Genomic DNA, 139,702 nt, shown 5'->3' on the forward strand with positions numbered 1-139,702 from the left:
ACATTTACATAGAAGATATTAAACATATTTTTTTTAAGGATCTTAAATTACAAATTAATAAAATCAATTTCATATGTAACCGATAACTTTAATAAATTTATAATAAATATTGGTATTTATGTTAACTATATCTTTCTTACGAAAATTGTTATCAAACATATTTAAAAAATACACTAAATTTCAATAAATTATGTTAGTCACTAAATTATATTTTTGATTTTTAAAAAGTTGGAACATTGAAGAAGAAAAATATATTTGTTGTTACAAAGGCTACAACTTTAATTTGGAAAGCTAATTATGATAAACCTTTAGTGCTACTTGATATATATATCTAATTTATTTTCTTAAGATTTACACAACACATGACTCTGGATCTGTGCACTAAGATCGAAAATACAGTGGAACTTCATAATAGTACGAATTAAGAACAATGATGAGACAAGAAAAATAAAATAAACTAAAAATTATAGGAAAATAATGATAAAAAGAGAGAATGTTTATGGATGTGTTTCAAAATTTAAACGGTCAATCTTATATATGGTGTTGTAAAGTTTGACTCATTGTCTGAGGTTAATAAAATATTTTTGATTACAAACTACAATTATCTATAAATTTTAAAATAATTGTAATAATAAAATATTATAAAAGAAAACCTATTTGAAAGAAAAATAAATAATATTCAAATATTTTATTCATAAAAAATTACAATTATTTCTATAATAAATATTACACAAATAATAGAATATTTTTTAAAAATAAAAATGATAGGTAATGCTTAAATAATATTATTTACATACTTAAATTCCCAAAAGTAAAATAGTTATCTAATATTTTTTTTAAGATTAATTAACATATATAAAAAAACTTAATTAAAAAAGTTAGGGGGGCAAAACCCCGAGTAGCAGCCGTAGCTCTAGTCATTCAATTACAAATTGTTTTCTTTCTACTCACATATAAAGTAAAAAAGTTGTTTGTATCTTAAAGTAAATTTAACTAATTTCATTCTTATTCTTAAAACATCTTTTATTTAATTATAATTTTATTTTTAAGAATTTTATTTTATATATGATATCAAGTTCTAATGAAAGATATTTTAGAAATAATTTTATTTTTTACTTAAAATTATTAAAATTAGATGATTTTAACTAATTTTATTAATTAGTATAAAAATAATTATTTTTTTCTTGACTCTATTTTAATTCAAAACTTTTATTTCAATTCATTTTGATTTCATTTCACTCCACTTAACATTCATATATTAATCAGATTTCTCCTAGCTTGATGCTAAGAAGAAACTTAATCGCCTATATATAAAGGAAACATTATTATTTATTTCATACAAACAACCAATTACAAGCTGTTCTTAAATAACAATCCGGTAGCAAAGGAAATATAGTACAGAACTACAAACTACAAACCAAGTCATCAATCAATGCAAAGAATAAATATAGTACCATCAAGTGTCAATGGCTGCTACTCCAGCCCTGAAATAAATTGATCCATAGAATAATGCTCGACCGTTTGCAAATTCTATGCATAGCTGCACATCCCAAAAACACAAGAACCTTTGGCGTTGCACTTGTTGCCACATTTGCCGCAATGCTTCTCGTTGGTCTTAGGGTTCACGCACTTGCCTTCGCAACATATCTTTCCGAAGCTGCATTTCTTTCCACACCTCCCACAGTTAAGTCTGTCTGTGGAAAAGTTTACACATTTGTTGCTGCAGCAATTAGGGCCTGCGCTGCCTTTAACAAGGCAAATTTTTGGGTTTTTGTCACATGTCAACGCTACCCTTTTCTGGGAAAGGAACCGGCTTGTTCCTCTTAGAGACTTTGGTTCTTCAGTTTGGGAAGATGTTGCTGACAGAGTAATGGCCAAAGCCATAATTAACAAGGCCACAAGGAAGAGGGTCTTCAAGGACTTCATTATATTTTAATTTTGTGTTTTTGAATCTCTGTTATAGCAGGAGATAGAAGAAGTTGAAGGAAGTAATTAATTAAAGGGGTGTGGATGTTTTGATTCAGAAGAATGCTCCAAGTATTTATAGAAGAGGAGGAGGTTCATGATATAGATTACGTGCATGAGCTAATAACGTAGGTGTTTTTTTGTTAGTTTTAATTAGTGGAGTGGTCTAAATCAACGGCCGGATTAAACTTGTCAAGAATTTCTTCAGTTGAAAATGGAGGAAGTGTCAAAGAACAATTGTGCTAATTAAACGATAGCTAAAACTAGTTTAGTTGTATTAAGTTGATGGTCTACTGAAGCCAGGTCGTATGTAAAGTCTTAAGAAAATGCAGTCTATGCAAACCAGAAAACCGTTACAGAACCACTATAGCTGTGCAGACATTTCAATCGCCTAGTTTGACCTTTGTTTTACATATGTATAAGTCCATGGATAGGATTTTACTTCATATTTATTCAAGCCACGTAAGTAAAAAATTAATTTGGATAACATAGTATTCTTATTTATACAAATTTAAGAAGTTAATTAGTTTACATACTACATTTGAACTTTTTTTATAGTGCATAGCTCACGTTATTTTCAAGGGAGGCTGGTAGCGTTTGTATAATATAACGTTCACTTGTTCAGAAAGGGTATAGCACGTCACGTGCAACTAATATTTAATGATTCCACTTAACATGTTGTTTATCAGTTAATTTTTTCTTCTGTTTCCCGAGGAAAGCCAAGTTTGCTATCGTTGTTTACTTTTCCATATTGTTATACTTTCCAAAATAAATGTTGGAAATTGGAAGGCGCTGTGAAAATTGATGATGTTCTTTTTTATTTTTGTTGCTAGGTAGGGTCTGAAAGATAAAAAGTTCTCATAGTAATTATGGAATTCTTAAAGGATATTCTTTAAATTATTACCACTTGTAATCATGTTTATGTGTGTCTACTTACACTCTTAAAAATGTTTTAAGGTAACGTATCTTACATGTATCTCACACGTGTTGAATATGGCTCTTATAGACTTTTTTCTTTACATGAGGCTCTGATACAATTAAAGAATAAGGTTCTGATACTGCGATCAAAATTTAGGCTTTTACTCTGACACGGGTAGAATATGGCTCTCATAAATGTAAAATACATTACCTTAAAACATTTCTCTATTGCCTATATTTCAAAACTTATGTTTCTCTGAAGTTTTCTAAGATTAGAAGTTTTTCATTCTGACACCTCGTAGCTCCTATATATAAAAGTTCGAGATTTTTTTTTTAAATAAGCCAAATTTTTTTTTATTTAAAACTAAGTAATAGCACAGGAAATGCTGACATAAATAACAATACAATGTGAATCTAACCAATGCTAAGAGATAGAGACCGAATCCCAACCCACTTCAGATAACAACGTGTTGGTAAATATTTGTGTTTTAATTTAAAATTTATAAATATATATTAATTATATTAATTCTATTTTATAAAGTAAAATATTTATTTTATATTTTTTTAAGATTCTGTTTTAATGAGTCAACTGTGGGTTGATTTTCAACGGTTATATTTTCAACGGTTATATTTTGTTGTTGCATAAGGGTCTATGTCTATATATATCTCTTTTCTCTTTTTAAAAAAAAGATCAGAACAATGTCTCGTTTCTTTCTCCCATAAAATTGTCTCCTTCTTTTCTTATAAAAAACTTATTGTTGTGAGAGCAAGAACATTGATGTTTAGAAGGTTCGGGGATTCTTTCGCTGCACACGATCGGAATCAACATGTTGTCGTATCTTGGAAGAGAAGCGCAATCAAATTTTTCTATAAGTGCAGTGGGGCGTTTTCTCTCTAAAGATAGCGTCTACGCGCTTCAACCCAAGCTATATCTTTCTTCTCCTAATTTATTTTTTCCTTATTCTTATTCTTATTGTATGATATAGTACATTATTAATTTATGTGGTGTCAATTAAAATCATCATCTTCTTATTTATTTTATTTCATTTTTATTTTATTTTCTAACACAAGGTTGTTATGATCACAAAAGTACAAAAGCCAATCCCATAGCCCAAGTTGCCTAACAGGCTAACTATATGAAATTGCCGCGAAAGCCGAAACACCATAGCACAACTGTGACAATATGCTATTTTGAAAGTGTGAAAACCCCAATCCCATCCCAAAATGGTAAAGCTGTTGTGACATAACTTGGATGATGTGATGACCACTATCCAACAATGTTGAGATGCACCTCTTGGTTTAAAAGAACAGAAACAGGGGAAAGCAGAGGTTTGTTTTGTCTCACTCAGCTTAAATGTGATCACATGTCTGGCAGCTACTAATAACATGCCTTAGGCTACAAATCCCATCTCTGATGCAATTTATCATCTACATTGAATAATAAATGTCAATGTGAGGGATCATTCATATATTATATATCATAGATATCACCCAAGGATTATAATATACTTCCCAATTAACGTATTATACTAGGTATCATGCATTAATATCCCAATGTGAGGGATCATGCATGTATTATATCCCATTATGTATACAATATATTAAAGAATATTTGTGTTGATAATTAATGAGATTTTTTGAATTTAGTAAGTGATTTTAAGTTCGAGTCTAATTTATTATATAATTAGACTAGATTGATTTAATTTATTATAAGTATATTTTAATTACAAATAAATACTATATATTAATAGAGTAAATTTTATAAACTATTATTTAATCATAAATGTTACAATAAATTTATTAAATTTAATAATAATTAACTTAAAAATTGTAAGAAAAAAGAAATTTTGTTTTTTCGAGTCTGTAATACTTTTATTTTAAGACCGTTAGTGTTAGTCTAAAGTTTTTTTTTTATCAATAAATATTTGTTAGTTTTTGTTAATAAGATGAATTAAATTTGGGATCTTATATTTCCATGTTAGTCTAAAGTTTAATAATTGTGTATTAGACTCTGTATGGTTATACCTATGGAAATAAGGTACAACAAACAAAAGCATAGTAGGTGATCTGATTAGGATGATATTGAGGAGAATAAAGTTACATGTTGTGGATCCCTAGCTTAAAATTTTCATCTTTCCCGTTGCACTAAGACCAACAAATCCATTTTCTTTGGTTTTTAGGCATAAAAATAATTTTTAGACAAAAAATCAATTTTCTTTGACACACAAAAAAGTTTCCTACCTATTTTTGTTAAACCAAACAACACAACATATTATTTTAATTATACTCTATTTCTCTCCTTTTAAATTATTTCTCTTTTGAGCATGGACGAATTCAAAGAATTTGTTTAGTGAAGACAAGAAAATAATATTTTTTTTAATCAAAGGCAATAAAATAAATATATTATATTTTTATAGAAGAAAAATATTATATATTCTTACAAAATATATAATTTTATGATAAAAATCCAAATTACTTAGATAAGCTTTTACAAATTATAATCAAGTCAAGATGTGTATTTTTCACCAACTTTATGTACTTGTTTAGTATTATAGGAGCAAAACATTAAAAATTAAAAACATAAAACACTAAAATTAACATCAATTCATTATTTCTTTTATCTTTTAGTTATAACTTTCTACATTCATTTAAATTTTTTTCTATAGGAATAAGGATAACATCTATTTTTTTAGGAAAATGTTTAGTAAACACACATTGTGCTATGATACACCTGGGGAGAAAAAAGAAAAAGAGAAAAAAAATATAAATTTAATAAATTTTATGATGTGATGTGAAAAAATAATAAAATATATTAATAAGATGTTTAAAATAAAAAATATTTATGTATCATTATTTTTTTTTATCCGAAAAAATATGGTGGGCCAATTGGCCCATAGTTTCTACTCTCTAACCTACATCGTCCCTGCTTCTAAGAGTCAGAAGCGAGTATTGGGGCCCATGGCAACGATTCCCAATATGGTTAATATACGCGGAAGATCGGTGGTGAGTGAGGCAAATGGCAGCATCGTCACCATCGCCGCCGCTGAAGGCGGTGCAGGACCGCGTCCAAGCAGCCGCCGAACGCTCTGGCCGTAATGTGCAAGAGATTCGTGTAGTGGCTGCGAGCAAGACGAAGTCAGTTTCTGCTCTCCGTGAGGTATACGACGCCGGCCTTAGATGCTTCGGCGAGAACTACGTTCAAGAACTCCTTCAAAAGGCACCACAGGTTAGTTAGTTCAAACTTCAAACTCGTTATTCATCTCTTGCTTTTTGGATCCATTCATCAATGCTTACATTTCCTTTCCCAATTGCAGCTTCCCGACGATATCCAGTGGCATCTCATCGGAAATTTGCAGAGCAACAAAGTCAAGCCTCTTATCGGTATCTATTGTTTACTTATTCTCTCAATTTCGTTCAATTAAAGAGTTTAAAAATACTTCTTTCATTTAGAAACACGAGCACACTTTTTCTAATTGGTGATTTTTGAGAATTTTGTTTTGTGAAGATGTGTTCTTATTTACAACATTATTAATTTGGGTTCACTGTTCAGGCGAGGTGAGAATTCTTATACGTTTTGTTTGATGATTCACAGCTGCTGTGCCCAACCTTGCTTGTGTGGAAACTGTGGATGATAAGAAGGTAATTTTATTTTTTTGTTTCTTCGTAATTTGTTTTGATTGAGAAGGTATATATATTTTTCATGTGTATGAGTACATATAAGGATGTAAACTATACGTAAGTTTTAAATCTTTTATGAGGGGAGAGGGAATGGAAAATCATAGAACTTCGAAATAGTTGTAATATGATGATGAGTTTCAGTTCAGACAAGATTTTCGGATTTCACTTGCAAGGTAAATTGTTTAACGTGTGTGATGTTGAAAGCAGTCTTTAGAATAGGATGCTCTAAATGGTAACTTTGCAAATGAGACTTACATTCTAGAAGTAATTTCAGGCGCTGCCATTTGGTCAATGAGTTTTTTGGGTTTGTGCAAGTAAAAATTATATTACATGTATTCTTAACCCTTAAGTTCAATTTTTTTCACATCAGCATTTCATGTTTGATATCAATTTCTGTAAAATTCTGTTCTATGAAGTAAAATTTGATGTTTTTTTACTTTTTTTCTGTTTTTGGCTGGCAGATAGCGAATTTTCTTGATCGTGCTGTAGCAAATGTTGGCAGGAAACCGTTAAAGGTTTTTGTTCAAGTGAATACAAGCGGAGAAACATGTAAGTTGCACTTGACTGATTTGCCAACCAAGCACTAATCACTATCTGCAGTATCTTTTAATAAAGTTGACTCGGTTGTGTTTGATTATCAATCCAATTTTTTAAACTAGGGTTCTATATAATAGATTAATGTGAAAATAGCTTCAAAATCACAAGAAAATATAGTTCCCAATTCTTTTATTGCAAATAGAAAATCATTGATTACAAGTCTTACAACATCTTAGATTTATACCTAAATATGTAACCTATATATATTAGAATGATTGCTTGACTTCTGGTTTACAATCTGATCCTTAGATCATTGCCTTTTGTTTCTGTTCCATTATAAAACACAGTTGTTGTTAATGTTTTCAGTTTATTATCAATCTCAAGAGTGGCATTTGACTGCTATTTTCTTGCAGCCAAATTTGGTGTTGAACCAGCTCTGTGTGTGGATCTTGTAAAACATATTACAAACTGCCCAAACCTTGAGTTCTCTGGCCTAATGACAATTGGCATGCTTGATTATTCATCCACCCCAGAAAATTTTGAGGTATATATGGACTAAACATTTTAGACATGATTTATTGATCTTTTCAGGACTTACCATTTAGTCTTCTAGATAATTCTCCAAACTAAACATTCTTTTGTACTCTCCAGACACTATCCAATTGCAGAAGTGAAGTTTGTAAAGCTCTTGGAATATCAGAAACGCAGTGTGAGCTGTCCATGGGCATGACTGGAGACTTTGAACAAGCTGTAAGGAATCATTTTTCCCCCTTGGAAAATACATGGCTTACAATGAAGGGATAAGTATTGTGATTTGTCATAATATTTTTTAACCAGCTAACTCTTATTTTGCAGATTGAGATGGGAAGTACAAATGTTAGGATTGGAACTGCCATATTTGGAGCCAGAGAATATCCACCGAAAGAAGAGTAGCTATCCTCATTTTGCAGTCTTGTTTGCGTCGGTATATTGGTGCTTGGATTCACATATCAAAGTCAGAGCAGCACGATCAAATTATTTAAGCTGGAAATAAGTATATTCATGAGCATGAATGATGGCAGTAGTCAATAAGCTCTGGGAAAGCTGTGTATTTGGAATAATCTGAGACTCAGTGTTGTAGACATTTTCTGTCAAACATAAAAACCAACCTATTTTACTGAAGCTGAACCAAGATATTTTGAAAGAGTGATATACAGCACAAAAAACAAAAAATTCTATGAAAGATAATGAATCTGACTCACATGTTTTCTATTGTTGAATTTGAATTCGTGCTCATCACGTTTGTACTAATATCGCTGTGGGTATTTTCGTAGGATTTGAGAAATGTTAAGAAAATATTTTCTAACCACTCTTTTGAATATGTTTTAGGTTAAAATTTATTAAAAATTGCAAAATATGGTTGGTCACACGTCTTAACAAACTTTTCTCTTGATTTTGTAGTTAGGAAATAATGTGTAGGAAAGTATATTCTTAACACTCTTATCATTTTATGTTTCACATAGGATGTGCTTATTTATCACTTTCGTTCTAAAACAATAATCATTGTCGTCATTTTATGTTGCACACATGGTGTCGTATGTACATTGTCTCAGGGAAATAAGTTATTTTCAATCTAACTCTTACAGTGTAAAGAAAAGCATTAGAGTCCTTTGGGCTTGGATTCACAATCTTTTGGGGCTACAGAAATCACAAATTTTAATAGTTTCATTTTACAAGAGTTATAAGATCAGAATTGATTTAATTTTGAAATAATAACTTTCCCAAGCAGCAGCACTATTAGGGGTTAGAGCAATGGGAATGAGTAGAGTGTATAAAGTATAAACCCTTTTTAGTTATCTACACAAAAGGTTTTTTTCCAATTGATAAGGTATAAATTCATAATTTACAGAAATATATTTAATTTTCACTGTCGATGTAAAAATATTATTGATAGATAATTTGTAAATACATCTGTAAAGTACTCAAGTGAATCTTAGGTGAGCTTAGCACTTAGCAGCATAAGGAATGGATCATGTTTTCATACAAACCAAAGCCGAATTTGCTGCTGAGTCGAAGTGGCCTAAAACGTTACGTGGTCTCACTACCACACCCATCTTCAGCTTCAGCAACCATCAATTCATTCAATGCCATTATCAACCACCATTCATCACAAGGTGCCCACCGTCAAGTTCTTGCCACCTATGCCTCCATGCTCAAAACCCATGTCCCTTCTGACGCCTACACTTTCCCCAGTCTTCTCAAAGCGTGCTCTTCTCTCAACCTCTTTTCCCTCGGTCTTTCCCTCCATCAACGCATCCTCGTTAGTGGGTTGTCCCTTGATGCCTACATTGCCTCTTCTTTGATCAATTTCTATGCCAAATTTGGGTTCGCCGATGTTGCTCGCAAAGTGTTTGACTTTATGCCTGAGAGGAATGTTGTACCTTGGACTTCCATTATTGGGTGCTACTCGCGGACTGGTCGTGTTCCCGAAGCCTTTTCTTTGTTTGATGAAATGCGTCGGCAGGGAATTCAACCCAGTAGCGTTACCATGTTGAGTTTGCTGTTTGGAGTTTCTGAGCTTGCTCACGTGCAGTGTTTGCATGGTAGTGCAATTTTGTATGGTTTTATGTCTGACATAAACTTGTCAAATTCCATGCTGAGTATGTATGGGAAGTGTCGGAACATTGAGTATTCTAGGAAATTGTTTGATTACATGGATCAAAGGGATCTGGTTTCATGGAATTCGTTGGTTTCAGCCTATGCCCAGATTGGGTATATATGTGAAGTTTTGTTGCTTCTCAAGACAATGAGGATACAAGGTTTTGAGCCTGACCCACAGACTTTTGGGTCTGTCTTGTCAGTGGCTGCATCAAGGGGTGAGTTGAAATTGGGAAGGTGCTTGCATGGGCAGATTTTAAGAACATGTTTTGACTTGGATGCACATGTTGAAACATCATTGATCGTGATGTACTTAAAAGGTGGGAACATTGACATTGCATTTAGAATGTTTGAAAGGAGTTTAGACAAGGATGTCGTTTTGTGGACAGCAATGATCTCAGGGCTTGTGCAGAATGGTTCTGCAGACAAAGCACTAGCTGTTTTCCGTCAGATGTTAAAATTTGGAGTGAAGTCATCTACTGCTACCATGGCCAGTGTGATCACAGCTTGTGCACAACTTGGGTCTTATAATTTGGGGACTTCGGTTCATGGTTATATGTTTAGGCATGAATTACCTATGGATATTGCTACTCAGAACTCTCTTGTTACCATGCATGCAAAGTGTGGTCACTTGGATCAGAGTTCCATTGTATTTGATAAGATGAACAAAAGGAATTTGGTTTCATGGAATGCTATGATTACTGGATATGCTCAAAATGGTTATGTTTGTAAGGCCTTGTTCCTTTTTAATGAAATGAGGTCTGATCATCAAACACCTGATTCAATAACCATTGTCTCCCTCCTCCAAGGGTGTGCATCTACTGGACAACTACACTTGGGAAAATGGATCCACAGCTTTGTGATAAGAAATGGCCTTAGACCTTGCATCTTGGTTGACACTTCTTTGGTAGACATGTACTGCAAATGTGGTGATTTGGATATTGCCCAAAGGTGTTTCAACCAGATGCCAAGTCATGATTTGGTCTCATGGAGTGCCATAATTGTGGGATATGGTTATCATGGCAAAGGGGAGACTGCATTGAGGTTTTATTCAAAGTTCCTGGAAAGTGGGATGAAACCGAACCATGTGATTTTCCTCTCAGTTCTATCTTCTTGTAGTCATAATGGACTTGTAGAGCAGGGCTTGAACATATACGAATCAATGACCAGAGATTTTGGGATTGCACCAAATCTTGAACACCATGCTTGTGTAGTGGATCTCCTCAGTCGTGCTGGGAGGGTAGAGGAGGCATATAACTTGTACAAGAAAAAGTTCTCAGATCCTGTACTTGATGTTTTAGGCATAATCCTTGATGCTTGTCGAGCAAATGGTAACAATGAACTTGGTGATACAATTGCCAATGATATCCTCATGCTGAAGCCTATGGATGCTGGAAATTTTGTACAACTAGCACACTGCTATGCTTCAATAAACAAGTGGGAAGAAGTGGGGGAGGCATGGACCCATATGAGATCTCTTGGTTTGAAAAAAATTCCTGGCTGGAGCTTTATTGACATACATGGGACCATCACTACATTTTTCACAGATCATAACTCACACCCCCAGTTTCAAGAAATAGTTTGTACACTAAAATTTTTGAGAAAGGAAATGATCAAAATGGAGGAATTAGACATTAACCTTGAAAACAGCCACATCATATCACAATAAAATATGCTGACATGCTAAATAGGAGTGTTTCCAAGCATGGCTGGCCCTCATGAAGTGTCCTGAGTTGTCGCAATGGTTTGGATTTCCGCCAGAGATTTTGACCCATCACTTTATTTTCTTTTGCTTGACATGGGATCAGATTTTATTCAAGTCTTATATACATTGGGCAGATGACTTGACATAAAGAAATACATTCATACAAGCATGCAAGGGGGGTTTTAGTGACATTTTTAACATGGAATAGTGGTTGAAATAGGCGACGATAAATATATGCAGCCTTACACCTCAGAAAGAGGCAGTTTTTTTATTTTTTATTTTATTGTTATTGAACCTATAGCCTCCAAATTCCAAACCAATAACCTTATTGTTGTATCAAGGTTCACTTTAGTATGGATTAATTCTTTACAAATTATTCTTTTCAATGAATCATTAGATAATATTATTATATTGATATTTATTTTAAAGTGTTTTTAACTTTCGAAAAAGTATTGAAACGGGTTTATTCAACTTTTTTTAAATACATAACTATAGTAACTTTTATTTAAAATGTATTGTTCAATAATAAAAAATTAAAAGTAGCGAAAAGCGACCTTATAAATTGTATTTAATATGAAAGTGATATTTTTTTTTGTGATCATAAGTGAAATAACCACCCTTTAATTAAATGACTTTGTTATAAAATCTGGTTATGCATTTTATTTTTCAAGTAGTACATGAAAAAAAATAAAAATTCTTTTATTCAAAATCTCCAAATAGTTCACCTCTTCTACCCATATTATTTTAATTATTAAAACAAAAAATGAAACAAGATTAATAAAGTGTATGATTGTGTCAAATAAGTTGGAAAATCTTTTTTTTTACAACTAAAGTAGACGAACTTTTGCCATCTACTTTAATTTTAAAAATATATTTTCGAGATATATGTATATAAAAATTAAAAATAAGAAATAAAAAGAATTATATATAGTTTCAAATATCACGTTCAAATTAAACTGCAAAAAAGTTAGTCGTATATATATATAAAGCTTGCTATGAAACAGAACTGCCATGAGCTCACACGCTCTTCAATCTTCATGGTATCAGTAAATAAGAAATTAGTATTATTATAGCTTTTAAGATAATTATTGTAAAATTCACCGATGATATTTGTGACTGTGCATCACCTGTTTTTTCATTGATTAATTAACAATAAAATGACTGAAAATAAGGGAAGAGGGTATATATGGAAGTATGTACTATAATATGGGACGTAAGAGAACACACGTAAATTAACAAAATGAGGGTGCAGTTCTTCCCCTAGGCTAGAGTGAGACAGATAAGCGAATCTTGAAGCAAAACCTTAACCAATTAATTAATTGTTGTTATTCTCATTGCAAGATCCTGTTCCGCATCCAGAAAACAATGAATAGGAGGCAGCAAAAGGTGTTCAAATTGCTCATATGGATTGTGGGAGTCTTTATTGTCGCTTACATTGCAGGACGACCCTTGTATTGGCATCTCAATGAGACCCTCAATGCCACCTCTTATCCTTGTCCTCCTTGTCACTGTGATTGCTCTCTTCAACCCCTTCTTACTCTCCCCGAAGGTATCTATCTCTTTCTAATTCACTTTTTTACCATTAAATTGCCTTATTCTTTTTAATCAGTTTGTGTTTAAGAATTGACATATAGAGAATTAAAAGTGATGATGTCTGATTCAGAATTATATATACACAAAATTTCCTCCAACAACTGTTGGCCATGTTGTGTTTTTAGAAAACATAAGATGTGTTTGATTACCCATTAGAGACGATCAATGTGAAGGAAAAAAAGAGAAGAAATTTGAGATAGTCTTTTAAACACACTTTTTTTATTGATTAAAACTTATTGAACATAACAAAATTTTGTGAGTCTCACTTTTTTATGGTCTCATTTATGATTTTTTAGTTTTCCATAAATTTTAACAAATAGTAATAAATATGTTGCTAGCACTCCTCAATTTAACATTAATATTAAAGAAAAACCGAACAGACGTCTAACCATGTGTTATTACACTCTTGTAAATTTCATCTAGGAAGATTCTTTTTTGGTTACCTTTACAATGTGAAAATTGAAACACCATGTGATCAAATTGTTATGCAAGTGTTGTTTCCTTCATCATTTAAATGCATTCTGAGTCTGGTAGATGGGTTATTTACTGTATATTCCGATAAACATTACTTGCAAGGCCTAGTAGTTTGATTAATAGATTGGCCAATCAAATAGTGTGATGAATTATTGAACTTTATTAAAACAGAATCTGTGGTCATGCAATGGAAAAAAAGGACAGTTGACAAGGTCTTTGTAGATGTTGTTTCTTGTGCTCTGACATCGATTTCTGATTGCTAACGTGGTCTGCTTGTTTATGCAGGATTGACCAACAATTCCATTATAGGTTAGTTCTTCTCCCCTTTAGTACACTAGAGAAATGTACAAGTTCATGATTATATATACTCTTTGGTTTAAGTATGCATATATCTAATCCTCTCCCACTTTTTGAATGATAGTTTTTAACATTAAAAGGGAAAATAACACATTGGAGGAAGTAGAAGTGAAAAAATAACACTTTCTTTCTTACCTGTCAGTTATTTTTGCTGATGTTGTTTTTTAATAACTAGGGGGAAAAAAGGAGAACAAGATATTGGTTCCTCACACCCAAGACTTAATAGCTAGTTTAGATCTAGTTTTAGATAAAATGATGAGAAATATTAGTCACTCTTTCTCCAGTGCTCTCTTTCTTATACTCTTTTTGTCATCAGTTGAAATTTATTAGAGATCACTAATTTCAATGAATTTTACTTCTAAACCAACAGAGAGAATCATTAAATGAAAAATGAAACTCTTTTGATGATTTCTAATAAATTTTAATCAATCGTACAAAGTGTTAAAGAATGTTGAGAGAGTGTGCTAGCATTTCTCTAAAATGATTTGAACCCAAGATATAAATCCACACATTTGTCATACCAAATCAAAACACTTGTTTAATGGCAAAAGGGCAAACAATAGTTCAAAACACAAATACCAACTAAGAGCCTAATGTTTACATATTAGTCTGACATAGGGGGAACTTATACATTTTTTGGAGGAATTAATGAATCCAAATTATGGTACCCTTGATCCTGGACAATTTGAGATTTTATTTAGCATTTGTATGTTGTAGATTGCATGAGACAGGACCCAGAGGTGAGTGAAGAGGTGGGGAAGAGTTTTACAGATCTTTTAGCCGAAGAAGTAAAGCAAAAGGAAGCTGAAGCTGAGGAAAAACAAAGAAGTGTGGACACAAAACTTTTAGAGGCTAAGAAATTAGCATCACAGTATCAAAAGGAGGCTGACAAGTGCAATTCAGGGATGGAGACATGTGAGCAGGCCAGGGAAAGAGCTGAGGCAGCACTTGAAAATCAGATGAAAGAAACTGCTTTGTGGGAGCTTAGGGCTCGCCAAAGAGGATGGAACAAAGATGCTTCAAAGAAAGCTCGAGCACGTTTTTCAGTAGGATAGAAGAGCCCCAGTAGTAGTTCCTTCATTCTTCTATTTTTTTATTATTTATTATTGTGTTTACTTGATATATTGTTTATTGAAAAATAAATACACAAGATTACTTTTGGTTTTACGTTAGACAATTAAGCCATCTAATTCTTAAGTTAGCACTCACAGACATTGATTAGCAGTGGTTAACACTTGACAATATATAATATAACAAACAATTTGCTTGTTGTCTTGTGTTTGAAGAAAGTTGCCCGGCATGTGTGTTCCGTTACGCGTTTTGTATGCATGCTTACTCACAATTCCTCTATAAAGACAAAGCAGCTTGAAAAAGTCATATTCCTCTTTAAAGACAAGCCATCAAGGCTTATGAAATGTTGCTCATTTTAAATTGGGCTCGTAAACATTTTAGTGTTAAGAAAGGAATATTTTTATCCAGAGTGACTAGGCACTGCACATGATTCCCCTATTTATGCTTAAAATGCATTTTTAGTTGGATGCAGGACGATTGAGACTTGATATCATAAGATTCTTCAGCAGTGTTTTTGGAAAAAAAAATGATAAAAGAGAAAGGAAGAGTGATTAATTAAAGATTTATGCGGAAAGAAAGTGGATTACTTTAGTCAGTAAATAAATCTCCATTTCTGGAAGGGCGTTAATGAATTATGATTCAAATTCATCATATTTAATTTAATCAAGTTATTTTTGTTTAGAAAAAACAAATTCAAACCAAACTAATTCAATTTAAAATTAAATTTATTTATTTTTATTCATGAGAAGAGGACAATGTTAGAAGATTTACACTGATATATCTTATTCAGCCAACTTAACAAAATTGAATTTATTTGATTCAGATCATTAGTTTTTATACTTTTAATACTTTTTTCACGTTAGATCCTCTAAAAGATGCAGAAAAAGCGCAAACAAATATGCATGAAACCAATTTAATTGATGTGATTTGAGTATCACATTTGAGTCAATCCGAACGGCCCCTACCCTGAACAGTTCGGAAGAAAAAAATACCCATACTAACGTGACATGGCACATAGGGTGAATTCCATGGCCCTAACATTAGGGATGAGGGTTCAGAAGACACCACACGACCCCAGTGTCATGGTTTGGCAAGCATGTCCCTAGCAAGACCTTCCCCTCTTGGACATTGATGGCCAAGGAGAGGGAAGGAAGAGAGCCTTATTTTCAATCTGCCATGAGAATTCCAACTATCCAAAATAAAATTTCCAGATTTCCCCTCTTTCTATATTATAAGTTGCTATTTCGTGTGATTATTGTTTTAAAATTGTGGTATACTGTATAAGCCCTCTCACTAAGCCAGATAAAATGGTCCTATCAGCTCATAACATCCAATCGGCAGCTACTTGCCCAATTTTTGTCTTGAAAATCTGTTTGTGTGGAGTATGCTGTATAGTAATCCCATCAAAATCTTTGTGTGGAGTATGCCGATCGAAGCTTTGTAGTAATCCCATTTGACGTCTGAAGTATATGTCTACGTAGGTTAGTGAGTAATCAGTATAGGCTAAAGAGAGGAGCTTCAAAGTCATGTGGGAGTGGCTAACAGTGCAGAAACTTCAAAGTGGTTAACAACTTCCTGGCTCAGCAAGCGCATAGCAGCTCCCTGAGAGAATTTCCTAGCAAACAAAAAGCACGGAACGGATGTGGAATTGGTATGACACCATTCTATCCGGTACTCAGTCTCATAATAAACATGGTTGATGCCCTGTTTAAAAAGAAAAAAAAAAAGTAATGAGACAGAACTAGTTGCATTAAAGCATGTAATAATCACTTCAACAAAACTTCACAAAAAAAAAATCACTAGCAAAAATATAAGCGACAAAATCTACCTTCAACCACAAAAGATAAAAGAGGACTCGGGAATTATTTCCCAAAAAGCAGTAAAATAGAGAGCAATCATTTTTCATTATTTTCATTTATGAGCCATTATTCAAGTCTTTAAACAAAACCATTATAGGTTTTCAACCCAGAAATCAGGGCACTTCAATCTTGTCATGAAAGGTGAGAGTTTGATTACAATATAAATTGTACCATGATATAGGATCAACCATGCCATCCAAAGCAAGCATTTCCAAGACTAATTTCAAGAAAGTTCTATTTACTTCAATAACAGTTTTCAACCATCCCAATTCCAATCCACAGTTTGTGGCAGAACAATGAAAGACGTTAGGATTTCATTAACTGAATCCTCCTTTTTGTCTTCCCCCCTCTCCAAAAGGGGGAAAAAATCTTGACCCTTCTCATTTATCCAACCCACAAATGGTTAAATCTATGCTCAAGTCAAGTATGAGGCATCAGAAGAAAACCTTTATTTCCTTTATCCTTTGAGGGCTAGCATTTGAATAGCCGAAAGTAATAGGATGCCAGCCTTTATTCTCCATTTTTGTTGTAGACTGGTTCCATAGGGTATAGGTCAGTGTTCTACGTTCAAGTTCACCTTCAAGGTCATGCATCTATAAAGAGAAGAGAAATGCATATTAAGATTACAAACAATATCCATGCAAATTAACCCTTAAAAAGTTACTGCTCATCAATGACAACATTTTATTGTCAATAAAGCAAAAGCACGAATAAATAGGATTGAAGAATCCCCCCAAAAAACATAGATTAATGATGGAATAAATGTCTCAGTATCTTACTGCAAGCAATGTCTGCACATAGTGTTCATCTGGAATACAATTGTGCTGCTTCTGAAGTTTCTGCACTTGCACCAAAACCATAGCAAGAAATTATCAGTATTGAAAAAGAAAAGAAAAGAAAGCTATATTATAAAATGAGTACTGAGTAGCATCACAATATTATCAGTTATCACTGTAAACAACATTAGGTTCTCATCATACTTCATAAATTATATTGTTGAAGATAAGAAAAAAGACACATTCAACAGTTGTTCGATGGGATTGAAGAGTAACCACCAGAACATACTTTGCAAATCAGATGTAAATAAAAGGAAAAATAATAGAGGGGAGCAAACAGGGATAATTTAAATAGCAATTTCCGATAATGCTTAAATAATCACTCGTCAAATTTCGAATCTCACATCTAGATCTTTAACAACTATTACTTAAAAAAATCAGTTGCTATTAGAAAAAGAGTAAACGGGAACCTACGAACTCCTAGTACTAATAATCAAATTTCCCAATGTGTTTTGAAATATATTTTTTCAGAAGAATTTCACTAACTAGTAAATTACAGACACGTCCTCACTCCATACCAAGGTTTTGAAGACCATACCAGTCATTGAACCAATAAAGGGAAGTCTCCCCAGTTTACTACTTTCAAAGCCAGTTTTCAGTATTGTGGTTCTTAGTTAATCTGGAAGCATGACCTGACTGCCAGTGATCCACTTTTCTGGTTCAACCCTTCAGACCAACTTGTCCAGTTTTCAGAATCAGAACTATGCTACTAGTATAAGACATACTCTACACGGCTATACACAGCAACTAATGATTGAGATAGAAAATTGACAAAGCTTGGACTAAATGTTTATTATGCATTACTCAGTCAGAACACATGCCCCAAGAACGCTGTTTTCCCAAATATATATGATTTTGAGTTCTCAATTCAAAGCCTTTTTCTAATGTTACATCAGTATTAAACCCATTATTGCTTGACCATGATTACCAAGATTCCATTAGACAGTTACAATTATTTGGAACTATAAACACAATCAACATAACTTAAACTACCTAGCCTGCCTTGAATTAAAATTTTCCACTCAAAAGCAAAGAACGTGCACCACTATTATGTATAACAGATTAGGATAACATCAGTAACAACATAAAAATAGAAAACTAAAATTAGAAGACTTACCAGATTCAGCTTTCCCTTGCTTGTATCAATTGGTGGACGTCTCTGTCAAGTGAGAAGAATATTAGACATGTTTTTATTAATTATTAACACATTACAGACTTACAGTTAGTATTTAGCACAGTCTTGTATAGTATTGTATGCTAAAGCATTCAATTTTGAATTCTATGACTACTTTCATATAAATACCAACCAACTTTAGTAAATCAAATCAATACAGGAGTATCAGAATCTGAAATTGTAGCTAAACTAACTTGTGATCGATTACATACCTTACAATATTTCTTAAAGACAGAAAAGATAACATCATCATCTACAATCACTTCTGCATGCTTACGAACAACAGTGATCCACTGGGAATTCAAAATAAATTCAAATTAAGACATAATTTCTAGAAACAAATGTTAAAATTTTTAAGAACTGGTAAGTTTCTGGTACTTTCTAACAATTAACAATTCAAAAATGGTTCCACTGTATCTAGTTATCTAGCTTTTACAGTGTGGCTAGCCAAATTGATGCTTCTCCTTCAAGCTAAAATTATGTGTTTACAAGAAAAAGGCTACATCTAACCAGTAGGTTCTAAGAGATTGCATAAGAAAACATTCTATTAAGCACCATTTGATCAACAGATTAAAATCAATGTATGATTGGAAAGAACAATATTGAGGTATGGCAAAAAAAAAAGAAAAATGACCTGTGACCCTTTACGCCATTTTTCCCTTGGTATTTTAGTTGACATTTTTGGGTTGTAGCGGCCCTCCTTTGCATCAAGAAAACTGCAATATAAGCAAACTAGTTTATTCCACCTTTAAAGCATATCCTTTTCACAAAACTGAAAAAGACAATGCAAGTCTAAACTGATTACAATTGAACATTCAACAAAGAATTAGTGCTAAGCACCTCAAGAACCAAAGCCTTCTTCTACCTGTCCACGAAACTCCTTGGAGAAACCATGAGATAATTGTACACGTAGGAAAAGTTGTACAGAGGAACACAGCTGCACATGGAAAACAGAAACTCAGATTCTTGCCATCGGCAAGTAATTTTGCACAAGCAAATACCAAGCCCCACCCCTCCCTTTCTTAAAAAAGGAATGACAAAAGACAACAATGGAACAGAAACAGAGAAAGAACAACTCCTAACAGAAACTTGAGCTAATACAACAAGACTTGAAAACACCAACCTATCCGAGAGAAGAACAAATCTTTGATTTGCATGGTCCTCTAAAGCTGCTGCTAGTAACAATCTTTCAGCCTGAATCATACTTGATTCTCCCCATAAAACCTGAAAAATGCAACACTGAATTCATATAAGCAAGAAATAAAACATGTTCAAATACAGAACAAACTGCAAAGCATAACAGTATTACAATTTTATGCTCAACCACATTTGCATGCACATATCATGCTAAAGGCTTAAATCCTAGCCAAAAAAGAAAGTATCTAAAAATAAAATTACCAGATTATTACAGAATAATACCATCACCCCAATGGCATTTATTATTACAAGTTACGTTTTGGGCGATTTGGCCTATATATATATAAAGGTTCATGGTGTCAATTTCAGCACCAAAAAAATTCGCCCTTGATGGAGAAGACGATATAAAAGCACATCCCCTTTCACCTATCTTGACGGGACACGAAGCAAAACCTTATTATAGAAGTAACATTTTTACTCTTTTCAACAATTTGAAAAAGGAAAGTAAGTTGATGAACAAGTTGGCATCGTTTTCTCAACAACAAAATCTCACCTGAATGCTGTTACTGATTTGTCGACCGTAGAAGAGTTGTGACCTGGTGGTTGACTCATCCAACACAAACCCCGGCGCCGAATGAACGTAAATAGAGAATCTCGAAACGTCACCGTTCTGCCAAAAATAGAAACCTTTGAGCTTAGATATTCATTATTATTCCCAAAACTTCCGATTAGCAGGATATCAGAGAAGGAGGATGCGAAACCTGGAAGAAAGCGTCCCAGAGGAAATCGAGAGGGAGGTTGCGGCGAACGAGGAACAAGAAAGCGATCTTGGGAGGGCCATCGAAGACGACGCGAGAAATTGAAATTGAAATTGGGGGTTTGGGAGAGTGGAATCTGAAGAGAGAAAAAATAACCAAAACGACGACGCATGAGAGGGAAGCGGAGAAGAGGATGAGCATTTTTTTACTTATTACAGCGTGGCGTCTCTTGGCGCCTCTCGCCATAGAAGCCATTGCTCCCTCCTAAGCTAACTGTTGTGGTAGTAGAAATTGTTATTATGCATAAGACGTTTAAGAAGAGCTTGAGCTTGAAACAGAAGAGTGTGCACATGCAGCTGCAGACAAGTAGTAACTCACTTGAATAATTAATTTGCCTCTCTCCATTTTCACGGAGACTAGCCTCGTCATTCTGGGTCCCACCGCACCACCCCGAATCAATATTTTGCACGTCAGCACGTGAACGCGCCACCGCCCCGCCGGCCTTCTTTTTGTGTAAACATTACCTAACGAATACTCAACGCCGTTTTCTTTTTCTTCACAATAAGAAAATCATTTTTTCTTCTTCTGCAAGCACTGTAAGTAAACCGTGCTGTATTTCCAATTTCGCCAAAGAAAAAAAAAGTTAAAATACATTTTTCTTCCTCTCCTAAATATAAAAATGTTATAATGATTTTTTATACCAATCATATGCACATATGATATTTTTTTAAATCGGTTACAAAATTATTCATGACATGTTACAAAAAGTTTAATATTTTTTTAATTATGATATTGGTAAGAAGAAGTTTCATCGTGATTAATTTTTATCGAGATAGTGAGAGCAGTAAAATATTTCTCACCTAATACGATTTATTTCAAGAATTAATTAGGATTTGAATCCTAGATGAATTGTTTAAGAGATAAAAGTTGTTGTAATAATTTGTTTAAAATTTAAGACAATTTTTTTCTCTAAAAATACTTGTTTTTGTATGTTTGATAAAACGATTACCGTAGTAGAAAAAGTATATTGAAAGGGTTTTATTGTAATTACCCCTTCCGTTATAAAACTATAGATGTTTTAATATTTTAGTTTTGTGAAAAAAATTCTTGATTTTATGAATTTAAGACTAAATTCATAATTTTTTTTAACTATACCTTGTTTATAATTATTAATGCATTGAAATTATTTTTTATGCCAAGGAGAAAGATTGAGAAGGACATGGAGAAAGAGAAAAACGATAACAAGGAAACCAGTGGGTGGTGATGGTGCATGGTGGAGAAAAACAGACACTAGAAGGAGAAAGGAGAAGAAGATATGGACCAAGGACCATCGAAAACTAATTTTCATAGATTTTACATAATGAAAACTAGTTTTGTAGAATTTATTTTTTATACATTACGGAAACTAATTTCTGTAAAGTAGTTTTTTTTTATTCGTTAAATTTTTCATAATGTAATCTTTTAATTCAAATATCACCTGATATCCCTTTTTTTCACACCTATAAAAACTTCCATAATTGTTTAAGACATGTTTTACTTTTTTTGAAGAGAAGACATGTTTTACTATGTTCCCATTTGACCCAAACGTCGTCTATATACTTAACCGAAACACTCCATGTGATGTGTGTGAGTTTTTATCAAAATTTGTTCTAAAAATGCCGCCTTCTTTTTTTCCTTTGTCTACAAAGTACAAACTAACGTTAAATTAACACAAAAATTCAAAATAATTTGCAATCTATTAACACAAGAAGCCCCTGAATGACTATGATTAGAGGGAATAGTCCACTTAAGAGTTACAGTTATCTAACGCCATTTAAATAAGGACAATTTCTTTTTAAGGGTACAAAATGAGGGGTAACAAACAAAATTTAAAGAAAATTGGGGAAGTATGAGTGTAATTTACTATAGAACAAAACTATATTATAGAAATTAATTTTGATCCATGAAGGTGAACGTGAAAGAGAAGATGTATTTTGAAAAATATTAAAAAGCTAAAAAGATCTAATTTAATTGATTAAGTATGGTGTATGAGTTGTTGTAAACCATAAATACATATGTCTTCGATATTAAAAAATAGGAGTGTGAAAGGAAAAAACAGAAATGGGTGCAAATAGCATGGGCTCCATTCAACATTCTACCGATCATAATAGTACAGCAACTAATGAGCCCAGCAAACATCAGACCAGACCCACCAACATGTTGCTTCAAGTAGAAAATTAAAAACTAAAAGCCAAGCAATGATTTCTTGAGCATTTATATAAACTGTTTTTAAACATAAATTTAATTTAGATAAATTAAATAATTAAATTAAATTTAGTGCAGATAAGTCTTCAAGTATAAACACGTGGAAAATAATAGGCCGGTAAAGAAAAACGTGGAAAATTATAGACTTTGAGTTAATTGACATTTTCAAACATATAAAATCCATTTTGAACCTTGACCCCAAAGCATAGAAAATCCCATTTGTACCTAAACAATTAAAATAAAAAATTGTTGATAAATTCTTATTCTTGTTGCCAGTTTTTTAGAGTATATGTAACACTCTACTCGTTGTAGTAGGTTGTTGAGTTTTGATCTGCTCGTTAAAATTACTACTTTCAGTTAGTCATATTCTAATCTAAACCAACTTGACACTTCCGTTCTGACTGAAACTAAAAGAAGAATGAGTAAAGAACAGAAGGTATATTGCCACTTTCCTAATGTTGATCACGTCGCATATATAGTTTGTTTTTGCAAGTAACCAAGTAAGCAACCATTACTAATAACTAATGTGTGTGGTATTTTGACACCCCAAAGGGAACTAACCAATGGAAAGAGATTACTGAAGTGGGAAAGCTATAAAACAGGGAAAGGGTCAGAAAAATGGCCAAGTCCTCGATATTTCACGACCCCTTCCCTTGCCTTCAGTTTTGGTTTAGAACCTTAACATGTATAAAAAATCAAGCCACCACCCAGTTCTTAATTTCATATCCAACCCAAAAACCTTCATTCCATTGTTAGTCTAATACCATGGCCTCCTTACAAATCTCATCTATATGTCTATCTTCTTTTTCCTTAAAGAGAAAACATTTTCCTATCAATGCCTCAAAATCCAGACGAATGCCTTTATTAGTTCCAAAAATATCAACCAAAAATTCGTTTCATGAAACCAACAATTCCATAGACACAAACCCGCTTGAAGTGAATGTCACACCAAAAATATTGCATGATGAAGATATACATAATCTCAATATTCTCCACACCAAGACAAAAATCTATACAATTTTAGAGTTGGTAACGGACAGGGTCGAAATGCACCACAACGTTGGGGAACAACGTGACAATTGGAACACCCTTCTGTTGAACTCCATCAACATGATCACTCTCACTGCCGCAACAATGTCTGGTCTTGCTGCCACGTGTCCAGGTTCAGGTGCACCACTGTTGGCTCTTAAACTATCATCCACGCTCTTGTTTTGTGCTGCCACAGGGTTACTAGTAGTGATGAACAAGATCCAACCATCACAACTAGCTGAGGAACAACGAAACGCAACGAGATTGTTTAAGTGCCTGAAGACCAAAATAGAAACTACCATTGCTCTTCGGAATCCTACAGAGGAAGATGTGAATGATGTGATAGAGAAGGTTTTGGCTGTTGATAGAGCTTACCCACTTCCCCTCTTGGGAGGAGCCATGCTTGAGAAATTCCCTGAAAAATTTGAGCCTGTTGTTTGGTGGCCTAATAAGACTTCACAACCCCATGAAGGAAAACCAAAGAGTGAGAAAATCGAAGAAGAGTTAGTGAATGGATGGAGTGAAGAGCTAGAAATGGAACTGAGGGAGGTTGTTGAAGTGACAAAAAGAGAAGATTTTGAGGACTATGAGAGGTTAGGAAACATGGTGTTGAGGATCAACAAGAGTTTGGCCATTCTAGGATCTTTGCTTATGGGCATTGCAACAATTGGTTCTGTGTTTGTGGACAATATTAGGTCGTGCTCATGGGCATATTTGGTGACCCTTTTGGCTGGGTCACTGGCTGCTGTGGTGAATTCCTTTGAGCATGGTGGGCAAGTGGGTATGGTGTTTGAAATGTATAGATACTGTGGAGGATTCTTGCGTCTATTGGAAGAGACGGTTGAGGCAACACTCGAAGAGAAGGATGTGGAGAAAAGAGAAAATGGAGAGGTGTTTGAGAACAAGGTGGCAATGCAATTGGGAAGAAGTGGTTTGCAGCTGAGAAAGCTTGCCTCTAAGTCTGCTTCCTGCCGTAGGGAAGGCATTGACATGGATGAATTTGCAAGCAAGCTCTTCTAGTCAAATTACGTGTTGGAATGGGGAACAGCAAGGGTATTTAGAATTCATAGTTTTCTTATAAGTAGAAACTAGACATGGCATTCTCACGGGGCGGGGGCGGGGAGTACTCCCCCACTTCCTGTCCCGAACCTTACCCTCCTTCGAGTCTCTGATTTTTTAATGGAGCTATTTTTTACCCTGTTCCAATTCTGCAAGACCCAGTTTTACATTAAAAAATGTCAAAAATTATTAAAGAAATACAATTATTTTATTTTATCTTAATTTTTCAACAATAATAAATTTAAGGTTTAATTCTAAGTTTAAAACATGACTAAAAATACAAAAATAAATCAATAATAATAGTAATAAAATCACATAAGCATAAAAACATTCAAAAAATATCTAAGTACACATTAATGTTATACTATTACACAATAAAACTAGCACAACATTACAAGTGTTCATACAATAAATTAACATCATTATACTAAATCAAGTTTTCATACTTCCATCCAAATGCAATGAAACATTTTCAACATCAAATCTAAACAATGAAACATGTAAATATGTGTTTAGAAAATATAAAAAGTCATGAATTGATATAATAAAATTTTCATATCGTTGGCGTTGTTGTGTCTGCATCGTCAATTATTGAGCAAAATTCCATCTTTGATTTTAAGGAACCTAATGACACAATTATACAATCATTAAAATAAATTAATTGCTTAGAAGAAAAATTTACAAGTAAAATTAAATTTATTACTTTCAATCTCATTATGCAATCAATCTTGAGAGCACATAAATGCCTAACAATGTCTTCATTTAATTTGCTACGATGTGGAGTCAAAAACTGTCCACCAAGGTTAAATGCAGGCTCTGAAGCAACCGTCGAGATAAGAATAGCTAGAAAGTCTTTAGCAATCCTTTGCAAAGTAAGATACTTGACTCCAATATTTTTCCAATATCCCAACATGTTAAAGTTACTAATATTTGATTGATTAAACAATACAAGCTCCTTCAAGTATAAATCCAATTCAGATTTAACACAATCATCAGAAGAAGTTTCTTGAACATATTTTAAAAAGTCAGAACTCCAATCAACCTTTCCACCATTACTATCCAAACTAGACACTATTAAAGATGAAGTGAAAATAGAAGTAGTCCTCTTTTTCCTAGATTGATATTTAGAAACCAAATCTTCTAATAATTTTGTCACCTTATTCAATTAATTTTTGCTTTCACTTCCATACATGAGAGGGAAAAAATAATTTAGCAACTTCATTTTCAACCTAGGGTCCAAAATAACCCCTATTGTCATCACCCCATTGATCATGCCCCAATGCTTCTTAAACTTGGGAATCATACTGTCAGCCATACCTTGAATGGTGCTATTAGAAGAAAAAATCCATTCATTCAAAGTCAATCGAATTTCACACATTTTTGAAAAATAAACATTTGAAGTTGGATATTGTGTACCCGAAGATAACTCAGTAACTTTATAAAAGATTTCCAACTTCTCACAAATTTCAGTTGCCATTTTCCAATCATCATCACTTGGCAATGACTTATATTGAGGCTCTCCTTGAGTCAAACGCTTGAAAACTTCAAGATATGTCAATGCAGAAACAAGCATTAAATAAGTTGAATTTCATCTAGTTCTGCAATCCATCCTAAGTTTCTTTGAATAAGGAATTTCCAATTGTTCACAAGCCTCAATAAATTTTTCTTCCCTCTTAGGATGGATTGTAGAACTAGATGAAATTCAACTTATTTAATGCTTGTTTCTGCATTGACACTATCCCTAATCTTCTCAATGGAATCATGGATAATTGACATTCCATCCTTCACAATCAAGTTTAAAATATGGGCACAACACTGCATATGGAAGTAAGTCCCTTCCAAAATAAATGAACTACATCCAAACTTGCTAAGAATTTTAGGAATCATTGCATCATTAGTACTACAATTATCAACAGTTATTGTAGATACCTTTCTATCTAGATTCCATTCAAAAAAATGTTCAATTATAATCTCTGCAAGAACTTCAACACTATGCGGTGCAGGAACATAAATAAACCTAAAATAAAATAATTATTCATCTTAAAACCAAGTTCTATGAATACATGTTACTATAACTATACATATTACCAATTATATAAAATTAAAATCATAAAACTTTCAAGTGAATGCTTATTTACCTCATAAGCCGACTTTGCAAATTCCAATTGTTATCAATGAAATGGGTTGTAATAGTCATATAGCCTTTGTTTTGATTCGATGCAGTCCACATGTCCGTTGATATAGCTATGCGACTTGAATTTTTTTGAATTAACTTCATAGTTTTGGCCCTTTCACTCTCATAGAACTTTAGTATATCCAGCATCAATGTATTACGGGATATTACTTTGAACAAAGGTTGGACAACATTAGAAAACCTTCGAAACCCAATGTGATTAATCATAGCAAGAGGGTATTCATGCAATGCAATCATCTTTGTCAATTCCATCCTAGCAGCATCTTGATTAAAGGTATAGTTTTCACTTAAAATAGATTTGACTCTATCTCTTACTGAAGATGATGATTGTTGAAGAGTTTTTAGTATTGATTGCTTTGGACCCCTCACTGTTCAAAGCTTACAGGTTCTAATGTGGTCGTGCAAATGCTTCATACCTGATCTTGTATCACCACCAAGTTTCTTTTCACAATATTTACATATAACTTTCCATTTTCCCTCTATTTTCTTTCTTTTGAAGTGGGTCCAAGCAGCTGAAGTTAATCCTCTTTTATTTGGACTTCTTTCAACTTCTTCTATATTTGGAGAATTTTCTGCTTCTTCCATCGGATTGCTTTGTGCATCATTAGCAATTTGTTGTGTTTCTAATGGAGCAATACTATTAACGGATGGATCAATAGGCATATCCATTTTCTGTACAACAAACAAGTAACAAAATTTACAAATATGAGTCATGTAAAATTGTAAATGCACAAATCTGACTCTTATTGCTAGATTACAAATTTTAAACTTAATGAATCAACCAAACCAAAACATCACAATAAGCTAGTAGCTGAACAAAGAATTGAAAATACAACAAAAATAAATAAATAAATAAAACAGAGGAAGAACATACAATAGAGAAAGAACAATTCGAAGTTGCGAAATCCAAAAATGCACGGTGCGACTCGAAGAAGAAAAATGTGCAACGAAAGCTTCCACGAGTTCACGGCTGAAACGAACAGGGAAGAAGGAACAATGAAACGAATGGCGAAGAAGGAACGGTGAAACGAACGGTAAAGAAACAAAGAAGTGAAGAGGATGAAGACAGTGCGAAACGGTCAAACGAACGGTGAAGAAGTGAAGAAGGAACGAAGGTGAAACAGTAAAGAAGGAACAAAGGTGAAGAAGGAAATTAAGGAACGAAATCTGAATGTTTTATGCGGCGTTTTAAGGTTTAGGTAATGCTTATGTCTTTGTGACTTGTGAGATATTATTTATATATATGATAATTTTATTTTGTATTTTTTTTACTAGTAAAATACTATATTAACCTTTATATTTATGTTATAAATATTATAATTTTTGAGGATATATAAGTAAAATTCTATATATGTGGGGATATGAGGACCCTGCGGGGTAAAAAACATAGTCCTCGTCTCGCTGCGGGAGGGTTTTTCATCCTCATCCCCGCGAGAAATTTTTCTTCAATCGTAGGGCTCCAAATGGGAGAGTCCCCGCGGGGATTCTCGAGTTGCGGGAAGAATTGGCATACCTAATAGAAACATAGTTTAGCTTGAAACACTAACTTTGTTCGATAGACTTGACCATTATTTGTCTACAGTACATTTCATTTAATTTTTATATATTGTCTCATAGTATGATATTGTGATGTTCTTTATTTAAGATCAGGGGATCTTGGCCCATGTGTGCATTTATCTTATTACAAAAATGTGAAAATTTATACTAAAACTTATGCAGAAGTTACGTGCACTGACCAGTTTGGACACAGCACGAGAACGCAAGTCAGAACCATGGCAGTGTACAGAAAAAGATAAAAGCATAAATGATGAAAATTTTATTTATGCGAGGCATGTGAAAAAAGTCATTAGACTATACACAAATATGTATTGGCTGAATAGCAAAAAAAAGTTACAACTTCACAAAAATTTCTCTCAAAACAAAATTTAAACTATCACGCAAAAGAATCGTAGCAGTTATCATGGTAAAATGAGTCAGCTTGATTGAAGCCGCATGGGATCCCCTCAAGAACATCTAACTAAAGCTTCTAATTCTTTGACAGCGTGGTCAACAGCATAGACGATCATCTTCTTTATCTGTTTCATCAAAAGATAAACCCTCCATAAATAAACATATTATAAGGTTGGCCAACATTAAATTCTCATTTTCAATTTGATTAGTTTGAAGCTAACATCTAAAGGAAGAGAAGAAAACAAAAAAAAAAGGAAACATGTTGGAAGAAAATTAATCACCTCGAGTTTGTCTTCTCTAGCCTTGTGATTCTTGGGAAGACGACGGAATTCTTCAGTTAAATGCAGGCACATATGAACATTTTCTGGGGACACGAAGTCTGCAGCTACTTTTGTGCATGACTGCAAGGTTTACAATGTGGAGCTTTAAGAGTTGCAGAAACAATTATAGAAGTTGACAATATGAGGCAATCCAGTGTGTCAAGAGATGTTTTACCTTAAGATTCCTGACTTGGTGTGGACATCCAGCAGGAATAAATACTGCCTCCCCAAGTTTCTGCTCAAAAGTCCAAGGTTCTACACCTGAAAAGTTAAGATTCATGTAAATAACTAAATGCATGCATTGATCAAACACTTTACAAGTCTTTGTACTAACCAAACTCCTCCTTCAACTTCTTCTTGTGTTCCAAAGTCAAGTAAAAACTTTGGTCATGAATTGGATGGACAACCTAACCAACATAGGAATCAATGAGCCTCAAGCATAAATGATAAGGATAAGAAGAAATGTAGACTAATTAAATATAACAGTACCTGTTCAACTGGAGAACAATAAGTATGCCTAAATTCTTTAGAGTGTTTCCTTAGATATGCTTCTAACATATCAGTATCCTCTCTCCGAAAGATATCCCAAAGAGCACCACCTGTTTCTGTTGTTTCTCTGGAGATTGTGGGCATATCATTTGGAAAGATTTTTCCATTGATGTCAACGGGACACTTGTTATCCTCCTGTTCTCTGTGGTCTTTCCAGGGTCCTTCATTCAGGCATTCATCAACCCTTTCTCGGGCACAGTGCTCTTTCTCATCTTGGGCAATGTGTGCTTTTTTCAGTTTTGAAATAACACAGTTCTGTTCATCAGTTAACGTTACCTCAGCCGTGTGAGTCAAAATATTCACCTGTGAAAATTATTGAACAAGAATTAGAAGAAATTTCCATTTGATACTTGACATACAGAGGAAATTTCTAAACAAGAAAGTATATTGTGTTGTAGAGGAGCATAATATTTGCATTTTGCATAATCCAAATTTCCACCAAAAGTTCAAATTAAATTAATAAGAAATTCATCCTTTCTCTACAAACTGAATATGATCACTGTTTCATCTTACAGAATGGTTACACATTAAGAAACTGAAACTTTTAAGTTCTATCCATATGAAAACAACCTTTTAAACTAGGTAAAGCATTATGAAAAGTAAAGCTATGAACCATAGGAATGCTTATTTTCTACATAATACAAGAAGCACAATTAGAAAGATTTTTGAAGAAGCACATGTGCAACATGAAGAAAACTAGGATACTGATTTCAATGTACAAATGGAATGTAAGTTATGAGTTTGAAGAACTAGGCTTGGATAGAAAATAAGGTTATAATGTTGCATACAGCATCAGACATATCACAGTGAAGTTTTGTTACTGAATCTCCCCTGCCAAGCTCTTCTTTAATGCCATATGCAATATATGTTTTTGGACCCAAGTCTGGCTTTAGGACATGGGGTGGCAACTTTACAGCAAGGTTGAGGATTCCAGCTCGAGGGTCACTATACTCTTGAAATGGCAAGCAACGGATAAATTCATCATAATGGCGAGGCAAAAGATCTTCAAACTTATGAGAGGGGGGCCAATCTTTTAGCTTCAGCATCTCTGGCCAGAGATTTCTATATGTTCTTCCTTGTGTGTAACCCTTAAAGAACGTACGAGTGTTGATTTCTACCTGTAAAGGTTTAGAAGGGTGAATGTTAGTCCACATTCTTGTATTATACATGCATTGAAAACATTGTAAAATGTTGCACTTTAATATTAAGAAGGAATTGACAAATGAAGCTTATGATATGTGGATTCCAAAGAATAAAAAAAGAACATGATTAATGGAAATCAATAGCTATTGTCCATTTGGATATAAGAGAAATATCACATCAGTACATCACCTCATATGCCTTGTACCTGCACAATTTAAGTTATTAGGAAATGATATTGTGGGGAAATGATGGTATTAAAGAACTAAAAAGGGACAATAGTAGCAAACCTCGCAACTAGCCAAGCAATCAATGGCCGTCACTTCTAACATATTTGAGCTGATCCCTGGAACCACATTTTCACATAGTGCTCGCCATGTGACCATTGGCTCCCAACTCAGACCTGTCCCCTGGTTAAGAACATCACGAACTATAATTGGTTCACCTTTAGTCCAATGTTTTTGGAAGAGAAACAGTCCTTCATTTATGAGGTCACTTGACAATGGACAGTATAAGTTATTATCATTTGTGCCATCTCTAAAAGCTGCTCTTATCATAGAATTGCAACTTGATGTTGCTTCTTTCTGAAGAGTTGCTTGTTCAGTTTTGCAATAAGTTTTTAGCATGTTACGAGCTTTGGCTTCTAAGTCTGATATCCATCCATTTGGAAACAAGCGCTTCAGCTCCAACACAGAGCCACCACAGCCCCCCATTTCTTTTGGAGCACATCTAATACTTCCATCACTGTTAGCACTCCATTTGGTAAATATCTCTCTATGACCTTTTGAAGTCCTTAAATCACAAGACACTGGTAAAGGATCACCACCATGCATATAATCATAGCCTCTATTCACATATTGAAACTTCAGTTCAGACCGGGGTGATATACTTCCATTGCGTATTTCTTTGCAACAGTTAAGGCAGATTTCAATGGAACACTTGGGGCAGCTTCGATAAAGGTCAGTAAATGAAGTAGCACAATGGTCACTGCTCCAAAAACAAAAACAAAAATTATAAAAAAAACTTACAAAATATGGAAGGAATCAAGCTAGCTAGTATAATAGGCAAAGGAATGATGTGATACCAATAGATACGTTCATTTTCACAAGGAATTTGTGATATCTCAATTTCAGATCTTGATTTTCCTGGCAAGAGGGATTATTGTTATTAATGCCTTCAAAGTTAAATAAAAACTTCAAAGCTGAAGCTTAATACCTTGTATTTTAGCTTCAATCTCTAGCTCTTGACTTTGTTCTTCACAAACTCGTTGTATAAACGGAAGGAGCAGGTTAATAGTGTATTGAAGATACTGAACCTTTTCATCATCTCTGATGCACTTGTTTGACGTCTGAACATAAATATAAAGTTAGATGGCAAAATAAAGAATTAAGAAGTATACTTATAACTCTACTGTGTAACATTTTCATTTTATAGAAGGAATTTATTTAAGGGTATTTGCCGGACAGCACACAACTAAACCTTAATCATTCCTCTTGAACTCAAGCAAACATTGCAATTGCAATTCTTTTGGCAAAAGGGACACTCTTGTGCAATATCTTCTATTGACAAATTGGAATACCTATGTGCAAAACAAGAAATAGTTATATTTTTGCAAGGGTATCTCATAAATTTCATGAAGAAATACACACTCTTCCAATGATTATTTAGATGTAAACTAGTTTACCATTTCCTGATGCACCACATACAATACATTTTCCGACATTTAGTACAAGGTACATATGCTGCTCTTTCCTTTTTCATGCACTGATGACATCTTCTGGAAGCCGTATCCTGTTAACACAAGTAAACATTAATTAAACTTTGATACAAGGCCCAACCTACCAAAAATATTATGATGAAGTGCGGAACTTTTTCATTATAAGGAGTAAGCATTAAGAAAAACAATCACCTTTACATCATCCATTTTTCTAGCTTTGCTTCTGGAGTATGTCTTCGAGGGAACATAAACTTTATCATCTTCCAAATTGTTAATTAAGATAGCGTCTTCAAGTATTCTTTTCTTCTTCAATGCAGTAAGACACTTATTTGCCTCTAGTCCTTTCCTAAATGGAAGTTCAGTAGTCCTCTTTGAACAAACCAAAATATCTTCTTCCCCCATTGACTTAGATTTTATAATGTCAAGTTTGTGAGTATCTTGAACCTTTCTCTTCTTTGAAGATTCAAAATCTCTTGGGCGTCTTGGGATTTTGTATTTAAGGTTATCAGTACATTGGTTTGACCGTTCTCCTAGCACAACAGAAAGTTATATTCCTAGTGCAGTACTGTTCTTTACACAGGTCATAGTGTCTTTTTCTCTTGATTTTGGACTCGTATAAGCATATAGATAATTTTGTTTCTTTCGAATTCCAAAGGAATTTGAGTGCCTTAAGAACTCCAACTTATGGTCAGTCTGATGATTTGACTTTCCTTGTCATGGAAATGCAATTTTGATTCTTACTGCAGAATGTGCACAAAGTAAAATCAGGTAATTGCAAACACCCCATTGTAACATAGATTAATTGATAAATATATCACTCATTCAACCATCAACATGCCAATTTTTTCGATTCTATAGTTTCTAGAGTCCGAGTAACATATACTGCCAGTATAAAATATCAATTCAAAACCTGTACACACTGATACTACAATCATAAACCGCATTCATAGGAATTTGAGCATCAAAAGTAACCTACCCTTAATATAAAGCAAATTTCTGAAAAATTAAAATATTATTGAGTATCGATGTTGATAATGTTTTATTGGTAAATCATTGAGATGATGTGGTACGTGCTAATATTTTAATCAGTTGAAGAAAGAGAATCAGCATGGTTGGTAATATGAATATTCATCGTATTTTATATACAGTTGCTAGAAGTTACAACCTTTCAAATCAAGCCCGTAATATAAAATAAAAAATAAAGAAAAAGAAAACTTTCAAATCAAGCCAAAACAAAACAGTTACAATGAGTTGACTCGAGTCAACTCAACACGTAACCAAAAATAGTTAAAAATAAACAAACGAACAAAGTGAGATTTCAACTGCATTCACGAAAAGATGGCAGAACGAAGTGCAGATAAACAAGGTTAACTTCTTCTTCACGTGTCTTCATTCTTGAATGTCACGGGACAAATAAAAAGTAATTAACAATGATGAAAAACAAAAGATTTCAGAATTAAGCATACAAACAAAGAAATCAGAAACAAAGAAAGCCAACCTGATTGATTGTCATGAACGAAAATCCAATCCCAGAGAATGTTGCACCTTGAAAATAAAATCCAATATTTTGCATTAAAGATTTTTGGGTGATGAGAACTGTGCTAACAAACAGCAATGGAGAATCTAGAGATGATATATAGATAGAGAAAGTGGCAGAAAGAAGGAGAGAATTTGATAGCAGATAAAAAAAAAAAAAGTAGTAGCAGGTAACTCATCCAAACAGAACATGAAGAAGAAGAAGAAAAAAACAAAATTCATTCTTCACCGATTGCGTTTGTTTACCTATTTAAGAAGAAAGAGGCAATCTAATTGTAATTTAATGATAACTATATCAAAAAGAGAAAAATCTTCTCTAATCAGATTCAATTTATAATGTATAACGTAATCGTCGCAATTTTAAAATTCTAAAAGATTCTGATATACTCCAATATTGTTTTAATATTTTATATCTTCTGATTTGTAAGTTTCTCCATTATTCTTTTATGGATATGAAACGTCCACTATTAAACTTGCATGTTTTAAAATTATGTTAAAGATTTTATATTTATCTCTCTCATAATATGATTTTTTTACCAATCTCATAATAAGATATTAAATCAAGAAAAAACTATTTATTACTATATATATATATATATATATATATATATATATATATATATATATATATATATATATGAGATGTAAAAAACAATATATACAAGCAATAATTAGTTAATTATCATGAAATAATAACATTTATGTAAAACTTTATTATTTTCTCGAGTACTGTATATTCAAAATTTAAGACCTCTAATTAAATTAAGAAAATCCCATATGCTAATGATAATCATTTGTTGTTGTATGTGGATACATGCAGGTGCAACAAAGATTAAATCCAAGAATTAAAGGCAGCATTTGGATAGGAGATTTGATCCAAATACTTAGGACTAACAAATAATATTTTAGAGATGTATATTTACCAACACCTAAGAAGATTTTCCTTTCTCAAAAGAATTACCTACAAAAGGTCTTATCACACTTAAATTGAAAGATATAAGAAGATTTAGTTTGAAAGTGATTTTTTTAGTTCTTATAATTTATATTTAAATTCTCTTTTAGTTCATGTAATGTGATCTTTTTAGTTCCTCTGGTTTTATGATTCTTACTTTTTTAGCTCTTATAATTTTCAAATTACAGGTACTAGAATTAAAATGTAAATTATAGGGACTAACAAAGTAAAAATAATGAAATTATATGAACTAAAAAGATCACCTTCAAGACTAAGGGACTAAAATAGAATTTAAATGTAAACTATATGGACTAAACATATAAGAACTATAAAACTATAGGAATCAAATGAGTAATTTAACCAAGATTATAAGTCAATTTTTACCCCACTTCCTATAATTTATAAATTATCATTGAGTATGAATCATAACAGCTGTTGTACAAAAATTGTGTAATTTTATTCATAAATTACTAAAATGGGTAAATTTTTAAAAAATTAAAGAAATGAATAGATCGTATTTTAAAAGATGATTTCACTTTTCTACTTATTTTTCTTTTTTAAAAACATTGTGGCCGTAAAAAAATCATCACAAATTACTTGGGTACAAGTTGCTTCACAATAGGAAATAGACACATGTTCAAAATGTGACAGCTAAAGAAGTAATTTGTGATAATTTTTAGCCGTCATATTTTTTATTTTTCTTTAAAAACTAAAATTATCTTTTGAAATACGATTTCTTCATGTTGAAATTGTCTTTCAAAGCACGATTTATCCATTTTGGTAATTCATGGGAAAAAAATTGTACGGATACAAAAATCGAATCATAACAATGAAGTGAAGAAAATGAAAATGTCTTGAATACCGATTGACATGAAATAACAAGGAAGAAGACGAAAATGTCTAATAAAATTCTCTTCTCCTTTATTATTTTTGTAAATACCTATTTTCTCATTTCTTTTTTTAACTACTAGTTATTATTTTTGTGCTGACAGGAAAGAGAGGGAATTGCCAATACACTCACATTTACTCAGTATCAGAAACCAAAATTTCATATTATGCATACAAATGAAGAAAAGGATAGGAAAAGAAAGAAAGCCAACCTGATGATGATGAACAAAATCCCTAAGATTGTTTTAGCTTGAAAATGAAATTCAATATTTTATATTCATTGTTGATATTAAAGATTCGGTGATGAGAAGGAATGACACTGTAAATGTTCTAGCATACAGCAATGGAGAGTCAAGAAATTTGAGAGTTTTATGTGACTACATTTAAATAGAAGGTGGTGCAAAAATAAGAGATTTGATGGCAGAAAACAATAGTAGTCGTATATAAGAAAAGCAATTATCTCATATAAAGAGAGCATGAAAAGAAAACAACTCATTCAACAGATTAAATTCTAATATAATATTGGTTGATATCTTATTTTATGTTTTCTGATTTGAAATTTTCTTAATTATTATGAATTCATAACTGGATTTTCTATAAACATGTTAATAAGGATTGAATTCTCTAACCGTACATATAGAAAATATTTTGTTAGAAGAGATAACTCAATCTGATAATCTTTACTCTTGATGATTAGTCTTATAATTTTCTATTGTTAAGATTTAAAAAGAAAAAATATGATTATTTATGAAATCTCTCCAAGATCTTATATTTATCTCTCTATTAATAAGATATGAGATGCGAATATGATACACATAAAAATTTTACATGATTTTTTATCTATCTTTTTCTGCACACAATTTAGTCTTTATATTTAGATCTTCTCATTTTAATCTTCATAGGCACATTATTTTACCCATTTTACATCTTAATCATATACTTTTTATTATGTTTTAGTCTCTATAATTTGAGAGACAGTAGGACCTAAATAAAAGAATAAAAGGACAGTTTTGATTTAAATCAACCTCTATTTTAATTTATCAAACACTGGCAAAACGTATTTCTTTTTCAAAAAAAATAAATTGGTAGATATATAATTTCTATTTACAAATTCACGGTTGAAATATTCATGCATGCTGGTGTTCAGAAATCGGGATTCCATATGTCCTCACAAAGGAACTTGCTAGGAATCAGCAGGCCACGGTCTACCTTCCAGACATTAGGTGCACCAAAGCTTGGTTTTCATAGAAGGAGCCAACATCCCAATCCTCAGTTGCAGATGAAAGTGTCATTAAGGCAACTACAATTGATCTCATGCTTGGCCTAAGTTGAGGGTTCTCATGTGTACATGCTTTGGCAAGCTGAGACACCTGCAAGTGGAAAAAAATAAAAAGTACAAAAACCATTAGTTATCAACTTCCCATTTGATTCACTAGTCCTCTTTACCTTTGCATTTAATAAGACAAGGAATTAGCTTACACTATACAACAAACAACAAAACAACAACAAAGTCTTATTTTACTATGTGAGATAAGTTACATGGATCACAGGACATCATTCCACTCAATTAAAAACCAAAATTTTGGGATTAGCTTACACTATCATTGTAAAAATTTACACTCATTTTCAAAGAAAGATTTACAAAAATCAACTATTTTATCATATATAATAATCTATAATTAAATGATAATGTAAAATATCAATGTACTGTCAATGCATTTTAATTAAATTGGTTACCTTAAATACCGAGTCAAGAGGGTAGTTGTCACCAAGTGTAGGGTCAATAAGTTGACGAAGATCTACTTTTGGATCTGACAGACCAAGAACTTCTTCAAACTGCATTTCATAAGGCAAGCTAAACTTGAGTAAAGAACTAATAATTGATGATTTACAACTATTGTTGAGCTAAGAGGGGCCAAGAAAAACAACCAAGGCAACTAGTCCTTTTGATTCATTCTCAGGTTCGTTTGTCCTGACAATAGCTTCCTTGCCTGATATGAGTTCATAAAGAACAACTCCAAAAGCATATACATCTATTTTGGAGGACACATCACCATATTGTGCATATCTACACAAAAATGATTCACTTGGTCAAAATGGTCTCGCTGTTCTTGAACCTCAAGTGAATAAAACTAAACATTTACTAACACAACCAAAGGATAACGCGATCATACATTTAGTATATATTTATTATATGCATAATATGTTAGAAATCAGTCCAAAAATTGGAGATCCAAAGTAATACAGAGAAGTTTCGTAATGGTTAAAATTTTTGTGCTTTAAAATATGTAGATCAACCTAGAAAATAAGTAACAATAATAGCATGTAAAGTTAGTGAAGTTAAAATGCTCTACAAATTGAAGTTTCCTTTCCTATAGTATATTTTCAAATTCAGATGCACATGAAAAATATGAAATGAAAGAAGCAGAACATAACTGTAGATGCTACTGATACAAAGCTTGAAACTTAGTAGAAAAGGAAAGGATAAGTAGTTCCTTACTCTGGAGGCATATAACCAAATGTACCCACAAGACGCGTATGTAATGAAGAACTACCATATTCGGTCAATTTTGTGAGACCAAAATCTGCAACCTGTGGCAAAAAGTTGGACTCAGCATGACAGCATTCAACTTTTATGGATGAAAAATATGGAAATGCATTTACAAACCTTTGCACGAAAGTTTTTGTCTATCAAAATGTTTGCTGATTTAATATCTCTATGGATGTAGACAGGAACAGTGTGCTCATGGATGTATTCCAATCCTCTTGCTGCATCAAGGGCAATTTGAACTCGAGCTGCCCATGTTAACGGATCCCTCCCTAGAAAGCAACTATATTTAGAGCCTTGAAATCAAAATGGTGCCATCATTCTAAGATCAAGTATCTGTAAATAAATTTAGTAAAAAGAACCTGAGCCTCGCAAATGTTGACTTAAATTGCCGTTCTCAATGTACTCATAAACCAAAAATAAGGAGCCCTCAACACAATATCCTATTAACCTCACCTGCATAGAATATGTTTGCAAGGAATCATGTATTGTGGAAATAAGTAATGAAATCTATTGAAAAATAAGCACTTAATAGGTAAGTTGTTAGTTACATAACTAGCATAGGATCCTAGGCACAGGATGATTAGTTGAGAATCCTTAACAATAGTTTATAAACACTAGACCACCCTTTATGAAAATTTTACTGGCTATTACCAAAGTCCTATGGAATCTACAATATTGAATAGTTGAAGTTTACCAAAAGGGGAAAAGAAATAGAACAGCATTCAAATGAACACTAGACCACCCTTTATATTTAACCAAATTTCCTACCACATGTTTCTGCATAGTATAACTGCTCTTTTTGTAAGCTTCAAAATTTGAATAATATCAGCGTAGGAAAAATGTCATACCAAGTTCAAGTGATGGACGTGTGTAAGAACATTTAATTCTGCAAGGAATTCATTTGATGCTTGCATATCCATCTTTTTAATTGCAGCTTTCTGCAAAAAGCAAAAAGTCAAGTGGAGGTAATAACTTGAACTTTCCATTTATTGCAACAGATCAGTTTTAGACCTGTGTGATCAGACTTTGATGAAATAGGATCCAATACAAGCTATAAGTATGTTTTAAGCTTAAAGCAAATATTATGTAGTGTGCATACGCATAATGTTTCCACAAGTTTCTTCTTGGCTTCAAATAAGATCAATTAACTTGGGACGAGGTTGGTGTGTGCATATGCATAATGTCTAAAGTGTACACTAATAATTGGGAATAAATTACTCGTGTTTGATGATAATGATACTACACATTTATTTCTTATCCTCATTTTGAAAGTGAGTATAAACATCATGACAAACCTCATTCCGGAGCTCAGCATAGTAAACAGATCCAAAGCCACCTCGACCAATTATATTAGCCGCACTAAAGCCATCAGTAGCCTTGTCTAGCTCCTCATATGGGAACTCCACTGACTTGTCCACTGTAATCCCTGTCAACCTTGGAGAGGCTACAACAGAAGATTCAGATGCCTTGTCCAAGCTGCTTCCACAACCTAAATCCATGTAACAGATGAGACTCATAGTTTCACATCTTATTTTTAAAAAGAAAATCTGAATTAAATCTAGACTTAACATTACAAGTAGTAAATAAGTAAGTTCAATTTTAATTAACCGGCTTTATAAAAGATTTTGATATTATAAACTAATTAGAAATCACCCTACATACAATTTTAGAGAAATTATTACCAAAGTCACCAATCTAACTATACATGGTAATCAATGATTGGATGATAGTGTATCAATAAGTAGTCAAACCGAATGCCACTCAACATTCAAACACCAAAATATGGAAACAAGGTAAGGCAAAGAGAGCTGCTACTAAACCATGTATCCCTGGCAGAACAGTTTGCAGCTAATCATGCATGATAGTTTATATTTGATAATCATATGAAAGGAATGTTTTAGAATCATTTATATCCACACTTCAAAAAAAAATAAAAGAAATAGCATTAAAACAGAAAGACATACCAATACCATGATGGAGTTGGAGTGGACTACACTGATCTTCAGATGCTCCTGGGACTGGGAGAAGGGATACCTCAGCCACTTTCCTTCTTCTGCGTAGTCCAACATATAGAAGAAGTGCCAAAATTAAGACCCCAACAGCTCCTCCAACAGCTATGCCAGCAATGGCTCCACTAGATATTCCTATTTAAATTTATACAACAATGTCAGCATCTCATAGCAATATAACTCACCATGATTTATGAAGCAGAAGTTTGCACAATGTCCACATCACCTGATCTGCAAAAGGGTGAAGGAAACAGGTACAGGTTCTGGAGTTAGACAGTTCAAGAGAAATTATTTTAAAGAGTAAATATCAAAGCTCAAATCAAATTGGCCAACATAGGATGTAAACTTAATATAAAATTGAGCTTACCTCAACTGCATTGGTGGAAAGTTTCCATTTTCATCTGCAAAATAGGATTTAAAATATAAAACATCAGAAAGAAAAATTGTAACAGATAGCAACTCTAATCAAATATGAGAATGGCTGAATTCATTAATTTAGTGTCTTCTTCTTGCAAATGCATTTGTCTCAAATTTGTAATGTCAAGTGATCAGTGGCCACGCATGTAATTTGTAATATTTCCTAAAAAGATTATATGATACATCACTTTTCTACGGGAACTATTATTCTTTACACAGGAGTCTTACATGTTGAGTCTTTGTGCTTGGACCATTTGTGTATAGTAAATGAAAATGGAAATACATAATTCTAACACAACAATTTTTTTGTCAAATATTACTATTTACTCCCATTCTTTTTTATATTTTTTTTTCAAGCATCATTGTTCCTAACAGCACCACTAGGAGGGAATGGCTCCCTTATCCAAATACTAATCTCTCTAGTTTTTTTGTTTAATGATTACCTACTTTTATCATTTCAGGCCGTTTAGATACTCTATTACACTTATTTGGGGATAACCCAATTTGATACAAATTATGGCATCCTCTTACTTTGATGTTTTTTGGAGCTTAACTTACCGTTCATTTTTTTTTCGTTACTTATATCTAAATAAAATGATAAGTATACAGATTCTTGTAAATCTTATTTAAATTTTATAACATATACTATTTTACATTAAATGTTATTTATGAAAAACTTTTTAACTTGCAAGTTAAGAGAAATAATATTATTTTGAAGTCATAAAAAATTATCCCAAACATGACTTATGTAACCTGAGAATAAAGTAGGTGTAGCGGAGATGAGGATGTTGCGGTGGATGTGTGGTAAGACTCGACATGATAAAATTAGAAACGAAGCTATTAGAGAGAGGGTTGGAGTAGCGCCTATTGTAGAGAAGATGGTGGAAAATAGACTTAGGTGGTTTGGGCATGTAGAGAGAAGACCGGTAGACTCTGTAGTGAGGAGAGGAGAGTAGACCAGATGGAGAGAAGACAAACAATTCGAGGCAGAGGAAGACCCAAAAAGACTATAAGAGAGGTTATCAAAAAAGATCTCGAACTTTAGGTTATTGGTCATAATTAATAACGAAGTTGGCCCACAAAAGATATAGGCGTTCTTCTAATTTAGAATTTTATCTCGGACAATTGATCGTGGATTGTTCTAAAGAAACGGTAATACTAGAATTATACACAGTCACAAAACCAACTAATAAATAATTATAAGAAAGTGACAAATTTTATTGCAAGGCTAACCTGTAAATTATCTTCAAAATAAATAATTCTCAGAGTTTTACCGTATCTGTCTAATAATGGTTATTGGTTATGTATTGATCAACAAAATAGTCATAAGAAAGTGATAATATACGAACAAAGTGTGATCTGTATTATTTTGTTTTATAGCCGGATGACTAATCGTCTTTAATAAAATAAAATTTCCGCATTTTTTTATTTCTCTGGTTAAAAGCTGTCAAGAATGATGTTTCCAAATATAGATGGAATATACCGAATCTATTCTTATAACCTGTTATTTTTCTTTGCAAACACTTCACTATTCCTTTCCTCCTCAAGAAAATAAAAAAAATAAAAAAATCATTATTCAACAAGTGTATGAGATGGAACCATGAACAAGTGTTGAGTGTTTGACCGGGTTCTTGTTCTTGATTAATGAGCAAAATGTGATTACTGATTAGAATGATTTGTACATTTGTTTAAGAGTTCATACGGTGCCCTCTCTCGCTAACGGGCATAATGAGAGAACGAATCATGGGTCAAATTAGAGTCACACAGTAACTAACTGAAAATGACCTTTACGGTTTTACCATATGCACACCTGAATTGATTTACGTCGATTATGATGTGCAAGTTTTAGAATTTAGATAATTGAAAAATAATTAACACCTAACATTTTTTTTATCAGCAAAATGAAGTTTCATTAAATAGGATAAGGGTGCAAGGAGTGCCCCCAACCCTTACAAATCATCCCACCAGATTTCCTACAAATTTTAGCATAAAATTTTACAAACGAGCATTGTAAACAAACCAGAAGACAACCAGGGCTGGCCCTAGGGTCATCCAGAGGTGCAATGTGCACTGGTCTTCAACTAAAAGGATAAAAAAAATTTAAATAAAAATTATAGTTTTATAATATTTTTTTCTATATTATTATATACTATTTTTATAAATAAATTACAGTTATTATTTATTTTATGTGTCTTTTTTTATTCAAATTAAGATGTGACATGTTATTAAAAAATGTCATTTTTTAATTAATTTTTCTAACATTTTATAATCATAAATTCATATTGATTGAATTTTTAACTCTTTAATATATACAAACAAAAATTAAAATTATAAAGAAAATAAAACTAAAATTAGTATTTTCATAAATAACAAAATATACTTAGACTCTAATATGAAATGATATCTTACTTGATATTTATAGAATCAGGTAACGATTCAATAATTGGTAGACTGATAAATTTAAAAATAATTATTAGAATAAACTTTAATATCATCTTAGAATTTATTTTTGAATTTAAATGAACTCTAAAAACTAACTTATATGATGAGTTTTATTTTTCATTTATATACATTATTTTAACTACATCTCTACTTCAATCATTAACATATTAAAACATTTATTGTTTTACTGATGAGAAATGTTAAAAAATATATTCTCATGCACATTTTTTAAATACACATTTTGTATTATTGATTAAAATTTATTAAATATTACAAATTTTTGTGAGTATTACTTCATATTTAATGTTTCCTCTTAATTTTTTAATTTTTTGTTAAATTTTAAACAAGAATGAAGTGTGCATTGAACTCAATAAATAAATGTACCCGAGATGACCGCATAAGATGAACTTGTGAAAAAAAAAATAATTCCATCATTGTATAATATATTATTAAAAAGGATAAGAGTTTAAGTATAATTAAACTTTAGATTGATCTCGTAACTGTACCTAAACTTATAAGATATCTCCATAAAAACCTTATGATTAAAAAAATGTGTATATAAAAAAAGTGTTGTTAATTAATACACTCTATTTCATTAGTTGCATAATAATGCATATAGCTGTTACTAACCTTTAGCCGGCACAAACACGAGTCCATTCCCAGCACCGAAATCCGCCGTGGGGTTGTACCTCAGCAGCAGCTCCGCCGGCACGCCGGCTTCGGCCGCAACCCGCTGTAAGCTGTCACCGACCCGAAGCGGGTACGTCATGAACAGCCCATAATCCTTGGACACGTGTCGGTTTCCGCAGGAACAGTTAACGGTGACGTTGATGTTCACGTTGTCGGGTATCTGATTCGGCGGGTAACTGTTGACCCTGCCAACCCAATCCTCCGTCGTGAGGTTCGAGAAATCAACCTCGGCAACTATCTTGTACGTGTTTCCGTGTTGGATCGCGTACGAGAAAGTGTGCCCCAAAAACGCACCGTTCAAGCAGTCACACGAAAAGGGCACGTTGATCCGTGTTTGGCTAAGAATCACGTTTGGGTTCTTAACACTTGGGTTGTATTTTAGAATCTCCGATGTTGGCCTTCCGAAGAGGTTGCTAATGTAAGTGAGGTTTGTGCCGTTCCCTAAGTAATAGGAAGCTAAAGCAAGGTTGCAGCCAGTAACGCAACTACCTTTGACTCTTGTAATCGAAATCAATAACTGAATTAAGAGAAGGAAGAAAACATGGGGTGGTTTTGATTTTGTAGTTGGGTGTGTGGTCATTTTGTTGTGTATAAGAGGATAGAGGAAAATTATTGCTGCGAGGTTGTTATTGATTAGAGCTCATTAAGAGGTTTAGGAGTTTGGTTTATTTTAGGTGCAACTTCTCATGAATTTGTTTTATTATATGTACGTAGCACCAATATTATTGACGTTTAAGTTGTCATCTACACTATGTTGAACGAGTCTTCTCTTGTTAAATATTCCTTCTAGCTAGTTATTGTTAATGGTGTTATTATTTTTCCAAGTTTTTTATTGGGATGGTTGTGAGGCTCAATTTAAAATTTGGAGATTACGTGAAGAATGTGACTTCCAATTAAGCTTCGGCTGAAAAGGGGATGGAGAGCGACTCCAAATGGGGGAATCGTAGATTTTTTTAGGTTATAATTATGTGAAATAAAAGTTAAGGAATTACGTCACTTTTTTGTTTTATAATAAAATTGTACAAGCTTTTATTTTATATTGAAGAAATATTTGTTTTTATTGTATTTTTTCATCTTTTTTACGGGAAAACTTGTTTGGTGTATTGTAAGACATTAGTTGTGGACATTTTTGTCAACGTGGATTTGAATCCTGACTCTCTATACTTTAGAAGACTAATTTCTTTTACTAAATTCAACCTTCATTCGTCGTTTTTGATTTATTGTATTTATTGATCAGCAGAAACCAGAAAGTATTTGTTTGAAAATTAATAGATGTAGTACAAATACTTAATTATATTTCTGTTGAATAAATTTGTTTGAAAATTAAGTCTCGATCGGAGAATAAAAAAATGAAGGGCTAATATAAAGATCTAAAGTTCTAAATTTGGCACACGTTTAAATTATATCCTTGAAGCTTTCGGAACATCTCTCTCATATACGATGATGGTTTGTTAGTTTATTTTCTTTGTTATGTATGCCTGTTACTAAAATTAGCGGAAAAAGGCATTATCAAGTTGTTAACTAAAAAGGTAAGAAATATAAAATTATAGGGACAAAATGATTAATTTAACCAAAAAAAAGGGTTAAATTATTCATTTGATTTTTATAGTTTTATTATTTTTACCTTTTTAGTCCGTATATTTTGAAAGTGATTTTTTAAATTTTTATAGTTTACATTTTAATTCTGTTTTAGTCTTAAAGTAATCTTTTTAATCTTTATAATTTTATATTTTTTTTTTAAGTCTCTATAGTTTTCAAATCACATGAGAGAAATAAGATTAAAATGTAAATTATAGAGACTAAAAAGAACATTTTTAAACTACGGAACTAAAAGAAAATTAAAATATAAATTATAAAGATTAAAAAAACTACTTTTAAACTATAAGGACTAAGATAAGAATCATGAAACAAAACTATAGAAACTATAATTTAACCTAAAAAAATAACAATACTTTAGTTTATGTTGGTTTATAAATTAACAAATTGGTAGGATTTTACAATTTTAAAAAGCAGTAATAAATTGGTATATTTTTTTAAAATTAACAAATTGGTAGATTGCTAAAGTTAAAAAAATAGTTAACAAATTCACAGTTTTTAAAAATTAAAAAAATTGTACAGTTTTAGTTGACAATTTTGGTAAATTCTTAAAATTTAAATTAATGGACATTTAATTAAGACTTTCGTTAATTAATTTTAAAATTCAAAAACTTAGAAATTTTAATTCTTAAAATTTAAATAAAAATAAATTTTATCCGTTTAGATAACTTTTAGGAGCCCACTTAGCATAAACAAAGGCTAACGGTAACAGAAATGAAAAATATCAGCATAATTCAAAAAAAATAAAATCCTAAACTTTAGGACTCTCCAAATCAGTAAACTCGTTCATTCTTCTAACTTTACGTTCATATGAGATTCTTCAAAATATAATTAGTCACGATGTGTATAGAAATAGAGTAACATAATCATACAACGATCCTAAATTCCAAAAAAAAAATAGTAAAGAAATAAAAAAAATTGAATAGTTATGAATCAATAACTTTTAAATACATAGATCCTATAAGTCAAAACAAGATGTGAAGTCCGACAAATTGCTAATAATATGCTACAGAAAAGATGAATTTCACTTCACAATCCTCAATTGTTCTAATAATCTCGAGATATTGATGTATTATCCTGAGACTAATAAACAGGAAATGATCAAGTGGTGATAAAAAATGACAAACATAAGAGTGAGGAAAAAGAAAGAAAAAAAACAATAAAGAAAAGAATAACAGAGAAATTTTAAGAGATATGAGAAGAAAATTAAAAAAAATTAAAACTATCAAATTATGTGTATTAATTAATAGTTAATATAGGCATGTCTAAGAATAAGAAAATAAAGAAACAATATAAACAAAACTATATTTTAGAAAAACAAAATATATAATTTTAAAATCTTTTTAAAAGCAACTTTTAAATCAAGTTTCAAAGCTGTCTTTTAAAAAAAATTTGATTTCAATCTTAGATATTATTTGTTACCTATTTTAAATAAATGTGTGCAGGTCAGTAATTGTGGAAAGGTTAAAGGTTTGTAACAAATAATAGGTATTTTTTAAATAAATGTGTGCAGGTAAGTAATTGTTAAAGAAGAAAAAAGAAAAATAGTGCGTACTTAGTTAAAGAAAAATAGAAAAGAAAAGCAATACAAAAGATATCATATTACCCAAAATGGTTTTAATAGTAATAATCCAAGTTAAGTATGAACTTCACGACCTTAAATAGTAGATATTTAGGTTAAAAACTTACTCCGCGCAAGTGAAATCGCAAATAAAATAAAAGATGCATCTTGAATCAAACAACATCAACTTACCAGAAGAAAAATAGTAGCAAAAATGAAAATGTAAATAAAATATTTATTACTAAAACAACCAAGCATACCCCTTAATGAAGGGGAAAAAATGCAAATAACCAAAATGAAAGATAAATGAAGAAGCTAGCATAAAGAAAAATTAACTTACCAAATAATTCTCACATATAACTCGCATCATAACCATTTCTTACATGCACAATATAGGCAAGCATTATAAAATCAGTTTACATACATGACCTTTCTTTAATATGTAAAATGACAAATTAAACAGTAAAAATAATGGATAAAAAGAAAAAATAATTCCTTCGGAATGAGAATTCAACTTTCAACCATCAAGCTGATTATGGTTTGGTTAATTCCATCTCCTATCATCATCAGGTACTGCTTGTTTTGGGGAATAGAAACATACTCTTCATACACTCCAATCACCACGTGAATCAAGAAATATCCATTTACACCCCAGGTATCGGTGTTATTTAGAGCCGCAGCCACTGCATCATCGAAAGTTGTGTAGTTTCCAGAACCACCTGGGTTCACCACCGCCATTTGGCTCACAGCAACATTGTCCAGAGCCGACTGAAGAAGTTTTCTCCCTCTTATTCTGACAATCTCGTACAGCTTCTGTTCCCACACCATGTAATCATTTCTTTCCGTCTTTGCAACTATATAGATGAAAGATTCGACAGTAATTATTGGATGGTTATAAGTTATAATGTTAATTGATTTTAGTTTTAGTTGACGGGATAAAATTAACACATAAATTAAAATTTGTTCAAAATTTTATATTTTTCCTTTTTTCACATGACTTGTTTTATTTTTTATTTAATCATGAAAGATTATTAAGTGTGTTTTTTAAGGATAAAATGATTTAGAAAAATAAAGATCGAGAAGTTGTCATCAAAAGTGTTATTTTCTTTATCTATCTTCATAAATTTTGGATTGAAATTTTGTTTAGATTAATTATAATCATATTCAATCAATTATAAGAAATTTAAATAAAGCAAGAATGATTATTAGAAAAATAATTTCAGATGTATGTTTTTTGGAGTACAGTGAGATATTTTGAGATGGCATTTGGAAGAATAATATTTTTAAACGTGGTTTTTTGACAAAGAAAGAGAAGGGAGGATATTTTGAAAAAATTAAATAGAACTTTGTTAGATAGGAAAATAACAATTGATTCTCTTGTATTCTGAATGCTGGGCTTTTAAGGATGTGAAAAAAATGTTGAACAAAAATAGAGAGCGAAACACGTACGTATATATGTGTTTGTCGAGACGTGCCATTTTGGATGAACTGAAGAAGAAGGAGAAAATTGTTTCATAAAAATCTATTATAGTATAAGATACTAGAGAAAAAAAAATATAAATATCATAAAATTTATGCTTGATAAGATAAAAAATATTGATGAAATATTTAAAATAAATAAATATTTATGTATCATTCCTCGAATTCAAAATGGTGAGTTCCATCTTTGACGTAAAAGTTCTTAACATTCCACGTAAGCTCAAAGATATTTTCTTTACGTGGATTGAAGCGTGTAGATATTTTTGGCTTTGGAGAGACTATTGTATTCACACGTTTTTTGTCCTCACAAAAACTAAGGCCTTTCTTCAATTTACAACACAAATACTGTTAGTGTTAAGCTATGGAATCCTGTGCAACTCTTCCACTTTCTCAGCTTCCTTATGTCTACCCTTCAACACTTAGCAGCAACAAAGCTTATCCTTTTTGGCCTTGCAAGCGAAGGAGCTCATCACAACCAACACGCTTACACTGCAGCAAGATGTTTGTACCTGGTAATTGGTTCAGTTAGTTTTTTATATCAGAAAATATTAATTGTTAATTTTGTTAGTTTTTATTAAGAGGGAATCAAACTCGAATTGGTTTGGTTATCCTTTTTTTGTCTTTACTTCCTTTTTAACCTCTCAATCAATTTTATATTCCGAATTGGTTTGGTTACTTAATTAATACTTTGTGGTTCTTCCTCTTCCCCACTATGTATTTCATTGCATGTATAGTGTATACAACTTAGCAATTACGTAACGTAATATATATGTACTGTGTTGTGTTATACTGGGATGTAGGATTTGGAGAAGCATCACCAGAAGCAAAGGCTGCTCAAAACCTCCACAATTTCTTCACCTTCGTTGCAGTGAAGATTGTTGCTGCTCAACTTGAGGTTCCTTTTTCTTTTTCCACTCTAATGGCCTTTCTTGCCATTTGTTTTTATAATCATGTGCTCGCTTGTATTCATTCAAATTACGGCCATTCGTTCAAAATAGAGAACTCCCAAGATCTTTTTGAACAACAATTCACTGATCATTATTCTTCTTCTTTATTTTTAACTGAAATTTTCGTACAATTTTACACTATTCACGCCGCTCACCCTTTGAACCTTCCTTATTATTATTGTGTGAATTTGGTTGTGATTTTTACTAATAATTCATAGTCCTTTTTTTTTCTTTTGATAAACAGAAACAAGGTTTAATATATATATTTTTAATCTTTACAAATATAGCAAATTTTTGTTCAGTCTCTAAAAAAATTTCGTTGATTTTAATCTTTATAAATTTTAAAAATCTTGAAAGTAAATTATATTACCGTTTACTAATTAATGACAATATGTATATAAACATGTCACCTCATATGTTATTCATTAAATCACTCAAACCGTGAGGTACCATAAAAAAATGGATGTCTTTGCTTGAGATCCTAAGATATATATCTACACTTTTTATAATGTGTTTAGATAACACCAGGAATAAATTCTACTTTTCATAATCAAGTGGTAACATAAAAAAAAGCATAAACAATTATTTATTGTTTTGGCTTTATTATTAAAAAAAAGTAATTAATTATTTCTCATTATGAATCTAATTCAAAATACACTCTTATTAGTGAACTAACAAGTTTCCTGAAAATAAAGGGATTTGTTTAAGATCTCATTTCTCAGTCATCACGAACTTACCCATCATCATGCAATCACCAATTTCAATTCATAGAGTTATAAATTATTATTTTTTTTAAAAAAAAGTCATCTTAACATAGTATTTGGTCGAGGAAAGGAATTTTATGAATTTTCCTTTTCTAACTAAAAAGCTTGGAACGAGTAAAATGAGGACCAAAATCTCCCCCCTTTTTCATTTTTCTCACTCTTCTAACATTGGTGATATTTAGAGAGATTTAAACCTCCAACATTGTCAATGTGATTCAAGGCTTAACAATAATAATAATGTCATTGGATTTTATTTGATACACGGTTGTTCAAGTAACTTATGTTAACGGTATAAAACAATTTTTTTTCTAATTTAATATCCTTTTTAATTAGTGAATGCTTTTGTTTTCTCTCTAACAACATCATCTGTCAAATAATTATTTCCTTGAGCAGAGCTACAATCATGAAGCATATGAGGAGCTGATGGAATTCTTGAGTAGACACTCGTTGAATGATGGTGACAAGTTCTGTGCCAGCATGTTCAGAGAATCATCAAGACATAAGAATTTGGGTAACGACTATTATCAACTACCCAACACCCAATCGGTATCTAATTATTAATTAAGTTTAAATATTTTTTTTCAAGTAATTTAGTATTTTTTATTTTTTTTTTTTGTAAAAAAAATCGTTTTAATCTTTATCAATTGTGTTTATTTTATTTTTTGATACTAAAGTGTTAATACTTTAAATAATAATAAATATTATTTAAATCACTTTAAAGAAAAAAAAACAAATATATTTATAAAGATTAAAAGAAAACAAAAATTACAAGAATAAAAAAAAGTTAAATTATAAAGATGAAAAAAATATTTTAAACCTATTAATTATTAATATCTCACTTACAACTTTTTTGTGTGTGATCATTGAATGAACGAAATCTCGCGAACTGATGATGTGGGGATCTGGCATGTACATCAATAGCCCTACGCATAATGGAGGTAAGTAGATTATTTTTTATTATTTGATTTTCCATCACCTGTTAAACTAGTTCAGATTAAGTACATGACCATGTATTATTATAGGTTCGATCAGCATACTGCAAAAATGATTTTGAATGGGACAACATGAAGCGTCTAGCTTTTAAGGTTTGTAATTATTACGTTTTCTTGTATATATTCAGGATGTTGATCCTACTGAAATTTATTCAATTTCCTACATAATTCAACAAATGTTTATAATTCTGCCCGTATTGTCTTGTAGATGGTCACTGAATCTAACACGAGGCTCATGACGGAATATGTCTTAGAAACCAGTCATGTTGAAACCGAGAAGTGAATAGTCCTTCATTCCCTCTGATCGAACAGGAGCTAGGGCAATGTACTTACTTATATGTACAGGAAAGAACTTGTCTACATGGTTTTCGACCAATTTTATACTCCAGTATTAACATGGTTATGATTAAAAAAAAAACAGTTAGATCATAAAATGGTTGGGACAAGTTCTTGTTACAAATTGATGATGAACAGAATATATTGTTATGCCCTCCATGATATTTTTGGGATACTTGGAGCACCAGAATTATAGTGGTGCTGTTTCAAGGCTTTGAAGACAGCTTTGACCAATTTGTGCGTAATCAATTTTCCTTTACACCTGAAAGTGAAAACATTGTCCAACGATGAAACAAGCAACAAGCATTACCTTCAATCCTCAATGTTCAAGGAACAATTTCCTATTTGATAATTTACAGTTTCAGAAGCAGTAGCACCTTCTTCACTAAGAATAAGATAGTGTTTGTTGTCAGTCTTGTAAGTACAAATATTACATTACATTGTACAGCTTAAGGTTTACCAAGCATGGACTATTGATTATAACCTTCCTCCTATGCACCTCCTATTTATAGGGCATTCTTGGATAGTGACACAATCAGTTGCTTTCTGTTCTATGGACAGAAATCATCAACAATTAAAGATATATGCTTCCTCTGTTTTAGACTTGGATGCATTTGTCCTGTACTCCTATTGTTATGACTAAACCTTCCATTACGATCCAACCAAGCAGACTTCACAATCACTTATCACTCTATGGCTGCAAGTGATAGCAAAGAGGTCGAGACAAAGAAAGGCAGGGCTTAGTAGTAACAAGGTTGTCCGCTGCCAAGGAGCTTTGTTTCCAAACCACATGCACATATGATATTTTTGAAAACACGTTGAGGTTTATCTTCTATCAGATTTGAATTGACACTAAGCAGTATCTGTTGCATCAACCCAGCGATGGAGATCACTTGAGGTATGAATTTCACCATTGTTGAAGTATGATTGGGCGTATTCTTCTATGTGATCCAACCTGTAATTAGGTGTCATCAGCAGCATATACTTCAAATTTGATCAACTGAAGAGAAATTTAAAATTGATCTGGTCCATTCATACAGATATTAATAACAAGTAAACCACAAAAGCATGAAATGACAAGTACAGCTATTGCTCCTTTCATTGGTAAGACTTCCTAACTTCACTACCAGAACCAAAATGGTAAGAGGAACTCTTCATCTAAGCAAATAAGATTTGTCTGAACGACCAAAAGGGCACAGAGTAAATTGACACCATAAATATAACTGTGAATATACTTTGGTATGAACAGAACAACATTCAGAGGACAATTACAGATTACCTATACACGTAGTTCACCATGATCCCTCCACTTTGAGAAAGACCTTTATCTGAACGATCTGCCATCCAGTTTATTCTTTCAACCATCTGTTCCATATTGAGAAGCAAAATTATTGGCTTCAGAATGAAAATACCATTACCAATAACAATGAAGTTTATCGGCTGTAAATTATGGTTGCAAGACATACCGCTCCATTTTGCAAGTGAAAATTTGCTACAGAGTCCAAAGCCTTTCCTCTTTTCTTCTCTTGCAGAAGGTACCTGTGATACCAAAAGAATCCCAAAAGTTTTCTGATTACTTTACCATGACTTATAAATTATACACATAGCAAGCTGCCTAGCTCAATACAATCCTTCAGAGTCATTTCTAACATGGCTCTTTTTTTTTTTTATTCACATAATTTGTTTCAAATATTGCAATACCTGGCACATAAACGCATCAAAGGGGATTTTAATGCTGACAGAAGTTCTGGTGAATGGATCCACTTATAGGATGTAGAAGTAAGCAAGTTGAACATCACATCCATTCCATTTTCTCCTGCAGCGATATCCCTGCATCTCGTATTGATATTAGTCACCTGATAGTATCCTCATAGACAAACTAGGGAAGCAAATAGAAATTACTATTCACATTATTTGTCACCACATTATTCTTTATCATGACAACCAAGGATCATAAAAAGGATAACGTTTGGTGACTATTGATTGAGTTGGAATTGGGCATATTTTCATCATATAAAATCCTTAGAATCAAGGTTACAAATCATAAATCAAATTGTGGATCATTAAGCTAATTTTTTAGTCATAAATCACACCGAAACATAAAATTGAAAGACACTACAAAAAATAGGTGAAAAAATATCATATAAAGAATATATAGTGTTCAATGTAATAATTTTCAACTAGGAATTGTAAAAAAAAAAAAAAAAAAAACATAAGTCTCACAAAACAAAATCATAATTGAGCCTTGCCATCAACTTATATAGAAACTAGTAAATTAAAAAAAAAACTACAATACATAAATAACCAAGTGAACACATAGGTCATAATTCTTGTGAGTTACTAAATGCTAGTTCATCATAAGTGCACTAACTCACGTTGTAGAAATTGGAGATAATTACATTTTACATATAATTTATTTGTCAAAAATAATACAATTATCTCAAGTAACATCCTTCTTGCCTTTGAAGCCATATAAAATGACTGTATGAAGCTTCTGTTTCAGAAGAACAAAAAACAGAGCAACGATATAGCCAAATAAGAAGTATATGGTGTGAGTGATGATTGTGTAAAGCATCATTTCTTAAAAAAAAAAAAAAACAAAGCAATGAAACAGCAGTGTTTAGAGTGAGTGACAGTGCATAGGGTACATTTAGTTGGACTCCTTCAGTTTCTTTTCAATTAACAATTTAAGTTAATATAAGTTTTCAATTTCTTTGATAAAAATGGAAAAGAAAAGCAAAAAAGAGGAAAAAAACTGAATCAATGAATGTTGCACTTCATATCAATCATAATGGAATCGTACCAGTTCACGTATGCATCACATGATTCAAAGTCATTTGTGAATTGTGATTCATAGCATGATGCAAATTGTGAACTTGTCGAAGCATACCATATTTAATCATGCAATCTGAGTCTTGAATCATGCATTTCTAAACTTAACAACTATGCATAATGCATAAAATTTCTAAAAAATATTTCAATACATAGGGAACCAATTGGGCACACAATTAAAGGAGAAAAAAAAATGTAATGCAGCTATTAGGATAGTTCACTTGATGATGATATGAAATTGCGATATAAAAGTAACTGGTGGTGTTGCCAAAAAATTTCCAAGAATACTATAACATAAAATATAAAGAAGATAACAGTAAGTATTTTACTTAGGTAAACTCATAAGTGCTTCTTCCTCCTCGGGTTTAAGTATATTCTCATAGAAAGTGGAACTGGATCCCTCTGCTTGTGGTTGTGACAAATTATCTCCCTCAGCAAGCAGTCTTTGAGATGCTAACTTGGATAAAAGCCATGAAATGAATCCCGGGATGGGACTGAGGGTTGCAAAGGTCTACAGCCAAAAATTGATCACCAATGTGAGATGTGAGTGGACACAAGTAAAATTTAATACATAAGATATAGCAGTATCCTAGGAAATATGACATTTATCAAGAAATTTTCATACCGTCAGTGTCCAATAATAACTGTGATAAAGCATATTACTTTTAGATTGTTCTAGAATGAGGAAGGAAAATATATCAATTTGAGAGAATAGTCTGTTTGGCAAATTTTCCATGTGCCTATAGTTCTATAACAATCTTTGGAGAATAATGATTCCAGAAATCTGCATCTTTGAGAGGAGGGGAAAAGTTTAAAACATGGCAATTTAAAGAATGAAACCATAAGGTTGTACTAATATACTTGGAAAATCTCCCCATCAAACGTGAAGTGTAAAGGGAAGGCAACACATTTTGTTGTGGACAATACCATTCATATCAAAACCACAGAAGTAAAAAGTATGAAACAGAGGTTAAAAAGAAAAACTTAAGATAGAATTATGTTAATTAAATGTTGTGCATTCACAAATTCCATGAATCTCCACATAGTAATTGATAAAATACTTACAGAAATATGTGGCATCTCTCTTTTCACCTGTGTTACAACCCGTTTGATGAGAAATTTTCCCAAGTTGATCCCCGCTAAGCCAGGCTGCAAATTATGCCCAATCAAAAATAAATGAATAAATAAATAAAAATAAACTACCTCCGTCATTATTATTCTTCAGGGAGTCAGGAGGGGGAGAAGCTGACCATAGTATATAAACAGAAAAGCAAACAGATCTAAGGGGCTAACATAAAAACCGAACAGAGAAGAAATGAGGAAAATTAAGCAAATAATAGCAATAAAATCCACTCAGCGAAAAAGCCCAACAATAAACAGCTCACTTTTCACTAAAAATGATCATGCTGAACTTCACCATGATATAATTATAGAATTAACAATTTTTTGATAATATAGTCAAATCTCCACTAGCTGCAACTTTTCATTACTTTTTTTATACACAGAAATACCTGAGTTGATGATATGGAGTAGAACAAGGCACATGTTGCCTCACTTTCAGGTATAGGAGGATTATCCCACAAAACTTCCTGTGAAAAAAGAAATATTGATTAAAAGAAGTTACTGAAAAAGGGTTTGTTTCAGTTGAGTTCAAACAAAATTAACCTGTATAGTCTGAGCAATATCCTTCAGTAGTGCAACTTCAATGAAAATTAGGGGTTCACCTGAGGAAAACATAAAACAAGATCACATAACATAGTCTAATACACTTGAAACTTTAATAATCTTTTAGAAACTAGACAGAAATTATGTGCATTGATTGAGTTAAAGCACTCAGAAGTCAGCACCCTTGATACTTATAAGAATTTATAAGAATAAAAACATTTTGCATTTACAAGAATAATAATAATAATAATAATAAAGAATTAAACTATTTCCTATGATTCTAACTTTCCAATGATACATTAACTCCTTTAATTCCCAATGACAAATTAATCACAAAATGCATTTTCAAATAACATACTTGAGAACAGGTATATAACTACAATATATTAAACCACTGAAATACATTGGGTCACATAGGATCAAATCAATCAATTTGTGTCCAAAGCGTAGACTATAGAAAGTAGTAACGCAAAATTTAATTTTTCAAGCTACTTGGTATGAGAATAATGAAATTCCATTGCACTACCTATGTAATACAATCAACTAGAAAGCAAATTGTTGTTACTAACTTTCTGACCTGATACAGACTCATAATATTGACTAAAGGTGGAAACAATGACCACTAGGATGTTGATTAAAGCACCAATATAAATTATAAAACTGTGAAAAGTAGAGAATTATCTTTCAGTAACCAAGTGTTAGAAGAACTGCTAACCAGGAATAGCGGGATGTAAATATCCAAAACAACGACGGCCAATTCCCAGTCTTCTCTTAAGATCTAGAAGGTTGCTAATAGGGTGCACAGCCTACACAAGATATCAAAGATTATGCATACAGTGGAAGACCAGAGCTACATTGAATGACAATTCAAGAAAAAGGAGAAAAGTACTTCATAAGCAACAATTTTCTCCAGCAAAGAAGCAGGATCATCCCATGTAATCTGGTGAAGCTCTAAGGCAGCAGGACTAAGCCATGTAATAAATTTTTCCATTAAATAAGAATCCAATGCTCTCAGCGATGCAATATTCTCCTCTCTGTGTAATGGAATGATTGAATTATCATACTCAAAATTTCAGGAAAGCAGGTTGAACCCTTATTCTTGTCTTATCTTTCTTTCATTCTTTTCCCCAATAATGTTATGAACTGTAGGTATCTAAAATTCATACTTTCATAAATTTATTTTATGTTAAAGTCCTCATAGCAAAAATCCTTGTGCAGACCATTGAAGACAATCAGTATCTGAGTTATCTAACATAGAATTCACTAAAATTTAAAGAGGAAACAAGGAACTAAGATTTCTTTTATTTGCTCCTTCTGTCATTGTAACATAAGGAAATAGACATAGAAAAATTGTTCAATATAAATTCTTAAAGAATCTGCCATAAACTTACGCAAGAATAGATAGGATATCTTCTCGAAGAATGGATAAGGTCCTCAACCCTCCAGGATGAGTGTTGAGACGCTCAAAGAGAACTTCATAAACCGGCTGGAGGGCATGTCTCAAATTCCTCTCAATGCGATAGAAAGAAGAAAACAAACCTTCGTCTTCAGAGCCACTAACTTGAGCTTTGTCTGCCAACCCAGTCATTTTTTTCACACCACAGTTTTGAAATCAACAATGCAAAGAGTTACACACACACACATGCATGCATGCATGATGCACCCATACACACACATACGCCTTGTAATAACTCACCAGCAGGATGTTCAAGTCCAAGGTACTGCTTTATCAGTTCACGCACTTGTGACCTATTGAGATCATATTCTCTAGCAAGGACAAGGAGCAACTTGCGACGGTTTTCATGAGAAAGGTTTAAATAACCCTACATTATTACCAGCTTATGGAAATGAAATTAGCAGTGATAACAGCAAAATCGGAAAAAGAAAGTTTCATTGCCATTAAGGTTGTATTTGGATAAACTTTTCCCTAAACACTAATAGAATAAAAAAATAAGAAGGAAAGATGAAGTGAGCTTCTCTATAAGCTAATATCAACTTATGCACTGTTTATGGAGAAGTTTGATGAAAGAAATTATATAAAAGTTAAGTACACGAGTTGATTTTTAACTTAGGGGAGAAGCTCATTCATTTAACCTTCTTGTTTACTTCTCCTATTAATACGTATGGAGAAATTTATCCAAACAGAATCTAAATCTAAAACTAGATTACCTCCGAGAAGTTATTAAGCACGTCATCTAGAACTTCTGTTTTGCTCATTGATATGGCAGAGTGCATTGAAGCGCGGACACGCTTAAACTCTCTATGAATAAGTCAAAACAACACACAAATAAAAGAAGAAAAAACTGAGCATAAAGAAAAATTAAGCATGCAAAATCCAATTCCAAGTATGCGAAACAAAAAATAAATAAATAATTAAAAATTAGGAACCTCTCGGAGTTGCCGGAGTCATTTGGCGCTGAATTTCCATCACCTGGCGATCCGTTTTGGCGGGAATTCTGCTGCTGCATTTGACTCGTCGCGTTCTGTTGCGCACTCATCACAAACGAAGGAACAATAAGCCAACAAGGATCAAATTAAAAGCGAATTCACGCACAAAATGGAATCGATTTGCTAGAAAAAATAAATCAAAAACAAAATGTTCGAATCAAAACTGCACCAAAAAATGAGGCGAAATTCAAAGGTCTGGAGAGAATTGGGAGATTACTCACTGTTAGAGGAATAGGAGAGAGAGAAAGGCTTGTACGATCGTTGGGCTTCATTCTGGCGCGCATCAAAATGGACAAAGCTTTTTTGTTCATTTTTTTACATATATATTTCCGTACTTATTTGCTGAAAGAATGTGTGTTCGGATATCAAAATCAATAAACTGGTATCAGTCAAACAACTTTGCTTTCTGCTTTTGGATCGTGCGTTACATCGTTGTTTGGCAACAACCTCCACTATTTATGTTTCCATGTTCTTATTCCGAGGTCCGAGCGAGCGAACGTTGCTTGCAAGCCACATAAATATTTGTTTATTTGTATATTTTGGGTCAACGTCTCATGTGGTTTGAATGCAGTTACAGGTTCTGGCCCAATTCAAGTTTTGGGCTCTATTGGACTCTTTCTTTATGGGCCAGCTTAATTGGACTTTAATCCAATAGGAAAATTGGCAAATTGTAGCTAGAATTACTGTATGCGCCAAAATCTTCCTCTTAGACTTTAGATTACTAATTAATTAGAATAATCTTGTATAGTTGATCCTAATACTAAGTGATAACTATATGGGATTGGTTTGCTCAATTGCTTGGGCTATATGGGACTGTGGAAATCAATGGATGTTCAAGGGGCAAAAACAGCAAATTTCATGTGCTTAATAAGGCCATGACTCATTGTTTCCGTCGTGAAACTCCTAGAGAAATTGAACCTGCTATGCACAGATGGCACCCTCCCCAAAAATTTGTTCCTGCTCTCTACGACCCAAAAATTGTTGTAGGCTTTGTTTTTGGATGGAGTCTACAGTTCAAAGAAGAGTTATGATGTTTATGCAAGTATAACGGGGTGAAATTATGATGAATCGAAGATGGAGTAACCCTCAGGTGAACCCTGATGTTTGTCGAAGAAGAGTTATGATGTTTTTACATGCCAAGAATCAAAAGAAAGTTACTGAAAACATTGAAGCAATGTTACTGATTACAACATTAATGGTCACCTATGGAGGTGTGCAAAAACAGCTCTAAAATCAACCTTAACATATCTTAATGTGGTGTGCAACCAATAGTCCTAGTTGCGGTTGTACATGATCACTGGATCATAATCTATTCGTTGGTTACTACTTACTACTACCAGTGTCATGGTTTCATTATTTGTAGGATGGGTTGCCTATCTAATAAAGCGTGTGAACCATCAGTTCATTCAATTATTCACAACTGGTTATTGTTGTCTAAAAGAAATTTATATTAAAAAATTTAAAATTCTATTTACAATTTATTATGTCACAAGTTAAATTAAATAATTTTGTTTTTTTTAAATAATTTTATATTGATTATTATTGTTATTTTCAAAAATCTTAATTATGAGCAAATTATTAATGAGTTTTACAATAAAAAATTACAATAAAGACAATATTTTAATAATTATGATGGTGTAAGTTTTCTTGTTTGTCCTAAGCACAAAAAATCTTAGGAATGATCCTTCATATTTGATCTCCTTGTAAAGGAGAACGTATCTCATTTTTCTCCTTTAATATATTACAGTTTTATCTTTAAAAAAATTGATGGAAATAAGTGACTTATGAGTTATGACACTATCATATGTTTATTTTTCTATTTAAGCAAGCTTGTATGTTGTTTTGTAATGAACAATTCTCTGCAAATGATGTTCTTCCATCTTAATAAATGATTAAAGCAAAATTTCCAAAAGAGATAAAACAAAAACACCGAACACGACCAGGAAACAAGGAACTTGGGAAGCATTACCGCTAGAAAAATTTAAAAGTCCAAAACAAATGTTGTTGGTAATCCTTTTTTATGTCCAAAACTCTCTCTTTTTCTTTCCTTGGACATATTTTGTCGTTAGTTGTTAACTCGATTTAAATTAATTGAATTTAAAATTAAGAATTTCAGACATAAAGGACTTTTTGAGCTATTTAAAACTTGCAAGTTGCAATATGAATCTTTCTCTAAAAATAAAGTATCAGCATTTTCTTTTGTGAAAAAAAAAAGAGAGAGAGAGATGGGCTAAGCTCTACAAACTCAATAAACCATCACCAAACAATAAATTGACTAGAGCAGGGGAGGGGTTATAGATAACAAGTTAAAAATTAAAATAAAAAAAATAAAAGAATATTAGTGACTTTTAGCATTATCCTTAGGGTGTTCATCGGACTAACTCGATAAGGTCGACTATTGAAAACAAACCAATTAAATTGAATCATATTAATTCAGTTAATCGATTTCTTTTATTTCGAATCCTAATTATTAATCAAATTAATTATCTGTTGTTAGATTTGTAGTTTTTTAACTAAAACTAATTAGATGGCTCAATTATCTTTTAACTTTCAAGTTAATACATTTTAGACTTTTATATTTAACTTTTATTGTTTTCTTTTTTATTCATTTTGATTTTATTTAGTAAATAAGGATTTTCTACGGCAGAAAACCAACCCAATTAAATATTTTATTATATTTGATCTTGATTGTGAAAATTAAAATATTAAATATAGTAAATAATGAAAACAAAATTTTATTTGATAAACTAATTAACTAAATATAAAGTTATTGATTTTATTTCATAAAAGAGTTCTTAAAATATTGTCACAAAATGGGGGGGGGGGGGGGGGACTTAAAAATTATAATATAATAAAAGATTTTTATTTCTGGCGTATAAACCTTTTTTGGCATTTTTTTTTTACTTTACTGTTACAAAAAAGTTGCATCGCATTTATTCCTTGATTTATTCTTTTACTTGGAATGATTTCTTTCAAGTAAGGAAGAGTCTTTCCACTTTTATATCAACCATTTGTTTTTATCTTCATTTTAGTTGCTATTTTTTCTAGTTAAAAATGATCATTAATTAAAAATACAAACATAAAAATTTAAAATTAATAACTGCATATATAAACTTTCTTACATTGTGATATATATAAAATATTGTCATATGATTATGAATTATTAATTATACAACAAGATTAATATCTAACTTTGAGGGACATTCGTAATCTTTGAGACATGATTAAAAAATTATTTTAAAATGTTAAATTAATTAGTTAAATAATGCAAATCGGTATTAATTACCAACCATTAGAAATTACTCTTTAATCTTTAATATATTAATTATAATCAATAATTATATTTTAATATCAATTTGCACTTGCACAATATAGAAACGTTTAATTTAATGAAAAAATTCGTGTTCAATCCCATCATTGTGAAAATCATTTAGACCAGGGACACTCACACTATCATGAATCAGATTAATCTTTGGCTTAATAAATTAAGAAATAACATAGAAAAGAAAAACTAATTAATCATCATTATATTGTATTGGACTTTTGTTTAGAATATGTAATGGGTTGGACTATTTAATTTATGTTCAATGAGAAGTACTGCCTTAATTTGCTAAGTTACTTAATTATTGTCTTACTGGACCGTTAATACAAATATTTACTATGAATGAATTAACGATGATGACAATTTTGTCTTCTAATTTAAAAATATAATAAACAAACTAGAGAAGGGGGAAAATCATGCAAAAATTATCGAGGGAAGAGAGAATAAAGAGAAAACGTTATTTATTCTCACGCAACGCAAGTTCCTCGGTCACAGAACTATGCTAGCTAGCATGTGCATTACTGTAAATATGTATACATCTTTACTTATAATCTAAGAAAATGACAAATGGATGTGGATAGGTCACAAGTAGCTAGCCAGCCGGGAGCAGATTCTTTGCTTTTGTTTTCATCATATTGAGATTAAAAATGGAATACTTGAAACAAAAAAGCACCATCAATTCCAATTTCTTTTTTTAAAAATAAAATCTATAAACACCCTAATGCTAGCTAGTCAAGAGAAATAGTACATGTGATAGAAAAAATAAAGAGAAATGATGAACATTAATAGAATATTTCTCACGTTGGAGTGTAGATAATAATATTAGTCTTTTAGTTTGTGAAGTCGTTAATGGCGTATCATTCAATACTCTTATCTGGTCTACCTAGTGTTCACTTTCCTGCAAAGATGCCAAAGCGATATGTCATGACTCATGTCTTGGTCTTTGCTCTCAAATATTTTTTAGGTTGCTGCTATTAATACAAGACAGATACACGAAGATGCGTTGACCTCTAGCTCCTCCTCGCGTGTATGTTGCTTGCGCTGTAATCTGTGATTGAAATTTGAATCCAAAGGTTTGGACTTATATCCTGATTTAAGCAAATTAATTGCAACGTTCCAATGCCCTCTCACCGGCATTTTACAGCCTGATAGTCTTTTTGTAAAATATTACATGGACAATTTAGACATTCAATTAATGTCACAACTCATAAAATGATGTATGCACGTTAATAAATGCGAGCAGCGTTAGAAATCATCATTAATATCTTATTTAAAGGAAACTGGGTTTAATATCACTCAAGAACTTGTTGGTGATAATTAAGTTATTTAATCATGTTAATTAAAATTTAACGTTTGATATATATACTTTTTAAAGTTAGTATGAGGCACGTTATATATATCCTGCTTTAAAAAAATGATGTATGCACGTCAATAAATGCATGCAAAGTTAGAAATCATCATGCATGATTCAAAAGTCGAAATAAGTTCAACCATGATTTTCATCAACGCGCTAACTACTACAGCGTTACTCTCAAATCAAAACATGTCTCAGTTTATATATTATGTCTCTCGCAAGGACAAATGTTTGGAATTAATTTTTCTACAGAAATAATAAGGGCATTGAAAACATATAGCATAGTACTTATTACCCCTTGCTTTGTTAACAAGAAGAAGAGAGAAACCTTGAAATTCCTGGTTAAAAGAAAATAAAAATTGAATTCTTTTATTATAATAGTATACAAAAAGTTTTTACTTTTTAGCATATAGGTACTAACTAGTAGTATGAAAAGTTTAGTTTAGAAACTTTTTTAGTATCTATGCCAATAGTTTGATATTCTATGCTCGTATTTGATGTACTGGTTAACATAAAAATTATACTAATAGTATATCGATCTTATATTTCTTCTTTTGTATACTAAAATATGTCTATAACTATAATGCATCATATTATAAATAATAATTAAAAATTAAAAAATACCTACAGAGACTAATTATTAGTATATAATATTTTTTATAATGTTTAATGCAAATTAAATTTGCTATGGGGGATTAAGTTACTTTAGAAGTCATTTTTGGTAAAAGTTGTTTATTCAACAACTCTTTGTATATGTTAAAAAGTTAATAAACAATTGAATATTTTAAGAATATCTTAATGGATCTTGTAGGTTAAAATTCAAATAAACGAGACATTTGTAGTTACATAATTTTATAGGTAATTTTATTATTTACATTTCATTATATTTTAAAATGCATATTCATATGTCAAATTAATTTTATTTGATAAAGTACCAAATACTTTAAACAACCAAAGTATTTTTTATACTACAAATTATTAACACAAAAAATGCTTTAAAAAACTGAGTCAAAAAACTAATTTAAACATTATGTTACCCAAACCATATTTCGTTTTAAAATTTGTATCTGAAAACTAAAATTTAAAGTTCCCTCGATCATATTTTTTTGTGAATCCTCGAACAATCCTTTAAATATATAGTTTAGATCAAGAAAGTAAAGTTCAAAGTTTTTTTTTAAAGAACTATAGCTAGTTGAGAAAGTCAAGATTAAAGAAAAAGGAAAATTTTACAAAAAAAAAGGAAATAATAATATAAAGTTTAAAAATATAAAAAATAATAAATGTCACATAAAAGTAAAATATATCCTTTTAAAAATATATTATAAGAAGAAAGTAAAGTAATAAATATCTTTATATTCAAGAGTCAAAACTTAAATTTATAACGTAAGGTTTATTATTAATGATCATTAATATCCTCCCATGACTAACGTATGAGTTAAAATCTCAATTAATAATGCAGATATCCCAATTCAAATGTATACTTATTTTGAAATTATATTTTATGTATAGTTAGTGGAGTGTTTTTTTTTATATGAAGTTAAAAAGTGGTGTAGTTTATAATCCTAGTCTTTTTTACAGCAGTTTATAATATTAGATAAGAAGCAAAATAATCCAAAAAAAAGTTGTAAATGAAAAGTAGGTATAACCATTATAATTAAAATGAAACAATAATTTGAAAATTTTAAACTATAGAAAGTAAATGTTAATTATATCCCTGGAAAAATATATTATAAGAAAAGAGTATATATATATAAATATATATCCTCATGTTCAAGACTATTGACTTAAACTTATAATACAAGACTTATTATTAATGATCATTTAATATCCTCCCATGACTGACCTATGGTTTTAAATCTAACTTAATATTGTAGATATCCAAATGCAAACGGAATGATAATTTAAATTAACAATTAAATTTTTATAGTTAATTTTTTTATCCATAAGATGAAAGATAATGTTAACAAATGTATAATAAGTCACAAATCATGATTAATCATTTGAGCTAGGTTCTTTGACTATAGTTAACCTTTATATGCATTATAAATTAATCCATTATTTTCACCTGACCAATTAATCCATTTTCATCAAAACAAGATATCACAATTGATTATACTATTACACAAGATTAATTATTAACTAATTAGATGGTAGCCTGCTCAATTTGATCAGTAATTCAAATATTTGAAACTCTAACATTTTAAATTTTATATAGTATAAACAGGCTCTAACAAATGAGACTTTGCCACTCAGGACGCTCGACTGCTGCGGGCTGCCTATATGCTTACATCAAATGATTAAAAATCTGATACTATTTATCATCATCATTCCCTTAAATTTCATATTACGTGCCGATCGGAATTATTTACATTCTGATCTTACATTAATACACATCCAAATCTTTTACATTTTTTTCCAACGCAAACATATATACTTATTTACGGTTGATTTTCAAGTTTTAACCACACACGATTGCGATTTTATTGCACACACGCATTCTTTAATTATAAATAATAATTAATCTCCCATCATTTATCCAAATTACAATTGGATCTTCTTCATATCCCTTTAGGGCACGTGAGAGGGATGTGACTCGAAGAAGGAGGAAAAAATAAACTACACAAAAGTGGCATGAAGAGAGGAGAAACTCGGAAAGCTGAAATGACAGTTTGGAGGGTAAAAGCCCGAAAGGTGTAGAATGAGAATGTGGAAACCGAAGCCAGAAAATCCAAAACCCCAGAGGGGGGAAAAAGGCATGGGACCCACCTTGACTGCACCCATTTCACATTATTATTTTTTCGCTTTTCCATATTATTATTACGTACTATTTTTTTATACTAAGACTATTAATATATTTTATTATTAAAAAAAGTTTAATTAATCCAGGACGGACTTCAAGGTTAAAAAATCATATACAGAAAGCTTATCTTAAGGCTTAAAGAATATATCCAAATTATTCATTACTAAGATTTTTACTTCTAACCATCACATCCTTTAATATATGAATTTGTTTATTATCAACTCCATCAGAAAGTATATTATTTTGTTCTCTTATTTTCTTATTTTCGCCGACACACACAAACTCACACACTCAATGCTCTTGTGCTGCTTTTGCTTATGATATTCTCTCTCTTCATTACATTCACCAAGCTTCGAATCTCCAATATCTGTCCCTTTCTTTAATGGCCTTGCCTTGTACAACCAGTCGCGATCTGAAACTCAACTACTACGGTACTGCTGCTTCTACTTCTACCCCCATTCTCCTCTTCTTTTTCTTCTTTTCAATCTCTTTCGTCTCCATGATACTCTGCATGTGCCTCTCCGCACCTGAACCACGCTTCTGACTGCAATGGCTCGTGCCCGTTTCCCTCTTTCAATCCTTCTCTCTCTGGTCTTCGTTGCTCTTCCTCTTTCCCTCGCCAACACTGACCCTTCTGATGGTAATATATCATTATTGTTATTTCCTTTTCTTTCTCTGTTTGTTTTTTTTTTTTTTTTTGAGTGATCATTATACGGTTGATTGATGTGGTCGGTGTTGAATGACTTAATGTGTTTGGTTTTGGGATAAAGTTTGGATTTTGTGTTGTGGGCATTGGGTTTTGGGGGTTTGATTTTGTTTTGTAAGCTCTGGGTGAATAGGGAGTGTTGTAATGCAAATGATGAAGTTTTGGGTGGGTGCTTTTTCATTCAAAAGATGTTTTTTTGTGGCTCTCTGTTTGTAGTTTTTATTGTTTTTTTGTTCTGTTGCAGTTCAAGCTCTTGAGGTCATGTACAATGCGTTGAATAGTCCAACTCAGCTAACGGGTTGGAAAATCGGTGGTGGTGATCCATGTGGAGAGTCATGGAAAGGGGTAACGTGTGAGGGATCAGCCGTTGTTTCCATGTAAGAGATTCACGTTATATTGCACATTTCTGATTTTTTTTATTTGTTTGTTTGTTTGTTTTTTAAAGTGTGTTTGTGATCATTGTTTTAAATTGTGGTTGCGGTTTTGTTGCAATGGGAAATTGCAGACGAATGTGGCTGACTCGCTATGTGGTCGCCGCGAGTTTAAAAGCCTTGATGTTGTGGCTAAAATCGCGGTTGCTGAAAGTTTTTTAAAACCTTGTTTGTGGTTGAGAACACTAACTGATCTCTCTGTTTGTGATGCTGGATAGTAAACTCTCAGGTTTAGGACTCGATGGGACTCTGGGGTACCTGCTTTCGGACCTTATGTCACTCAGAGAGCTGTGAGATAATTTTGCTCTGTTATTTGTGCTACACTACACATAATCTTTACTGTTTTAATATATGCTGGTGAACTGGTTATTGGCTTTTTAATTCTTATTTTTGTGTTTTTGTAGTGACTTAAGTGATAACAAGATCCATGATACAATTCCCTACCAGTTGCCACCGAATCTTACGAGCCTGTAATGTTTGCCTACATTTACACGCTCATTTCACTTCTTGATCATTTTCACTTTGCTACTTTATTTGAAATGTTATTTTTTTTTTCTGTTGCTAAACTGTGTCATTGCCTTTCAATTGGGACAATCAGGAATTTTGCAAGAAATAATTTATCTGGAAATCTTCCTTATTCCATTTCTGCCATGGTTTCACTCAATTATTTGTAAGTTTTTTTTGAATGCACACATTTTTATTTCATAATATTCAATTTGATAATACATTGGAGCCACTTACTGTGTTTCCATGTGGTTTTTAGGAATTTAAGCAATAATGCACTCTCCATGACAGTTGGCGATATTTTTGCTAGTCTTCAAGATCTTGGTACCCTGTAAGATATCTTACATAGTTTCTTCATTCCATTTTCCCCTCATTTATTTCATTTTCTTAGTATTCTGACTAAGAAACGTATGCTTGCTGTACTGATTTGTGGCCATGGTTAAACAATTTCAATGCTTTTCTTTTTTCAAAAGATATGAACAAACATTTTTCCTTGGCTGAATCAGAGGGACTTTTACCTTTTAGGCTTAAGCTATTATTGTTTTTGAGTTTTTGATTGGATTCAGACCATATTCATATATTGACTTAATACTTGAACTGCATGGTGATTCTTTTATTAATCATATATCAGGATTCAAATTCATTTACCATATTAACATAGAGTTTATGCTCCAACGGAAATCCCTTCCCCAATGAAAGGAATAGTTTCATACTGAAACCTTTTATTGTCATTGGTTTTTTGGATCATTAATATTAGTTTTATCATGGATTTTATTTGATGATTGGTTGCATGCATTTTCAATGATGCAGGGATCTATCTTTCAATAACTTTTCTGGGGATCTTCCTCCTTCATTTGTTGCATTGGCCAATCTTTCTTCTCTGTAAGTTGGATGGTATTTTAATTGATAAACTGGTACCAATTTTCATTAAATGTTAATTTAATGCTTATCGAAATTCTTTTGTAGTTTCTTGCAGAAGAACCAGTTGACTGGGTCTCTTGGTGTTCTCGTTGGTTTGCCTTTGGATACTTTGTAAGTTTTTCTCCCTTTGGTCCTTAAATTATCTGCATGTCAGTTTCTAATGTTGCTTTATAATTTTCCAGAAATGTTGCAAACAATAATTTCAGTGGATGGATACCCCATGAGCTTAGTTCCATCCGTAATTTCATGTAAGTATTTATGGATTGTTGTTTGAAATGCCTATCCGTTTTCTAATGCATAATAACTTCAGCAATGTGGTTAATGTGACTCTTTAAATGTTAACTAGATATGATGGAAATTCATTTGAGAACAGTCCTGCTCCTCTTCCGCCAGCATTTACTTCACCTCCTCCCAATGGACCTCATGGTCGTCATCATTCTGGATCTGGTTCACATAATAAAACACAAGTTTCTGATAATGAAAAATCTGATGGCCATAAGGGTTTGACAGTGGGGGCTGTCGTAGGCATTGTTTTAGGTTCAGTGCTGGTGGCTGCCATTGTGCTCCTTGCTCTTGTTTTCTGTATCCGAAAGCAAAAGGGGAAAAAGGGTGCAAGAAATTTTAGTGGGAGCCTTCCTCGTGGAGTTATTAACGGTGATTTCCCTTTCTCTCATTTTGTTTCCATATATATATATGTGTGTGTGTGTGTGTGTGTGTGTGTGTGTCTATATATATATATAATGATTATGTAATTTGGTTTCTTTGTCAAAATGTAGTTTAAAATGGTATGTGCATTAATTTGCTCCAATATTTGTTGAATGTTGATATTTGGAGGCACTAAAGGTGGCAGCTATAAAGCAAGGTGTTTATAAGGCCATTTTGAGAAATTGGGATTTGCAGCTTTGTATTTGGTGTAAATCCCATGAATAGAGCATTTGCTCCATTATAGTTTTATAGCATTTTTGGTTTAACGTCAGCTAAGTGTAGATCCACATCAAGACCAATACATTACATTGTAGCTTCTGTGTAAACTTGAGATTTGAAGTGAATACACTGAAAAATGCACATATCAAACGTGCAAGCAAACACCCACTTAATAACATATCTGTTTTGTATTAAAAATGGTATAGTGGCATTTTTCTTTATTCTCTTACAAAATTCATTTGCATTACCCTTTGAATCTGTTTCTGTAAATGCTCCTTCACTTCAAAATTTCTACTATTTATTTACTGGTTTGTGCTGAAGGATGGCATATATGCATCCTAACCAGTTCACCTTTTCTATTGGGTTTGTGCTTGCAGTAACTCCTCAGATGCAAGAGCAGAGGGTAAAAAGTGCTGCTGTTGTTACAGATCTCAAGCCTCGTCCTGCAGAAAATGTGACAGTTGAGAGGGTAGCTGTAAAAAGTGGATCTGTAAAGCAGATGAAGTCCCCTATAACTTCCACATTATACACAGTTGCTTCTCTCCAAAGTGCAACAAATAGCTTTAGTCAAGAATTTATTATTGGTGAAGGTTCTCTTGGCCGAGTTTACAAGGCTGATTTCCCAAATGGGAAGGTAACCTTTTAGTATTGCATTTGTTATCAACCTTCCTACTGCATTTTTGGAATTTATTCTTGTTATGTTTGGAAGAAAAATACCTATTAAATTACAAGCTAGATCTTCAATTGGTTGAACCAGTGAATAGATGAATGTGATGATGATTTATAGACTTTTTTCTTCATCAGTAATTTGGTTTTGCTGCATTTTAAATAATGCTTCTTTTTTCCTCTTCTGTTGTTTTTAACCTTTAATTTGGTTCTAATTTTTAATTTTTTTATTCTTATATTTGTAACATATATTTTGTACAATCACAACTCAGAAAATATATGGCTTCTTAGTACCTCTATTCACTAAGGCTGTTTGTTTGGCACTCACAGCATTTGTACAATGATCCAGCTACACTCTGTCTATCTCTTAGTTTTCTTTTTTTATTATGGCATTTTTTTTTTTATTTTCTTATAAATTTGAACTTGGAGAAAATTATTTTTATCCCTATAAAGTAAAAGTTATGGACACTATAATATGCTAATGGTTCCGATATTTGCTTTTGTTTAGGTAATGGCTATTAAGAAGATCGACAACTCAGCTCTGTCATTACAGGAGGAAGACAATTTTCTTGAAGCTGTTTCTAATATGTCACGCTTGCGGCACCCAAGCATTGTGACATTGGCTGGATATTGTGCAGAGCATGGCCAACGACTTCTAGTTTATGAGTATATAGCAAATGGAAATCTGCATGACATGCTCCATTTTGCTGAAGATAGCAGCAAGGCATTGTCTTGGAATGCCCGTGTACGCATAGCACTTGGCACAGCCCGGGCTTTAGAGTATGTTACATTCACATATCTGACATATTAAGTCTCTCCTTGGCATGGCCTTGACTGGCTACTCCACCCCCCTGCTTTTCCCTCAAGTATATTTGTTTTAGCCTTGTAGAGTGAGTTAGCATGTCACATTCAGGCTAATTTCTCAAGTTATGCTTTGTCTATCAGGTACCTGCATGAAGTGTGCTTGCCTTCTGTTGTACATAGAAATTTCAAATCTGCAAATATATTACTCGATGAGGAGCTCAATCCTCACCTGTCTGACTGCGGTTTAGCTGCTTTGACACCAAACACTGAGCGACAGGTTGGTAAAGATGCCTTTGTTTCCTTCATGCATAGCTGAACATGGTTTTTGTATCTATTATTTCTCACTACATTGATTACAATCATCGAGTTTCAACAGGTATCAACTCAGATGGTCGGTTCATTCGGTTATAGTGCTCCTGAGTTTGCATTATCAGGAGTATACACTGTAAAAAGTGATGTTTACAGCTTTGGGGTGGTTATGCTGGAACTATTGACTGGTCGGAAGCCACTTGACAGGTGAGCCTATCGTACATGATGTAAAGTAATCATGTCCATCACTTTAATGTTTACCCTTCATTATTATCTTTCTTTTCTGTATGGCTTCTTACATTCATTTGTAATTTTTGCAAGTTTAGTTTGCGGGTTCGATCGGAGCAGTCACTTGTGAGGTGGGCTACACCCCAACTCCATGATATAGATGCCTTGGCCAAAATGGTTGATCCTACTTTGAACGGCATGTATCCTGCAAAGTCACTGTCACGCTTTGCTGATATCATTGCCCTCTGTGTTCAGGTAAAACTTTGTAATGATGAAATGAACAACAGATGGCTAGCAACTTGTCTTAGTACCTTTTCCATTTACTGCACTCACGCATTTATTTCTGCACTATACTTTAGTCTTTATAATAGGGCAAATGCTAACTGGTACCAAAGGGCATTAGTCTAGCGTTATATAATATGACAAAAGGTACTGCTCTAGTTTAAGTATTGCTATATGAAACCAAGTGTTGGGCGGTAAAATGCCAACAAAATAATAAAATTCATATGGTAGAGATGAGAATGTTGAATTGGATGAGTTGACATATTAGATAGACAAAGTTAGTAATGAATGCATTAAAGAGAAAGTTGAGGTAGCATCTACTGTAGAAAGAGTGGTAGAATCTTGCCTTATGAGGTATGGACATGCATGAAAAAGTCCAACAAGCCCCACTAAGAAGACTAGATCAGATGGAGGGTAGTCCTATTACTAGAGGTAAAGGGAAATGTGGAAATATTAGACAAGAGTAAGAATGAATGCAATAGAGGAAAAGTTGAGGTAGCATTTATTGTGAAAAAAAAAAAAACAGAAGAATGTCTTAGGTTGTATGGGCACGTGTGGAGTAGAGGTTTCACTAAGAAGACTAGATCAGATGGAGGAAGTCCTATTATTAGAGGTAAATGAAAACCGAGAAAACTTATTGGCAAAACTATTAAGGATACAAGTTGAATGGATTGTTTATAGACACTAATCACAAGAGAACATCACGGCTTGATTGTTTGGTTTGTGTAGCTCATTCCACCAAGTGGGGCAAAAGGCTTGATTGTTGTCACTTGTCATTGTAAAGTCTTTATTTATTTTATAAAAAAAATAGTAGTACAAGTCATTCGACACTTGTTTTTTCAAGTAATTAAATGCATTCAATAGGGTTTATTTAGTCCACCTTAACAACGGGACCCTTGTAATTGTTGATCAATATGATGCACGTAAACTTATTTGGTGGTGTTGCCATTATCATAATTCTTCAAAAAATGTTAGTAATGATTTTGATTTTGCGCACAGCCGGAACCCGAATTTCGACCTCCGATGTCTGAGGTGGTGCAAGCATTGGTTCGGTTAGTGCAAAGAGCAAGTGTGGTTAAAAGACGACCCAGTGAAGAATCTGGTTTTGGTCACAAGACCCCAGACCATGAGGCCATGGACATGCCATTTTAAATGTTAGTGCCTTTAAGTGATCTTTTACAATTTTGTGCAGTAGCCCGGCTAAAAAAATTACTACTACAGAACACAGGAAGGAAGGAGTAGAAAAAGTTTGTGAAAATGTATCATCAATCAAACAAATTACGTGTTGGAATTTTTCACACACCATTTAATACTCTGGAAAATAAGCTGTATATTTTAATTAACTTGCAATGCTGTAATATAATGTAATTTAATTGAAAGCCCATTATTGTTTCTAGCTTTGATGCAACGTAATAGGTTTATAAAAAATAAAATTTTACGAAGGAACTTTATGAGTTCTAGGCATTGTTGGCATGCACTGAAGAAATTCTAACTACCGACACAATCGACATAAAGGCCTCGGAAAAGGGAGTGGATGCTATTTGTAATGAGTTGGATTATTATGACGGTGCGTGCATTTGGACGGGTCCTACTTTTGTTGCTCCCTAATTCTATTCCATTCCCACCATATCAATGGAGACACGCATTTGGCGTTTTTCAATTCATTTTTTAGCACTTTGTTGTTTTCTTCACCATGACCTTGGAATTATTTTCAATTTACTGATAAGTCCTTTTCCTTTTTAGTTAGACCATGTTTGGGAACCCTTGGGACGTTCACACGGTCCAAAATATGAAATGGAGAATTTAAAAATTTGTGTAAAAAGTGAGTTTGGTTGGTTTGAACTGATAATCACTCGTGATTTATTGGGCTCAGTGCAACAATTTAGAGAGATTCTTTGGTGAATATGTGTTAATCTAGATCACAACAAGCAGCCTAGCTGGATGATCGGCTTTCTAGATAAATTTTAACGCAGTTTTTGAGGTCAGGATGTTGCTAATAAGCATAAGAATTACTGTTAAATACAATATAGTAAATTATACTCCACTTTCCTCAAATAGAGCAGCCCAAATGTAAAATATACTTAAATTAATTCTTTAACCATGATTACCTTATGTTAAAAACAAATCACTCAGAACTACCCATGTCAACAAGATATATCTATTTTTCAGTAATTTATTACTTAAAAGATTTATAATTAAGTGTGTTTGACTTAAAGGAATTATAAAATAGATATTTTCTTAAAAAGTTTCCTAAAAAATGTGAGTGAGGACAACACTAAAAAGTCTCGTGTTGATTTGGTTCGTAAAGACAACCAACAATCCTAAAAGTGGTAGGTCATTACAAGTGGTATTAAAGTCGATTGTCGATATCTCAGAAAAGATTATATAAGGATGACTTTGATCGATAAAGGATTCTTACCAATAAAAAGTTGAGTGAAATGTAGTAGAGTGTTAACCATCGATATGTTGACACTTAAAGGCATTACGGTCTTCATGATTATATATATATATAGTTGTAAATTCATTAGAATTGAGGCTTTGTGGAGGGATGTAGTTAAGTTTTTTCTTTGATTTTAGTCCAGTTAAAAAAATTCTGTTTATTCTAAAAAAAAATGAGATTTTTTTTTTTATCTATACCCTAGGTATTTTCCATTGCAGGTAGGAGAGATTTTTCTTTTGGTCCATACTATTATATGACACTCATTAATGGCTTATGTGTTTAGCGGATGTGAAGTGGTCATGCCAAATAACACATCCTAATGTCTATGATACAATATCGACATATGAAACCTTTAAAATTTATTCTAGATCCTTAAAATAAATGTTATTTATCTACCTTATAAATTGTAGGGACCAAAAATAATAATTTTAGATTTTAGAGGGATTAAAACCAAAGAAAATAGTTTATAGAAAATAAAATCAATAATTTTAAATTTTAAAGGGATGGGAAATAAAGAAAATTATAGGACCAAAATCAGAACATACTAATCATAGGGACTAGAAATATATTTAAATTAAAAAATAATAAAATTTGCTAATTGCATTCCTAATGAAAATTGGAATTAAAAATCATGAGAAGATAGTGTCACTATCTTTAAATGCAATATAATATGTGAGGCCATTTTTCCATTTTGCACAATGATAATTTTATAATAAATATATAAAAAATCATTAAATTAAATTATTTTTCAGTATAATATTTGATATCTTGTATTAAGTATCTATATCTATACTTAATTTAAATTTTTGAAGTTTTTGTTCTTTTATCATTTTGTTAGGATGATTAAAATTAGAGTAAATTACATTAATAACATTTGAGGTTTCCTCAAATTACATTAACACTTTCTATCAACTCAAGTTTAGACGTATTGAAAGGGAGTATCTCAGGTACTTAAATATTACAATGAGTTTATGATATATATATATATATATATATATATATATATATATATATATATATATTACACGAGTTTTTCATAGCTTGAGTATAGACTTCATTATTTGTGTATTTGTTTCCTACACTTAAAAGGAGGTTATAGATTGTAATGACTAAATTAATGTGATAATTCAAATTAAGCAAATTAAATTGGCCTATATTAGTTTGATTTATTTCACTTTAAACGTGAATCACGCCAATTATAATCAGTTTGATTTTCACGTTTATACTTTTTTCAACTTGATCGATCCTGATCACCCTTTCATTTTTTTTTTTAAATAACTTTGAATTCATACGTTTTATACATTACTATGTAGACTCTTCTTCTACTTTTGTCTTTTCCCCCATTTATTTTGACCTCTTTTTATGTAGTTTTTTCAAGTATCTTTGGTTATGTTCATTATTTATCTTTTTTTTTTTTTATATAACAAAAGTTTTGGTGAATTGGGTCCCAAGGGCTCTTCAAGGTCAAGACAGACCTCAAGCTCACGTTACAGGTTACCCACCAACAAAGTTTTCGCATTAATAATAAAAATTGAATCCTGGTTCTTTTTGAATGAGTTCATTTGTTGACTCATTATCTATCTTTTTATCATCTTTTAGATAAAGAAATTAATCACATGTATAAGATTATAATTTTAATATATATTTTAATGAAAAATAATATCAACTTAGAATTGATCTAATTATTGTCTAAAATTATTGAAGAATAAAGAAGCATCTCAGTTTGAACTTTGAAATATTATAAAATGTAAAACTTAACATGAAAAAGAAGATGATATATGAGGATAAAAACTAAAAAATATGATAAATTTTTTTGTCACAACCCAAAATTTGGAGTTTATGACTAGTAAGAGTTAGAAACATTACCCTACCGAAGCCTATCATATACCCTTCATTTTTATTCAATTCAAAATATGTTTCATAAATATAAACACAGTTTGTTAAGTGTCAATCTCATTATACAAGACAATTTCAAGTTTGAGGATTCTAGAAACTTTAACAATATTACATTTAGTTTATAGGAAGCATATCAAGTAAAAGATGATAGTGTGCCATAAGCAAATTTCAACTGTATAATTTAAATGGATGATTAAGATTAAAACTAATTAAAACAATTTTGATAATTTGTACATGGATGTAAGATTAAAATTTATTCGTCTTACCTCTCAAGTTCTCATTAGATATGTCTCCTATTTATAATACACTTTTTAAATTTTACTACAATCATGACAAATCATCCCACCAGGAAGCTAAACTTAAGAATGCTAACTTTAGTCATTATTTGAAATGTTATAAATTACTAAAAGGCGATCTTTTCAACTTAATGATAAAGTATCCAAAATGATACTTCGGACCAAAAATATTAATGTGACTTGGGATGCTTTGCTTAATTTTGATGCCTTCTCCCTCCTTTTTTATTAAAAAAAGAATAAAGTTGATATAGGAAATAAAAAAAAAAAAAACTAAATTTGTTTCGCTCCATTCTTTTTTCAAATGATGGAATGGAATATTTGCTCCATTATTTTAAATTACCCAAAGAATGAGACAGTATTTTTAATCCATTCTATTCCAATTCTCTACTACCAATCCAAATCCATTATGCTCTATTATATTCTAATATATTTTGTTCCATTCTCTATTACCAATCCAAACATAACCTAAAAAAACAATTTTTTTGCTAAGAAATTCAAGAGATAATTATTAATAATTTTAAACATATTTTCTCATTAATATAGATGTTTTTACTGTTGTATTAAAGATCAACACAATATAGATGTTATTACTTGTCATCGTATAACGGATAGGAAAATATGATAAGAGAAGCCCAACTAAGGTCTAGGTGATTGCACTGCACACATTGGAGTGATGAACAACCACAGGGCCCCAAAACTATAGTCTTGGTCCTGCAGACTGCATTGTGATTTGTGACTAAGCACCAACAAGTAAGGAAGCAGCCAAGAGGGTAAACGGCGCCATAACTTTTTAACAGCCACACCCTCCCTCGGTGCTGCCTAATCCAATTCAACTATTGAAAGCCAAAGACAAACTATATTGGTTAAAATCATGAATGAAGAACACTAGGTCAGGAATGATGTACAGGTTTATCAGATCCTACGCATGTGAAAGAATTGAAAAATGAGATTCAACCAATGGAAAACATGATAAAAAATAATCACATGAACACCAAATTTTGACAATCAAGTTCCCAAGTTCCAACTTCAACATGGGCAAAATGGCATAACTCGCCTAACTCTTGTAATTACAACCGAAACCTGGTACCAAAGATATTCTCATTGCATCTCTTTATGTTGTTACAGAAATGTTCCTATTTCTGAGTAAATGAAGTTAAGCACAATAAGAAGTTAAAGCCTCAACGATTTATTGGGGTATGCATGCGCTCAACAATTTTGGTCACAGCAGCTCGGGACATCACCAGTGTATCATGCAGCAAAATGCTGTAGACATTCAAGCCCTACAAAAGATGTGTTAAACAAAGGAAATTTCAACACTATTTGTGGTTTATGCACATGAAAATCGCCACATAATGATTGTTATGAAATATGGCAAAGGCCGTGGAGGAAGAAAATGATTTGATGGAAAAATATGAAATTGTATTAATTGAATGAAAAGTGTATACAAATGAGAGCTTATATACTAAGAAGCTAACTAATTTGTAAGTAATTAACTAACTAATCAATCTCTAACTAACAAACTCAATTGATATATCTCTAATAGCTCCCTGCAAGTTGGAAGCTGTCTACTTAGCACTTCCAGCTTGGGATGAATTGTTCAAGAAAACTGATTAATAATCCCCAATTTGGGACAATCTTCACTAAATTAGGCAACAAAGCTTAACCACTTAGCAGGAGCAAAACCCTAATGCTTAACCACATAACAAAAGCAAACCAATGCTTAACCAACACGAGCAGAAGCTAAACATGAGGTTTAACTACTCAAGATAGAAGCAAAACAAGATTTTAGTGCTTAATTAATCATCCATGGTAGAAGACTACAAGCTTACACCAATGCTTAGCCACCATGGACAAGATTACATCAAAGTAAACTCCAATAAAACAGAACAACTCAAATGTCTTCAAAAAGGATAGTTCACAAACACTTAATGAGCATAATTTCAACTCACCAAATCAAATAGCTTCAATAAAAGCCATAATGGGACAAATCAAATCATTATCAATAACAAGAAAGAAAGAAACTAGGGCAAAAATAAGCATAGTAGCTAAAGAAGACAATGAGTGTGAAAGGATCCTTTCATGTAATTTTAGTATTTATCTATCTCCTAATAAATATTAGATAGGTTCCACCAATTTATTGTCTATATGGAGGGAGATATACACAATTTGAACATGACCATGTGATGTTAAAATTTGAGATGAGAGGAATCATTCCTTGTTTGATATTGAGGAGAAATTGATGGAAACTCTCCTTAAGATGATTAAGTAGTGTGAGAAGAAGACCAATATAAGCTTTAGTGAGAAAAATGGATCAAATGGAAGATGATCTAAGACAGCAATGGGAGAAAACCATAAAAAAAAATTGTTCTAATGGTTTAACTAAAAATTTGGTTTTTTTTATGGAGCCTAATGGTTCTTGAATCTAGGCAAGACCAAATTCAATATCATAAGCTAGTTTATGAGATGAGGATTGTCCAAGTCCTTATAAACTCTATTTTAGTCATATCTATAGTCGATGTGGGATCTCAACACAATTGCTCACACCCAAGATTGGGCGTCTAGAGTGTGAAGATTGCACTGCAAAAGCTGTGAGCCAGTTTTTTTGTTTTTGTTTTTTTTTTTAAACAATTGAAGTTGAAGTTGACCCAATATCAAATCTATAATAGGCTTTGATATCATTCATCTTGAATTTAGGCTAGGCTTAACTTAATCCTAAATGTTAGCATCTGCTCATGAAGTGAGGATTACCCAAACCCTTATAGCTCTCAACTTTAGTCATATCTATGGTCAATGTGAAATTTCAACAGTGGCTATTGATTATTAATCCATGTACCTGATCCCACCAAGTATAAGGCTTGGTAAATGTTTTGTGGCTCTAAGAAGCATAACATAAATTTCAAATGAAATTTACAATGTAAAGCTCCATCTGAACTATGATAGAAGCAACATGAATAAAATTGAAACTTACAATTGAGGGAAGTACGTTAACATAGTGTAGATTTTGCGTAGATAATTTTAACTTTTCATCTATAGTGCCATCTACAAGCAGCAGTTTCTTGGTATCCTCCATTTGATTGTAATAATTCACAATGTTCTTGGTTTTATGTGTGGGAACCTCCAGATCCTCAAACACAAGAAGCTGTATAAACAAAATTACCCAGAGATTAGTGTACATTAGCATGAAGAAACTCTTATTTTAAACATATAATGCAAGAACAAACCAATAAATAAGAATTACAAACAGTACACACAAGATAATTATGGGATGATAAAAAAACTTATGTGAAAAGAGCTAAAAGAATACACAATCTAGTATATACAACAAGAATCGTGACAAAGGCATTTTGGTAATGTAAACTACAGCATGATGAGGATAGGGATACATGCCCAAAAGAATCATGCAACTCACAAACTCACATTAAGAAACCAGTAAAGGACACAACAGCCAACATATATAGTAGCATTGCCCTTTTGTGATTTGAATTATTTTCTAGTTTCCTGTAACACTTCTCTATACAGTTTTACTGTATTATGTAGTCACATGACTAGCTTGCCACCTTTTAACGACCAGACTCTATGGTGCCAAGTTTAGAGGGGGCATGTATTTTGAGCAATGCTTAGTAAAGTACAGTTAACATAGTTGATCACAAGGGACTTTGCACTCAGATGCCATGTGTTAACTCTAGAACCCTGACCCTTTTGTTCCCACTTCATTTCCCCCTACACCCAACCACAATTCTGTGATGATATTGCAGTCTATTTTTTGTCTCTACACATGAGGTATTCATTTGAAAGAACATCCTGCAGTTGATTACTTTTAAAATAAATGAAAAATGTTAACATTAAATGATATAATTCAAAAGTCAAAGAGAGAATAAAATCAATATGATTGTCAATCAGGAAGGCTGAGGCTGAGAACATTCATAAGAAATATTAAATGATTACTTTTAAAATAAATGAAATATGTTAACATTAAATGATATAATTCAAAAGTCAAAGAGAGAATAAAATCAATATGATTGTCAATCAGGAAGGCTGAGGCTGAGAACATTCATAAGAAATATTAAATGCAAACCTACTACACAATGCACTTCACTCAACTATACCTTTAACAAAAGAAACCCTTAAAAAGTAATAATAATATCCTGTATCTTGGAGTTAGGCTGCTAAATCGTTAAATAAACAATATACTTGCAAATTTTAAAACCAAAATCTTCCAGAAGTGAAAACTGAAAAATTACACTATATTAAGCATTAGCAAGAATGTACAGTCATGCAACAGATAGAATAATGTAGATAAGATGCCACTTTTTATTTTTTGATGGTGAGTGGGGACACAGGTGGGGGAGGAGACTTGCCTTTCCTTCTGCTGCACGAGCTGACAAAGCAATCTTCAGCCCTAGACGCCGAACCTTCTTATTGACTTTGAAAGCATGGCTTCGGGGCTTAGGGCCATGCATGGTGGCACCACCCCTGAACTATCACCATTCACTAAGGTTGTTAACTTCAACTACTAAAAATGGACAATAAGAACAGAAAAAAATGTGAAGAAAGAAGGAATAAAGATGGACTAGCAAGTAATGAGCAGAATGCTTCACTACCTGAGGCCCACGCAATGAACCATGCCTTGCTCTACCAGTTCCCTTTTGATTCCAAGGCTTTCTCCCAGTCCCACTGACCTCACTGATAGTTTTTGTTGAGTGAGTCCCCTGTCGACCAAATCAATTAGGAAAAATACATAACATTCTCATGGAAAGTTTTCATAGCTAACATTAGATCTGGTATATACATTATATATCCAATACTGTTTACAACTAATAAATGAAAAGGCATCAGTGGAAACATTTCAAACTTAAAAAAAATAAATTGAATAGACATGCCAAATTGTAGTTTTGTCCCATACCCAAATGCTTGTCCCCCATCCCAATCTCCTATTCAACTCCACCCCCATAATCAATTTCCATGCAAACCTAAGTGAAAAAAGGGGGAAATGATTGTGTATTTCCATCATTTAACAACAGAATACATCCCACAATTGTTAAGCCAATATAGAAAAACAATTGCCATCTTGCCTAAGAAATACAGCATTTCCACTGGATTGCACATGTCCAATGACAGTGAGAAACATTCATTAGGTTCCAAAACATTATGCAGTCACTACCTGTTGTCGTTTTGCAAGCTGCCACCTAACAACACGATGAATAATGTCCTTCCGAATAGGTAAATCAAAAACATCTCCAGGAAAAACCATATAGCCCTTGTCTTCATTATGAAAGTTGGTAACTGGAATTAAAAGATCCTGGCAAAGCCCTACATCATAAACTGGATCAATGACACTCTTGGATCTTATTGAGACAGCAATCAGCACATGCCGTTATCAAGACTAGACAGTTTGTCATGAAAGATGATAGGTAGTGAAGAAAACAAGAAATAATCAAAGATACAGTCAAAGTTTTGATTAGTAATAAGGAGAATCCTAACCAGTGACGCTACGGTACATAGTTTTTATGGAAGAGTGATACTTACGCACCTCCATCTAGATTTCCTGCAACCCCAAAATGATTTCCAACAATAAAAAGATTGTGGCCCTAGATGCAGTTAAGAACTAGAGAAAGCAATTGCTAACTTACATAAAATTACATGATTTTAGTGGAGGACACAAAAGTTAAACACTAGCCCCAAATTCCTTTAAATTCAGAGCAGAAGCAGATCATTAAGGGTGCATGTTTACAAAGCTTTAAAAATGTCAAGGAACAGTTACATAATGCATGCTTTGTATCTAATTTTAATTTTAAGCGTAAACATGCCCATAGATAAAAGCATACAGTAAGTTCTGAGTCTTCTGACATGTAACATACATAGAAATGCATTCAGTCAATTGCAGACGATCATTGGAGAAAATTATGCATCTTCAACCTACCATCAGAAGACTGCCAAGAAGTATTAAACAAGAACCCTAAACCCTAAAGGAGAATAAAAACATTGACATGGAAGATATTAGTCTAGATCATACAAAATGGACAACAAAAAAATTATCTCATATCTCAATAATCTAAACCACATTGGAATTCACGCCAGGCAGGCAGTTGATTAATCTCCTTTCAGAAATAAAAATCAAAATCAGCAAAATGAAGCACTGGTATATTAATGTACAAAATGCCACAAAGTATCCTTCATACCTATAGTACGCTCAGATGTTGCCAGAGTCTTTTTGGACAATAAATCAGATGGAAATGCACTATCATCAGCTCCAGGAGTTAAAATAGAAGTAGAAAACTGTCGGACCATAGACCTGACCTAGATTTAAAAACACTATACCACATTATTAAAGAATAATCAGTAAACAACCAGCATAAGAGAGAACTTTATTGATTAATCATTCATCCTGAAAGAAGTTACAAATATAGAAGAAAAAACAAATGCAATAGCAATGTACCAAAGAACGATCTGCAGGCAACATTCTCTCCCCAGATAAACTGCTGCATACATCTGTGTACAAAAAAAATAATCGTATATATAAATATTCACAAAAGCTAAAACAAATTTCGAATAGACGGCAAATGACAACTCTCTACAGTTAACAAACTACATGAAGATCTTACCACGAGGTTTATAAATAGAGGCAAACCCAGCACTAGGTGAATCAAAGTAACATCGTCCTAGTGAATGCAATGACCAAGAAGAACAACGTAGGATTCTTTTGGAAATCAACGCTGCCATAACTGACCCAACAATCTATACTGGATTGCACCTTCCATTCGAAATCCAGAGCAGAGGCAACGGTAAAAGTGAAACTAAAATTAGTTTAAGTGCTCAAAATAAAGCAGAGAAGGAAGTTAGACACTTCATCAAACACATTGGACGCGACTTAAATTCGCGGAACCAACTGCCGCATAACACATCTAACACTATTTTCACCACGAATAGGTCCCTCAAAACGGTGTGAAAATTGAAACAAGTATCAAACACAATCTGATGCTACTTCAACCACTGAGCATAGAAAGAAGATGTGAGGAAAAAAGAAAAAAAGAGTTACCAGAGACAGAACGCAGAGGTAAACTAATGCTGATAGAGGATTTAGTTCCTTGCTGCCCCAAATTTTGCTCTGAATAAGAATCTGAACTCTGTCCTGTTCATGACTGCGTCTCCGTCTATGCCTCCATGGAAGCTGCTCCCGAGCTCGTTACCGTTTACAAAGGGTGGCTCTGGTTAATGGGCCTCTCTGGGCTTTTAGGTTAGAAACGGGGTTCAAATTAGATTTTTAAGCCCAACTTTATTTTCTTTATATTTTTGGGAAAATATCTTGTACTTGGATTAGTCTCCCAACTTCAACTTTAATCAATTTAATCATATACCAAAAAGGTAATAATGTTTGTTCCTCCATATGGTAAAAACCTTATGTGATGAGGTATAAAAATCACTATTTTTCTAAAGTATGGGGACTAATATCATTTTTTATTGAAAGTATAAGATCTAAAAATATATTTTTTCCATTTTTTGTTACACTTGGCATTCTTTATTTGCTATTTTCAGCTTGGGAAAACATTAGACCTGTTAATCAAATTTCTATAGATTTATGTTTTGACTCTTATGTGTCAAATGCCTTTTTTTTCCTTAAATTTATTCTCTTCTAAACAATTCTGTTTGAGATATAGTGAGTTAAATGTAGTTACCTCAATGAAAATTAAATCTTGGTTCATCACCGTTTAGAGAACTAGCTTCTTCTGCTAGGCCAAAATCCCATTAGTACAAAACATCTGTTACAGTAAGATCATTTTTTTTTTCAATTTAGCATCTAAAAGTTCACGTTTTCTTAATTTTGGTCTTTGAGAGATTTTTTTTTGTTTATTTTTAGACTTTATAAATTTACGTGTTTTTTAAATTTTGGACCCTAAAAGCTAATTTACAACTACTAAAAAATTAAAATATTAAAGGAATTAAAATTAAAAAATTATTAACTTATAAAAACTAAAAATAAACAAAAAAAAACTTACAAAAACCAAAATGTAAAAAACTCAAATTTATAGTGACTAAAAGTTGAACAAAAAATGCAAACTTAGAACTAGATTTATATTTCAGCTTTTTTTTTTCATTCATCGTTTGCTAAATAAATAGTCCCTTTCTACAACTATCAGTGGTGTACAAAAATCTACTTTTAAGAGTATGTTTGGTTTAAAGAAATGAAATAGTGTGAAAGTAAAAAAAAAAAAAAGAAATGAAAGATTCAAATTAAGATAGAATGTAGAAGTGAGACCAACACCAATTTTTAAAATATTAAATTGACCGGTTTCAAAGGGGGTAAAAATGTGGATGTACTTCCTACCGTAAAAAATAAAAATAAATAGGAGGTGCATGTAATATGTACGAGCCTTGAAACTGAATTCATATATGACTAGTTGAACAAAGCGTCAAGGGAAAACGGTTCCTATCACATTTAAATCTAAGCACACGTCCAAACTATCTAATGATTGCTAAATTCACAAATAGTTCGCTCTCCACAATTTTTTTTCTTTTGACAATTTTCTTTTGATAGAAGCAAGCTTCTAGTAGATAAAACCATTTCCTTTCACAAACATTTTCAGTTAAGAAAAATTATTAAAATATAACTTAACTGTCAAGGCAACCGGTACTACTGCTCAAGACCAAAAAATTGGGCGACATTCTCGGGAACACAGAGAAACAAGTGTTACTTTGAACTCTAAAACAAGACTAGTTGGTGAACTGGTAAGATAGATATCCAAACATAATTGTCAATAAAATTGGGCAAATTTGGGATGTTAAGTGTAACTTCAAATTGAAATCTTCAGTTATGCCCAGAAAAACTATGCTAGCTTGATCTTCTTTCAAGGTCCCTCACTGTCATTTAGAGCTAATTTGCAATAGTTTCAACTAAACAACTATCCTCCATTGTCATCAGCTAATGATCATCTTGTTTAAAAACTCAGCTTGCTCGGGAAAATACTCCATCAGTTCATCCTTTGTCACCCAGACATGATCCTCACATTTTCCGATGTTGAATTTGTTTTTGGCAATAACTTGAGACTTGAAGAAGAATCTCTGGCAGAAGATTTCAGCAAAGAGAAAGAATAAGCAAGTATAATCAATTTTCACATGAAGAGGCAAGGATAACATATTGAAAGATGTCAGCCTTCAATTAATAGACCAGAAGTACCACAATGTTCGTATAAAATATACCTTAAAAGATGTGGATCTAGACTGGTCTTCTGTAGGCTGAACAACCATATGGGCCATTGGAGCATTTCCAACAAAATATGTGTTAGAAAGATCTCCTAAGACTGATTTCAATGCAGATTCTGCACACTGCAAAATTTCAAAAGTTAACATGGAAAAGAAGGAAAGAAATAAGAGGAAAGCCATATAATAATGTTACAACTTAACCTTGCGCATGGTGTCCTCAGATTCATAAACTTTCTCAGGAAAATGCCACACAGGCTTCCCGCTTGGAGCACCATATGCATTACCATAGAGGAGAAGGTAGAGTCTTCTATCAAGAGCTCTTTGTAATGACCTACGTAGACAAGTAGTAACAAGTAAGTATATGCAATCACGCAGCAAATATGTCTGAAAGCAAATTCGTTTCTTTAAAATAATGAAAAATAACAGGGATAAGCCTAGGTAAGTTTCTCTATCTCCTCAAAGCATTTAAGTTATATTTAGTTTTGACTCTGTTACCTAAGTCACAGAATGAGCATTGGTCCTTGCCCTAGCACAAGCGTATTTCTCAGTTTGAACTAATAACAGCTGCTGTATAACATTACTAGGAAGGCTTTCATAAAGACTAAAGATGAGTACAACCTAAATATCCAAATGCAAGCTTGCATAAACATTATATAATCATCAATTTGTCAAAGCTAAATTCATTCAATCACCAAATAAGGCAGGCAAGGAAATAAAAATGGAATCTAAATTCTAAATAGCCCTTGCTAATTAATATACTACAATCATACGTAACTAAACACCATGCTACAGAAAATAGACATTTGTCTACTTCCAAGGAAGATGAGGTGAAGATAAGAGCTAAGTTGATATTTCATATGAGAAATCCCAAGTATTGGTATGATGGCCTCTCTTGCATAGCATTCATTTTCCTTCACATATTCCAGAAATTGAAACAAAGCATTTTCTTACTGTAAATTAAAATGTGGTCAGTCTACTCAAATTGGTGCATACCTTCGATCATTGTTTTTGTCAGCTTCAGTGACTCTTGGTGCTGGCACATAGTCAATCTGATAATCACCTTTACCCCTGGAAGTAATATATTTTTCATGAGAATATATGATAAGAAGGGACCATCTGTATTGCCAGCTGTGATAACTCTTAAGCATATCAATGCATGCATTAGGAAAAAGAGAATGAAAGAGGGGGAAAAAATATGAAACATTTTTGTCATTGCATCATAATTACAGTCAGTGAGTCAAATATAGCAAAACAAGTTAAATAATTATTGGTGGTATCACTAACTTTATAGGGATTGTTGAGATCCTACATCAACTAACGATATGGCCAGTGTAGTCATTATAAGGCTTGGGCAATCCTCGCCTAACAAGCTAGTTTTGTGACATTGAGTTAGACCCTAAGCCTAAATTTTAAAATGGTGTTTGAGTCTATCCTAGATCTGTTATTGGGTTACACCCATATTTGTCCGTGCTTTAGGTGTCTATTAATAGGTGTGACGGAGAGGGTATTGTTATTAGGGCACCCACATTTATCCACAACGCTCCAAATGTTCAGTCCTAAGCATGAAGAATATATTGAGATCCTAAATCAACTAGAGATATTGTCAATATAGTCATCATAAAACTTGGGCAGTCCTCATCTTACAAGCCAAAATTGTGGGGTTGAGTTATGTCCTTAGCCCAAATTTAAGCATACTAATACTAGAACATAATACTAATTAAACAAGGAAACAATCCTAACTTGAGATAATAAGGAAATCTGGAAATCAGACCTAAGAGATAATATAAATACTCAAAGATATAATAAAGATATTCTTGAATACTTTTCATTTAATCTAACAATTAGTTTTTGACTTCTGTTTAGCTATCTATTGGCTTTTTAATTCCCCTGTTATGCATAATAGTTTTGATATTTCGCTGGTCTTGAGGAAGGAGGGAATGAATTTTTCAGTTAAATTAGTTTGTAGGTCCCCATACTATTACAAAATTTTTAATTAGGTCCTTATACTTTATTTTTTTTAATTGAGTCCCTATATTAATTTTCAATTTGTAATTATGTCCCTATGTTAATTTTCCGTGAAGAATCTGTTAGACTTGACGGAATATTCATCATACACACACACACACACACATAGATGTCATGTGTTATTCCATATCAGCCCAAATGGTGTTACTGTTACAGATGGAATTTTTAAATTTTTTTATCTGCCTGCCTCAACACCCCTTGTTTTTCATTCCCAACCATTCATTATCTCCCAAACCGTAACTCAACCCTAAAATGTGGATTTCGTATCTCCCAGACCGTAACCCCAACCATGTTGTGTGATTAATTCTTAATTTGTTTGTAATGTTATTCGCACCTCCTTAATCACCTTTGTAGCAGTTTGTGGTTTAGGGTTCGCACCTCTGTAATCTACTCAGGTGTATTGGTTTAAGGTTCGCATCTACGTGTGTGTATATGATGGAATATTCCATCAAGTCTTACAGATTCCTCACAAGTTAGCATAGGGACCTGATTACAAATTTAAAATTAATATAGGGACCCAATTAAAAAAAAATAAAGTATAGGGGTCTAATTAAACTTTTTGTAATAATATGGGGACCTACAGGCTAATTTAACCGAATTTTTTTACAGTACAGCTAATTAGCAATATACTCAATTTTCACTTCCATTTTCTATTGAATATATAGATAAATGCCTCCCTTGCATCCATTTGAGAGAATTCACATAAAATAGAACTTTAACAGAAAAAACAATTTTCAACTCTCATGAAACTTACAAATATATTTTTTGTATATACTATTAAAGTGCCATCTAATGATCTCTCTCTTTCAAATTAAGTTTAAATAACCAAAAAATTAAAACTATAGACATAGTCTTGTCACTTGTGAACTTATACCTAGCATCAGATTTGTCTAGAAATTCATCAGGATATCTGCGTTGATATTGTTGTCGCCATCGAAACCTAACCATACAAACCCCAGAAAAAATATAAAAAAAGATAAAGTTAGTATAACAATCACTGCTAAAACAGGTTCTTCAAGTTTACTAAGCAAAGTAGCAAACCACAACAAAGCCATTCGACAAAGAAATATTAATAGCAAATCCTCATGTTTCAAGCCTTAACCTCATTTTTCCGTCTTTAAAATTAGAAGAGGAAGAAAGTGAAAATAGCATTGCATTAAATATTACTTTCTTTTTACTTCATATAGTTTGAGCAAACAAGAATTCACTGAAGACATAAGAGTATAAGACAGTGAACAAGAATACAAGTTTTTTTTTTCCATATTTTCAATTAGATAATATGAGGAGCTGGAAAATGGGATGTTCAGCACTAGAATTTATCTAAACATACTTCACCCTGAACCTAGTTTACAAATCACCAAATTCACAAAAGTGAGTATAATTTCAAGACTTCAGCTTGACATGACATCATTTCCTTCTCTACAGTCCTCCAGCAGCAGCACACCTTTTATCTTGAAAAGTGGATTAATATCTTCTATGACAGTATGACTACATATCCAAGACTAAATAAAGGCCAAATACCCAATTCATTTTATCTTGGGTGTATTTTTTTTTTATCCAAGCAGAGCATAATAACAAAGTCAATGAAAGCAGAGAGAAAGTTACGAGAATTCTTGAAATGCATAAACTACAGGGTCAATTTTGGGAATGACCACTGGCAGTCTCTCAAAGAGCACAGAAGCAACAAGGTTCTCAGAGCTTGCGCTGAACCCTCGCCTTGTCAAGAGAGGTCGAAGTTGAACCAGTGACATCTTCATCCTGGATGTAAGCAGAACCATTAGATGCACAAAAAGAATCAAAACAAATAAATGAACAAATGGAGAGGGAAAATATTTTCTATTTGCAATTTCATTATTCTTGTTTCCTGTAGATGCCTTAGCAGCTGGTTACCAATGCAGTCAACATGAAAACAACATTTCTCAGCTGCTACTGCTATTCACAACAAAATAACACATGGTTTATGGTTTTAAAAAAACTGACATCTTTAACTCCTGTCACATATCAGTGCTAAAATTTCAAAACAAAATCTCAGCAAAGACAGTACTAACAAGTAACAACATGAGCTTGAAATTGAAAATAGAAATACATATCTAAGAAAGCAATCAATAACTTAAATTATCCCAAACGCAACATAAATTGAAAAGTTTCCAACGCAAATATTGAATTCGATGCAACAGCGTGTCACTTATCTAATGGCGTTGGGGGTTTCCTTTGGATCAGAATCTATAATTTAGAGAAAGAGCGATACAAAGCAGAGATAAAAGAAAGAAATAGCAATGCCCAAATAGAGAAAGAAAAGAGCTTTCTTACGTTAAGCAAGCGTATCACCCGGCAATATCATTCCATTCGGAACAATATGAGGTAGCTGTTGCAGCAATGGGAACTGGAGAAGTGAAGAAGGGTTTTGGAAGTAGGGGAGAGAGGGAGCAAAAGCAAAAGCATCAAAGCTAAACGATGCCGTTTACAAGTCACTTAATATATATTTTTTAGAAAATAACATTTAATTATTTTAAAATTCAATATATATATATATATATATATATATATATATATATAATTATTTTATTATTGTTTAAAATTTATTTTCACATTTTAATTTTATATAAATAATTTGTAAACAATCATATAAAAATCTATTTATATAAATATATATATATATATATATATATATATATATATATATATATATATATAAAGAGAGAATTTGTCTCATTATTTTATTTTTAATTATTTTTTAAAATTTAAGTATATATTTAAACAACTAACAAGTGAGTAGAGTTAATCTCGTAGATTAAAACTATTTTACTTAATATTTTAATTAAAAATATATTGTAAAATTTTTTAACGAATATTATTTAACAGTCTTAAACAGAATGGGCTGAGTTATATATTTCAAAAATAACCTAGAGGAAATAAGCAGTAGGACCATAAAAGAATATCAACAATATGATTCTCTTGTAAAGGCAGAAAATAGAGTTAAATTGTGATTTTAAAAAAAAAAATATCACAAACCTTCTGGTAAAATTAGACATTGTCTTATAAAGTACTCAGAAGATGATTTTAATAAAGCGATTTTATCAAAGCTTTTGAAGAACTGTTTTCTGAAGAACTCACAATTCAATGATAATTAATAAAATTAGATAAAAAGAGATGTAACACAACAATTTAGATTGGTTCATCATAATTAGTGAGATTATATCTAATTTTTAGTATTACATCAAATTTTACTATCTTTTAGATACACGTATTCTTTTTACTCAAAGCAAATAATCTAAGTATTTTTTCTTACTACAAAGTCATTTTTGGTTTCAAAGCAAAATATTTGTTAAAGGTAGGATGATGCACATGTGACTATTATCATCTTATAGACCAGACGTGTATACAAATGAAGTTTCCTATCACTATGCACATGATTTATAAGATATTTTAAGAGCATAAGAAAACTTAGAAAAACTTGTACAAGGAATTTGAATACTTGTTAGTGTTGATCATTATTCGGGTCTCTAACTTTAACATTTCAAAACTTTTTCTATTTATAGATTTAATGAGGAAGACTTGTTTTCCTGAACAACTTTCTTCTTCCATCTGCATATCGTCTTTTAATGAGGTATTTGTTAAAACATTAAACGTATGTCATCAGTTTATCAAAATATATTGATAAAACATTCCGCTTATCTTTCTTGATAAACACTCAAACTCTTGCATCAGTGGTCAAATTGTCTTTTGTGTAGTCAAATACAATGTAATTTGCTTTTGACACATTTTTAATAGAATAAGTAATTTTATCATTTGAATTCTCTCATTTTCTTCGACATATCTTATAAAAAATAAGGAACATTCTCTGCAAAAAAATCAATTGAGCAGAGCATTAATCATGATCATAAATACTATATACTTAGCGTTTGTTGGCTATTATTGTTTGATGGATCAAAGCAGATACGCAACATTGCTTCCATCTGCATGCGATAAGATGGAATCTTTAAAATTTAATATTTATTTGTATTTTGAGGATCCTGATTGGGGTTTGGAGAAAAAGAACAACGGCTTATGAATTAAGCTATTCACAAAAATTCATTATACACTCAAATCAATTGCTAAAAATGTTTAACAAATAAATTATAAAATAATTTATAATCTAGATAAAGTCTTAAATAATAAAATATTCTAAAATAATATTACATGACCACTAATATTCTTCACAAACAATATATTAAACAGAATAGAATATTTCAAAAACAAATTTAAAAAAAAAATAAATATATATATATATATATATATATATATATATATATATATATATATATATATATATTGATAATGTAAACTTTTAATATGATTATTGAATCACATTATTATGTATTCAATTACTTTCAAAGAAAGGGAAGCATATTTATAGAATAAAAAAATAGGTAGCGCGGAAACAATATTGATACCTTGCATGGAAGTAATAATAATAAAAAAAGCACTGACGCATCAAAAGCTTTAAATTTATGGAATTTTATTTATTCATAACTCCTTGAACTAGATGATCCACACAAAGGACCGTCTCTTTAAGCTAGCAGGATACACCTGCGTACTATAAATATAGTATATAGCAATCTAGGATTTCTTAGAATGCTTATATGAGCACTAGAAAGCATATTAATTAATAATTGCTTAAGGTTTTAATAAGTGACAGCACGAGCTTATGAATCTATTATCAGCCCACAAAGGATGGATACTTTTCTAGAGCATTGGATGGGAGAGATCCATGGGAAATGGATTGCCCAGAACATTATCCATGTAATAGTGTGGATGGCTTGGATCCATCACCACAAACTGCATGTCCTCTGAAGGCTTCCAGTGCCGTTTCCTTTGATTAATAAACCAGTTGTTGATTTGCTTCTGATCCAGACCTGTCGACTCTGCAAGGGCCAGCTTCTGTGACTCCTGTTATTCAATTAAAAATACCATGTAAATTATGAAAGCTGTTCTCATTTTTTTAAGGGATCTATAAGTATTTATATTATTAAAACTAAAAGTACAAACAGCACAATTTAATTAGTCAAAATTCACGAGTCTCTTTAATTTGATAATGGTAACATTGAGTAAAACACAAATGAATTTCCACAAATAAGTGTTGAAAAGAGTATTAAAGAGGATACTTTATTACAAAAAGTAATGTTTAATTATTAATTTAGTCTCTACTTGTTTGCTTTTTATTATTTTGATTTTACATGTAAAAATCGTTAGTTTAAGTCCTAAACAAGCATATTCATTTCACTTCAAGTTTGATCTTTGACACATAATTTTTTATTAAGTTTTACTTACCTTCTAATCAAACTCAAGATTAGTCAGAGTCATCTCTTTCCCGTGATGAAATGAGGATTAAGACTAAAAAAATTATATGTTGGAGTAAAACTGCCAGAAAATGTCTATTGTGGAAGAGATTTTCCAGCAATTTAACAACCGCCGAAAACATTTTGTAGTGATCAACGTCAGAAGACCAAATCGCATTAAATTTGCTCATTCAAGGACTAAAGCTTACAATTTTAACTATAGGGTCAAAACAGAAAAAGTGTGGACAAGTATTGAAACCAAATTAATAATTAATAATTAAACCTAAAAGTAATCACTCCTTTAATTAGCTATTTATCAAATCATTAGGAAAGGACTGAGTAATAGATTCAACATACGGATGGGTAAGGCCATTTGTAATGTCTGCTCCACCATTCAAGTAATTGTTGCCTTGCTTCTTTAGGTAGCTTTCCTTTCTTCCTCTTCTTCATGAATTCTTGCTTCAGACTGCCCAGGTATCCGCTGTACTTGCGCAAAAGCTGACCCTTTAATTCCCTGTCCTCTGCCTGGGGATCTATCATGTTGTGTAGATCAACATCCTCTTCAGATGATCCATTCCTCTCAGCACCCTCGTTGCAAGCTGATCATCATATGAATCAACTCAATTATGATAAGATTAGATACTAATAGGATAGTATACATATCTTAGAAAAGAAAACGCTTGATTCAATATAGTAAGTTTTATCATTAATATCTCATTATAAGTAAAAAAGAAGCATATATCAACATAAACATGTTGTGATATGATTGACAAATAATTATACTACTTTAAACATGTATTAAAAAATGACATCTATTAAAAAAGGTAAGCTACTCAATAGGATTTGAATGCATTGGGCTGGAGATACTTAAGTTCAACCAAAATAAAACAAATTCCAAGCAGTAAATAACAATCCAGTCAATTCTTAAATCAATATAAAAATCCGAGTCTCTAAATTATTGTTAAAGAGAAATCTTGGTAGCACCAAGATGGATGGTTAATTTAATATTATATCATATAATATAATCTTAATATTTAGCAAATAAAATATAATATAACCTACTAAGAGGAATATTGTAGGAGAATTTAAAATGATTTAAGGAAAGAATAACTACAAGTACAACTTGCAATCATTAGAAAATAATTGATTTCACCCATGAAAGTTTGCACTTGAATTGGTGCATAGGATAAAGAGCCGCGCGCCAATGTAAAACATTATTCCATGGATCAAAACTCAGATAATGGACGCTCCCTTTTTCTTCAGACCAGACAAAGTTAGGGACGAAAAAGTATACTCCTCGTGAATGTATACTTCTCTAATATGTAACTTATGAAGTACTTTTTACCAACAAAATAAATAAACAAATTATGAAGCGCTACTTTATCAATATACATGCATAGACCCTAGTCAAGCCTATATAGAGCTTATTCCTATGCAGAAATTAAAACCAGGGGGAGACAAAAGTTGTAACGAAGAAAAGATCGAGGTGTAAGAATAGCTTATACACACAAAATCAAAGGCTTCCAGAACTCTCATGATCATTATTTATCAAGTAGAAAATGCATTGCCATTTTGTGGTATAAAAATATAGACTACAATTAAAATATCAAGGAGCAAACAACATTAATAGAGTGATTTCCATATTAAACATATGCATAATAAATAAGTAGAGAGAAAAAAATACTAAGGGAGATTTTTTTCTGGGTATAATATACCAAGGGAGATATCCACCACCCTGAACAGTCTTTTTGGGCAGAACGACGCATTACACAAAAGATATACAAGGAGACTTCCATAATTGAAAAACCAACACATAAAGGGAACAAGAACATAAAGATCTTGATCGACACTATTAAATTAGTTTTCTCAACTCGAATTGAATCTTGTAAACAATTTGCATCAATAAGTGGAAGGTAGAAAACAGTGATTCACTAAAACTTGGTCAGGATTATGTCCAGAGCAACAGGAAATAAGATTTTAATCATTTTCATTCATAGTCATCAACAGCAGTAAAGTTTGACTAATATTTATGACTGTCATTCAATTGTAGATTTCAATGAACAATCAGTATTGTGTTGATATAACAGTGTGTGCATCCATTTCCAGTTTAAGACGTGCAAAGAAATTAGTACCGCAACAGTATGGTCATAATTCTAAGAACAAGTGTGCCAAATGCATCTGCACTTGTAGAGACAAGAACCTTTCTGAAAAAAAGCAATTAATATGCATAGTCACACTTTTGAAATTACACAAATATTTTTTAAGAAAACAAATAGGGCGACACAACTGAAAATTTTGAATTCATCATTGTTGCTAAGGACCAACAATCCTAACAGCGCTTAAACTCTTTAAGACTAACCAAACCCTTTAAGAAAAAGCCCAATGGCTTGATACGAATTAAAAGATGCACAGAGACACTCCTTGGTGTGTTCAATTTCTACTTTTAATTAGGAATTTGGGACAGGGAGGATCAAAATTCCACTTACCACCGATCAATCGTAAAAGGTTTCCCTTACTACAAGGACCTATTACCATAATAAATAATAACCGCATCATTTGGAATTTCGATACAGAGAGAAAACAAATGTAAAAGACAGGAAAATAAAGAGAAAAATATTTTTTTTTCTCTAGTTTGAATGGGGAAAAAATAGAGAGAAAAGTAAGAAATTGTAATCATGTTGAGTAACATTTAAAGCCTATTAACAACATACCAAAACATAAAGTAAATAGCCACTTTAATCCTTTAACTTCCCATCAACTTTAGATTAGTTCTAATAAAAAAAAAGTCAATATAGAGTAAATAGCCACCTTAAGTCCATAAACTATCAAAAAGTCATTCAGCTAAGCATTTCATAGTTTTAGGAGTTAAAAAAGGGGATTTTCTACATTCAAGGACTAATTTGAAGTTAACTGAAAGTTATAGGACTAAAATGGCTGTTATCCCAAAATTTAATTAGGATAAGGGTATTTGTCATTCGATTAATTTTCTCTCTTCTACCCCGTTTTCTCTACTGATGGTAGAAAATCTTTTCCACGAGTTCCACTCTCAATCTATTTTATCCAATATGTTTTCTCACCATTCTCAACAGTGAAAAACATCTCGCCAAAGAGTTCTTTCAAGTTATCTTTTCCATTGCAAATGATACCAAGTTGAATTGAGTTGAATCAATGATTTAGCAAATTCATTTACTGACCCATACATTAAAATGACAACGAAGAGAAAAATTCAGATCAAACTTGTTACCCTTCATTTTCTTATTATCCAAGATAAAATAAAAATTAAGAAATAAAATTAATAACTATTTATTTTATATTAAAATTGTTGCCAACCATTATGATTTAAGAATCAAGACTAAAAAATGAAAATGTCAGAAAATATAATTTCCTTAATACTCCTAGTGCAAATACATCTCCCCCTCCCTACCAAAAAATACAAATATATATTCCCATAATTTTCACGAAAAGCCTAAAATTAACCATTGCCCTAAGAAAACAAAATGGATATTAAAATTTTCAACCTCATCCACTGTTATAGATGTCTATATAATAGTATTTAAAACTTAGGTAGAGGCACGGGTATAATTAAAAGGAATAAAAGGCTTCCGCTAGTGTGTGTGTGTGTATATATATATATATATATATATATATATATATATATATATATATATATATATATAATTGCAAGAATTATTGTAGTATGTTTTTTGCTAGTTTTAGAAATTCACTCTGGAAAATTTAAAAATTCAGCACTTATCCCCAAAGAACTTCAGCTCTTTTCTGCCCACTTTTTCGTCTGCATATTATTACATTTCCAATGAGAGTATCTAGCCAACTCCCAACCCCGCAATTACCACTCCTGGGCACCACTGCAGAAGAAACCCTAATTCCTAGGTTATTTACCAGACCTAAATTTACCAGCAAGCTGCCTTCGACACTTCCATCCATCTTTCTGTTCATTTCAAGTATAATAATCTTTAACAATATAAAGGAAGCAAAACCAGCCAAACCTTAGAATCCCGGTAAAGTTCAAATATTGGCGAAATAGATAGACAAGAATGTGACTAAAGTCTTATATTTCCCCCCCAAAAAAAAAACAGCTGGATATATGTCAATATCATGCATACACGAAATGACGAATTAGAAAGATACCAAAACAGTTCATTCAATGCACTAACACCGAGAAGAGGAAGCAGGTATGTACCATACCACCATCTACACTTTGACAGACAAAGCCACGCTTTGAACAAGGTCACCCATTGCTAGTATTTGAAACGCTCACATTCAAAGACTAGCTACCAGAATAATAAAATATATCGTTCAAAAGAGAGCGTATAGCCCAATGATTCATATAGATTTTTAAAGTTGAAAAGAAAAAGTGGTGCTTCATCAACTTTCAGCACCTTTCAATCCTAACAAAATCACACTTCCTTGAAATATAGGCATGCATGGCTAGTCAATTACTCAAACATCAAATACCAAGCATTTAACGTTGGTAAAAAAAATAATAAAGCTTTGACAGTTTCTTAGTTATTGTTTTCCAATTAGATTGGAAGTTTCATTTTGGTGATCCGGCATAATATTCCTTTAATGGAACTTTAATCCTCACAAGAAGAATAGCACGAATATAACACCCAAAAAATTGTTAGTTAAACCTTTATATTTTTAAATATGCAGAATATTTTGAGAAGATAGAGAGAGGAAGAGGGTCATCACCAAAGTCGGTGGAAGAAATTGTAAGATTTTTGAACTGGCACTCAATCCTTTGAAGGAAGAGCATGGCTTCCTTTAAGGGTTTGGAGAGTTCTTGCTCATACTTGGTGAGCATCTCACAGTAAGCCTCCATGAACTGATCCAAAGCTGGATCTTCACCTATGCAGCTTGATCCAGCTGCTGCTGCTGCATCACCAGCCATTGTCGCTGCAGAAGCACATGCTTCTTCTAACCTTGCCACCACTTCCGGTGGGGCTCCAACCTGCAAAGGAACGTGTGAAAACTAAAAACCATGTATCACCAAAAAAAAAACATGATATAATAATTTCCATGAAGCAAATAACTGTCTATATCACTTTTGCTTTAAAGGGTGGGTTCTTTTATTTGACTTCTTTGCCATATCAACATAGTGTTATTAGTAGAAAGAAACAAGGAAAAAAAAAAAAAAAACAAGTCCACAGTTTCACAGTACACATGCCACACAACTCAGATCCGAACTTGCCAAAGAAAGCTAGTGTGCAGAAACTAATTAATATAATTATGCATCGATCGTTTTCAACCACTGAGTCAAAATTTGTCTACCTCTTTTACACATAGAGGGGGTGTTGGGGGTGTGCATATACACATCACACAAGAGCAGTTAAAGTTAAGCTTTTTCTTTTTCTTTTCTAACCTTCTGACAATTGACGTAAGCTGCCAAGAGACGGTGATAGTGAGGATGAGCCATGATCTTGGCCTTGACAGCAGAAGAGGAAGAGGAGGAGGAGCTTCCATTGTTGTTGTTGTTGCGGTGATGGTGGTCACTCTCCATGAAATAGTACCCTAACCCAGTGTTAGTGCTGGTTTTGTTGTTATCATCATCAGTGTTGTTGTTGTTGTGGAGCATGATAGAAGGAGTTCCAGAACTGTTACTGCAGTTGGGAATGAAGAGACAGTTTGTGTTTTCATTATTATTAGTATTATTACTAGGATTACTAGGATTTGTTGCATGATGGGAAGTTACCAAAGGCATCATCGTCATTGGGCATAGCCCACCACTGTTTTCTCCAAAAGCCAACAAATAAGAAGTGTCATTAGAGCAACTACTACCCTCCATGGCTTTTGCTTGTCAACAACATACACACTCACTGTCTTATCCTTTTTGCCTACTACTACCACCACCTTCTGTAGCTCACTACAGTTGTAGAACACACTCACTAGCTAGCCTTAATTACAACAAACCAAAAAAACAAAAAAACACTTCTCTATTTTATTTTATGAAGTCTGAATGAAGATGTTTGTCTTCCAGGGCTCTCCCGGGTTTTATGGTAAAAGAGTATCAGGCTTTTTACAGAAAATCCTAAATAGTGATAGTGGTGGCTATAGTCAGTTACATGAAGTAAGTACTAATAGAGGGTTTGGTTTTCCCACTTGGCTTATCTGGCAAAGCCTGCAGAGGGTTTTTCTTTCCTTTGGAAAAATTAATCTTTCTTTCCATGCCACTGTTGCCAGCATTAATGAATAAATGATTCTAGTGGTTACACGGTTACACCTCTGGTGTGAGTGAGAAGACACAGCAGAGCGCACGCGGGGCACACCGAGAAAACGATGAGTTACTACTAGTAGCGATGAAGAGAAGGGGGCGAGGTTTCACTGCTACAAACAAAAGCTTTTACCTTCCCAATGAAAACTCTCCCTCTCTTTTCCTGCACTGCCACTGATACGCTGCCATTCCTGGCATAAAACAAAACACAATAGAGAGAGAGAAGGAACGATCAAATCGAGGAAGAAAAACAAGTTACCCACTACTGGCCATCAATGGAGAAAGATGAGATGGTTTATGTTTATGTTTATGTTTATGGGGCACGGAATCAAAATCAACCCTTCCTTCTCTCTCTCTCTACACTTTGATGGCAATCCCTCCACTCATTTAATATTCTCACCCTATTTGTCCTCGATCTTCTCACCACAGTGATTAAAAAATTCTCTAGTCCCACAAACAAGTACCAACATTTAACAGAACATTAGGGATTTAATTTATCAAACCTAATTTGTTCTTCTTGTTAGCTCCAAAATAGATGTATTTAGTGTTTTAACATTAGCGTTAGTTACTATTAATACTAAAGTCTAAACATGAATATTTACTATATGATGATGCTTACTTCTCTCTCTTCCTATGGTAGTATATAGTATACTAGTATGATCTAATTTAATACGATACAGTATAATTAACCATGGAAAAAGCGCGTCTGCAGGTGAGTAAATAAAGCTGGTAAAGTTTGTGGGACAGTCCGAATGTCTCTTCCTCTCAGCAACCCCTTTTTTCTCGATCTATTTCCAGCACCATAGTTCATCTCTATATCCCATATGATATCCCTCGTCCCTAATATAATAATTAATAAAGGCCTAGCGTAGCATCACTTCCCGTAAAATACCGTAGTGAAAGCACCTCCATCAGGTTACGTACACATTGTCGCTTCCCATTGTCCCCCTCTCCCGGTTATACTCTTCATTTCATTTTTTTTCTTGAGTACACTTCAATTTGAAATATAATGTTTTCTGTTATAAAAAGTACTACAACTATAAGAATTGATTTTCTAAGAGCCAGTAAGGTATGATGTCATTTTAATAACAAATTATTAATTATTAACTATTATATATTTAATTTTTCTATTACTGTTTCTTATAAATACTTTTACTTTTAACCTAAAAATAAATATTAATAAGTGTTTTAAGAATATTAGTTAAGAAATTTAAAGTAAAAATATTTTTATTGAGAGATATAATTTTTTATCTTGATTTACACAATAAATATTTTTTTATTTTTTTTAATTAATATCTTAAAAATACTAATTAAAGAAATCCTTAACTTAAATATGATAACAGCTCGATAATGATATTAAATTGTGTCAGATTATAAATGTTTAATACCGTAACTTATGTGAGCTAGGTGTATACGAGTATGTTATCATTATCGAGCAAATTGTGTTGATTGATTGATACTTGAACGTACGCTTAGTTCTTGAAAGTTCTAATAATAAATTAATACTACTATTTGAGCTAGCAATAGCTTCATATGAGTGATAATAATGATATCACAATTAAATTGCATGTGCAGGGCAGGGAGCTACTAACTTTACTGTACTGGGCAGGTCTAGGAATCTCCACAGACACAGTCGATCTCGCCGTGAATGAATGACCACTTCAGGCTGCTCCGCTGCTCAGATTTCTGTCTCTCTACCTATTTTTGCATCTTTATTCTTATTGTACCCACTAGCCACACTTCAAATCTCTCAAGTTTCTAGCCAAATAATTATACTATTTTTTATAAGCATATACTATTATTTTATAAATAGTCAAGGATCGAGTACACTTAATTCAACAGGGTATGTAAACTTTTACCATCATATTAGATTCTTACTCAAAAAAAATTATGAGTATAAAATTGCAAAACAAATAAGGAAAGTTATTATCATAAAAGATTCCCAATTGTAATTATTTTTTAACAGTAAATAATTATTTTCCTTAATTTCCTGTTGACATTTTTAGAGTAAATTTTCAATGATTATAATTTTATCTTACATATTATCTAATATACTATTGTAATTATGTCATATTTAAGGACCTAAAAAATTACATGACAAATCAAAATTACATGTTGCTGATATATATTTAACAAAAAATCAAGGAGAATTACAAGTTAAGTCTCTCTATTAATAAAAAATTAATAATACTAATAATTAATATTAACAATAAAAAAATATTATATTTTTCATTTTTCTTTTTGCCTGTATCTTTGTTTCTTTTTCTTCAACTAAAATTACACCAATGTCATTGCCTCCCTTCTTTTTGAAAAACAACAATTACACAATGTAGTCACACGAATAGAATATATATATATATATATACGTAAAATTTTTTGCATTTGTCTTACTTTGTTTAATTGTTGAGGGCGACTTACATTATTGTTGTGTCAGTTTGCGACTGGCTATGCTAGCCTGCATTTTTGCCATAATTAAATATTATTCTTTTAACAAAAAAAGTTCAAGCTTAACGTTTTTAATAAATGAGTTAGATCAAGTCATAATTAAGTTCTTAACAGGTCTTTTTCACGTATTTCCACTATTATACTGGGTGTAAGCTGATAATAATCAATCCGTGAATTTGATAAACCCAACTATATTTTAGCGAGTTAAGTTAGATCACAAAAAAAAAGGATTTATTTTAGCTTTACCCAAGTATAATTGGGTTAGATGTCGACTTAATGGGTTTCAAACTTGATGAATTGACTCAATCCAATAGACATTTTATCTTACATATTATTCTAATTCTATCCGTATGCTATGTGTGTTATAACTCGAAGAAAGGATAGAAGCAAAATATAATTGTGACAAATGGCCTTAACCAATTCTTAATTGGATGCCTATATTCAAAAAGGAACGTGTACAACATAACACATAGCCTAATACCAACAAAATGTTAAGTATAACAATAAAATTAATCTCTACAACAATATGAGACTCACCTGACTATGGTTGATAATTTTAGTTAATTTTTAACATTTTTTTATTAGCTAAAAAAGTTGTCAAACCTTTTACTTCTATAAAATACTTTTTATACTAAATATATATTTAAACTTCTAAAAGCATTATATACATATATTAAATGATAAAAATTGTTAAATTTTTCTATCAAATGTAAAATAAATAAATTTTAATGACTATATTTTTTAAACAATATATGATACTAATTACCTATATGCATTTTTTAAGGAAAAATGATTACATGCTCCAATATCATCATATATTTTTATTTTATTTTACAACACTTAATAAAACTCGATTATCTTATAATTAAAATTTGCTCAAAACTAGGATAATCCCGATTTTCAAGTGATATTCAATTGTTTATTTAATATCAACTTACAATGGTTAAGTATAACAATAATATAAGTAGCTAATCAATGATTTATATTCCAACGCATTTATGATTTGTTATGTATGTACGCATAATATAAGTATAGTTAATTTATTTTTTTAACAATATTTGAGATTAATTATTTTATTTTATAAAATGATGAGTTACTTATTTTAGAGAACTTAGATGTTCTTTCTTTTAGAAGGAAAACGTCAAAATTTAAATAAAACTCACTTTTCTGTCTATTGTTCTCTCTTTTTTTTATAGGGTAAATTTTAATTTAATTTTTTATAATTTTAATGTCGCTCTATCTAAATTTGAGACATTAATCTCCCTGACATTACTTAATTCAATATATAATGAGTCGATCAGTCAAATTAACAAATGATACAATAATTACACACTTGAGCTCATGTTCATCCATCATGAAATCTCCCCGATTTTTACGTTGTTTTTCCTGTTGAAAAAGAACTTAATGATAAGTAATGGAGACAGGCAAAGTGTGTCCATGAAAATGAAGGGAGAGGAAGAGAGTCCCCCGGAGGGGAAGGGGGGAACCCAACTGTGTGAAGTGTGAACGCTTTCACGAAGGTTTAAGTTGAGGGTAGAGTCAAGTAATTTTAGAGTAATAATCATATATAACTATCGTTTATTTTAAATATTTTATTAATATTTTTTATCACATTATAAATTTTATCATACTTATATTATTATACTATTTTACCTTGCTTCACCGTTCACAGTTCAGACACATGAGTGATGACTATGATCCCCCTTGGCTTGACGAACAATCCAATCAGTGGGTCCTAAATCTCCCTGCACTAGATTTCGTACAGGATGGATAATGAATATTTTTCTTCATTTATTAACGTCATTTTTACTATTTAAATATTACAATTAATATCACACAACACTAGATTTAATTATTTTCATTTTTTATACATATACTAGTATATTTTAGAAAAATAAATAGATAGTTTTTAATATTGGACAAAAAATATCGAATAATAAATTAATAGCTAATAGTACAAAAAAAAATTGTTAATAACCAACAACTTTGTTTTTAATAATAATAATAATAAGATGTACATTTTACATTTTATTCCTGTTGTTTTTACAGAGCTACTATATAATAGCTTATATAAAAAAAAAAGATGTAAAAACTTGTGTTAATAAGAAAGATTTTACATGCTGACAAATTGGGGGAGATGAATGATGAAGTTCCCATCTCTAGCATATATGTCTAGACGTACACGACAGGCAGAAGAGAAAAAGGAAGCAGATAGAAGAGTATTGGTCAAAAATAAATAGATGGTCCATTTAGGGTTTGGCACATGGGACCTTAGGGGCATTGGTTGGTTACTGGTTAGGGTTTAGGGTTGTGAGTGAGTACATGTGGGAAGAGTACGCGAATCGGTCACAAGGCGTAATATGAAAAAGCGACACAAAGTTGAGAGACGTCACTGCTGCGAGTTGTGATAGTGGGGGCATAGCCTTAGAGCAGGGACAGCAACCCTAGGATAGGTTTCCTTTTATTTTTTTATTTTTCTCCATTCTCATACTTTAAGTCACGTCCATCCACAGTTTCACGATTGACATATAACAAATAATGTTTTCTTTTAAACTTGATTTAATTAAGTACAAAATGAATAACAAGCCACTAGGTCGAAAATAAGAAAAAAAAACAAGGGTGGAATAAAACAATTTTTCATTTATTTATTAAGTAAGTGATCAGATTCGGAACTACAAAAATGGTTATTAGGGCAAAACAGTTTTCAGGTGATAAGTAAAATTAACAATAATTAGTTCCTACTATTAACAATACAATCGTTTATAATTTAGTATAATAAAGACTAAAATATCCATGGAAGTAAAAATAATTATTTTTTTATGAAAAAAAACACGTACAAATAATAAAGTTTTCTTAGAACTTCATGTTGAACCAAGAATAAGTACGCTGAAATGGATCATAATAATTGACTTCGTTTTTTCCTAAAAATGAAGAATGAGTTATTTGACATATTATATTTCGACAATTCAATTGTAATTTTAGAGTAACATAATTTAGTGAGGCAAGATAAAATAACATTAACTTTTTTTAGTCTAACTCTAAAGACAACAATTTTAGAGTAATATAATATTTTTTAAAGAATAATGTAATATTTATAACAAGTTGAATGCAATATTTAAATCCAAGCAAAAGTATTGTGTGAACCAATATTTGGTATAAAAGTTTATTAAAATCAAAATATGCAGTGTTTATATGTAAATTCAACTTTTAACTAAAGTCTTCATGAATTAGATTGTTGAAACGTGAATTAATTGAACCAGTGCTAAAAATTTCATTTTTTTCATTATAAGTTGATTAAATTCAAAAAAAAAAAAGGTGCCTAGACATGTAAAAAAGGGGATTGAATTAGTGTATTGGGATTGACCCATTTAGAACTATACAATAATAATAATTAAAAAAATAAGCCTAAGTATTTGTATGAACGGGGTTATGGTGTGATATTGTAAGTATATCACCTTACACTTTCATGTGATATCACGTGTTAGTTTTGTAAATGTCACATAACTCTTTCATGTAATGTTACATGACAAAATGTTTTGTGTCATTTTCATTCTTTAAAAATTTTTGAAATTTTCTTTTTAGTTCCTTTAAGATTTTCACCTTTTGGTTTTAGCCCCTAAAAAATTATAATTCTTCAATTTTAGTCCCTAAAAATATAAATTTTAATTTTTAGTCCTTAATTTTATTTTGTCTTACTTTAGCCTTTTTTAAAAAAAATCTTCAATCTCTTCTTCGTTCACTTTCATATCATCAATGTCATCACAGAGTATATTGTTTAAATCACTATTAATTAGTAAATAATGACAAAGGTGAAATTAAAGATCATGTGATCCAAACATTAGTCACCCTCTTGGATACATCCAAAATATCTTAAACTTGCCTAACCCATACTCTACCTAAACTGCCCTAAAAATGAAAGCGGATAAATTAAGGCTAGTTTTTAATTCCTAGTTTAAAAGAAAATACATTAGTTTAAAATAAACTCTATGTTTAGTTTTAGTTTTTTTCTCTATGTTTTAAAATAAATTCATTTTAAAAGTTTCTAATCCTATTAACCTTAGTTTAACGGTGTATTTATGTGATGGTAACAACAGTGATTGTGGCAATGACACTAGCAGTGGCAACGATGGTGCCATTGAAGGTAGTGGTAATTAGTGGTGGTGGTGTGGTGATAGTGACGATGTCGATGATGATGGTAATAGCAAAGTCAGTGCTAGTTGTGTTAGTGTTAGTAATGATGTGAATGGTTGTGGTGATAGTAACAATATCGGTGATTATGATGCTATTGATGTCAACAATGATAGTGATGGTAGGGGTGATAATGCAGATTGATAGGATGGTGGCAGTGGTGTCAATGGTGATGTTAATGGTGTCAGTAGTGATGATGATAACAACAATGACAACGAGAAGAGTTACTGTCAAATATTGGAATAATATATTTTTTAAACTAAAAACCTAATTCACAAATTCTTTTTTCTTGATTTTGAAAATGAATGTTAAAGTATTTTGAAATTGAGTTCAAATTCATTTCAACTTTTGTTTTTCAAATGATTTTTGTTTTGAAAATTACATTTAAAAATCAAAATTTGCAACCACCACAATGAGAACCTTAGAGAGTAGATATTCTAAAAAATTACTAAAGTAAGACAAAAAAACAATTAAGGACTAAGAACTAGAATTTAAAATTTTAGAAAATAAAATTAAAAATTAAAATTTTATAGGAATTAAAATTGAATGGAAAAACAAATTAAAAATTTTCTAAGAACTAACAATGACACAAAATATTATCATATGATACATTACAAGACTAATATTGATACTTTTTGGTGATGTCATATAATAACTTCATGTGATGACGTGTGATACAATATGAGGTTGTTATATGACACCGAGGGCATGATTATCATAGTGTGATGACATATATTTTTATTGGATACATCAAATAATTAATGAATTCAATTTAACACTATAGGCTAAAAATGTTACAAAAAATTAATAAGAGAGCAAAACTTGTCAATTTTTTAATAAAGACAAAATTAAAATTTGAAACTTTAGAGATTAAAATTTTATTTAACCTTTTAATTTATTTTAGACAAAGGCGTTATCAACGAAAACAAATGTTTAGTATTTTTTATTTTTAAACTAAATGATATTTTTCTTGGTGAATCTTTATCTTTCCATATAAGATCTAGACAAATAATAAGTATATAGAATTGGGGATTGATACACACGTTAATTAAGATTTTTTATTCCCTAACAAGACCTGGTGACAGAAACTTGTGAAGATATTTTGAAGTTTTATCAAAGAGTTAAAAAAAATTATTTTTTTACTACAAAAGTCAAGAATCTTAATTGTGATGGTTATAAAAAAATTGTAATACATATAATATTTTATTTTAATCCATAAGAATAAAAATAGATGAGTGAATCTAGAATAACTTACATACGTTACGTTGTTATATACATAGCTATGAAACATGTTAATTTTTTGCAACAATTTATAAAATGTAAAACGAGAAGTAGAAAGTGAAGAAAGATAAATATATGATAAAATTAATTATAAAAGTTATTGTATGTATATTATTACTGTTATATATATTAGCTGCACACGCTTTGTTACTTTGTTCATTCACACAACCCTTTCCCGTTCCATTGTCTCTCCGTGCTTGGTGGCTTCATTGGCTTCTGCTTTGGCCAACAGCCAGAGTTCGCAGCATTTTCTTAATTTCATTGTTTGTCTTCCCTTCTACGATGGGTTATGTTAGCTTTTATTCTTAGGTTCAAAGAAGGCCACAGAATGAGTTGAAGTTTTACGATGTCAACCTTTCATGATCTCTTCATTTTCTTTGCTTAAATGCGAAGAGACTTTTCTATGCAGTCCATTTCATTGTGTCTTTCTTTTCTTTCTTCTTTATTTTCTTCTGTCATCTAAACAAAGTGAAGTCGTCACACTCCATTCCTTTTCTTCTCTCATTTTCATTTAAAAAAAAAACAAAGATAGGACTAATATGTTACTTACGTAAGAAGGTGTGCATCATTATTAATGCATAAAGAAGGAAAAGGAGACGGTAATTTTAGTTGCTTTGTCATATTTTTTTATGAAATTAATTTTATTGTTCTACTATATTTCAAATGAACGTTAAATTAATACAAACACACTAAAACTTGCGTCATGTTTATTAGAAAATCTCGTGTAATTATTATATATGGGGCCCGTGAGTGACAGGGTTAAATTACTCTGCTTTGCACCACAAGGAAAATGACATTTACTAAACTTTTCTTTATAGGCAAATCAATCAACAACTATTACATAGTATATACTTTTGAACGTAACAGCCAAAAGATGGTTACTAACACTGTCATAAGAGGCTTTAAGGAGACAGGCAGCTTTTATGGGTGGTGTTAACTCAGAGCTATAGTATAAATATATATGACAATAGCTAGACATCAACATCGAAGCATAATTTGGTGATATTATTTGATTGATATTACCATCCCAAAGTTATCATTAGTGTTTACTTTTTATCCTAGTAAGTAGATGTCATTGGCTTTCCTTTCCACTTTGTAAACGGTCGTGGTTGATTGAAAAAAGTGAACGTTTATATTCAAGCTCAGATAAAATTAACTTGTTACTTGTGGCAAATGGAATTAGAGATCGTAAAAGGACCAATAACAATACGAAAGGCGTCCTGTTTAAGCATGTTGAGTCGCTATTCCAAATAGGGGCGTGTCTAATTCTTTTTTCATTTCTACTTTTTTGCTGCATGATCTCCAAATTAAAAGAAGATGGTTCTAACCCGTTTTCATCTTTTGCATTTTTTAGTTATTTTTCTACCTTTAGGTGATTGTACAACCCCCCTAAAAAAAAGAATAAAAAACCTCCGGTACTTGAATGTATGTTATGTACTTTCATTTGAAGGTTTCATTTCATATTCAAATGTCCTATCCTATATAATTTATATTAAACAAAAGTGTACGTGGAGGGTTTAAAAAATTATATGCGCCAAACAATTGCCTTTTTCCTCGTTTAGACATAACATATACTGTTGATTAACAACATAATTTATCTAAGATTAGTTTGATAGGAGAATAAATTAGGAGAAAGGAATGGTGGGTCAGGCCACCTTTGCAAATGCACATTATCTGTACACCACACAAGATGAGGAGAGAAGCCCCCACATGTTAGTACCTTCCTCCACCCATGTTGGACTATCTTCATATAGTTAATTTAATTTCACTCGATCAGATGGCACCTTTTTTTTATATACAATGATCTTTTGAACTTAAGACATCATGTATATTACTTCAAAAAATCCACCACTAGGCCAATCCTAGTGATTCTCAGGTGGCACCTTACTACTAGTTGAAAAGTTGGTGGGTTACATAATTGATGTTTCTCTTCACTGGTGTTTGGCTCACAATTTTCCAACATAAAATCAAATCTTGCCTTTTCTCATGAGCATATCTCGCTTTTCCGTCAAATGGAATGGCTCTAATAATAATAGTGTGCCTTTTGGGACTTCTTCTCTTCGAGATCTTTTGAGCTTGTAAGACTATTTTTTTTCTTAATTCTCCGATTTGTCAGGAAAAAAAATTCTGACTAAAAATTATTTATTAAAAATTGAACTGAAATTTAAATAATTTAACCTTAATTTTAATTCATTAATTATTTGTGTCCAATTTCTTGGTTTTTGAGATTGTAAGACTAGATAGTGGTTATTAGACATTGTTCCCGAGACATGCATATTGAGCTTTGTTCTGATTGAAATGTTAATTCTGTGTCTAGTTGGAATGAAAGAACACGCTGAGATTTTATTGCCAATATTGGAATCAGAATTGTGGGTGAGCTTGTGGATGGTTTTCGTAATTATTTCCATATAGAATAATCCTTTGTTGGTGTATGGCTGCAACATTTTTATTTTTCCAGTTTTAAACATTTTATTCTCTTGTGTCTGGTTCGCGTCATGTCATGCCTCTGGGAATGAAATTGGAGAATTCTGTGAAGGAGCAACAATACATAGCACTCACTAGTTAATATTTGGGGCCCAAGCATTATCAATGGACCAAGATTGAAGTGGGCTACTGCCGCTAGCGATGGTGTTAGTTGGTAATTCTGAATGCTTAGTGAGGAAAATGTATGTGTATTATTAGACTAAAAAATTAACTGGATTGTCAATTATTAATAATCAATAATATGATAAATCAGATAACATAGGATTGATTGATTGAATCTTTAGCTTGTACTAGAAAACAGTTTTTTATTAATGTAAATACAAATAAATAAATGAAAAAATAGAAATATTTTAAATTTAGGGAAGGAATTTAGTAGTATAAATTATTAAGATTTAACACAGGAAAATCTGAAAACAAAAATATTACAATTAACTAAAGTTAAGATTTGAGGAAAATATAAAAAAAATTGCCTTTAAAAAAAGATTTGAGGAAAAAAAGTGTAATAAAAAATCTCAAAAAAATAAAATTTGAAAAAATTAATAAGTTTAAGATTTCAAAAATTTAGAAATAAATGATATGTTACGAAACCACCCGTCACAAAAAAGGTGTAACATAAAATCTCACATTGAAAAATAAGAATTCCAATTTATAGCACGAGTTGATTGTATATTGATAGACATAGTTTAATACAAGTATAATTTTTTAGTCTAAATTACATTTGCATATTTGATAAATTTTTTTACATTACTTTTATCCTGTTAACGTCGATAACTAAAATTAATTTAAATGTGAATAAACAAAATTATCCTAACATCTTTGTTATACTCATCTCCTGTATTTTTTTTTTAAAATTGCATCTGATATCCCTCCCTTTATTTACATTACTTTTAGCCTCCTTATTAACTAACGTGAATTGAAACATGTGAGAAGACAAAATTTTCCTAATACCTTTGTTAAATACTCAATAACAAAACAATTTTTTCTTTAATATTTGACTCTTACTTCATTGTTGCTAACACTTGAAGAAGATTTGCTAACACTTGAAAAAGATGTAACTCTTAATTGAGACATTATATCAAATACCTAGCCATCAAAATAAATATTTCAAAGAAAGGAGTTAAAAACACAAATACAGGAGCAAAACACTAAAATTTAAAGTAAATGACCATATTCAATCAGTAAACATTGCTAGAAATACATCCAATAAAAACACAACAACCAAATGACCCAACATGCACAAAAAAAGTTGAATTAAAAAAAGAAGAAGAAAGAGGAAATGTATTAACACATGCATATCAATAAGGTGAATTCACGTCCAACAAAAAACTAGGTTCAAGTCCAATTAGAGAAAAAAGAAAAAGAAGGAAGAGTGTTAAAATATGTTCAGGTTGAAAACAATGTCATGTCTTTTATGAAGTTAAAGAGAAAGAATATGAAAATATTTTATGCATAAATTTTCATTAAAAATCATGTGACCAACATGTGTGTGTCGGATACAATTTGAAAAAAAAAAAACACATGAGGTGCAAGTATAATTTACTCAGTTTTTTTTAGGATTATTTTTTTATTCAATAGATAGTTGTTTTGAACATTTTAATAATAGAATCAAAATAATAGTTAATTGTGATTTTATATCCCAATTATTTTGAAAAATCAAGTAAAATATAAAATTATACTAATTCTCAGTATGAAAGAATTAAAATTAAAATAATTCTAAATTCAACGGCCATATATCCTATTGAACACTAAAGAGTCTAATTCTCCTTATGTACAGTTTTCTTTAGGGTTTCTTTGGAATCATATAAGGGGAAAATGAGAATATATGAGTAAATAAAAATATATCTATATATGATACTTAATGATGAGGTTTCTTCCCTTTCCTTTCAGCAAAAATGAGAAGAAGAAAAAATGAAATTTTTTCATTCGTTATTGCTTTTCCTAAACTCTGTAGATTCCTATCATTAAAAAAATATATATGCCCTTTCTTTACTGGTGGCTAAAATATATGTTCTTTCGCTTCCCCTTATTCAAGGGGTATGCTCACCGAGCCCAAGCAAATGTATGCTGCAGCTTTGTAATTGGTAGCACATATTCAAAAACTGACGTGTGACTTACGGCTATCCTGCATTTCAGTGAAGTGTTCAATATATTATCAAGTTCAGTCACTAGGCCCAGCCAGAAAGAGGACACACAACACAATCATCATAACATGAAATAGGTCCAAAGCTAAGCCATCCAACTGGTCCTAAAGCAAATACTTGGTAAACTTTGAGCAACAAAAGAAAATGTCCCCCCAACATTAGGGGGGTTTCCTATCTGTTTTTGTAAATAACAGTACCTCACGTCTAGAAGCCCCTAATAAAACTGGATCCCTTCCATGCAGCATTTAGCCAGCAATGACTAATCGCATGAAGCAGCAATTTGCTAAAATTTCTGTATGACAACTGAATTTGCCAGTCCTGCCTGCTCTATAGTCTGAGTTTCATCAGCTAGAATCTTTGGGGGGAAACCCATCAACTGAAGTTGATAATTCTGCCGACCCCCAGGTCTAGATGCATCAATGAAGGCACGAATGTCGCTGATTGTGTGGTGGTAATTAAAATGTGATATCAAGCGGGTTCCGTCAGCCAACCTGAGTTGTATTGAGGTTGATGGCAATGATTGATCAACTACCAGGCCAGCAGAAGGAGTTGGTGCTGTGTTGGGAGGTGTTGAGGCAGCAGGAGGGTCAGGAGCCATTGATGTAGAGCTGCTTCCAAGAGTTCTTCCCACTCCCTGAAATGCAACATGCTGCTTTTCGGGTTCCTGTACGCACAAAAAAATGCACTTATAATTTACACATTGGACATGTATGATTTCAGATATAAGTAATTATGCATAAATGATCTGGATTGCATTTCAAAATCCAAAGCATCAAAAGCTCCAAAACTAATAAACGATGCTACCTAAGACCTTGTTTAGATATACTTCTTCATAAGCACTTACAGGAGAAGAAAATAAGAAGATAAAATGTATTGAGCTTCTCCATAAGCTTAAATCAACTTATGCACGTTAAATTTTAGCTTATGCAAGAAGCTCAATCCATTTTTCCTTCATTTTTCTTTTTCTATATGTGCTTATACAAAAGTTTGTCCAAACAAGGTCTAAGTTCATCCTGCTTTAATTGTAAAATTGAACAGAGACAAACCAAATAACTCAAACAGAAAACTCACACGATAGTTCTCATTCCTCCGTATGAGATTAACATTAACAGATGACCTCCTATCTTCAGGCTCAAGCTCTTTGGGACACTCAGATTTTTTTATGCTCTGCATTAAAAAAATAGAAAATATCATTAAGCACAATGGAATCATTTTACATATTGAATAAGAAAGTAATAATAGCCCAAACACATTTCTGGGGAAGCATTCTTACATGGTCTCGAAAATAGATTATGAAACCAACTCACAAAACACTTATATAACAAAATATGCTGGATTGCAGAAAGGATTTAAATAAAAAGTGAAGTTATAAGTGAAAGTTAAGATGCTCCATTATTTTCTGAACAACATTTACCAAATGCAAAATCTCTATCTTCTAATATCAGAGCATTTGCCTTTTCAGGAAGGCAACCTCATTACTTCCAAATTATTTTACCCTCAAATCCACTAATGGAATCAGAATCTTAATACCATCACCTCTAAAAATGAGGCATTTTCAGGATCGTCCAAACTCCTCAATGGTCCATCATTTACAGTGAAACCATTACTCCAGAAAACAATGTTATGAACAACAGCCTCAGGTTGCTGATTATTAGTAGATCGTGTAGTTTCCCCCGAGAGTAACCTGCCAGTTCCAGTAAAGCTAGTTGACCTTGGAGGCTCCTGAAGCTGATCAAGAGGCCTTTCAACAGCCCCAAGTTGCCTAGCTTGATTGAAAATTTCATCCACATCATTTCCCTTTGAAGGATCCTGGACAAGCATTCCACTGGAGATATAATGTGCAATGGTTAAATACTCAGTAGAAAAGAATCAAACTATAAAACTAACTGGACATAGACGTGTGCATCCATAAATCATTAGAAAAATTAGAAACACCAGAAATTTTAATATCAAAATGTCAAACACTTTCAATCAAGGTAGTCAAAAGTGATATTTCACTGAGTATAAGGTGCTTGAGGTTCTAGAAAAGTAGAGCATAGAAGTGAAGCATATGGCTGCGTATGGAAATTCTGAAGAGGATGAAGTGGAGTGGTTTGGAATTGGATGAAGGGAAAGGTACAACTCTATTTTTTGAAATTTTTAAAGAGGTAATGTTGGGGAGCCCCTTTCCTTTTTTGGAAGTAAAAAACCTGAGTGGAGTAGATTACAAACTTATCTTCTAGAATTGCTCTTATAAGTTATAATAACCTACTAGTAGCAAAAAGGTTAAGGTGTTGGGTTAAAATTGTATATGACTATTTAAAATATTAGTGTTCCATTGAAAATCCTCTAAATTGGAGAGTACGGAAATTTCAAGAGTTTGACTGGCAAGGAATAGTTTGTGTCCCATCCTTAAGCATTCCACCACATTAACTTAAAAAGTAAAAACTCTTTAAAATGGGTTGAGTATCGTTTTTTCATTCTGCTCCATCCATCTAAACACAGCTTAAAAGTGAATATTTTACATACTAAATAAAAATATCATAACAAAATTTAGATATATAGTTACCCCTATCTAAAATTTACTCAAGTCGTTATGCACTTCAAAGCCTATCAAAATACAGAAGCATTGCTATTAAACCTAAGAAGAAAAAACAGAGTGCTTATTGGGGTTTCAAAAGCCCAACACCTATACCAGAAAAGAAAAAAAAGAAACAACCCAAATTTAAGCAAAATAGCTTCAAAGTAAAAGTTCAAAACCTCTCATAAAAAGCATGATTTTATTGTTTTTAATGCCTCAAGATAAGTTTTCAAATGCTTTCAATCCTTCAACCCAAAAATGAGTTTGACAAAAATCTAAAAGCACATTGCATAAGTATGAAATCTAAACACTAATTTCTGTTTGAGAAAGCTTTTTTCTGTAATATCAAGCAGAATGCCAATAAATGTGGCAGGAAAATACGCCCACCAATCAACCCAGGCAAGAACAACCGGGAAGAAAAGGTAGTCAATCAACACACAAAAAAAATCACAGTCTACAATAATAAGAAGATAAAGAAAACAATAACAACACCAAAACATATAATTTAGAAGACAAAATGAAACATACCAGCACGAATTGTAACTCTCATTTCAAATATACATAAACCATGCTAGAATTTTATATAATTGAGGGGAAAAAACTGTTCCAAAAATCAAACTTAGCTCTTTGAGCGGTGGTACGCCTGCACCAGCATTATTTAAGTCAACTTCAATAATCCATACAGTAACAATCGGAAAGGCAATATATTATACAACACATTTATGCATACAAATTGATATGAAGAAGTTGAAAACTAGAAGTTGCTAAAACGTGGAGTTCACGACATCGATAAAGCGTGTTTTAGTTTTGTTTCGAATTTTGTGGTTTTGCATGAGGATTGGGCTGGATTAGTGTTGAAGCATCACATAGAATGTAAGAATTGAATTGGATTGGGGGAAAGAAGAGAACCTCTTTTCGCCGCCGGTGTAGTACTCCTGAGGGCCATCGGAGTCGCTGTCGGAATCGGCGGAGGGACGGTTCAGATCGGAGAGGGTGCGAATTCTGCCGGCTCGGCTGCTCGACGCCTTCTTGTTGTCCCGTGACGCCATGTCGAATAAGATTTCACAAAACGCAACACAGAGAGAGAGAGAGAGAGAGAGAGAGAGAGAGAAGGCACACTACTCACTATAATACTATGTGGTGTCGCTTTAAGAATAAGGCGTTTGGATCCTCTCATGCAGCAATCCTGACTTTACATTTATATCCAACGGTTAACTTAAAATCAAGTCACTAAATGATTAAAATTCATTATTATAATTAATTTGAACCTTGGGATTAATCTAACGGGTCACAAATTAAAATCTCAATTCTAATTTTCAACTTAAATTTAAGAAATATAAAACATATTTAAGCCTATTAATTATATATATAAATAACTTATACATGAAATATTTGATATTTTAAATTATTATTTTTATAAAGAAAGATTAAAATAATATTAAAATAGAAAACCAATCCAATTTGAACAGAGTATTTTAGATTGGATTGAATTTTAATTTAAAATTAAATATATTGGATGAACACATAAGAAAACTATGAGATCAAATATTTTGCCCACAGAAAAGAAAGGATTTGATCGAATATTTTTTATCCCATTCTTCCAAATGTTCAAAACCAATCCATAAATATTCTTAATAAAATAATGAAAAAAAAATATTTTTAATTTCTTTACTTTCAATCAAATATGGTTAAGGCTCCTATATTTTCACATTGATCTGTTTTTTTTTTAATATAGATGATTTTATTAAATAAAAAAGTCTGAAGCCTGATATCCTGGAGTAATTGGGAAGGAACTTCCACAATCCAATAAATGAGTCAAACTGTCAGCAACACTATTAGCTAATCTAGGTGAATAACAAACTATTTTCCGGCGTAGTGAAAGTTGAGTTTAGTTCTAAAACTTTAAAAAGAAAAATATTATACATTACAAATAAACTACTGCATGAAACGCACGAATGCTTACTTGGACCAATGTGCTTTTTTAAAATAAACAATAATTAAAAGAAATTTGAAAACATGAGAATATGTTTTCTCATATATAACCGTTCGTGTGATTTCACGAAATACTATTTCATACGAAATAGTAATTTCCATTTAAAATTTATGTACATTTACTTTTTCCAAACTTTAAAAAACAATAAATTCTTAGAATTGAGAGATTAAGTTCATACAATTTTTAAGTTTGAGAACCAAATTTATTGATAGAAAAATATAGAAACTTTAACCACGTTTCATCAAAAGAATAGAACTAAAGAAAAATTTGTCTTAAAAATTTAATTTTAATTATTATTTTAGTCCTTGAAATTAGAAAGTATGTTTTTTTAGTCCCTAAAATTTAAAATTATTTGTATTAATCCTTGAAATTTTCAAATTGTGTTTTTTAATCCTTTGTTAAGACGATGTTAAGTATATTAATGACGTGACAAACAAAATTCTAATAAGCTATTTCCATGCATTTTAAGTGAAGTGAGGTGGATTATTGATATTTTTCAAAAGTAACAATGTTAGACATCTCTCAGTGTGTGATTGATGTAATTGGTTGATTTCAACGGCGTTTGCGTGGGTTTAAACAATGCTTCTGTGCATTTGGACAATGTGAGAATCGAACAACGTTTGTGTGGTATAATGCATCAATCGAATATTCTGTTTTGGAGGTTCAACGATATTTCACAAGTTGTCCCTATCTTGACGTATTTGGACAACATTGATGCAGATGTGTTAGCATGTTAATTAATTTACGGTTGTTGATTTGGGGTTGTGGTTGTTAATTTATGAATTAGGTTTGTGCCTTAGGGTATAGGAATTTTATTTCCTAAATTGAATTTTTGAAAGTGTGCTTTGCAATTTTCCAAATTTTGGGTTGTATTAAAATTGGGGTTTCTGAAGTGGTTATGTCAAGATAAAGATTTTTTTTAGACCCTAATTCTTCATTTGCTTGGTTAATACAACATGGTTGAATGAACATTCATTGTTGTACTCCATCGTAAAGGGAAATTTAAGTATGGACCTTCCTTGCACTATGATGATCGTGAAGTCATAACATATCATAGTCAAGACATAGATGAATGGTGTTTCTTTGATGTTGTGGGATTGTTGAAGGGTGATGTTTTTGATGGGTCAATGAAATTATGGTGGAAAGCAGAGCATGCTAGCTTTGAAGGCAACCTGGAACCATTTTTGGATAACAATGATGCCATGGAGTTGACCACTTATGCAATTCAAAATAAATGTGAAATGGCTATTTATGTTGAACACCCAGTCACAACACTTGATTATACTCATGAGATGTGCTTTGAAGATGGACAACGTTAGGGTGTGAATGAAGAGGTTGCAGGATATTATAATGAAGAAGCTGTTGAAACTGTTGAAGATGAAGTTGATTGTAATGTTGATGAGGGTGATCATGTGGGTAGAAGTGAGCCAAATTCTGAACCTGGTATGAACCATGGGCAACCTAGTGTGAATGTTGGTGAGTCAAAGTATGCCAAAAATATTTGTCAGCTGACGTAAGCTGGAGTTATTTTTTGACTAACGTTGGTTGAATTTATTTTTTAGTCGATGTTGGCTAGGTTTTTTTATCAACGTCGGCTAGGGTTTGTTTGACAAACACCGACTACGATCTTTTCAAACGACATTGACCAAGACTATTTTTAGTCAACCTCGGCCTAAAAAATTTTAGCAGGCGTTGAAAAAAAAATCTATCCAATATCGGCTAAAAAATAGTTTGGTCAATGTCGACCAATAGAACCTACTTGATATCGGCCGGAAAACATCATTGATCAATGTTAGCTGAAAAATCCCTAATCGAAGTTGGTTAAAAAATAATCATGACCAATGTTGGACAAAAAACCTTACCCAACATTGACTATAAAATAGCCTTGGCTGATATTGACTAAAAAATAGCTCTGACCGATGTCGACCGAAAAAACTCTAGTGGATGTCAACTGTAAAAATCTAGTCGATGTCGACTAAAAATAGTCATGCCCGATGTCGGTCAAAAATACCTAGCTGATGTTAGCAAAAAAACCCTAACCAAATAACTTTGACTGATGTCAACTAGAAAATCCTAGTCGATGTCAGCAAAAAAATTCCTAACTGACACATGCTATGAAAATCTAGTTGACATTAGCCAAAACATCCTAGCTAACATCGGCTGAAAAATAACCTTAGTCAATATTGACTAAAAAATAGATTTAACTGATGTTGTTGACTGGAAAAACTTAGCTGACATCAGCTGAAAATTCCTAACATGTGTCTACTCAAAAGTTAGTCATGACCAATGTCAACAGAAAAAAATCTAACTAACGTCGACCAAAAAAATCATTGATCAACATCAACTAAAAAAATCTAGATGATAACAACTAAAAAAATTCTTGGTCGACGTTAGCAAAAAATTCCCATGACTAAGTGAGAAGATAACCTTAACCATCATCTAAAAAAAACCTTAGTCGATATCAACAAAAAATAACTTTGATTCACATCATAAAAAAAATTATGACCCAAAAAACTGCAACCAACATAAGTGAAAAATAACTTACGAAATCCCACTCTTTTAGACTTTTAGTCAATCAAAATAATTCAAAAAAATAATAAAAATTAAATCTCCTTTCAAATATTCTATCCAAAAAGTTATTTTTATCAAAAATTATTTTAAATTCCTTAAAAAATTAAATTTCTCTACTGAATTATTTCATCCGAACACACTATGAAATTTAAAATTCCTTATCTAAACACAAGATTAATTTAATTGAAATACACTACAATCTAATTCTTTCAACAATAACAATACATAACAGTTAGAATTTAATATCTCTATTTTGTTAGTATAAAAAAGTTATATTATTAATCAATAAAGAACTATCATTATTACGACTTTCAAAATAATTATTATATTTTGAAATTAAATAATTGTATAGAAACCCTTTACTATATTAATTAATGCATATACAGGACAGTAAAAAATTTGCACTGTCAAACTCGGTAAGAGGGGATATAAGAGTTAGTTAAGTAGTGCACATAAATTGTATTAAATTTTCTAATATTCTAATTGGATTTCTAGAGTTAATAAAAAAAAAAAGAGGTGTTAGTCGCTTGAAATCCTATTCCTGCGGCGGAAAGAGCCTGCGAACTTCCTGTTTGCGGCAGCACTATGCAGCGCCTCCTGTCGACTCGTGGCGCATTCTATATATTCTTGCAAAGGTGGAAGCTGTGCTTTTTCGCCTTCTTTAGGAACTTGCCCTCGAATTATCTGTCCATCCATTAATACATGCTTATAAATTAAAAAAAACACTAGTACTATTTTAAGTTGTGCATCACTTTATATAATTAAAATTCCTAATAAATAAATATTTTTAATATATAAATTATATTTTAACCTTACAGTGAACAATTTAAATTGTAAGATAAAATTATTGTTAAATATTAATAATTCCTTTATAGATGAACATAAGAAAAGAGGGTAAGTTAAAAAAGAAAAACTGTTAAGAAGATCAATTATGCAGATAAAGATAAGAAAAACGATAGTTTAAAATAGTTGAGAGAAAAAAAAATTGACTAATTATGAAAGTAACGTGAAATGCACATTAAAAGAGAGATAAAACAAGAACTTTAAAATGTCAAATTAAAAGCATGAAGAAAGTGAGAACACTAGCCTCTAAATTGTGTATTCTAAATTTCTTATTTGTAATGAATATTGAGAGTAGATATCCCTGAACACTAAGACTGGAAATTGAAAAATAAAAAATAATTTTACCTTTGACGCCCACGATCGTTCGGCTTGCTGACAAACATCTCTAATATCTCTTCCAGACATACTGAAATAATTAATAGGAACCGATGAACATAAAAGGACTGATAAAAAATAGAGCAAAACATCTTTTAAGGCAGTGCAAAACAATTTAGAAGTGACTGTAACATAATCGGAGCATGTTGAGGTTTGGAAAAGCCTAATGAATGGTTACATAATTTCAATTATTAAAGAATGTGTCATGGTGAAAGTCAAAATAAGAGGTCAATACATCTATATACTTCCCTCATGTTCTACCTTCTTCCTTTCACTACCCACCAATTTGTAACCGATAACTAAGATGCGGAACTCAAAAGTTAGCCCAACTTACTCTTCTGTAACTCTTGCAAGTTCATCTAGTTCGGGTTTGGACAGGTGCTTTGCATATTTGGATGCGATTTCTTGACGATTCTGATGATCAGGTAAGCCAAAGGCGATCATACTATCAAACCGACTACAAGCAGAAGGAGAAAAAACAGTTAGGATGAGATTCCTGTATGATTGACCGTAAAGTTTGCAAGCTATAAAGCAATTTGCATTCAAGCTCACCTGATTAATGCAGGATCAAGGTCTTCCTTTCTATTTGTGGCAGCAATGACAACTACTTTCTTATCCTGCTCAAAGCCATCTATCTGCAAATTTTGATCCATCCGTCGTCAGTCATATTACATAAAAAAGTAAACTCTCAACATGTTTGATTTAGTTTGGGTGAGTTATTGATAAATAACAGATTTATTCTAGATTTAAGAGTTATCAAGCTTTACTGTCATAATATGAAAGTAAGTTCACCCATTACTTGGATCCAGTAAAAATAAAATATCAATATTATAAAAAAACTAATCCAAACAACCACCAATACTTGACCCACTAGATGGTATCGGTTACTAAAGCAATCAACACTACGGAGCTCTCTCTTAAAAATCAAATCATAAACTAATCTTGAAGAATACATATGATGCTAAATTAGAACTCACAAGCTGAAAATAAGTCTTCATAAGCTCTTCACTATAAAATAAAACTTCTAAAACTCTAGCACACAGTAATTTTCTATAGACAAAAGGTATATAACAAGCCATTCTGTGTATCTTAAAGCAGTAACCAACAAGATTAACCTGTCGCAATAAGACTGACAATATTCTACGTGTAGCTTCATGCATTTCATTGTCACGAGCAGCAGCAAAAGAATCAATCTGTATCCCACAAAAGAAAGAACACAAACAATATGTAAGTTTTATGGAAAACCAATAAGAGGCACATAGAAACTCCTTATCAACATTTCTCATTTTGTTACCTCATCCAGAAATATAATAGCACCATTAGGAAGAGTGTTCGCCAGTGAAAACACTTTCCCCAAAAGACGTTCACTTTTACCGTAGAACTCAGACATTATTGCCTCAAGTGGAACATATAGCAAAGGGACACCCTGCCAAATCAAGTTCATCAGTTTCAGATCACTGCATATTTGAGTGCAATATACAAAATTCTACTTGATTTACCCAACATAATGTATACTATATTGCAGAATAATGCAAGAATCAATTAATTATATTAAACCAAACTCAAAACCATAAGCGTTGTTATTCAAGCTAGCATACAAAGATACAGAATTGCCATTTATGAGGCCATATTAAATTTACACCAGAGCTCACAAGAGTTTAACACACAGAAAATCACAATCTGAAAGCACACAGAACAGCCACACAAACTAAACTATGTAGAACGAAAATATATACACACAGAATAAGGATATATAGTAATACTATTATACTAATCACCAATTAATCAATATATGAAGCAATTTTCCCCGAAAAACACAAGACCCTACTTCCTGGCAAGTGACAGGTAAACATCCAATTAATTTACATGCAAGTGGAACATATCCAGTGTACCCCACTTTATATCATACATAACGTCCTTGAATGTTGCTTCAAGAATAGCTATAATGTGTGTTTTTTTTTTCATTGGTAGAGGATAATGCAGGATACTCAGATACCAATTCAAAAATAAAGCAAAGGGGAAAACTAAAACATTTAAAAGCCACATACCGCTTGATTGGCAATAACACGAGCACAGGAAGTTTTCCCTGTACCTGAAACCATAAAATTGTACCATTCAAACATCACATATAATGTGAATAATGAAAATAAAGGTTTGTACTGTTGGCGCCTAGTAACTTCATATTAAATTGAAATTCCAATTTCAAAGAATCAGTTCAACAGAAGTCTCTTGTTAAAACAGTGGCTATGAAATAACAGTAGCTCAAACTTTGGAGATCATAGGTATATTTGATATGCCAAAAGTGCACATAAAGGAAATGATTGTTAGAATATATGAAAATATCTCAAAAGTATCTTAGATTATCCTTCAGGATTAGTTTTTTTATTTCCCATTATCTCTTAGGATTGGTTGTCATATTTTCTTATGATTTATTATCCAAATTAATTAGGATTACAGAGTGCAGAGTGTAGACACATTTTCTCCACACATTTCCATATTCTATTGAGTGTGGTGGTGTGCTACAGTCAGTTTCCAGCCACTCTCAACAACATCTGACTTGCAAAGCCCTGCTCATTTTTTTTTAATCAGCAAAAGTAATGTATATATATTATAGGATGAGTACCAGTGGTACTAGAATTACAAGGTGATATGAAATAGTCTAGTGGTTCCACTGGTCAGGCTATTTTCAGACTGATGTGGTCCACCCTATTCAAAATGAATACAGCAACAGTACCCCACAGCTAGTGAGCCCTCCTAATCTTAGTACCCCACAGCTAGTGAGCCCTCCTAATCTACAGAAAAACCTATTGTTAGGTTGGTAGACCAATAGTTAAAGTGCATTGTAAAGTCTTTCTCCGATGCTTGAAGCCAAGTCCATAGCAAAAACAGTGCATCATCCATCAGCTTAGTAGCGTTGAATGATTTATTCGAGAAGATGATCTTATTCCTATGCTGCCAAATTGTCCACATTAGAGCTACCCACCAACACTTCCACCTATTGTTTCGTTTCCCACCATTCATCCCGATTTGGTGCTGCAAAAAGTGGTGCCTAGGGATTATGGAAAAGGCCCCCAATATTCCAGTCCACGATAAGGATTCCCACCATAAAGCTAGAGATTTGTTGCAGTTGAAAAATAAATGGGCTGCATCCTCCAGCTGATTTCTGCAAAAAGGGCATATGTTGTCATTTATCTCTATTTGCCTCCTTCCCAGGTTAGACTTAGTCAGCAATCGATCTTTGATTAGACTCCAAGCAAAGATTGTAGCTTTGGCTGGGATTTTTAGTTTCCATAGGTTCTGAAGCGCTTCATCCAGATTTGCCTCCACTGAACATTCTTGTAGCAGGTTATAGGCACTCCTAGTAGAGTAAAATCCATTAGGCTCAGCTTTCCACATCCAGCAATCTGCTGTATGTCGCTGGATTGCAATCTGAGAGATGTCTTCCATAAAACCTACAGCGGATGCGATTTCATTATCAAACAAAGGCCTTCTCCAAGAAAGGTTCCATTCCCATGCTGAATCATTGAAACTTCCCACCTGCTGGATGAGTTTATGTTGCTGGAGAGATATCCGATACAGCCTTGGGTATTTCAGCTTTAGAGCTTCACCATGTCCAGACCAGGAATCCTCCCAGAATTTAATTTTATCCCCACACCCCACCCTCCAAGTTGTACCATCTTGGAGGATAGTATTCAGCTGTTGGTCATGTGTCACCTCCATTAAATCTTGCCACCAAACTGACTTGTTCCCTCTAATACCTTCCACCATTGATCTCCATCCACCATACTTGGAATCCAATATCTTGGACCATAACTTGTTGCTTTGCTGAAGCATCTCCCACCTCCATTTTCCAAGTAATGCCTTGTTGAAAGCCCTTATGTCTTTTATACCCAAACCCCCTTTTTCTTTTGGAAGGCAAACTGTTTTCCATTTCACCCATGGTATCTTTCGATGCTCCAATCCACCTCCCCATAAGAAACTACGCTGGATTCGGATCAGCTTATCCGCTACTTTTCCGGGCAACCTGAAAAAAGAGAAAAAATAGATAGGGATAGAGGATAATGTAGATTGTATAAGGGTCACTCTCCCCCCAAATGATAAGTGTCTTTGTTTCCATCTAGCTAATTTTCTCTCACACTTCCTAATGACTAGATCCCACAGCTCGCCACGCCTTGGGTTTGCTTCAATGGGAATACCCAAATATGTGAAAGGCAGCGAAAAAATTCTGCAGTTCAAAAATTCAGCAGCTTCTCTACTCCACTGGTCAGATTTACCCACTACACCAAAATAGCTTTTTGCAAAATTTATTTTAAGACCAGAAGCTAGTTCAAATCCCCTCAAGATCGTTTTGATGACCCTGACATTTTGCATGGTAGGCTCCCCGAAAAATACTGTATCATCAACATATTGAAGAATGCTTACTGGTACGCTGTCTTTGTCAACCAAAAATTCAGAGAAAAGCTCTTACTTACTGCTTGTCTCATTAGACCGGTTAGACCTTCCGCTACAATGTTAAATAGCAAAGGTGCTAACGGGTCACCCTGTCTAAGACCTCTATGAGGGATAAATTCAGAAGTGGGGCTCCCGTTTACCAGTACCGAAATCGAGGCAGATTTGAGGCAACCTTGGATCCAGCATATCCATTTATTGCAGAACCCCATTCTGGACATCATATAAGTTAGAAAGTCCCAGGAGACCGCGTCATAAGCTCTCTCAAAATCCACTTTAAACACCAGACATGGCTTTTGCCCCCTTCTTGCTTCCTCCACCACTTCATTTGCAATGATAACACTATGCAGCAGCTGTCTGCCATCTATGACAGATTGTCTTTCATCGATGATGGATGACAAGACTTTCTTCAGCCTATTTGATAGGAGCTTAGCCACAATCTTGTATATGCATCCGATAAGCGAAATAGGTCTGAAATCATTGAGGGTTTGAGGGTCAGGCACCTTAGGTAGTAAGGTGATGAAGGATGCATTGCTTCCCTTTGGGAAAATCCTAGTTGTGTGGAATTCATCAAGCAAAGCCCTGCTCATATACCCAATCTGCACTTGGTTCATCGTCTTTGGGTCTCGTGCACCCTTGTTTGAGGTTTCTATGGCGGTTTGGCACTATTCCTCTCTCCTCTTGTTGACCCATGAACTCCTCTGCACAAACCTGCCCTCTTCGGTATGAATCATACTTTATGGGAACAAAGAAATTGGCTTAGCTTTGCGGCTTTGCCAAAGATATGAGCCTGGCACCACAGCTTTCCCAGAAGTATCAGCTGGCCCCATGACAGTAGTAGAGATTCTACATTTTAGTTTTTCGTAAATGGTTTATTTTTAACAAGTTTAAAGCTCAGTAAGCTTTAACAGTAGAAATGAAAATATCTTGCCATATTTTAGAATAACTTAGATTATCATTTAGGAATAATTTCCCTCTTTTCCATTATTTCTTATGATTGATTATCATATATTTCCTTATCTTGTGATTTGTTTCCCTAATTAGTTAGGATAATGATTAGTATAACAAACAGCTAGTGATATAGATTTTAAGAACACACATCAATACATTGTAATACATTTCATTAAGTAAAGTCTATTTTCTCTCAACCTCCTCCCCTTCTATACCTAAAACCTCATAATTTCATCAATAACTACACATTGTATTTATGTCCAACCCATGTACAAAGAGATATATAAATAGTAAGATGATAATTAAATTAACTGAAAAATTAAAGTTTCCTAATTGTACCCCACTTCATAACAATTAAAGAAGCCAGGTGGTCATTTTAAAGCTAGACTAATAATATTTTCAAGAGACATGTTATTGAATGAAATCCTAATATTTTTTAATCTATTACATATGATTGGTATAAAAGTTGCAAAATCTTCAACATGATCAGACAAGTGTGCCATTTATGCAATAATTAGTGCCCTTTTCAATAATGGAAAATGTTCTTTAAATAAATTAAGGAAAAACATTGTTCCTTCAATGTAGATGTTTCACATTCTTGTTTGAAAGGAAAGAATTTGTTCTTAACACCAAGTTATCAACAGTTGGTGGTTTTTTTCCAAGTTCAAACTTGGAGAAAATGGTTTTCCATTCACCAAAAAAAAAAAAAACAAAAAATAGTTTTCCTTTCGAGAAATAATCCTTCCTGGACAGAATTTCTCCCTTTCAATTTATATTTCTTGTGAAAAAGTTAAGGTTTTTTTACAATAGAATGAAAAAAACAGAAAATAGAAAATTTATTCCAAACTAAGCCTAAATGCATCACATTATTATACACAAAACGTATAAAAGAGCCTAAATGACACACCTGGTGGACCTTCAAATAGCACAGCTCGAGGTCTGTTTGACTCAAACTTATGACGAGTCCCTCGAGCAATATCATCATATACTTCAGGACTATGCAAAGCCAATAGTATCGTATCTTCTACCACTCTACAAAATACAACAAAAATAAAGATTTAAGTAAATTTACTTTCATGCATAATGATAAATGAAAGCTGTATACACGTGTTAACAGATGATACTAGGTGTTATAACTTGGAAGTATATATTATACAAAAGGGAAAAGCAATTAAAAAATATAGTGTTAAAATGCTCTAATGAGATATAGAGACCACACAAAACATATATGGATAACCAAATTGGTTGGAATGACTGACAAACCTCTCATTCCCTTCAAATACTAGAATCTAATCACGTCAAGGATCATATCAAGCAATATATGAACGCCAACTTGCTACTGAGGTGTCAAAACATAAAATTGAAAATCTTGAGAAAGAAACAATATTTGCTTTCAAAATTAGATAGAGCATTCAGCTAGTAAGAAAATACAAGCCAGATTTCCAGATTTACATACCGTTTTTGATGTTCATAACCAGCAATGTTGTCCCATGATATCTCACCATCATTTGATATACCTACGGGTTCATCAAGTCCATAAATTCTCACTCCCATACCCTCAAGATCAGAAATAGATTTATCTACAGATGGCACCTTTTCAGTCTCTTCCCTCGGTTTTCTTTCCAGGGTGTTTCTTTGTCCCAACTTGTTACCAGCTAATTGTAAAACAGAGACAAAAGCATCAAGCTCTTCAGGACTCAAGTCCCCTTGCTTAATGAATTCAATTTCCTGTAATATTGAGATTTTTCTGCTGAGCAATGACCATTTTTTTCAATGCACAAAAGAACAACAATGTGGAGATCAAATTAAGAAAATTAAAAAAAAATTAAAGACTTACAGCTTTATCTGAACCAATGAGAGAATGAAATATGAGTATACATAGATCTCTATCATCTGCAATTATATCTGTTGAAGACAGATTGTTCCCTTGAATATGTTTTAGTTTTGATGGATGAGTAAGGGTAAGTTGCCAAGCAACGGTGCTGTGGACAGGTTACAAGAAACACCGAGGATTTTAACTAAATTGAGTGCATCACTATGTAAAGGATAAAAACTCAATGTACCATAAGCCATAAACATGCCAGCTAAGTGCTAATCTTCCCTAAATTACGGAAATTGAGAATGAAGTACCTGTCCCAAGCTCGTAATAACATGTCTGAACCACCACCATGGCCTTCAGCTTTTGTTCCAAGATGTGCAGTAAGATTTGCGATAAGTTGTGAAACTTCACAATTAGGAGGAATTTGAAACTTAATACTGACCTATAATTGTAATTCCAGCATCAGATATAGTTTGACTTTCAATGTGAGTGAAGAAAAAGAGAGGTTGAAGTTGAACCTTTTGGCCTTTAACGGAAACAGTGAAGCGAGGATAAGAGCCATATCGAATTCCTCTACTTCTAAGCAACTCCTCAATTCGCTCACGTTCCTTCTTAGCACTTTCTTGGACATCAACAGCACCATTATCCGCATATGCAGCTTCCACGAATCCCGTCCCAAATATACCAGCTAAGACAACCGGAAGCAACGAATAATCCTCGCGCAAAACTCTGGAACTCGAAACAGAGGAAGAGGTAGACCAAGAAGACGCAAATTCTAAACACAAAAATGAATCACGAAGCATTCATAACAGAAATTCAATTTTAGAAAGAAAAACAACCGAAGTGGAACATGGAAATTGAAAGAAAGAGGAACGTACTGGGAAAGGAAGAAGGAGGTGAGGAGCGAGAAGCTAGGGTTTGGAAAGAGGAAAATGAACGCCAATGCCAACGCCACGTTCGAGCTGACCTGGCCAAACGCTCCATTGTAGTGTGTTGATACGCACTGCTGTGTTTCGTTCTCTCTAAGTCGGTCTGGATTCACAGCGTCACTCGCCTGCCGTCAAGCCTCCCTTCGTTCCCCAGCTTTCCCGCTTTATATAGAAAGAGAAGAGAAGGACCGCCTAAACTTAAGGCCGACCCAACGAACCCTCGTAATAGGGTCAAAATTGAGTAAATTTTTTGTTACTAATTTGTTAATCATATGGTAATATTTTGATATTATTATAATTACTTAAATAACGTTTTGTGGTTATTTTTATTTCATTTCTCTTAAAATAAATTTAATTATTTAAATCCGATTGACTTAAAAGAAATGTCCATATTTAATGTTTGATTTACCTTGATTTACATTCCTATTATATTATTTGCAATTTCCAACATCAAAGAGTTATTATTGTTAACTAATTAGGTAACAAGCCAAATTTAACATATTTTCTAAATAATAATAATAATAATAACTACTGAAATATATATCTTTTACTAGAAGAAGGATTTATATTAACGGTTTTTAAAGTTCAATTCCTCTTGTGCATTCAACAAATCTAATTTGGATGGGTCTATCTTTGGCTTTCCAGATTCCATAGAAGATTAGACTCTACACTTGATGGTAGGCACTCCTTATGAAAACGAAAGAAAAATAATAAAGTAATGGTAAGAGAAGATAAATAAATTAAAATATTAAAGTCAGCTTAATGGTAAGAAAGTTTGCACTTTGAATAATTTGCATGAAGTCTAAGAGAAAAATAATAATAATAAAGTAATGGTTTCAAGTTGCAGAATTGATTTTGAATCAAAAATTAATTTTAGATAATTTTTTATATGTTTGATTTCACTTTTAACAAAAATTCAAAATTAATTTTGTTTCATAATTGATTCTGAATTAAAATAATTTTAAATAATTTTTGCATTGAATAAAATAATTTATACTGAATTTTACTTTAAAATTAAATCTAACCAAAATCATTCAATCATAAATCATATTACTTCAAAATCAATTCTATCAAATTCATGCAAACACACATTAAGATTTAAACCTCATTTTAGCTTTTCAAACACAACAATATATATATATATATATATATATATATATATATATATATATATATATATCATTTTAGATTATTGTCACCTATCATGCAAAAAAAAAAGGATTTAAATAAAGAAGCAAAAAATAACAGAGACACAATATCATGCATATATTATAAGAACTTAACTTATTTTAACCATTATAATTTGTTTAAATATTACATGTATGTGTTAATTTTTTTTTTACTTTTTTATTTTTCAATTTTATAACTGTAGCAGTAAAACATATTTTGTAGGAGGAAAACTTCAAAAGAATTCAATGCAGGAAAAGAAAAGGAGAATAATAAATTGTATAAAAAGTTGAGACCTGCCTAATTCTTAAACAATGTTATTATACATAAAAATTATACATGATGTTTTGAATTAAATCTTAAATCTCAAATAAAATTTATATATATATATATATATATATATATATATATATATATATATATATATTATAGATTGTCATACAAATAAAATTTTCATTTTTATAATATTTATTATAAAATTTTGGTTCAGATAATTTAATTAGAAATATAAAAAAAATTATATTCAAAATAAATAAACTCTCTAATGATTAACAAGCCATAAATCAAAACTAATATTTGAATATTTGCAAGTATTTAGTAGGTTGATAAGGCCCTCATTTATAGGACCTCTGTTGGGCCTAGTATTGCAAGGTCCATGCAGATAACAGGAAAAACTGCACATTTCTTCGATTGCTTCTGCCTATTCCTATCTGGCTATAACTCATAACAATGATAGAAACACAACCATGAAATACAATAATTTTCAAAAGAAAAATAAAAACTCTTCAATCTACAGACTCGTATTGAAACCTTACTTAAACGAATGGTAGAGTTGGGACCTTGCAAGATGGTTTTATATTACGGGCCACATGCACTTTGCCTCAAAGTGCTGCTGCTTCCTCAAATTGTTATTTTTAAGCACTTCGAGTTCGTCCAATTACACGTGACTCTTAGCTTCCCTTGCTCAGCCAAGCACCAAAGATTTGAAGCTTTGAATCTGGACGAGGGCTCTGACAAAGAGAGAAATCTATACCTCCAAGACTAAATAAATTACACTAATATACTTGTCCAATTCAGTATCCAATGAACTACAAACTAAACATGTATGCCCACATGTGTTTGAAACTCCTACTTATGTGATAGATACGATTAGATTCAAATACGAGTTTATTTTAAATAATGAAAAGATTGCGATTTCATCTTTCAAAACGTTGGAAAAACCGTATATAGGTTTTGTCAAAAAGCTACTTTCGGCACTTGACCTCAATTTTTTTTTGTTTTAAATCTCGATATTTATAAGTTATTATGAAATTTCATAAATTCAAATTGAGTTTGATAAATTTGTGTTCTAGAAAAATAGTTGCAAGCAATAAAATCCAGTTAAATATAGGAAAATAAAAATAGTTGAGAAATTGGTTGGTGAAATTGTGAACTCTTTCTCCATTCAAAAATCAGCAGAAGGAAATTGAATTGTTTAAGACTTTGACTATTTAAGATTCAATGAAACATGGATAAGAGCGGTCCCATTTAATTTACAGTATTGGTTGAATATGTAGCTAAACAGCATGGAAAAAAGTACATTCATGTTAGAAAAAAATAACGATGTACTTTCTAAACAAGAAAGTGACATTTTCCTCTATTACACATCAACGGTACGATAAAAAGAAGATAAGTGAGAAGTTTTATCTTATTAAATTGATTAATTGGTGAAAAATATTTAATGTTACATCTAATATCTAACAAACATTTCTCTTTGATGAAGACAAAGGACGAAGAAAGGTGTCATAAAGCCCGTAATCATCTTCAACGGATGCTTATAAATAACAACGTGTTTAGAGCCAAGATAAGACTTTAGATGAACTTACTATCTTGTATTAAAACGTTATCTTCTCTTCCTCTAAGTGCAAAACTTTGAGTGAAACAACAAGACTTACATAAAACTTGTACATTTGTCTGAGTGATCATAAAACAATTTGTGAATTTGACCTTATTAATTAACCTTTTCTTTCCAATCCTAAGGAGATTGTGTTCAAAGAATAACTAGTGTTTTGCATGGAGAAATAAGTTAAAAAATACTCAATTGTTAAGCTTGAAGAGGCCTGTTGAAAGGAATACTTGTAACCTGATTGTGGTTGGTAAAATCTTAGTGGTAAAATCAAGGATGAGATGTTATCTCGAGTTGGAGATGAGTGAGTATAAAAAATTTGATGTTTTGATTTCTTTATCTCTCTCGTCTTGTGTTTTAAAACTATGTTTTCTTTAAAATGTATTTGTTTTTTTTATAAGTCGTAAACATTGTATTTAAAAGAGATAAAAACTTGTGTTTTCATTAAGTTTGTTTATATTGTCTATTTGATTAGATTATAGACTCTCTCCAAAAATTTATTAAAACACATTTTATTAAGAAAAATAAAGCTCTTAAAACATAATTCAACCCTTCTTCACTTATTTTTCTGTCATTTGTAACTTCTAATGGTACAAATAATCCACTTATCTCTAACGATAAGGGATAAGGGATAGATATGCAACTTATCTCTAATAATAAGGTATAGATATTCAAGTTATCTCTAATAATAAAATCAAACATACCATAAATACCTCAAATCAACTTATATAAGATATGTTATTGCCTTGAACATTGGAGTTCTTTTAGTTGACATCCTACCATTTTGAACCACAAAGAGCTACATTGGAGAACCAATTTATTTCTAATACACCTCAAGGTGTGTTCACCATCTTTTGGGCATGCAAAGAAGAAACAACGAATAAGAGATGACATAGCAATTTTCAAACTAAGATGGGGACAACATTTATGTTATCACTGGGTACATATGTTTGGTTTTACTTTTGGTGCATTTTGATTATTTGGCATTTTCGCTGTGGATGTGGTGAAAATAGTTATTAACCATTTCTTGTTCATCTATTGGACACACATTTTAAGGCAACCCCAAAGAGATTACAACTAAGGAGGGTTAGGAATAACTTTAAACGGCTCTCCAACACCAACTGGCCTAACTAACTCCACTTTACCCACAATGCTAAGAATACCGTCCCTCCTAAAAGTCAATCTTGTCTTCAGGGTTGAAAGCAGCCAACTGATAACAGAGATTTCAGGTTACTGTTTCCCCCAAAATCTACTTGTGGAGTAATACATTTTTTCTGATAAAAAAAAATATTCAACCTAATTAGCATTCAGTTCTGGTAACAATATGTCTTTCGTAATTTGAGAGTAAAATTACAACCAGCACCGTGGGATCTAAAAAATTTTATGCGGTTAAGGATGAAAGTGAGGTACAAACAAATAAAATATAAAGCATGTCCTATTATACTATTACAAAGACGTATATGTTACCAAAATAAATAAAATATCCAATATTATACAAACCAACAAAACTCAATAATACCTGTTCTATCGCATTCAAAAGCTGAGAATGAAATTAGAACCATTAGTATCCTAGGATTCTCAATTTATGCGGTTAAGGAGGAAGGCGAAGGCAAGTGAAACAAATATATTTCTAAAAGAAATAAAACATCAATATTATACAATCCAAAATAATTAAAGTCATAATAATATCTTTTAAAATTATTTCACATATTTATTTTAATAATAATTTATTACATAAAGTCATTTTTTATATAATATATTATTCCATTACAATTTTAATATTGTCCTTACCATGGATAGCAAAACCTTGCTTGCGGTGTTGCTCCTCTTTCGACGGTGGGAGAAGGAGATATACTTACAAAGACACTCCGAATAAAGGCGCAAAGGTAAGAAGACAAGTATCACAATTTGATTAGAGTGAAGTTGGTTACCTGGAATTCTTAGGATTGCTTATATAGCTGTTGGCTAGGTCCATGGTCTAGTTTCTTGAATTAGATATGATAAATTATACATGATAAGATAAGATAGGATCTAATCTTAATATTTCCGTTAATAAAAGTATTCTTTCCCATCTTCCTTATTTACTCTGCCTGATTGGGTGATTTACTCGGCCGACTACCGAACATGAAGGCTCACCGAGTTTGAATAGTATAGATACTTAATTTAAAAACTTTTACTTTATTTTTTCTTTCACCGGAAGCCTTTTCAGAAAATTACCCTACTTGAATACCGGGTTCTATTTTAGCAGCAACAACTTTTTTCTTAATGAAAATAGTTTATAAGGGCTGGTGTCTCTTAATCTAGAACCAATGTTTAATTTTGCGTTTAAGAATGAAGTACTATTTTACTCCCATATGAGCCAATATGATGGAAGGAAGTTTGATTCGGTGTTAAATAAAAGTCCTAGATATCTTTTGGTTATATATAAAAAAAATCTTTTTTTCTTCTTCCTTTTTAGGTTAAGGTACTGTTCCAGGCTTCCAGCAACGACGTGAAAGGCACCCAAACGCCTAACTATCCCACTTATGCCATACCATGAATGACAGCAGAGAAGCAGAAGTGGTTGCTGTCAAAACTGTAAAGAGCATTCATTTCTTTCAACAATCAATAACTATGCCCTTTAGTAAAAGCTTTCTAATGTCTCAACAGAACTACATTAAAAAATCTTTCTCAACAAAACACCTCACTTTCCTTGCGATCCAATTAACCTATAAAATTCGAATTTAAAAAAATTTGAAATTACATTTTTCAAAATTAACTTTACTTTTTCTCCTAATCAAACAGAAAAACAAGTCATCATCGGCATTTGAACAAACACCACACACCTCGGTAGCAATTCGTCATAAATTTTTATTCTGTACTCCTGCGGTTCTTCCTTACGATCTTATAATATAAAACATTAACATAAAAAAACGCAAAGGAAAAATTAAGAGCAGCAAAAAGGTCCACATGGAAAGTCCGAACCGAACTTAAATAATAATAATATAATATTAAACAATAAATACATTCTGATAAAGCAGTTCAGATTACACGAGGAGGAGTACAAAGCAGTTCAGATGACATGAAGGAATCTAGTTTCAAGTCCTAATCTCTGTAAGTCAGAAAGAGATACCTTTTTGGTTACATACAAAGTCACAAATCAAAAGTGAAACTATAGCTTTCCGTATACGAAAATCAAAATTCTAAACCCCCAACAAAAAAAAAGTCAAAAATAATTATACAAGTTAAAAAAGTAACACTAGTGAGAAGTTACTGCGCATTTTTTGGTGAAGAGGTTGCGTAGGTTAAAAATGTTACCCCCACTTCCTCCATCATTGCCGCCACTGTTATTATTATTAGTAGTAGAATTATTATTACTGTTACCGTTGGTGACGGCGGCGGCGCTGTTCTCGTCGCTTCTGCAGCTTAGGTGGTGTCTGTAGCCAATGCACATGGGAACGTTCAGATTCAAAACCCTGGCGGTTCCTCCTCCGGCGGTGACTTTGCTCCGGCGAGCTTTGGGCTTCTGAGGAGGCTCGTTGGAGTTCTTCCGGCGAACCTGCCAAACCGGGCTGCTCCGGCCCACGTGGACTCCGGCCCGGCCCGGACTGCTGGGCCACTTTCTGGACTTCGACTCGCCGGCGGAGTTGCTCCGGGAGCACGGCGCGCTGTTAACCTTCCGGGTCGGCGGAGCTCCGGCGAACAGCTTGGGTCGGGTACCCGCGTTTCCCGCGGACCTGCTTCTCGAGAAGGGCCATATATTGATGTTCAATTCCGCAGAACTCGCTCCACTTGCACTTTTTCTCTCTTTCTTCTTTGCTTTCTCTTTCTCTTCGTTGTTGTTGGTCTCTGCGTTTTTCTTATCACTCTTTTTGAAAATGTCCTTCCACCGTTTCGACGAGGAGAACGTGGTGGTGGAGGTGGATTCGGTTATGCTTGGCGAAGGTTCGGGTTCGTGGATCGGAGTTATAAAGTTGGAGGCTTGGGGAGGGTGTGGTTTGTTAGGGAGGAGGTGAAGAGGGAGGAGGAAGCCGTCGACGAAGAGTTCGTCGGCGGAGAGAAGGTTGGGTTGAGGAAAAGAAGGGTTTTGGAGCATCCAGAACTCGAATTCGGGTGAATTGCAGCAACTGGTTCTATTTGGTGAAGAGTCCATCGTGGAAATGAAGTGGGAAGAAGGGTGCTGTGTGGTTTTATGGCGTTTTGTAGCGGTGGGTGGGTGGGAGAATGAGAGAGCGTGGAGAGAAAAGGACCCTACTAAAGGCATTAAAGAAGGGAAAGAGATAGCATAGATTTTAATTTTAAGGGAGGGGTCCATTGAGGTGGAAGGACCATGTGCCATACAATTTGTTGTTTGGCAAAAGATAATTTGTGGAGTTTGTTGGATAATTGGTGAGTGTGTGTATAGATAATCTCCTGCTTCTGCAGCTTTATTATCTGCCTTTCTTCACCAATCACCAAGGAAAACAAAAGATAATATGTGTGGGGTGCACATGCCATCGCCCCTAATGCGGTTTATCTCCTCCTTCTCAATTAATTACCCTTAATTACTGTGCTAGGAATGGAACAAACAGTTATATTAAACATATAAAAAATTGCTATAGTGAATCAGCAGTATCCAAAACATATTTATTGATAAAAAATTATAAGAAAAAAATATTTACTATATAAATCATATCAGAATGTAAAAAAATAATGAATACAATGATTTTTTATTATAAATATTTTTATTTTAAGTTTTTTAACTAATATTTTTAAGGCACTAGTTAGTATTTGTAAAAAAAAATAAAATAATTGATTAAGATGTTTGGCTGTCGAAATTTTTAGTTGAGGAAAATCAAATTAGGCTGAAGGAATATGAAATTGTTTTCAATTCTTTCCTTTTTTTTATAATAAATTTTAAACTTTTGATGATTATATGTATCCTCTTTCTCAGCACATACTTACCAAAATGATATATACTTAATTAGGAGATTATTTCGTCACTTACCAAGATGACATGCAAAATATACCACTTGACTTTTGACTATGGATAACACCCTAACAGTATAATAGTGTATGTGTTTGATTTCATGTTTTAAATATGATTTTTGGAAATTACTACTATCTCCTCAAAATAATTAACATCAAATATAATATTTATTTTTTAATATAACATTAATTGTTATTTTTTTATTAATATTTTTAATAAATGTTAATTTAATTTTAAAATCTAATATGAACATTATTCTATTACATCTATTTAATGATGTTAATTTTATAAAATTATCACTCTCTTTTATTTATATATTATTTTTTATTAATCTTTGTAAAACAAAGAAATCAATATTTATTTTAAGATGGAGAAAGTAATAATTATGACTAATACATTTAAAATGTGATTTCATAATTTTTTTCCGGACATGCTAAAAATCTTGTGTGTCTACTAAAGTATTTTAATATAAGTGGATCAACTCTAACCTTTAATATCACTTATGATAATAATTTACTACTCTATTCGTTCTAAAATAAATGTCACGTTTTGTAAAAAAAGATATTTTAATATAAGTGTTGTATTTATTTTATCAAATGTAATATTAATTATTTTTTTCATAAATATCTTTAATAAATATTACTTTAGTCTTGAAATATAATAATAATAATATTACTATTTTATTTATTGAATAAGATTATTTTATAAAATTAATATTCTCTTTTATCTTTATTAATTTTTCTTAGTCTTGCTGATTAAAACAACATACTTATTTTAATACATGGGAAGTAAAGCATATTGTGGATTTTGTGCATACAAAATAGTGAATGCAATTATGTTATTTCTCCCTCTCTGCTCCTCCTCCAGCTCCAGAGTATGTATATTTCTTGGTGGAATAATTTACGAAGATGTTAACGTTAATGGCTAGCTCTGTAACATTTACATCCGCTTCGGCCGCCACTTGAAAAACATTAATTTGGTGTGATCCACAAAGGTTGACGCATATCATTGCGAAGATACTAGTTTATTTTCAGCACCAATTCATTGATAACAACCAGTCAAGAATAAATAACAAATTATTAAATGTGATTGAATTATGACAAAATTATTGGTTAACTATTTCCTTTCATTACAATCTCTATCACACAAGAAAGCACTGTGATTTTATTGGTTGTTAACATGTATTGCTATAGTAGTAAAAACTTATTAAATCTCACTTTGATTGGATAGGAGGAAGTTAAAGAAATGGGTACAAAAAGGAAACTTGAAAAAAATATTAATAGATAATTGGTCTTTATTAAACATAATGAGAGCACAATATATTTGTTGCGTTACCGTTGTATCATGAAACATACAATAACAGGAATATGAATATTTTTTTTTCTTCGGTACAAGGAATATTGATAATTTTCTTCTAAAAAAAAAGGAATATTGATAATTTGTTGGTTGTATTTTTGCAATTTTAATGAATGGATTATTTTGGAAGAAAAATGGAGGACGGGGAGAGTCGAATCACACAATGAATTGCAAGCCTCGTGATATATATAAACATGTCAGATCATAATATCATGGTACAATGGAAAATTGGAAAGGAGACTCCCGAATTTGTGAGTGTTGACTTTACCTCTATTATTACACATGATGCTCGGCTAAAAGCTTTATTTCCATTTTCCATCTTAATCACATGCAATCAAGCCTTTTCAGCTTGATGGTCCGTTCAAGTCCCTCGTCATTACCTCTTTTTATAGATGTCTTTATCACATTTTAATCATTAACTACTTGCTAATTAAATTCCCCTTACCCTACCAGAAAAATTATGACACGTAATTCAAAAGCTCTACCTTGAAGAGCTATTATTCAAATATCATTAGATATTTTGGATTCAAGTATTTTTAATTTGGGTCTGGTTTCTCAACATCAAGTACTTTTCAATAATAATGAATTAATAATGCATTTCACTTATTTAAAATAAAAAAGTATTGTGAATGAAACTAACTCAATTAGTTGAATAAGATAAAAAAAATATTATAAATTCCTTAGAAATTTTCAATAAAAAAATAAAAATTTATTCACAGAGTAGAGATGTTCCAGAAGTACTGGTACCAGATAACTTGGATCTTCAAAGCTTTAGATTGTCTTGACACACTAAAGGGGTGGGGAGATCGATGGAGCCACCTATAGAGGGTTAAACAGAATTTTAAAGCAACAAGGAGCTCCTCAATATTTACGGGATATGGTATCGGTATTTCAGAGTAATATGGTTAACTACTAAAGTCAAGTCATTGCCTGTTAGTAAGCTAGAATCTAGTAAAAAATTAGAGGATCCTGGGATGGTCACGAAACACTTTGTGATGCATGATGAAGATGCGATCAAAGGTCTTTTTCTAATATAATCACCAAAAAGATGTGATAGGTTAAGGTGTCATTTTCAATTTTATATATTTATTCAATTTTCTTGTTTTCTTAAACAACAAGCATAAATTAAGACACTCATTAATTCTTTGGTTTATTAAGTGTTCAATTAAACCTTTTTGCTTTGATAACAAAACAAATTTACTTGATTTTGGACTGGATTAAATAAATAAAGTTTAAGATTTATAAACTTGACATTAAAGCACACAAGTAATTCGTTTTTGTGAATATATAGACTAATAATAATAAAATTTTAAGTTTATGTAAGAAAGGGAATATATTCATTAAATTATAAGCTTATGTTAAAAAATATCATCATATAAATGTTTATACTTAAACATTATTTATTCTTTCTTTTCTTAATTTATCTTATAGTCTATCATAAAAATTATATTAAATATTAACAAAACAAGCTCAAAATTTTCAAATTTAACTTATTTAAATAAATAAATAAAATTTAGTCGTGAGTCAAACTTAAATGATATATTTTTTCATAACTTAAACTTAAATTCGAAGTATTTTAACTTCTTTGGTCAAATATTCTACTTTTATTGTATTGTTAAAAGGATGTATTTGTTTGCGAGTACGAAAATAATTTT

At 32.0% G+C, this 139,702-nt stretch overlaps 17 protein-coding genes across 20 annotated transcripts; 6 read left to right on the forward strand and 11 right to left on the reverse strand.

The window, feature by feature from the left end:
• Positions 1 to 1,367: 1,367 nt before the first annotated feature.
• LOC100500553 (stigma-specific STIG1-like protein) lies at positions 1,368 to 2,012 on the reverse strand. Its single transcript, NM_001249082.2, has one exon. It carries the CDS (start codon positions 1,924 to 1,926, stop codon positions 1,531 to 1,533), a length of 396 nt encoding a protein of 131 aa, NP_001236011.1. The 5' UTR covers positions 1,927 to 2,012; the 3' UTR covers positions 1,368 to 1,530.
• A 3,880-nt stretch (positions 2,013 to 5,892) lies between these two features.
• Positions 5,893 to 8,058, forward strand: LOC100527295 (uncharacterized). The gene is made up of 7 exons (NM_001250781.2): positions 5,893 to 6,109; positions 6,198 to 6,264; positions 6,476 to 6,522; positions 7,023 to 7,110; positions 7,512 to 7,642; positions 7,750 to 7,848; positions 7,954 to 8,058. The coding sequence occupies exons 1-7, from the start codon at positions 5,900 to 5,902 to the stop codon at positions 8,029 to 8,031; spliced, it is 720 nt and encodes a 239-aa protein (NP_001237710.1). The 5' UTR covers positions 5,893 to 5,899; the 3' UTR covers positions 8,032 to 8,058.
• Positions 8,059 to 8,401: 343 nt separating this feature from the next.
• Positions 8,402 to 11,718, forward strand: LOC100799623 (pentatricopeptide repeat-containing protein At4g04370). Its single transcript, XM_003547215.5, has one exon. It carries the CDS (start codon positions 9,110 to 9,112, stop codon positions 11,402 to 11,404), a length of 2,295 nt encoding a protein of 764 aa, XP_003547263.1. The 5' UTR covers positions 8,402 to 9,109; the 3' UTR covers positions 11,405 to 11,718.
• Positions 11,719 to 12,580: 862 nt separating this feature from the next.
• Positions 12,581 to 15,106, forward strand: LOC100800158 (uncharacterized). The gene is made up of 3 exons (XM_003547216.5): positions 12,581 to 12,989; positions 13,793 to 13,816; positions 14,582 to 15,106. Exons 1-3 carry the CDS (start codon positions 12,806 to 12,808, stop codon positions 14,917 to 14,919), a joined length of 546 nt encoding a protein of 181 aa, XP_003547264.1. The 5' UTR covers positions 12,581 to 12,805; the 3' UTR covers positions 14,920 to 15,106.
• A 728-nt stretch (positions 15,107 to 15,834) lies between these two features.
• Positions 15,835 to 21,224, reverse strand: LOC100800690 (glycosyltransferase BC10). The gene is made up of 11 exons (XM_041009987.1): positions 21,078 to 21,224; positions 20,703 to 20,972; positions 20,495 to 20,611; positions 19,928 to 20,028; positions 19,670 to 19,741; positions 19,439 to 19,520; positions 19,017 to 19,097; positions 18,748 to 18,789; positions 17,574 to 17,633; positions 17,241 to 17,387; positions 15,835 to 16,639 (listed from the first exon to the last, which is right to left on the reverse strand). The coding sequence occupies exons 2-11, from the start codon at positions 20,952 to 20,954 to the stop codon at positions 16,460 to 16,462; spliced, it is 1,134 nt and encodes a 377-aa protein (XP_040865921.1). The 5' UTR covers positions 20,955 to 20,972; positions 21,078 to 21,224; the 3' UTR covers positions 15,835 to 16,459.
• Positions 21,225 to 23,515: 2,291 nt separating this feature from the next.
• LOC100801226 (probable F-box protein At4g22030) lies at positions 23,516 to 25,239 on the forward strand. Its single transcript, XM_003547218.4, has one exon. The coding sequence runs from the start codon at positions 23,709 to 23,711 to the stop codon at positions 24,990 to 24,992; it is 1,284 nt and encodes a 427-aa protein (XP_003547266.2). The 5' UTR covers positions 23,516 to 23,708; the 3' UTR covers positions 24,993 to 25,239.
• A 3,820-nt stretch (positions 25,240 to 29,059) lies between these two features.
• On the reverse strand, positions 29,060 to 33,688 carry LOC100801772 (lysine-specific demethylase JMJ25). The gene is made up of 14 exons (XM_041010104.1): positions 33,643 to 33,688; positions 33,088 to 33,431; positions 32,869 to 32,975; positions 32,664 to 32,763; positions 32,400 to 32,532; positions 32,269 to 32,329; positions 31,717 to 32,171; positions 31,475 to 31,662; positions 30,833 to 31,162; positions 29,985 to 30,347; positions 29,830 to 29,902; positions 29,671 to 29,756; positions 29,457 to 29,576; positions 29,060 to 29,300 (listed from the first exon to the last, which is right to left on the reverse strand). The coding sequence occupies exons 1-14, from the start codon at positions 33,686 to 33,688 to the stop codon at positions 29,229 to 29,231; spliced, it is 2,478 nt and encodes an 825-aa protein (XP_040866038.1). The 3' UTR covers positions 29,060 to 29,228.
• A 3,578-nt stretch (positions 33,689 to 37,266) lies between these two features.
• Positions 37,267 to 45,390, reverse strand: LOC100802308 (chitin elicitor receptor kinase 1). Its single transcript, XM_006597532.4, has 12 exons — positions 44,327 to 45,390; positions 41,205 to 41,238; positions 41,064 to 41,068; positions 40,793 to 40,972; positions 40,124 to 40,317; positions 39,677 to 39,766; positions 39,188 to 39,281; positions 38,946 to 39,097; positions 38,778 to 38,869; positions 38,207 to 38,345; positions 38,015 to 38,113; positions 37,267 to 37,647 (listed from the first exon to the last, which is right to left on the reverse strand). The coding sequence occupies exons 1-12, from the start codon at positions 44,964 to 44,966 to the stop codon at positions 37,483 to 37,485; spliced, it is 1,884 nt and encodes a 627-aa protein (XP_006597595.1). The 5' UTR covers positions 44,967 to 45,390; the 3' UTR covers positions 37,267 to 37,482.
• Positions 45,391 to 49,337: 3,947 nt separating this feature from the next.
• On the forward strand, positions 49,338 to 52,138 carry LOC100803175 (uncharacterized). The gene is given in 6 exon segments (NM_001255363.2): positions 49,338 to 49,534; positions 49,823 to 49,917; positions 51,127 to 51,244; positions 51,655 to 51,671; positions 51,756 to 51,818; positions 51,934 to 52,138. Coding segments are annotated over 6 exon segments (519 nt in total). The 5' UTR covers positions 49,338 to 49,383; the 3' UTR covers positions 52,009 to 52,138.
• Positions 52,139 to 52,367: 229 nt separating this feature from the next.
• Positions 52,368 to 59,511, reverse strand: LOC100802836 (malonyl-CoA decarboxylase, mitochondrial). Of its 2 annotated transcripts, XM_006597534.4 has the most exons (16): positions 59,228 to 59,495; positions 58,947 to 59,041; positions 58,728 to 58,818; positions 58,255 to 58,381; positions 57,950 to 58,130; positions 57,448 to 57,592; positions 57,274 to 57,364; positions 56,559 to 56,617; positions 56,405 to 56,482; positions 55,959 to 56,042; positions 55,223 to 55,404; positions 53,763 to 53,891; positions 53,528 to 53,600; positions 53,341 to 53,426; positions 52,928 to 53,016; positions 52,368 to 52,900 (listed from the first exon to the last, which is right to left on the reverse strand). In XM_006597534.4, the coding sequence occupies exons 1-16, from the start codon at positions 59,315 to 59,317 to the stop codon at positions 52,887 to 52,889; spliced, it is 1,614 nt and encodes a 537-aa protein (XP_006597597.1). In that variant the 5' UTR covers positions 59,318 to 59,495; the 3' UTR covers positions 52,368 to 52,886. The 2 variants fall into 2 exon arrangements, with proteins under 2 accessions (XP_006597597.1, XP_006597596.1); XM_006597533.4 differs by having other exon boundaries at positions 52,368 to 53,016; positions 59,228 to 59,511.
• A 7,224-nt stretch (positions 59,512 to 66,735) lies between these two features.
• LOC100803711 (protein STRUBBELIG-RECEPTOR FAMILY 8) lies at positions 66,736 to 73,653 on the forward strand. Its single transcript, XM_006597535.4, has 16 exons — positions 66,736 to 67,122; positions 67,433 to 67,565; positions 67,838 to 67,909; positions 68,024 to 68,089; positions 68,218 to 68,289; positions 68,383 to 68,454; positions 68,934 to 69,005; positions 69,090 to 69,155; positions 69,227 to 69,292; positions 69,391 to 69,698; positions 70,346 to 70,602; positions 71,143 to 71,414; positions 71,580 to 71,715; positions 71,815 to 71,954; positions 72,074 to 72,230; positions 73,257 to 73,653. Exons 1-16 carry the CDS (start codon positions 67,032 to 67,034, stop codon positions 73,407 to 73,409), a joined length of 2,133 nt encoding a protein of 710 aa, XP_006597598.1. The 5' UTR covers positions 66,736 to 67,031; the 3' UTR covers positions 73,410 to 73,653.
• Positions 73,654 to 77,861: 4,208 nt separating this feature from the next.
• Positions 77,862 to 84,107, reverse strand: LOC100804238 (50S ribosomal protein L4-like). Of its 2 annotated transcripts, XM_006596986.4 has the most exons (10): positions 83,926 to 84,107; positions 83,492 to 83,640; positions 83,326 to 83,378; positions 83,069 to 83,186; positions 82,420 to 82,434; positions 82,051 to 82,199; positions 81,491 to 81,598; positions 81,248 to 81,367; positions 79,858 to 80,028; positions 77,862 to 78,169 (listed from the first exon to the last, which is right to left on the reverse strand). In XM_006596986.4, exons 2-10 carry the CDS (start codon positions 83,607 to 83,609, stop codon positions 78,068 to 78,070), a joined length of 954 nt encoding a protein of 317 aa, XP_006597049.1. In that variant the 5' UTR covers positions 83,610 to 83,640; positions 83,926 to 84,107; the 3' UTR covers positions 77,862 to 78,067.
• Positions 84,108 to 85,506: 1,399 nt separating this feature from the next.
• On the reverse strand, positions 85,507 to 90,531 carry LOC100805298 (39S ribosomal protein L46, mitochondrial-like). The gene is made up of 7 exons (NM_001361141.1): positions 90,423 to 90,531; positions 89,718 to 89,870; positions 88,987 to 89,052; positions 87,081 to 87,155; positions 86,289 to 86,418; positions 86,085 to 86,210; positions 85,507 to 85,946 (listed from the first exon to the last, which is right to left on the reverse strand). The coding sequence occupies exons 2-7, from the start codon at positions 89,867 to 89,869 to the stop codon at positions 85,803 to 85,805; spliced, it is 693 nt and encodes a 230-aa protein (NP_001348070.1). The 5' UTR covers position 89,870; positions 90,423 to 90,531; the 3' UTR covers positions 85,507 to 85,802.
• A 2,062-nt stretch (positions 90,532 to 92,593) lies between these two features.
• Positions 92,594 to 100,061, reverse strand: LOC100805837 (homeobox protein SBH1-like). 2 transcript variants are annotated; one of them, XM_006596988.4, is made up of 5 exons: positions 99,144 to 100,061; positions 98,814 to 99,051; positions 98,144 to 98,402; positions 93,788 to 94,029; positions 92,594 to 93,041 (listed from the first exon to the last, which is right to left on the reverse strand). In XM_006596988.4, the coding sequence occupies exons 2-5, from the start codon at positions 99,024 to 99,026 to the stop codon at positions 92,838 to 92,840; spliced, it is 918 nt and encodes a 305-aa protein (XP_006597051.1). In that variant the 5' UTR covers positions 99,027 to 99,051; positions 99,144 to 100,061; the 3' UTR covers positions 92,594 to 92,837. The 2 variants fall into 2 exon arrangements, with proteins under 2 accessions (XP_006597051.1, NP_001242710.2); NM_001255781.3 differs by having other exon boundaries at positions 92,598 to 93,041; positions 98,814 to 99,372.
• Positions 100,062 to 112,187: 12,126 nt separating this feature from the next.
• Positions 112,188 to 115,932, reverse strand: LOC100806361 (plant UBX domain-containing protein 4). Its single transcript, XM_003546120.5, has 4 exons — positions 115,671 to 115,932; positions 113,738 to 114,026; positions 113,273 to 113,368; positions 112,188 to 112,865 (listed from the first exon to the last, which is right to left on the reverse strand). The coding sequence occupies exons 1-4, from the start codon at positions 115,808 to 115,810 to the stop codon at positions 112,485 to 112,487; spliced, it is 906 nt and encodes a 301-aa protein (XP_003546168.1). The 5' UTR covers positions 115,811 to 115,932; the 3' UTR covers positions 112,188 to 112,484.
• A 3,828-nt stretch (positions 115,933 to 119,760) lies between these two features.
• LOC100803362 (cell division control protein 48) lies at positions 119,761 to 128,934 on the reverse strand. The gene is made up of 13 exons (XM_003547222.5): positions 128,641 to 128,934; positions 128,281 to 128,537; positions 128,074 to 128,204; positions 127,781 to 127,925; positions 127,400 to 127,671; positions 126,851 to 126,975; positions 122,592 to 122,635; positions 121,838 to 121,969; positions 121,659 to 121,736; positions 121,096 to 121,178; positions 120,878 to 121,000; positions 120,514 to 120,574; positions 119,761 to 120,009 (listed from the first exon to the last, which is right to left on the reverse strand). The coding sequence occupies exons 1-13, from the start codon at positions 128,744 to 128,746 to the stop codon at positions 119,845 to 119,847; spliced, it is 1,722 nt and encodes a 573-aa protein (XP_003547270.1). The 5' UTR covers positions 128,747 to 128,934; the 3' UTR covers positions 119,761 to 119,844.
• A 5,794-nt stretch (positions 128,935 to 134,728) lies between these two features.
• Positions 134,729 to 136,032, reverse strand: LOC102669736 (uncharacterized). Its single transcript, XM_006597536.4, has one exon. The coding sequence runs from the start codon at positions 135,984 to 135,986 to the stop codon at positions 134,982 to 134,984; it is 1,005 nt and encodes a 334-aa protein (XP_006597599.3). The 5' UTR covers positions 135,987 to 136,032; the 3' UTR covers positions 134,729 to 134,981.
• Positions 136,033 to 139,702: the final 3,670 nt, after the last annotated feature.

This window comes from Glycine max, chromosome 15 (genome assembly GCF_000004515.6).
Source record: "Glycine max cultivar Williams 82 chromosome 15, Glycine_max_v4.0, whole genome shotgun sequence".
In the NCBI taxonomy this organism is placed as follows: Eukaryota; Viridiplantae; Streptophyta; class Magnoliopsida; order Fabales; family Fabaceae; genus Glycine; species Glycine max.

Excerpts from the sequence above, each read along its gene's own strand:
- LOC100803362 (XM_003547222.5), bottom strand. The coding sequence starts at position 128,746 with ATGGAGCGTTTGGCCAGGTCAGCTCGAACGTGGCGTTGGCATTGGCGT. Across the intron at positions 128,205-128,280 it reads TTTCCGTTAAAGGCCAAAAG|GTCAGTATTAAGTTTCAAAT; the intron begins GTTCAACTTCAA and ends TTACAATTATAG. Across the intron at positions 121,737-121,837 it reads CTATTATATTTCTGGATGAG|ATTGATTCTTTTGCTGCTGC; the intron begins GTAACAAAATGA and ends TGTGGGATACAG.
- LOC100804238 (XM_006596986.4), bottom strand. The coding sequence starts at position 83,609 with ATGGCAGCGTTGATTTCCAAAAGAATCCTACGTTGTTCTTCTTGGTCA. Across the intron at positions 83,379-83,491 it reads CTCTATTTATAAACCTCGTG|ATGTATGCAGCAGTTTATCT; the intron begins GTAAGATCTTCA and ends TTTTGTACACAG. Across the intron at positions 81,368-81,490 it reads GTTCATTGCGTGGGCCTCAG|TTCAGGGGTGGTGCCACCAT; the intron begins GTAGTGAAGCAT and ends GAATGGTGATAG.
- LOC100802308 (XM_006597532.4), bottom strand. The coding sequence starts at position 44,966 with ATGACCACACACCCAACTACAAAATCAAAACCACCCCATGTTTTCTTC. Across the intron at positions 39,098-39,187 it reads TCAACATTTGCGAGGCTCAG|GGAGGGATCCGTTAACATGG; the intron begins GTTCTTTTTACT and ends GTTGCTTTCTAG. Across the intron at positions 38,114-38,206 it reads CAAAAGGACTAGTTGCCTTG|TTTGAAGAAGTTCTTGGTCT; the intron begins GTTGTTTTTCTT and ends TATGAAATGCAG.
- LOC100802836 (XM_006597533.4), bottom strand. The coding sequence starts at position 59,317 with ATGAACAAAAAAGCTTTGTCCATTTTGATGCGCGCCAGAATGAAGCCC. Across the intron at positions 56,043-56,404 it reads ACTCCATATCATCAACTCAG|CCTGGCTTAGCGGGGATCAA; the intron begins GTATTTCTGTGT and ends CATAATTTGCAG. Across the intron at positions 53,017-53,340 it reads ATGGTGAACTACGTGTATAG|GTTGGATCACATAGAAGAAT; the intron begins GTAATCTGTAAT and ends ACCTAATTACAG.
- LOC100801772 (XM_041010104.1), bottom strand. The coding sequence starts at position 33,688 with ATGGGGTGTTTGCAATTACCTGATTTTACTTTGTGCACATTCTGCA. Across the intron at positions 32,533-32,663 it reads GTTCAAGAGGAATGATTAAG|ACGTCAAACAAGTGCATCAG; the intron begins GTTTAGTTGTGT and ends ATTTATGTTCAG. Across the intron at positions 31,663-31,716 it reads AAGAGCAGCTTTTAGAGATG|GACTGTTTCTCTTCCAAAAA; the intron begins GCACAAATGATA and ends TCATAAATGAAG.
- LOC100800690 (XM_041009987.1), bottom strand. The coding sequence starts at position 20,954 with ATGGCTTCTATGGCGAGAGGCGCCAAGAGACGCCACGCTGTAATAAGT. Across the intron at positions 20,612-20,702 it reads TCTGGGACGCTTTCTTCCAG|AACGGTGACGTTTCGAGATT; the intron begins GTTTCGCATCCT and ends TATTTTTGGCAG. Across the intron at positions 19,742-19,927 it reads TTTGTTCTTCTCTCGGATAG|CTGTGTTCCTCTGTACAACT; the intron begins GTTGGTGTTTTC and ends TTCCATGTGCAG.
- LOC100527295 (NM_001250781.2), top strand. The coding sequence starts at position 5,900 with ATGGCAGCATCGTCACCATCGCCGCCGCTGAAGGCGGTGCAGGACCGC. Across the intron at positions 6,523-7,022 it reads AAACTGTGGATGATAAGAAG|ATAGCGAATTTTCTTGATCG; the intron begins GTAATTTTATTT and ends TTTGGCTGGCAG. Across the intron at positions 7,111-7,511 it reads GAATACAAGCGGAGAAACAT|CCAAATTTGGTGTTGAACCA; the intron begins GTAAGTTGCACT and ends ATTTTCTTGCAG.
- LOC100805837 (NM_001255781.3), bottom strand. The coding sequence starts at position 99,236 with ATGGAGGGTAGTAGTTGCTCTAATGACACTTCTTATTTGTTGGCTTTT. Across the intron at positions 94,030-98,143 it reads AATTTCTTCCACCGACTTTG|CTTGCAACGAGGGTGCTGAG; the intron begins GTGATGACCCTC and ends TATGATGATCAG. Across the intron at positions 93,042-93,787 it reads ACAAATGGCCTTACCCATCC|GAGTCACAGAAGCTGGCCCT; the intron begins GTATGTTGAATC and ends ATTGAATAACAG.
- LOC100800158 (XM_003547216.5), top strand. The coding sequence starts at position 12,806 with ATGAATAGGAGGCAGCAAAAGGTGTTCAAATTGCTCATATGGATTGTG. Across the intron at positions 12,990-13,792 it reads CCTTCTTACTCTCCCCGAAG|GATTGACCAACAATTCCATT; the intron begins GTATCTATCTCT and ends TTGTTTATGCAG. Across the intron at positions 13,817-14,581 it reads GACCAACAATTCCATTATAG|ATTGCATGAGACAGGACCCA; the intron begins GTTAGTTCTTCT and ends TGTATGTTGTAG.
- LOC100801226 (XM_003547218.4), top strand. The coding sequence starts at position 23,709 with ATGGCCTCCTTACAAATCTCATCTATATGTCTATCTTCTTTTTCCTTA.
- LOC102669736 (XM_006597536.4), bottom strand. The coding sequence starts at position 135,986 with ATGCCTTTAGTAGGGTCCTTTTCTCTCCACGCTCTCTCATTCTCCCAC.
- LOC100803711 (XM_006597535.4), top strand. The coding sequence starts at position 67,032 with ATGGCTCGTGCCCGTTTCCCTCTTTCAATCCTTCTCTCTCTGGTCTTC. Across the intron at positions 68,090-68,217 it reads CCACCGAATCTTACGAGCCT|GAATTTTGCAAGAAATAATT; the intron begins GTAATGTTTGCC and ends TGGGACAATCAG. Across the intron at positions 71,415-71,579 it reads GGCACAGCCCGGGCTTTAGA|GTACCTGCATGAAGTGTGCT; the intron begins GTATGTTACATT and ends TTTGTCTATCAG.
- LOC100799623 (XM_003547215.5), top strand. The coding sequence starts at position 9,110 with ATGTTTTCATACAAACCAAAGCCGAATTTGCTGCTGAGTCGAAGTGGC.
- LOC100500553 (NM_001249082.2), bottom strand. The coding sequence starts at position 1,926 with ATGAAGTCCTTGAAGACCCTCTTCCTTGTGGCCTTGTTAATTATGGCT.
- LOC100805298 (NM_001361141.1), bottom strand. The coding sequence starts at position 89,869 with ATGAAGATGTCACTGGTTCAACTTCGACCTCTCTTGACAAGGCGAGGG. Across the intron at positions 86,211-86,288 it reads CTGAGGACACCATGCGCAAG|TGTGCAGAATCTGCATTGAA; the intron begins GTTAAGTTGTAA and ends GAAATTTTGCAG. Across the intron at positions 85,947-86,084 it reads CTAGATCCACATCTTTTAAG|AGATTCTTCTTCAAGTCTCA; the intron begins GTATATTTTATA and ends ATCTTCTGCCAG.
- LOC100806361 (XM_003546120.5), bottom strand. The coding sequence starts at position 115,810 with ATGGCGTCACGGGACAACAAGAAGGCGTCGAGCAGCCGAGCCGGCAGA. Across the intron at positions 113,369-113,737 it reads AAAATGCCTCATTTTTAGAG|AGCATAAAAAAATCTGAGTG; the intron begins GTGATGGTATTA and ends TTTTTAATGCAG. Across the intron at positions 112,866-113,272 it reads GGAGGAATGAGAACTATCGT|GAACCCGAAAAGCAGCATGT; the intron begins GTGAGTTTTCTG and ends TTGTGCGTACAG.